We start from the raw sequence: 144,179 nt of genomic DNA on the forward strand, positions 1-144,179 counted from the left end.
GAATCTTCAGCTTTAGAAGAATTAACAAACTTTTTTATAAACGATATTATAAAGTAGTATTTGGTTTTGAAAGATACTTAGATTTTCATTGTAATGTATCTATATTAACAAAATTGCGTAGGGGCACACTTAGATTAAATGTTGAAGTTGGTCGTTATCTGAATACTCAAAGAGAAAATAGAATTTGTATATGTTGCAATTTGAATGTTTTAGAAGACGAATATCATTTTGTTTTATCATGTCCAACGTATAGATCTGTGCGCATTGAATTTTATATTTATTCTACTATTCTTGGCCAAATCGGCACAAGTTAGATAATTTATTCTAAATCTCTGACAGTAAAACTATGCATTTATTCAAATGCAGCCGCTTAGAAAATTAGATCACATATAATGTCATAATATTATTGTATACTCTGTAACTTCTGTTCTCTGCTGCCTTTTATTTGCCATATGTTGTATATATTTTCGTTTGCCATAGCAGAGGGTGGTAAAGGGGGGCCCTCAACACGGAAACACGTAAAATAAAAATGGCAAAAACGTTGCACGGAAAATAAAAATCGGGAAAAACGAAGCACGAGAAATAAAATAGTAACTATTAATGTAAAAAGTAAAAATAATTTATGAAACAGCCGTTCTTGGAGATCATCCAGCCATTATAAATAATGGACAAGATGACCCTGCAGTCACATTTTCGCGTCCGCTAATTGCAACTGATTTGAAAGAAAAATATTATTCATAATAATTAATATTATAGGCGGCTAAATTTTAAATAGTCTGCATGGGAACACATAATTTAAACTGACAATCTCCTGAATGACCGGGGGGGGGGCTTTGAATTTCATCCCGGCCTTACTTTTAATCATATGCAGGACAAGCACGAGAAATTAAGTCCAATTAAGAGTACCGACACGAAACACGGAAAATAAATAAAGGAGAACACGAGGCACGCACGTCGAGCCAAACACGAGAAAACGAGAAATAAAACTTCAAAACACGAAAACACGTGAATTAAAAAGGCGGAAAACGTTGCACGAAATTAACCCTTTACCACCCTCATAGCATGTGGAAATAAATTATGCATATGACTACAGTAATAACGATGCCGATCTGGTAAATCAATAAACTGATAATGCCCCCAGTTTATCAAATCTCGTATCTAATTAGTCGATAACGCAAAATCACGATCGATCTTGCACATGCGCATTGCTTCCCTGAACTAGAGTATTGGATATTAGTCCATGCTTACTCTTCATTATTTTTTAAATGGATACTTGTAACATATTGTATTTGCTCATTTTAAAAAGATGACGTTTTGATGACGTCGCATGGCGACGTTTCAGTACATTTTGCTTTTTCAGTAAATACTTCATCTGTTGATAGATACTGTGAACGTTTTGTGCATATCTAAATAGTTTTACCTAAGTTGAAAGATGTGCTTAGTATCAAATCATAAAAAAACAAATTGTTTAGTCTCTAGAAAATCTTGTAAGATTTTCGCTGCTAGTTTTGCTAAATATGTGCAATTTGGGTACTCGGTGCAATTTGGGTACCGTTACGTTAAGCAGATCCACATAGTCATAGACCAAGGCCGTAACTAGGCCTCTTATTATAGTGAGGCAAAATAATTGAGCCGAGCGAAGCGAGGCGAAGCGAGGCGAAATTTTTTTTTGAGGGTATGAAATGAATGGTGCAAAATCCTGCATTCTAGGCATTTTTAGAGAGTTTGATAATGTTTTGAATTTGGACACTTTTTATATAAATTTTTCATATTTTAAGACTTTTACTTACATAAAATTTTTAACAACTTTATTTAAATTTATATGCAAGATAATCATCCAAATATCAATTTGAGTCTGCTGCCAGAACATAACACAAACATCGATTCAGTAGAGTTTTCCAATTTTTTCTATGGCCGGTTCAGTCAAATCGTTTCAGAATCATAATTTGGTCTGCTGATATCCTTATCGTGATGAACATGGAGCATGGCAAGACCGCACAATCCCTCGCCTCTCATGCATGCTCTTTTCCAAGTTTTCAGTCGTTTCAGGACATTCTGTGTTTCTAAAGGTAGCACATTATCATCAACACAATGATCAATGTCTTCTTCCAATTCCTTCTCCATCAGCAATTCGGTAGCAGCATCGGTAGTAACAGTTTTGTTTGCAAAAGGGAATTAAGCTTTCCTGTAAGCACCATCATACAGTCGCATTTACAAAATATTAAACTCGCTTTTATGCTGACATAGAGTAGATAAACTAGGGATAGAATGAGGTAAGATACATGTATATGATTCTATCTATAGAGTAAGTATATATGTATGATATGGGTACAGGGGAATTTGAATGGAGTTTTTGACGTTTACATGTAGGCCCGTAATTTCAAATTATTTCTGGAAATAGTCGGTGGTATTTTAGTTCCAGAATCTATAAATTAAGGGGTTAGGGGTTGGGGGTGTCCGATTCCGAAACACTGAATATAAGAAAACGAAATTCCGTAGTCCCGAATAAATACAGACAAAATCCTGTGTTAAAGGTTCTACCATTCCTCAATAATATCAAATTGGAATATGGGATATTCTTTCAATTTTTAAGGTTAAAGAAACATTGATAAAAACTAATCCGTGCATGTTTCATATTATTTATATTTTATTTATCTGTAAAGAGAAAGATTAAAGTTCGTGAAACGGAGAAATGAATACGCAGACAGGACTGCCTCCTTGCGATGCCCAATACTTGATTTGTCAAAAGTTGGTAAAACGGAGAAATGAATACGCTGACATGACTGCCCCCTTGCGAAGCCCAGTATATGAATTGCCAGTCTACTTATCGTTTTTGGATTGTTCTTAATGAAGAATTTATATGCAATACTCAGGCTCTGTTTACAAAAAAAATTAGTTTATTCCTTCTTTACCTTCATCGTCGATTTTCCTTTTTCTGCAAGAGCCTATTTTTAACCAGAGATTTATGATGCTTATCGTTACTATAGGTTAATGTAATCGAGAAACAGCACCCATTGATATGCTGAGTTATATCCAGGAAGAATAGTTAAAAAGGAATGATGACAAGTTATAGAAATTAAAGTTGAGACAGAACAACAAATGACTATTATATTTATATATATGTATAAAAAAAATAATCAGTGTCGAAATTTTAGTGAGGCAATTGCCTCACTTGCCTCAAGGGTAGTTACGGCCTTGTAGACCAAGGTGAGCCTGCGACACAGGCTATTTAGAGCCTCTAGTTTCTGTGACTTTTTGTCCTGTGACTTTCTGTCCTACATTCGTCTTAGACATGTCAGTGCCCCTCTTATAAAAATATCTGGATAATCGATCCGCCACAGTTATTGATAAATGCGTCCAACCAGAAGTTAAAAAAAATAAAATTGTAAGGCAGCAACCATTTGATTTTCGGGGGGGGGGGGGCTATGTTTTTTTTTGAAAAAAAAAGTTTGTTTCCAGTTTTTGGAGAAAAAAATAATTTGTTTTTGATTCTGAGAAAAAAAAATTGTTTGTTTCACCCTCAGCTGCCACTATATGTAATGCTAAAATTGAAAGAAAAAAATTGTTTTCGACTTGTCATGAAAAAAATAGATTGTTTTTCGCCGCAGGCGAAAAAAAAATTTGTCCAGAAAAAAAACCCATAGCCCCCCCCCCCCCCCCCCCAGAAAATCAAATGGTTGCTGCCTAAGGAAATTGTACGCCTCTCGTTTGTTTGAATTAGCTCCCCATTTTTTTAATCTTCATTTCATAAAAAATGGCCAAGGACGTATATAGCTAGAAGGATAGGAAACTCCCGATACCGTCTTGATAAAATCCGAGAAGTGTCGCGAATCGCGAGAAAACACGAGATCTGCATAAAGCTTCAGCGGGAACCGCCGCTTCGAGATTTCTTCATCAATTTGTAAGTATAAAAACATTATATGAATAAACAAAAACATATTAAGTAGATGTAATTTTGTGGTATTAAATGATATTTCACTACAAAAACATCATAAGACGCTTATAAACATCGTAATAAGGGATTATAATTAAGGATGCCAGATGCTGCCCATGTAGTCCAAATAATTATGACGTCTTGAAAGGCTATTATAATTTTTTTCTTTGACGCCTTACATCGACGTCAAAGAAAAAAATTATAATAGCCTTTCAAGACGTCATAATTATTTGGACTACTGCCCATGATGCTGAGACCGAGGTGGTATGACCCGTCATGTTGCATTGAAATTATTCATTTTTATTGCATTTACTTGTACAAAATTATTTAATTTCAAGTTTTAGATAATATTTACGTTTGCAGATGAAATTAGAGCGTCTTTTGTTGTGTATTTCACGTGTAATATAACATATAAACCAGCCCTTTTCAGTAAACAAAATGGCGACTTTCATGGAGAATGGCCTTGTATTTTTTTCAGCTAAAATTGCATTTTTGGTGTTAAAAGACGATCTAGGTTGAATGAGTTCCTTGCCTGTTTTATATTTACGTTTGCATAGCAAGTTTCAACTCTATTTGTTAAGTGGTTAGTCAAATATTGAAGTTATTTCACCCCTCCATCTTTTTTGTCAATTATTTACCAACCAGAGCAGGGATGCTATTTTGCAGCTATACTGTTAAATATAGGCTACACAATCACATATTGCATTATTTTTTCCTATTTTTTAAACCTTTTTACACTTGCATAGCAAATTTTAGCTTCTTATGTTGAGTATTTTGATTAGATATTGAGCTACAAAATGAACAATTGTTTAACAGCTCTGTTTTGTTTCATAATATCTACCTATCAGAGCAGAGCTGCTAGTTTGTAGGTATAAGGTCAATGCACATTGCATAAAAATGCATTAAAGTTATTTTGTTCCTTACATTAGATATATTTAGACTTGCAGAGAAAAAATGAGCTTCCTATTTTGGAAAATGAAATAGATATTGAGCCTTTCTTTGCTAATATTAATTTCATTTTTTCGTTCTCAAAATATCTGAACCGGGGCAATGCAGTTAATTAGCAGCTCCAAAATATAGGAATAGTAAACAAAATGTACTTTAATGGTCTCTTGTTCTGTATGCTTTTGAGCTTACTGGGCAAAATTAAGCCTCCTATCTGGCATAAAAACATAGATAGACCATTATTTTTCCCATTTGAATGGTTTTACACTGGTAAATAATTTGGGGCCCTTTATAGCTTGTTGTTCAGTGTGAGCCAAGGCTCCATGTTGAAGGCTGTACACTGACCTATTATGGTTTACCTTTATAAATTGTTAATTGGATTTCACACCACATCTTTCTATATCTATATTTTTTTATTTGTCTTATACTTCTGTCTCAGTTATCAGGGGTCCCTCATCATGCTCATGCAATATCAAAAATGATAAAAAAGAATAATCGTGTTATGAAACAATAATTAGTGCGGTCGGGGTTGCATAATAGGTTTTAGCATGCAGCTTCTCTGTATTGTCAAGGTCAACATCCAGTGTTATAAAGTGATACAGTCCTGAACTGGAATTATCAATGTTTAAAACAACATCTACAGACTCAACATTCATATGCAAAACTCACACACTTCAGAAACAGGTGATCACAATATTAGTACATCAATTCCCAAGTATCAATGTACATTTTTTCCCCACAGCACTTGCTAAAATCAATTTGAAACAAGCATTTGGTTTACTTATTAAAGTTAACACACTTTGACACACTGAATTTGTTATAAAATATGACTTGGTATGAAATATATATTATTCCAGGTTGACATATACATGTTTTGGTCATTGTTGGTGTTTGTATGTTTTAATCGAATGATTTTAGTGAAATAATCAATAAATCTTAACGCCAGCGCTGGTCACAATGTACAACTTGCAAAAATTACAATTTAAATAATATAAATAGTTTTTTTATACCCCATATTAATTTTTGGTATAACGTTGTCTGTTGTCAACATGTCGGACACTAGCTCAAAAACAGTTTAATCAATATTTAGATTATACTTGGTGAATTGTTTATCTATTGACTAGAGCTCCATTTTGGGTTTTTTTAACAAATTTCATATTATATGTTTCCTAGTTTGTTTTTTTTTTCTTCTGTTTATTAATTTCTGTCCTCATTACTTTATAGAATGCCTAAGAGGAAGTAAAGGTAGAATGTGCCATATCACAGGAAAAGACGTGGAACTGGCAAACCAAAATTAGACAAAGGGCAAACTGAAATACATGCACTTACGCCAGACATCGCACATGATGAAGATCTTTTGTCATCTGAAACAGAAGAGCTTACATGCACCAGTGTGGATTCAGTCTCTTTGGATCATTCATATTTGTCTGATAACCAGACAGTGGCAGAACTTTGTTTAGATGAAGAAATTGATGTTAATCAACATATTAAACTTGAATGCAAAAAAGAATGTGTAATATCTTATTTATATGTTCACGGCATCAAACTAAGTAGAGAACATGACATCTGGTTAGGATTGCCAAGTGTGTATGACAACATAACAAGTATTGAGAGACTATTGTCTAAATTAAAGAGTTACACTGTTTGTGTATACATGTATATATGTAATATATGTTGTGTTTGAGATAAATAGATTTAAATCTAAATTGCTTTAGTTTGAGTTTCAACTTCTGCCTTTTATGACAAGTTTCTAATACACATGTACATGCAAAACTATGGATGATAAATATGAACAATATTAATCATATTATTCACAAAATAGTCTAAAGATGATACAAGTAAAAACAGGAGATGACATGTAATTGCGATAATGTAAAAGTACATAACTGAATTTGAAGGTTACTGTATGGCTGTCAACAATGAGCAAAATCAATACATGTACTGTATATACCTTACTGTCAAAGACCAAAGTTGCGAAAGTTTACAAAATGAAAAGAGGAAAATCCAGCCTAACCATGTGGCTAAAACAAAGAACAAAATCCAATTTGACCAAATGTTCTCAACAACAACAACTAAAGTGCATTGTTTACCAATAATGAAACACCTTATAGCTTAATTCAACAATTGATAGTCATGGTCTTAGCTGACTTAGCTTTTATAAAAATAACACATGAATGTTTTACTTCTTTTAATACAAATAATCAGGTAGATATGAGCACAAAATCAACAATTCAACGAAACCCAGTATTTAGCAGCACTAAGTTCTTTAAAAGATTCTTAGAATTACATGAACATCAATGCCAAAATATGATGATCAGGAAAGACACATTTAAACAAAAATCAAGATAAATCCATGAAAAAGCACTACAGTCTACAGTTTATTGTTAACCACTTCGTATTTGTTTTTGGTTATGTCTTTCAATGCCTGTCTCAAACTTAAGGATGACATTTGGGTAGATATGCTGGTCTTATTATACGCTTAAGTCGGGTAACAGCAACACCACGTATCCTTAGAAATAAATTGATAATGTCTTTTGTTACGGCTCAAACAATTGAACCCTCTTCATTTGCCATTAGAATGTTACAATAGTATTTGATCATGAAACTTCATAATATTTTCCATCAAGGGTTCAGTTAAGAGAGAATTTGCACTTAAGACTGTGTTGCTAGTTTTGCGAACAATCAGTTCCATCTCACTTACTAGCAGAAACAAAGTGTCACATGACTTTTGGAGACCACCACGGTCTTGAATATTGTACCGTGCCATTTGCTATATTTGGTAACAAAATTCGGACTATCTGATTTGATTGTAAAGTTTGAAATTAACACCAAGTTTATGCACACTGTACCTAGAAAATCTTTTACAAAGAGAACTTATACACAATATATCCAGCTACATGTATGTAGAACAGAATAGATTGGTCATTGCCACTAAGTTGTGATTGCTCTTTTTCTGAGTTGTGTTTTTGCACCTTGGTCATCTGTGACATAATTTCTCCAATGTCTTCTAAAATCAATTGTCAAAATATTGAAAGTACTTTTTGACATAAATCTTTAATCTCATGAGGAGTAACAACAAATTGGTCATTTGCTATATTGCATAGTGATGTTGACAGTGCTGTATAAAAAGTTTTACAGAAAGATCATTGTCCCATGATAAAAAATCTGACATGTTAATAGAGTTCAAATCAAAAAGTCAATAGCATATTTTGCAATTCGTTCTTTTTATGACATATTCGTGTATCATGTGTATATTTCTCAAGATTAATTTTCTCAAATCAGCTTTGGTCATTTTGAAAGTAGACAATGACTCTTTTATTGCAGTTTGGGTCATAGCTTTTCTTAATTGAATAGTAGAAAGGAAACCACACAAGCTCATTAAATAAACAATTTACATCTGTAAAAATAGTAGAAAGGAAACAGCACAAGCTCATATTAAATCAATAACATACAATCAGGACTAATTATTTGTTTTATTATAATTAATTATAAATCATCACAAGAATTAGGAATGCAAAATCTTAAACTAAATAAGGTTTTAATCAAATTAATCATTGTTTCTAGAAAACATTTTCCTTAATAAAAATTTAAAAACTTTGTAATTTATACGATTTTAACGGCCATGTAAGACATATTTGATAGAAAATAATTTTTTTTCATATCTGTTTCTTTGATTTTTGAACTTCGAAAACACTGATCTCAATCAAGGACGTATATTAGTTATACGTCCTTGTCTCAATACAATCATCTAAAATACGACAAGCTTTCTAGAAAAGCTATTACTTGTATACAAAACAAGTCTCACGATATATATATTAACGAGATACCGCGAGACACGAATCCTTGTTAGTTATACGTCCTTGAAATGGCAGACCAAAACGATTGGAGAAGCGAAACTTTTCGCCGAAAAGTTTTACAGCAGATGTAAGAATAACAGAATCACATAAACAGTGAAATTAACAGATAATCAAGTATTAAACTCTCATGTAAACAATCTTTGGATTATGGAACTCCGTCATGTCGATTTATCTCCTTTTTTTGGATAAGATGGAAACATCTCATAATTTACAGTTTTAACTTTTAGTCATGTTAGACATTTCTAAGAATGACATGTTTTCATGAAGTTAAGAATTATAACTGTTAACAGTGTATCATATCTTATGTAAACCTTTCACTGTATCTTGAGAGCCTTGTAAATATTCAATGCCCGACAATGGGTAGCAGTGGCGGATGCAGGAATTTTCGAAAGGGGGGGTGCTAGCCCAGGGCAAAGGGGGGGGGTGCAAAGGTGCAAAACATATGTCCCGATTCAAATGCATTGATCGGCCAAAATAAAGGGGGGGTGTGCACCCGCGGAACCCCCCCCCCCCCCTGGATCCGCCACTGGGTAGGATCTGAATCTTTAATTAATTTAATACAAAGAATACTCCAGCCACAGAATCCCATTGTAGCGAGAGGATACATGAAGTGAAAGCCCAATTCTAGTCAGAGAGATTTCACAGCCATATTACTACGACCTCACTACAATCATCACGTTCTCATAGCGATCCTACCACGCTTCTACTATAACGTGTCAGGGGGTCCGTACCCGAGTTGATTCTCAAGATCTGAGACTTAATGTATAGTTTCTTTCTGTATTCTGTTTCTTTTGTTTACAATGCCTTTTCAACTATCTCTGCTCATAAACGCTCCTCCAGCTCAAATAAATATTCAGCCCAACTGGCTTACTGGCTCTATAGGTCAAATAAATTATAATAGCAAGATTTACTTGCGTACTAGCTCTGTAGCTCCTAGCTCAACAGACTCACTGGTGCTGTTGCTCCACTGGCTCACAATACTAAGTTCTATCTCAAATAGTTAGCTCAACAGGCTCTTTCCGCTATGTTTTTATCTGAATTAATGAACGCTATACATGTAGCTCTTCTGCTTTTCTCAATACACCTCACTTACAGCTTAAGACAATTTTTCTGCTAAGTTTCAGTTATTGGAAAGACTTGAGCAGTCAATTCAATGTTTGGAACAATAATTATATAAGCATGTATTTATTTTATCACTTATACATGTATGTGTGATTTGATCGAAATACCGACCCTGACTGCTGACAGCCTGTTTATATACCCCTGGATGATTGGGATATACCACTTTTCGACAATACCATTACCCTGTATTGCCTAGTAACAAGGGTGTTTCAACCCTGGACAGGTCCACCTTTATTTGACTGTGCCATATAGAACATATTATAGAAACAAGGGATGTAAAGTTATTAAACGATAATATCTTATATCAAGGAAGATATTATGGTACCCCATGTCAGACCATAAAAATACCAATTATATTGTAAATGCATCACACGCCGATCATTCTTTATACAGTTTAACTCTTACGCTTACTGTTAATAAAATAGTCAGAGATACAATGTATGCATTACCACTTGAATAGGAAAGTAGAATATATAGTCCGATATAATACAAGTTATCAAATGATAAACCTTACTGTAACTTTAATAGAATGTAACTTATTATTACCATGAAGTTTAAGGTAAGTATTAAGTCAGATAAAGAAATTATAACTGTACCCTTAAATTCCAATGTTTCTCTGTCATGTCTGTTTTGAGTTCAAATACGAACATGGACAGTACAATTTGTAACTACTGACTTCGCCCTTTTTACATTGTTTTAATGCATAGTCGTCTCAAAGTCATTCGTCACACAACTATACCACGCTGTCCAAAACCATATTACAATTCTAAAATGCGCATGCCTTCCTCTTCTTACGACCTGACTACATTCTAACCATGACCAAACCAAGTTCTAGTCATGCTCATTGTCACATAAAATATATAAAAGCTCTCCAGGTTTTATTTGAAACATCAGTTTCAATTGAACCATGGAAACACAAGACCATGTACATTTAGTAATGCTGTATGATAATATGGTGTTCATTATCACTGAACTAGTTTATTTGTTAAGGGGCCAGCTGAAGGACGCCTCCGGGTGGGGGTATTTCTTGCTGCATTGAAGACCTGTTGGTGACCTTCTGCTGATGTCTGTTCTATGGTCGGGTTGTTGTCTCTTTAACACATTCCCCATTTCCATTCTCAATTTTATTCTACAATCATTTACATATATATACAAAATCTTAACAACAAGGCCATGAAGAAATTAAAGATGGCGTAGGTCCTGTTGGAATCCTCCTGGGTTATCAACCATAAGGCAGCCTTCATGTTTAACTTTTGATGCCTGAAGCTCAATTTTTTTTGGAAAATTTTGTTGGAACTTGGATGTTATATTGCCATATTGGCTTTTAGAGAAGATTTTACAGGCCTGAAAGCAATTAAATTACAACTTACAAGCCAATGCTTTAGGACTTGTGGTTAAGCATGAAGACTGGTAAGGGGATTCCAGTGTGGTCCTCATGATCAGTACTAGTTAATCAGTGGGCCCTAGGCAATTGGGAAAAATGTGTTGTATGAAAATGTAATGTATCAGAGCTCCAGATAAGAATTCACAAATTGGGGTTTTTACCCACCATTTTTTTTTTACGTAATTGGGTAATAAAGATTTTTAATTGCATTATCAATTTCAGTTCACCTCTCAAGCAAATATCAAATTGGGTTTTTAACCACTAAGCAGTCTAAGCCTAAGCTCCTTTATGTATTGGGGTTTTTCATCAACACAATATTGAATATTCAGGCATAATCACATTATATCAACCTCAGATGTTTTTCCATCTTAAGTATGTGCTAGCTGTTTTATTTAGTTTATTCACTGACGAGCAATTGTACATTTTATTTATGTCCCGTTTTAAACGTTCTTCCAGTTTTTTATTTTCTCACAACTTATATAAACTGCAACTGGTGTCACTAGTTGGACAGTAACTAATTACCTTTCTAGATCCCATATGATAACCCTACAGTTTAGTTGGGGTAGGCGTGGGCCGGTTAAGGTGGTATGGGTGTCTTCCTCCATCTTGGATTGTAAAAAACAGAGAATCAAAGGTCCAGATTTTCCACCAAGTTAGCAAAATTTGATGCAGGAATGCAGATGTGTAATGTACATTTTCATTTAAAAGAACCAATTTATAAGAATATAACTTCTAAATATTGATATTTTTGCAAATTTTAATTATTTTTGGTTGTTTTTATCTTTTTTAAAATTGGCATTTTAAGGGGAGGTAACTCTAAAAAAGTGCATTTTCTGAAGGATTCTGTATGGAATTTTCCTATTTTGTATTTTAGCCGGAAAAAACGTACGGTGACCCTATCTTTTCTTTTAATATTCTCAAAGCAGTGTCTGAAAGCTTTCTTTTCCTGAAGTATTTAACAATTCTATCATTTTGTTTAGTTTCTAATCACAAAATGGTGTTTTTTCCTGTATAATCCATACAAAATGTGTCATTTTGTCCCGTCCTTTAGCTTGAGAAAATGCGCGGTGACCTATCATTTTTATTATATTTTTCAACATGTATCAATAGATACAACATTTTGGCAAAGTATGAACAAATTCTATCATTTTTATTTTAGACTCCCATACCACCTTAAGTGTTTAGATTTTTATGTGAAATTTAGGTGCTGTAAGAAAGTTTTGCCAGTACTTTCACCTATTTGCCAGACCTTCTTTAAAAAAAAAAATAATAAGTAGTTCCCAGATTTGAGATATACCTTTCACTTTTTACAACTGATTTCGTTTTTGACGTAACCCCGTGTTTATCTATCTAGCAATGTTCTCGTTAAGGTATGCAAACACGCACGTGCGTTTGATGGATGCTTCATAAAAACACTAGCTGAGTTTTGTTATTATCATAACTTTCCCTAAGCTATCAAAAAGAAAGAAGATGAAAACATGCGGACATTTACTTTTGTTTTAAATCATTGTATGTTAAGATAAGTCCCGATCAATTTGAAAAAAAATATGACAACATGACACACGCTAATTGGATAAACGCCGAGAAGATCGAAATGTTTTCATATTCACGTGTACCTGTTGAGCAACGGAAAATTCCAACAGGGACCCATTTCAGCTACTTGATGCAGGGTTCTATTTTTAGAACGATAGGACATTTCCAATTATAAATATTATAAAATAGATTTACGCTACGACTGTGATCAGATAAGGGTAAATAACGCAAACGATAGCGAGTAAAAGCGATAAAAACTCGTGGTTTTGTCATATAATTGGGTTTTCCTTTGAATTAATTGGGTTATTGAACCCTGCAATGGGCAATTGCATTGGGTTTTTAATTATTTTTATTGTGTGATCACGCAAATACGCAGCTGCTTATCTGGAGCTCTGATGTATGAATTGGGAATAAATAAATCATTGCAATTGTGTTCAACATATTTATAGGATTTCGATACATTTTTGTACAAGAAGATGTGTTACGAGTACCAATAAGACAACTCTCCATCCAAGTCACAATTTGTAAATGTTATTTATTATTTTAGTTTAAACATATTTTTTTTGTAGTGGATAGGGAAACAAGTTATTACAACTTATATTAATCTCTTTCCACTTTGCAGGTGCGAGTGCTGACTTGTAGCGTCATTAGCCTGCTCTTTTTCGAAATCTACAAGGGTGTCTTTTACGTGCAAGAGACATGGCTCTCTTTGAACACAGGTCAGCCACATATCGTCCCCTCCGCCAGACTATTATTATTTCTGAAGACCCTACTTGCAAATGGTGTCAAGGGAGAGCCAAACATTCAGTCCCTGAAATTTTCTCCCTGAAGCAGGGATTGGACGAGGAACCATGTGTAGATAGTCTGATGCCTTAACCACTACACCAGGGTTCTCCTTTACTTTCATGTTATAAATTGAACATTTAAACTCAGTCATACAACCCTGAGATTTATTGCAAGTTTTCTTGTCAGTAAGATTTCTCTTAGACACTTATATGGCATGGTATAATGTTTTGCAGTGCTTAGTTCTGAGCTAGAGTTGACAACTGTCACTGATTATGGTTGCACTCAGAGTGTGATTGACGGTCAAAGACTCTTTCTACATGAGCAGAGTTCATTTTAAATGAATTATGCTCAGGTGTTTGGGTAGAATCAAATTGTTTAGTGTTAGTATTTGGGTTTGAGCCTTTGAGGTGACTGATTTAGTGCCTTTATCCATCACAACCACGCTTCATCCTACTCTACATTTGTAAAGTAGAAACATTTTTCATTTAAAATATATTAATCCCTGTTACATGTACATTTTTGTATATCTTCAATTCAAATTTTTGATTTTTTTTTTAAAGCTAAACAAATTTTTTACAATCAGTGGCATCTTTGCAATTTTTTTTAAATTTGCAAACATGTAATATTTTGAATAACATGAATAATGAGATGACATGTTGTATATTTGGCATGCTCAATTCACAGCCAAACAAAAATAAACCAACCTGCAAATCTTTGCTCAGTACGACATTACCTCTAGAAAAAATTACTTGTGAGAAAATAATGAAAAACCTTTAAGTTTTTCATGTTTGCATGTATTTACAATGATATTCAGATAATAACACAGCATCTTCACTTAATATTCCAAATTCTTACCGTTAACCAGCAGACGTCATCCAAATGCTGAACTAAGCTTACCCATTGTAAAAACTGGTTTATGGTCAAAATATAGTTACTTGTATTCAATATGATTACATGGGGAACAGTACAACAACCTATATTTTGAACCAAATCATACGAACAAAAAAATTATCAATTACCTTTTTTATTTAACTTGATTGAATTTGGAATTTTACATGTTCAATTTGGAAATTTTTTAAAGGTATTTTCTGATTGGGAATGGGGCCGATATTCTGACCTAAATTAAAGGCAGGAAAATCACTGAGTTGATGATCAAGTAAAGAATCGAGGATTACCATTTTCATGCCGCTCACCTCACCACATAAATTCAAATCTCAGTGAGTGTGGTGCGATTGTGATCTAGTGTGACTTGATGTTGGCCTCAGTAAATATCAGTTTTTCAAAAGTCAGTTAAACCTTATACTTAATACCAAAACAAAAGACAGTTATTGTTTTATTCAGAATTCTGAAAGAAAACAATGTATTTAATAACATATTATTACCAAACACAAACTTACTTCAAACATTTTACCATAATGTTACATGTGAAGGCGTGTAAAAAGTAAAATCACAAAAAAACTGAACTCCAAGGAAAATTCAAAACGGAAAGTTCCTAATCAAATGGCAAAATCAAAAGCTCAAACACATCAAATGAATGGATATAACAACTGTCATATTCCTGACTTGGTACAGGCATTTTCTTATGTAGAAAATAGTGGATTGACAGTTAGCCGGGTGAATATAACTTTTCTCCAGTTGAACAAGTTGAATATGCTCTTTATTCAAAATCCAATTCAATTAGAGAAACCTACTGAAATAATACCAATATGGAATAAAACAGTTTATGGATTTAATTTTGTATGCATACATGTATTCAGGACAATGCAATTTTAATGTGATGTGATAACATTTTATTAAAGTAGACAAACACACTGAGTCAGCTTTTTTGTAGGTGCACGTGCAAGGCCACAAATCAGCAGTCTTCAGAGTAATTATAAACATGAATCACTATTTGCTAATGTAGGACATTTATCTTTCTTACAGAGATGAGGCAGTGAGACAATCAGCCACACCAATGACTAAATCCAGTCTAGAAATGGAAAACCATGTCTTTATGAAGGCTAAATCAAGGGTAAGTTTTGTAAAATTGAAAAATAATACTTTCAATCGATGCTCTATGCTCAATTTACATTTGACAATATCTTTATACTAAGTGAAGTCAGGTGTTAAATGTTATATATGGTATAATATAATGCCTACAATGTTAGAATCAGTATAGAGCGTGGCACCATAGAATAATATGTCTTCTACTAGGAAAAATTGTTACTTTGTACTTTGAAACTGACCTATACATGTAAGGCATATTACTAGATATAAGGAACAGTCAAACTCAAGTTGAAAGCAAACTGACAAAGCCATGCCAGCCATGGTAAGAAAAGAAAATGACCAAAAGACACACAAGAGTATAAAAAACATGACATAGAAAACTATTGAATTACATGGAACCGAACCAACCAAAAACTTGAGTGATATCAGGTGTAGGAAGGGTAAGCTGATTCTGCTCCATATGTGGCACCTGTCCTGTTGCTCTTATGAGTACAAACCGAATGATAAGTCTAATTCTGTAGATCATGTTCCAGGAAGAGGATGGGACTGTGGTATTAGACTATATTTGTCATCACCTGTAAAATAGATATTCCGTAACTAGAAGCTGGTGATGGCTTTTGTAAGGAGCATCACAAACAGGAAACGCTCCTTTTTTGTCTCCCCTTGATAAAGTAAAAAAGTATGTAGATATGCTTTTCTGGCAACAGTGTCAACAAAAGTGAGTTGAAGGCGAACCAGTAACATGAGTAATGATAAATCAAATTTTCAATGAAATTTTGTATGCAGTTGTAAGAGCACTGACACATCACATTCCACAGAGATCATTGGGTGTACCCCCTCAGTCTATTGACTTTAAAACTTTTGCCTAGTTCACATGTTTAAATTTGTGTTAAGGTCAGTTTGAGAGGAACCACTTATCATAAATTAATGATATTTGGCAAAAGCAGTGGCAAATATAGTTTCCATGGAAATAATTGACCCTGTCTCTGAGGCATATTGACTTGATATAAAAACTTTTGTATACTAGTACTCAGTAGTAGTTTACATGTTAAAGTTTGTGATTGGGTCAGTTGAAGGGGAACCACTTAAAAGAGGGACGAAAGATACCAGAGGGACAGTCAAACTCATAAATTGAAAATAAACTGACAACGGCATGGCTAAAAATGAAAAAGACGAACAGACAAACGATAGTACACATGACACAACATAGAAAACTAAAGAATAAGCAACATGAATCCCACCAAAAACTAGGGGTGATCTCTTAATTTATAATATTTGTATGAAGCTGTTTTTGAATTTGCATATCTTGTAACCATAAAAAAGATTTGACCCTTATATATATAATTACCTAGCGCCTTCAGTCATGGTTTATTGACTGATTATTTTGCAAATTTTATATGTTCAAGTATCACAATTTTAACCTTTTATCTAACTATCAAAATTTCATAATAGAATGAATAGGAAGACATATATCTTGGTATCAACAATATATTATCTCAGGCTTTCTTCAAAATACAACTGACATTGTTATTGTTATTGTGACGTCAATTACCTAAATCCCATAATTCTATTTGAATAAAATTATGGGTTTATTTACAAGGTGAATGAAGAGCATTATATACCATTGTATATATTTTTGTCTCGCTAAACAGGGTAAAAAAGCGTGACATAGGTATGCTGTTTCCAGTGGCGGCAACAATGTAATAGTTTGTCATTACGTCTAGTTTATGGTGAACCACAAGTGGTAGGTCAATCATATTTGGTAAGCAGTTGTCTAATCAGTGGCACATCTCATTTCCATGGAGATTATTTGGCTTTGCCCCTCATTTATGGTCTATTGACCTTGAAACTTATGCTTATTTTACATGTATAAGTTTGTGATTAGGTCAGTTGAAGGGGAACCATTAGTGGCAGGCCAATATTAATTGGTATTCAGTTGTATAAGCATTAGCGCATCTCATGACCATGGAGAATATTTGGCCCCTCCCCCTCAGTCGTGGTCTATCTACTTTGAGACTTTTATTTAGTTTACATGTATTAGTTTGAGATTACATCAGTTTAAGATGAACTGCTAATTTTAAGTCAATGATATTTGATATTCAAATTTATTGGCATTTGCAAGTGTTATTTCCATGGAGATTATATAGCCCCAGCCCCTTTTCAGGGTTCATTGACTTAAAAACTTTTACATAGTTTACAAGTTATGTTAATGTTTGTGTTTTGGTTTGTTTAAACTTTAAAGGGATTGACTTATAAGAAGTCAATGATATTTGGAATGCAGTTGTAATAGCATTGGCACATCTCATTTACATGGAGATTGTTTAGCCATGTACCTCAGTTATGGTTCGATTTTCTTTGACTTTGAATTTTTGTCTAACCTATTGTAAAGTATTGCTGTTTTAATTTCAACATTTGCCTTATCAAAATTACAAAAAGCGAGACATATCTCTGTGATAACAGATTATTGTAAAAATTAGACACAAAATATGTGTAAAAATCTGTAGAAACTGAACTTATTATTTTATGTGTAAGTTGTTTAAAATTTATGATAAAAGATGTAGAGATCATTCTTTATATCTAAAAACAAGGGTACTTAAACAAGTGACAAAAACTCGGCCCAATAAAATTGATATTTGTGATGTTAACTAAATTGAAGGTGACATTTTTTTCAGTGCAGAAGAGTTATTACTAAAGACATGGCAATGAAAAAGTGTTACATAAAAATTTAACATGGGCTAGTTGCTGCCTATTTATGTTAAATAGAGTTATCTTTCTTTGAACATATAAGATTAATATAACGCCTTCCCACAAAAACTTTTGAGCATGACTGGCATCTTTTGTGAATTGTTAATGCAGTACTCTTGCTCTGGTAATGGCACCATTGGAAGAATTTATTTATATGTAAATTTTAAAGGTTATTTGTTGAATTCATGTTCATTGATTTGACTCAAATATACATGCAATTGTATTTATATAAATAAATTTCTGAATGAAAATAGTGGGAACAACAGACTGGTTTTTGTAAAATTTTTGACTTGATACAAAATGTAAGATGCAGGATATTTGAATTTTGAGAAATACTAAATGCTAATTATTTGATTTAATCATTTTTCCCTTTTCAGGAAGAATATTTAGCTCTTGTAGCCAGACTAATACTTTATGTTAAAGAAATTAGTAAGTAATAATTACACTATTCAGTACATAGAAAAGTAATAAAGAAACTCTATAGCATTTCTATATTGAGATCAAATGACAGCACTTAATTGGTGCATATTCACTTTATAAAAAGATGTTCATTTTAACCTGAGCCACACTTTAGACCAGCAGGAGGTAGAATCTGGACATACATATATCATGTAATGTATTGCACATGTAACAACCAATTATATGATTTTTAGTAGATTTATTTATATTTCAATAAAAATGACAAGTAAAAGTGAGTGAGTTGAGTAAAAGTGCTCTAAATTCTTCCAATGTTCTTAAAAGTTGGCAATTTACAATATCAAAGAAACAAAAAGAATTAAGAAAAAATAGTTAACAATTTTGTTTTTACGTGGATGTATATCCCATGCCTACAGTAGAAGAGGGGCATTATGTATTCCTGTCTGTGTGTCTGTCAGTTAGTCCATCTCAAACTGTATCAGGATAAAGTGTGGGTTCAAGGTAAATTTTTGTCATGTCAACATACAACTTTACTGATTAGCGATTAATGGATGCAGCACGAGCGATGGTGTCCTATACATATCAATGTCCTAACAAAAGCAGTTGCTTAGGTTTGCTAGCTAACTGGAAGTAGACTTGTATTGAAGGCCGTACATTGACCTATAATGGTTTACTTTTATAAATTGTTATTTGGATGGAGAGTTGTCTTATTGGCACTCACACCACATCTTCCTATATCTATTGATATATATTGTGTACAGTAAGTTGTGTCATGAGGATGTTGATACTAATTGTTATTACTGTTTAAACATATTTGACACAAACATCTAGGTTGTTGGATGGATTTTATGAAGAGTTTAGCAGTATATGATATAGGAAATATGTATACTAGTATAATACTACCAAACTACCATGAAACATTTCTTAAGAAAGTATAAAAATAAATTGATTTCCAGGTTATTAAGAATAGAGAGGAGTAATTTGAAAAGCAATCAAATATTTTTAATTTCTTGATGTAGCTGTGCCCCAAAAAGATAAATAACTTCTGTAGCAATAGTGTAGGAAAATTAATGTATATTACAATTAAAGTTCAATTCTTCTTGAATAATTGATAGGTCTTTCCTTCCATTTTCTTTTAATTATACTGTCATAAATAAATATATCATATATATATTGATTGATAAATTGATTAGTTGGTTGGTTGGTTGGTTGGTTTATTAGTTAAACACTTGATACAGGGTCTCTTGCAACAAGCGAAAAAAAGAGACCTTGGATTCCGTATTAAACACATGAAACGGAAACATGTATTGAATGATTGATTGATGGATTGGTTGGTTGGTTAAACACGTCGGTTAAATATGCTGGTTAAACACGTTGGTTGGTTAAACACGTTTAATAGGCTCAATTAAAACAAGCAAAAAAAAACCACCTTGGATCCCTTATGAAACACTTTAAACGGAAACATTGATTGATTGATTGATTGATTGATTGATTGAATGATTGATTAAATTGGTTGGTTGGTTGGTTGGTTTGGATTCAAACACACATAAAACTGTTTAAATAGTGCCAAAAACCACATAATTTGATGACCTTGACCTTTGACCTTGTGACCTTCGTCAAGGTCATTGCTCTACAAGGTCATTGCAAAAGACCCTATGGGTCAAGGACCTTTTGTTTAAGAGTTTTGCCTAAAAATGGCTTTTTAAAAACCATTAGCGGGAGTTATGTCCCTTACATGATGGTAAAATCAATATAGTCATAATGTAAAAAAAGTTGCCCCTTAAAGTACCAATCATTTTTCACTGCTTAAATTTTCTGTATCTATAACCGTTCAATAGTTATAGGGAAATGAAAAACTTTTGAAAATCTAAAATATGACCTTGACCTTTGACCTTGACCTATATTTTTAAGTTTTGGTCCAATGAACTCAAATCTGAAGACCCACAGTCTTTACGACTTACGGTTCATGAGATTTGTATGCATATCGAAAATTAAAATATTCAAGGGGAAATAACTCCTATAATAAGTCACTGGATCGCTTCGGTTAAAATTATTTGAACCTGTATCATTTGGCAAGGAACATTTTAAAAGAAAACCATTTGCGGCTAAGTCTTATAGTTCATGAGTTATAGCGATAACAGTGTTTTTTGTAATTGGGGAGATAACTCCTATAATGTAAATAGTACACTTCGGTGCCCTTAATACAAGATAGCTTTTATTGACCCGATACTTGGTACCAAAGATTATTTTGATATCTTGGATACTTTTCTTGGGGATTGACTTTGAAAACGGCGGAAGAAAAAGAATAATAATAACTAGATTTGCCATTGCAAGCAATAGCGGATGTCACCCTTCCCCCCATTGCCACTAAGTGGCAGCCATTTCAAAAATTTTAAACAGTGATTTTACATAAATGCATGGCAATTCATCTTTCTACAAATTTTCAGAACATTTGAAGCATTTTGAAATTTTTGAAATTTTTTATGTTTCCATGGCAACGGCAGCCATTTTGAAAATTCCAACCCCAAATTCTGCTTCAACACATGACAGTCAACATTATTGTGAAGTTTCATTAAGATTAAAGCATTTTGAATTTTTTGAAATTTTTGCTGCTGTATCCATGGTAACATTGAAGTTCCAATGATTGTCAAAATCATTCAAAACCTGTATATAGTGGAGAACTATATTGTATAAAAATTTGATGATTCTATGTTCAAGCATACCAAAATTATTCACCAAACCCTGAAGTTTTTAGAGCATTTTGACACTTATGCACTGTTTCCATGGTAACGGCAGACATTTTGGAAATTACAACGCCAAATTCCACATCTACCAAAGTTGCTCATCGTTATGCTAAAGTTTCAAAAAATTTGGAGCATTTTGATATTTTTGAAATTTTTGGTGTAGTTTCCATGGCAACATAGTAGTTCCAATGATTGCCAAAATCATCCAAAACCAGCATATGCCCGGCACCTACAATGTATCAAAATATAATGATTCTAAGTCAAAACATTTCCAAATAATTCATCAAAACCAAAAACTGGAATTTTCCATTATTTTTCGGTTTCCATGGTGATGGCAGCCATTTTTTAGTTCCAAAGTTGCACTGCAACTGGACAGTCAGGGTTCCTTGTTATAGTGCACCATCATTCAGATTGGTTCCTTTGGCTCTAAGAAAACTGCCGGACAAAATTAGGTGGAAGAAAAATAATAATAATAATAATAATAATAACTAGATTTGTAATTGCTAGCAATAACGGATGGCACCCTTCCCCCATTGCCATGGTAACGGCAGCCATTTTGAAAATTCCTCAGTCAAAGAGTGCATCTACACTTGCAAATTAACATTTTCTTAAAGTTTCATAAATTTTGGAGCTTTTTGAAATTTTTGACATTTTTGCAGTTTCCATGGTAACGGCGGCCATTTTGAAAATTCCAAAGTCAAACTGTTTATTAGCACATGCCAGTTACCATTCCTGTGAAGTTTTTTCCAATTTGGGACACTTTGATGTTTTTCGCATTTTTGCTGTTTCCATGGTAACGGTAGCCATCTTGACCATTCCAAAGTCAGAGGGACAACTTCGCATGGTGTTCAACATTAAACCATAGTTCCATCAACTTTGGTCCATTAAATTCTAAGAACCGCTCTGGACAAAAATAGTGGAAGAAAAATAATAAAAACTAGATTTGCTATTGCAAGCAATAGCGGACGATGGCACCCCGTACTGCACATTGTCACAGTAGCATCAACAATTCTGAGTGTACAAAAGTCAAATGGCATATCTATAGTAGTAGGGCAAAGCCGATTCTGCCTCACACATGCAGAATCCTGCATAGAAATCCCCACCTCGAGGGCAAAATGCAAACAGACGGCATTCCTATTGAGTATAGGGTAAATCATGACTTTCTTACATAATGGATTCGTCAACATGGAGGATTTTCCCAGCGAGGACGCCCTTCAGGAGAAAGTAAAGGAGCAGAATCAGGAAGCTCTCAAATGGAGGGACATACCCACCGAGGTGTTTTATAAGATCTTGGAGGTGGTGGAAGTGGATGGAAAATTTGACAAAAACAAAAGCAAAATTCTCACTCTAAAAAATCGAGGAGGGGAGACTATCAAGGTATGGGCCTGCCCCACGCTCAACAAAGAGAAGGGTCCCTTGCAAGGAGCTTTCGTCCAGAGCACGGGATTCAAGCTGAGCAAGAAATCTCAACAGCAATACCTCTCATACGACCTGGTGAGGATGTGAGGATGAAAAAAAAAAGTTGGGGGTTGGGGTACAAAATTTCCCATCCGGCAAAAGAGCTGGATGGGAAATTTTTTTTGGTTATTTAGCGCCTCGAGCGTAGCGGAGCGAAGCGTAGCGGAGTGACGAGGCGTGTTTTTACGGCGCATGCGCATTAAGGTCCTCACTAAAAGTGGTAGAAGGTCGGCGCAACTGATCTTTCTCATCGTAGTAATTCTTCAGGCAGACGGCAGGGGCACCATCTTCACCCGGGAGCTGGGATTGGTAGGATCTGGCCAAGCGGAGAGTATCATGATGCTTCTTCTTCTTCTTGGTGATTCGCTTGGCGATCAGCGAGAGCACTAGGGCGGTCGTAGCACACAGGCAAGCGAGGGATCCAAGAGGGAGGGACGCCGCGACACCAACCCCGGTCAGAGCAGATCCCATGGTGCCGCTGGTAAGTAGCAGACTGCTTATGGAGGCCGCAGCTTGGACAATGGAGACCACCTTATCGAGTCGCTTATAGATCCGAAGCATGCGGGCATATTTCAGAACTTCGGACTCCAGGAAATCCTCGAGTTTAGCATCCACGTCATCGGTCATTTATTTATAGGAGCATGCCGAGCAGGGGGATACTCTTAAATGGGCTATTGGGGCCTAAGATCAGCCCCTTACCATCGTAGAATTGACGTCCGCTCTTCAAGTACAATCCATCGCCGTAGGTATTGGGCAAAGTGTCTGGGCTCAAATACAGACCACGACCCCGAGGTTTCACGCAGCATACTTCTCCACCCCTCTTGAGATATAATCCAGATCCCACGGCCTTCTGGATGGCAGCACTACCCAAACCGCTTAATGCGCCCACGCCCAAAGCAGGTAGCACGGTTTTAGCTAGCATGGGTAGCGCAGCAGAGGCGAGACCTGCGAGCATGGGGAGGAATCCACCTTCTTTCTGCACGTTATACCTCACCTGCTTCGGACTCATCTCCAAGACCATACCACCCTTACCGCTCTGCAAGAGCTTGGCGATGCGCTGGATCTGGCGGCGAGTGAGGAACATCTTATGATTACCGGATAGGTTGGCATGCGACAATCGGACGCTCACGGGGCAACCGTTCTTTGCCGCACGCTGAATCTTCTCTGCCTGACCTTTCGTCAAGTTGAGACCGTACTCTTGATAATCCATTTATTTATACCTCACGCAGATGGAAGCGGATGGTGAGATTCTCTCCTCGCAGATCGATAGGGCGACCGTCTTGATCGGTCAGATACGTCTGCATGCGATCGATGGTCCTCAGGGTCACGGGTAAGTAGACCAGATTCTTGGGAGTCTGGATGATCTTCATGCCTGGATCGACCGCGGGAAAGAAGCTATAGATGGTGGACTGCTGGGTGCCGTTGACGTAGCTTCCGTGGATGATATCGCTATTCACCAGGATGCTATTGATGCTGATGATATTGACGATATTCTCACCTTCCGCGTAGCCATTAGTGCTTCGATCGTAGGCATACGTCCGGCGCTCGAATCCAAGCACCGAACTGATGCTATTGGGCACGTCGAAATCCACTTGATAATTTCTAGCTAAAGTGAGGGTCGCTCTCAGCGTCGCGCGATTGGCATCGAGAAGGATCTTAGCCTTATGCTTATTGAGCCGCAGTTGCCGCTGGATCTCATCATTGATATCGTCGATGCCATAAGAGCCGGTGCTCAGTGCGATGGGAAACCAGTGGGCGCCATCGTCGGGAGAGTAGCGGAAGGAATTATTCCCAGCATGAATATTGGGGATGGAGTAATAAGTCTCCAGATTCACGAGGGCCATCTCGTAAGATTTCTCCTCGCGCAGCTGGAGGGGTGGATTGAAGCGAGTCAAGATCTGACTATCGTTCCCAGAGACGATGAAGGAGAACCCATGCTTGGGCTCGGTATTGGTGGCGATTTTCCGCAAAAGTGAAGCATCCATTTATCTAACCCTCCTCAGAAGACGACGCTCATCTTCTGGCCGTCGGATTCGAATTGGAGGATTCGATCGGAGATGATCAGGGCGAAGGCTTGGGTATTGGCAGGGACGTTGCGCTCGAAGTCGGCTCGGATCTGGATATCCACCGTCGACTCTTTCAGCCGCTCGGACTGATGGCTCACGTCGATGACGAATAGGGGATAGAGATCGATGAAGTCGGAGGGATTGATGCCACCATTGCTGAGCAGACTTTCCATGCTATAGAATTTCTTGCGGAATTCGGCAGCCTCCTTATAGACCCTGGCGACCCTGCATTGGGTGAAGCCGGCATTGAAGTCCACGGCGGGATAGCGCTCCGCATTGAGGGTCACGTGGATATTTCGCAATCGGCAGTGGTCGAAGACGGCAGCATTATGCAGCTGGTCGTTGCCCCTTTCAGTCTGAAAGGCGACGATGATCCATCGTGGCTTCTCACGTCCACTTTTAGCGGCCAGACGCCAGTGGAATTGCGAGGTTTGGGGCACGGCTATGGAGTCGCACTGCCTCATGCGAAATCCGCAATCGATCTTGGTCTTGCTCTGGATGGTCTTATAGAGCCGCAGCTTCTTTTCGTCGGACGGGATGACGTGGGGGACGAACCACGAGACCTTGCTCAAGACTACTTTGGCCACGTCGTTGACGGCGGCGGCTCGGAGGATGGCATTGGCATCCGAATCGCGCACCAAGGAGAGCTCGTGCTTGAATCCGTAGACGATCTTATCATAGTCCTCGGCAAAGCCAAAGACGTGCTTGAGCGGGATGGAGAAGGAAAAGGATCCCTTATTGACTGGCTTGGTGATGATATATCCGTGGCGCGCTGCGAATCCAACGTTATCTGCCTCGGCATCGGTGGTGGAATCTTTGAACCATAGCTGGTTGAGGCCTTGGGATTTGGAAAAATCGTCGGGGTACGTCAACATTCCTAGCATGGTGGTGGCGATGCCGGGGTCGTTGAGGTGCTCGATCTGCTGGCCGGAGAGTCGGTAGCTGATGCTACGAAAGAGATACATGACACCGTTATGGATGAGCGATACCAGATCGCCGTCGGCATATGCAGTGCCATCATTCTTCTGAAGTCGGCCTTCGATCAAGAGATAGCTTTCGGCGGGATGGAGGAAGAGATCCTGAGTCTCGATATTGATGCGTATCTCTGCGCCGGCATTATTCAGCTGCGCCCCGGCTTGAGGTTCGTATTCGTGAACCTGATATTCCTGGAGACTTTCATCGAAAGTTAGTCCTTCGGTGATAGAGAGCATATCGGCCATCATATATTTATCTATAGCGCTGGACGAAGTCGTGGATGGTGGTGATGCCCCCGCCCGAGATGAGATTATTGAGACGGGCCTGCTGCTGCGAGGTCCTCTTGGACTTGATGGGTGGTGCTTGAGGCTTCTTTTTGCGGGTCACTCGATTAACGACGTGGTCCACCGCCTTGCTTGCACCTTTCTCCACGCCTTTCAGGGCTGCATTGGTGGCGGCGCTCACGGCCTTGCTACCCAACGTCTTGGCGGCGGAGGAGGTAAGCACCCGTCCGGCTAGATTGGCGATGGTATCGAAAAGGCCTCGTCCGCCGACGGCATACTTCCGACGATATCCGTGATTCACTAATAAAGGCATCGTAAATTTATTTAGAGGAGCTTTCGATGTAGCTTCTCGTACTCATCCCTGCTGATATGACCGGACTTCCTCATGGCGTCGAGGATGGCCACGATTTCGTTGCACACCCCATTATTCCCAGCCTGGTAGGCGGCAGCGCAAAGATCGAGACGATCCAGCAGCTGGTTGAAGCATTTAGGGAGGAAGACGGTGGGCACCCCGCTGCCATACTTATCTTGCTTATAGATATACGAGACGATCTCCTTCCATTTACGGCTTTTGCTGGCCTTGGGGGTCTGCGAGAGCGCAGAGTTGCCTTGATACATGACATTAGATGCTCGCAGGATATCGCCATAGGTATGCAAGTCCTCCACGTCGAAATCTTTGGGATGCTTCAGGACCATAAGTTCCCATAGGCCGGGAGTACCCTTATAGCGCTCGCCATCGACGAAGATATCGTCTCCATCGAAGGTGACGGGCAGACTCCCGATCATGATGGTATCGTCTTCCACGCGCAATCCATAGGTATGGTCGGCCTGGGGAGTCATACTGAGCTGGAGATAGTGGGCGGCTCGCGGACCGAGGTTAGTTTTCAATGCTTGCTCGATGGCAAGTTGGTCGTCATCGTCCTCGTCGGCAGGGAGAGGAGGGGGAAGGGCAGGCACCGGGGCGGGCAGAGCGAGTGGGATATCTTCGATCTTTTTGGTGATCTGGGAGGCGGTCTCCTTTTGCGTCTCGACCACGGGCTTGAATATCTTGGAAAGGTCGCGGCTGAGTCCGATCTTATCTAGGCGACGCTGCATATCGCTAGCTTGGATGCTGCGCTTGGTCTCCTGCAAGTCCCTGGCAAGCGCCTCACGCTGCTTGGGATCGGTGATCTTGATAAACGTCATTTATTTATAGCATCGCCAACGCCCCTAAGCGATGGATCGATCGCCCCATAGCGTTGGAATAAACGCCCCTAAGCGATGGATCGATCGCCCCATAGCGTTGGAATGAACGCCCCTAAGCGATGGATCGATCGCCCCATAGCGTTTGATCGATCATTCTCCCATGCTTTTTGCCTCCTGCCTCAGCGGGAGGAAAAACCGTGGATTCCCGAAGGGATGGATCGCCCCTTAGCGTTTGAATATTGCCTGCCAGCGTGGAGACACTCGAAAGAGCAGTAGGGCTCGCGGCTGATTCTCTTCGCGGTTTTAATATCGTACTCCCCCACTATCCTCACTTTTACGCCCGACCAGAGGATGGCAAATTTGGGTATGGCTATAATCTCGTCGTGGATATGACGCAAATCTTTGCCGCGAGCGATCTGAGCACCACACCGATAGCATGCCTCGGGGAAAAGATTCAAATGCTTCTTGCACTTATCACTGCCCGATACGGAGGGATGCGTGCACCGATGGCCGCGGACGGTCTTGATGCTGCACGGTGGTCCGGGCGGCGGCTTAGGTTGGCGGTTGGAGTGGGAATTATAGGTCCTTCCTTCGAAATCCTGATCATCGATGCGGCGAGCATATCTTTCAGCACCACATTGACTGCAGCTATATCCCGGGATCTCACCATTAATAAGCATACGCTCCCACTGGTGCTCGCATTCAGGGGGTGGTCGTGGTGGGGACTCCGGAGCATTCTTCAGATCCAAGTCCCGTTGATTCTCAAGGAAAAATTCCTGAAAGTGATCCATTCTTTATCTTAGACTCGATAGAAATCGTCTAGATTGCATCGATATTTCCCAGCCGTCTTGGGGCTCGTGAGATCTATGGTCATGAATCCGTGAGGCTTGGCCCAGCAGTGATCGCATAGGGCATCGAATTGAGCCGGGGTGAGATCGCCGCAATGGTCCCGGCGGATATGATCGCGATTTTTGGCATCCTGCTCAAAGAGGCAGATGAAGTTGGCATTCTCCCGGATCGATTGCCGCGGGAGCTTGAAGTAATTTTGGCAGAGGTAGAAGCAGTCCACGTTATTATGACGACCGCGCACGTAGTAGTCTTCGCACTTGCTCTGCTTGCTCAGCATCAAGTCGTCGAAGACCATGAGGTTTTTGCGGGTGGGATCGAGCTCTCGGGGATCGGGCACGTCGCTCGCCTCCTCGAAGAAGAAGGGTTCGATACCGCCAGGCTTGGGTGGTGGCTTCATCGCCTGCACCACGTCGACCAAAGAGTGGGGATAGCGATCCTTGATGGAGAGAAGGTCGCGGATATCGTCTTTCGAAAATCCTTTCCCAAGAGCCCGATGCAGTAGCTGATAGATGGGCTGGTGGAGCGATTTTCCGAAGACGTAGAGGCGATCGTAATCGAGCCACCCATCGCGCAAGAGGAGGTTATTCAGCAGCGTCGTCTTGCCGCAGTCTGACTTCCCGATGATCAGACCTCGGATGGATCGCTGCGGGAGGAGATAGTGATTATGCCGACGACTTACGGCGGGCTCATCGTAGGTAATGTCTTCAACGTCCATTTATCTATATAAAATGGGAATGTATTGCTTGAAGTGCAAGAAGAAGACGGAGACGAATAATCGTGCCGTGATCACGAGCGATGACGGACGGCGGCGGCGGAAGGTAGGGACCTGCGCCGAGTGCGGCACGCGAAAGTCGCAATTCATCAAGACGGAGAGGGGCGCCGGACTCATGAATAAGATGATCAATCGTCTGCCCGTCGAGATGCATCTGCCGGGGCATAATTTTACCGGTCCAGGGACCAGACTCAGCCAGCGACTCAATGCCGACGGCACCCCCAAACCTTGGTCGAGGCCCATCAATCGAGTCGATGAGGCCGCCTATCGCCACGATCTTTGCTATGCCAAGCATAAGGATACGGCCGCACGCAATTCGATCTGCGATAAGACGATGCTAGCCTCCCTCGATGCCATCCCCAATCCCACTGCACGCGAGCGCTTCGAGCGTGGTATCGTCAGACCCATCATCGGTACCAAAGCACGATTTGGACTAGGCGTGGGGGAAAAAAAAAAAAAAGTCCGGTGGTCGGATGAGCTAGCCGAAGAGCTGCATAAGCCAGTCCGACGTAAATTTCAGAAGCGTCGCGTGGTGGTAGGTGGGGTGGATGATACCTGGGCTGCCGATCTCGTAGATATGAGCGCCTTTTCCCGCGATAACCGAGGCTTCAAATACCTCTTGAGCATCATCGACGTCTTCTCCAAGTATGGCTGGTTGGTGCCGCTCAAGGATAAGAAAGGCGCCACGGTGAGAGATGCCTTCCGGACCGTCTTCAAGGATCGCACGCCCGAGAAGCTATGGACCGATAAGGGCACGGAATTTTATAATCGCGAGATGAAGGATCTTCTCCGGAAGCACGGCGTCGAGCTCTACTCCACGGAGAATGAAGAGAAATCGAGCGTGGTGGAGCGCTGGAATCGTACCATGAAGGAGAAGATGTTCAAATACTTCTCGGCCAATTCCACGCGAGCCTACCTTCCCGTCTTGGAGGATCTCGTCCGCCAGTATAATACCACCAAGCATCGATCCATCAAGATGACCCCCACCGCCGCCAGCCAGAAAGAGCACGAGGCTAAGGTCTTCTGGAATCTCTACGGAGATCTCCCACCCATGCAGCCACGGCGATTCGACGTCGGCGATAAGGTCCGAATCACCAAGAAGAAGGGCACCTTCGAGAAAGGATATACTCCACGCTGGACGGAGGAGGTCTTTACCATCTCCCAGACCCTAGCGACGCAGCCGCCCACCTATCGTCTCAAAGACTACGAGGGTGAGGAAATCAAGGGATCCTTCTACGAGCCCGAGCTCCAGCGCACCGACCAGGATATCTATCGCATCGAGAAAGTCTTACGCCGGCGGACCCGGGGAGGGACGAAGGAAATCTACGTCAAGTGGAGAGGGTATCCCAAAGAATTTAACTCCTGGATCAAAGAGTCCGACTTACAATGATCCAAGCAGGCTTTCCGGTCTCGATCAAGGGAGACCAGAAAGTCTTGAAAGAGGATTAGCCCCGTCGTGGGAGCACTTTCTTGATTGCATCGATCGTTCTTTCATAATCGGTCAAATCACTCACCGAGCGCCGACCGACCCTATCAGTTGTGTGATGCTTCAGCTTGATAAAAGTCTCAAGGGCATCAATCTTTTCCTGGTTGACGAACATCTGATTTTCAAGGGTTTTATATTTAGATTCCGCGGCGTTTATCTTCACCTGCATATTTGCAACCAGCTCCTGCCAGTTCTTTGCATACCATCCTTTCGTGACTGGCTCGCCTGCTTCCGTCCCTTTTGATAGATTTCGAATGGCATGCCCCCTCATATCTATATCACCATTCATCTCACCGCCAGCCGTGGGTAAGCACTTTACCATCTCTTTCTCGATGCGATCCAGACGCTTCTTCTCTACCTCGATGGATTTCTGAGTCGCACCAAGCTCCACCTCTAGCTCATCTATAGCTTTCACGCCATCCTTTAGCTGGAGATTGACCCATCGCTTCGTGACCGCGTCTGAGCTATCCCTCGGCAATCCCAGACTGGTGATCCGATTATCGTTCATATCGAGATCCTGGAGCATCCGCCAGATGGGCATGCGCTTTCTCGAGTGAGATCCAAACTTATCCATTTATCTATAGTCCGAAGATCACATCCTCGAGCGTCCGACCTTCCGAAAGGAGCTTCAATACGTGCAAGCAAAAGTGTCCGCAGACCACGTCGCCGCGCCGCTGGAGCTCATCGGTATTATATCGAATCTCCGGCCGCAGATAGCCTACCATCTCGTCAGGCGGAGGCAGGCCGTAAGGATCGAAGTAGACTTTGAGTCCTTCGCGCTTATGCCAGCATGTCCAGTGCGTGCCGGGGCCATGGAAGTCGTCGTGATTCAGGATGCCACATTCGATGGGTCGTGGGGCGGGTGGTAGGCCATCGCGCATGAATATTCCTCTGAATCGAGATATTCCCAGGGCAGAGGCAGCATCCTCGAGCTCTGCATCCGAGAGGGGCTTGTGGGGGAGGAGGATGTCATGCACTCGTATGCTGCTCATTTATTTAAGTGCGGGGCGCCGTGAGTGATTCGATAATGTCCGTGGGCAAGGGTGCTGATGCCGTCCGGGAGGATATGGCGCTTATCGTCCTTGGCGGAGAGAGCGATCTTGTTGATCTCCTCGGCGTAGATCTGATGGAGATGGCTGCGGAGGATGCTCATCGGTCGGCGGATCTCCTGCTGAGTCTCGAGGCATCGCTTGTAGTCGTCGAAGGCGATGCTGCGCTTGATGACGCTCTTGGTGACTCCCTTCGCCTTCTTGGTGGCCTGACCGTCGTCCATCTTGAAGGCGTATAGCTTCGCCCGGAGCCCCACGAAATCGGTCATGATCTTCCCGCCGCATTCGTCCTTGAACATCCCGAGGACTTTCTTATTTTTGCCGGTGGGGATGGTGGAAGGATGCTCGATGGGATAATTTGACGTATCAAATTTTGCCTCGACGTGTGGAGAAATATCCTTGTAGAAATCGTCGGTCTGGATCTCATAGGCCAAGCTGTCCGTGTCGGTGAAAAGCAGCCGAGCCTTATCGCCGTACATCTTCCTCACGAATCCATAGTGGAAATCGTACATGAGGAGCTTCGAAATATCCAAGATGCAGGCTCCTAGATAGATCGGCTTATTAAACTTCAGCTTCGTCTTCTTCATGTGGACGGCTGCCAGATTCTCAGTGAAGACGACGCGACGATCGAAATTGGGCTTGGCCACGAGCTTCAGGGCCTGCTTCTCGGTGGTGACGAGCCTGACGTCGACGTGCTTCCGAATATTTTCCATTGTTTTGCCGAAGACCGAATTATTCATGAGCTTGAAGAAGTCCTTCTCGGAGTCGGTCTTGGCTTTGACGCGGAGAGCAGTATTCAGATCTACGTAGTGCTTGAGCCATGGGGATTGCTTGAACCTGATGATCCGACGGCATTTCGTAAGCTTCATACCCATCTCCAAATACATCTTTAGATTTCGATAGTGGAGCGTATATTTTTCACGCTTGCCTAGATGAGGCACTAGCTTCCGGACTTTGTCGATCTCCACATTCTGGGGGGCGAGAGGATAGTCGTTGTGGGCGTCGTGAAGATCCTGTGGATATTCGAGATCACATTCTATCATGGCACCATATTCGTGATCGTCGGGATATTCCAGGATCTCCCCAATCTCCTCTGGCTCCACCCACTCAAAGTCTCCCGTGGGAAGAGGCTGCGACATCGCCCACCCGTAAAGATTATTGGCATCGAGGTAGGTGAGATACTTGGTGGGCTGGGAAGCGTCGTACGTGCTCATATAGGGGTTGTTGGCCTTGCCGTAGCGGTGAGAGATCATGGCCACCCCTCCTCTGGTCGCCTGCTCAAACATCATCAGCATATCTGGATCGGAAAGAAGCTCCAATCTTTGCCCAGTGGTTTTGAGGGCGGCGTCGTAGGAAAGGCCGGGGGATGTGTAGTAGTTGGCAGGATCAAGCCCATAGTGAGTCTGGCAGATATCCCTGAAATTCTCGAAGATATCACTCAGCAGAAGCACGTCGGTCTCGAGATAAAGATCGTGATAATCGCGCAGAGTCTTGCACTCGAAGGCCTCCCAGACCTTCTGAGCGTGCGTGTAGTCCTCGTCACTAATATCCTCTCCGGAGAGCGTGCTGTAGAAGGCTTCTTTGGGCGGGAGATAAGTCTCTTCCAGCTTGGCCGGTCCATCCATATATTCGTAGGGAAAAACTCCCTTCCGAATCATCAGCTCGTGACGATCACCAAACCTTGCTTTCACGGTCTTGAATTGGTCAGGTGTGAGATTCTTGGCTAGATTATCCAACGAGCTGAGCAAAAATCTGCACGAATCGACGAATCTCATCTCCAAATTATCCACCTGCTTGGAGAAGCTGATATATTTCTCGTCGGTATTGGGGATGACGTTGATCTTACCCTCAGAGAATCCAAGCTCCTTGACGAAGATGTGAGCATCATATCCGCTCAAATTGTGGAAAAAGATGGGGACGTGCTTCGGGAGCTGGAAATCCAGATTGCACTGGTTGTGTGCTGCGCCGCGATATTTCCCGGTGAGATGGTCATGGTCCCGAACCTTATCCCCTCCCAATGCATCCCCACAGATGTGGCAGTGCGTGCTTGCTTCGAAGTTCGCCTTATCGTCTCGGTCATCTCCATAGGCTTTTTCTCCTTGTATAGTTTGGCGATGGCCCGCACTTCCTCCTCGATGCACTGCACGAATTTCTTGGCTGCATCCTCTCCGCAGTAGACGACCGGATCTTTGTAGTCGCCGTGGGCGTACTTTATGTGATAGCAAAAGCCCGAGGGTCGCTGAAGTTGGTAGGCCTTCGTGTAGGAGTGTGATGAATCCGGCTGGCAGGTGTCGAGCTTCTCTGTGAAGCACTCAAAATCCGCGTAGATCGCGAAGGGGACTCTCATCATCTTTTTGTGATTATGGAAGCTGACGAAGGATTCTTCTTCCGGCATCACGATTCTGACGGCATCCTCCCGACTGCAATATTCCATGTGCTCGTCCAAGATATCCTGCCTGGAAAAATGGTTGAGGCATCTTCGGCAGAAGAAGAGTTCGTGACCATGCTCTGAGATTTGAGAGCCTAGGAGTCGTGAAAGGCTCTTGATCCAGCAGTAGTGCTGCTTGCTATCGCTGGTTTGGAAGAGAAGATCTACGTGCCGCATGCCCGTATTTTTGGATATTCTGAGGGGATATACCTGAAGATCTTCTTCCCCATCCTCGCCTTTCTTCAGCCCGTCGTAGCCGTAAACGTTGATGTTGAGATCTACGTTACACCTCTCGAATTTATCGATCGCCCTGAGTGAGACTGGGAAATCGATGCCTTCAAATTTTAGATCATCCTCCCACTTCACGTACTGACTGGGGCGATTAGTATTTTTCTGATCCACCTCCTCATGATGAAGCGCGGAGAGGATAGCCCACTTGAAGCACTCCTGATCCTTGTTCTGCACGTTGATGATGGCCTTCTTTTTCGCGAGTGCTGATGGAGTCGGTATGAAGGAAGCCCCTTTGAGCGGGTTGAATTGGTTGAGGTGAATTTCTAGGTTCTCGACGTGTCCCAATGTCCACCCACTCCCTTCCCGCATGTACTTTGCCATATTTTCCTTGACCTTCCCCATCATGAAGTCGATTTCTAATTCGAGGTCAGATGACTGGGTGAGGATAGCTTGGGCTGATCGAAAGTAGGGAGTGACGTATTTATTTTCCCCAGTCGCTGGGTCGGTCTTCACCAGCTCTGCTAGAAGCACTAAGTTCACCTTCAATCCCTTCTTTTGGGCGAGCGCATCGGAGATGGTTGTGGTGACGGTGCTTCGACTTACCTTTAGAAAAGTGGCCACGTCGTGCTGCTTCGCGGGTTCGATAACGACCGTGCCAAATACACCATTCAGTGCTTGACGTCTATCGGTGACATTGATCTCATCCTCGACTGGGGCGTTTTTAATATCTTCTTCGACCAAATGGTTCAAATCGTCTCTCTTGAGCTGAGAGTACTTGGTGAGACCACGATTCTTTGCCAGTGCTTTGAGCTGCTTCTTGCTGAGGACTTCCTGGCGGGGAAATTTACGGGCGGTTTTCTCCTCGATGAACTTCACCAAGGCCTCCTTGTTCTTCCTGCTGATCCCCCTCAGACCCTCGTCCTTAGCTATTTGACGTAGGGTCTTCATGGTCTCTTTGACCACCATCTTACCCTCGACTGGGATGATCTCCTCCTCCTGCTGGCGTGGTTGCTTGCTATGCCTCCAGCAGAGGCCATCCTTCCCGGGCTTGCTCTTGCAGAGCTGCCCCTTCTTCCTTTTCAGTGGATAACCGCAGGTGGTCTTCTGCTCCCCATCTGGTTGATGCTCAAATCGCGGCTTGGTGAACTGCGCACCGCAATTTTGACACATCTGGGTATGCTCATCCATCTGCGTCAGGTTGGGGGCATCACAGCACTGCTGCTGCCTTTGAGGGGTTGGGGCTGGGGTGCTTTCTTCCAAATCTTCTTCATTCTCCAGAAAGAAATCCTGATAGCGATCCATGTTATCACTATTGGATTCCATCCTTTTATTTATTTCAACCTGTGACATCCTTCCCTTTAAGGTGTCCTTATCCCCACTTTCCTGTGGAGACTGACTTATGCTCTGTACGAAAGACATAATTCTTGTATTTACCCTATACTCAATAGGAATGCCGTCTGTTTGCATTTTGCCCTCGAGGTGGGGATTTCTATGCAGGATTCTGCATGTGTGAGGCAGAATCGGCTTTGCCCTACTACTATCTATTATACATGTCGGAATTAACATGTCTAAACAAGACCCCCCCCCCCCTTTTTTTTTTTTTTGCTCTTCCGTAGAATACGTTTCAGCTCTATACATAGTTTGGGAATCCTTTTTAAATCTAAAATTAGACACGCGCGCCAGTAGGAAGGGGGTGTCACGTGATACTGAAGTATATTATCGTGGACTTAGCATATTAATATTCTTTTTAGAGGGGACCTTGGACAGACAACATGTGTATATATTGACGGAGCGGCGTATCAACTGTTCAATTTATTCTTCAATAGCTCGCGTATCACACAATACATGTAACTTATCGTGTACAATATAATTACATGTTTATCGATTGATTTCAGCTAATGTGTAAATTTTAGCAGGTGTGTCATTCACGGATATGTACTTTAACGCAAGTGCAGAAATGTCAGCAATTTGTACTCTGAGTGTTTCTCGTTCTGTCGGTGGCGATTTTCTCTTTTAAAGCACATTAAATAAAATACATATTTTTATTCTAGAATATTCTAGTACATGTTAGCAGTACAGCATTGCATGTGACCCTATGCACATACTCCTAATTATGATTTCCGTGGAATTGTTGTTATATTTTTAAAGAAAATGCAGCTTAAATGCATTTTCCCATAGGGTCAATGTTAAACTTTTGTCCAGTTTCCATGGCAATGGCAGCCATTTTGAAAATTCCAAGTACTGTTGGTACCTCGGGCCACCACTGCCAACATTTACTCAAACTTTCAAGACTTTGCCTCTTACAACGAAAGATTTAAAATTTGGATTTTTTTTTACACTTTTGTAGTTTCCATGGTAACGGCGGCCATTGTTTACCATTCCAATGTCTCTTGCACAACTTCACATGGCGGTTCACATTATGGTATAGTTCCATCAACATGGGTCTGACCAATTACGAGAAATAGCGTGGACAAAATGTGTGGAAGAATAAAAATAAAAAGAAAAAAAAGAAACGTAGAATAACAATATGTCACCCCAACTCCGTTGAGGGTGCCATAAAAAGAAACGTAGAATAACAATATGTCACCCCAACTCCGTTGAGGGTGCCATAATAATAATAGGGAAAAAGAAACAGAGGAAAAGCAATATGTCACCCGACTTTGTCGATCGGGTGACATAATAAACAAACGAAATACAGTAAGGTCTTTCCATTTAAGAAAGGAAAGACCTTAATAAATTAGTAAAGTTTTAAAGTGATAACTTCTATGCAATTAGCATTTTAAAGAAAATTTATTTGATACTTGAAACTGAATTTTTTATGAAAATAACTTTTTAATTAAAAATCATGACAACTTCAGAAGTAAAAGAGTGGGCACCAGATGGGCAAAATTTCTAGCTTGTCCACTCTGCCTAACCATAGGGGTGGGCATGCAATTTCTTTTGTTTAATCAAAAGACTTGCAAGTATAATCAATTGAAAAAATCAAATATTTAAAGCATTTGTAATCAATATTTTTACAAAAAAAGAGATTATAGCTAGCGTGGGCTGTCCCCTGTGGGCAGGTGGAAAAAGCAAAATCCACACGGGCTGTTGTGTATATGTACATTTCTAAGTGTGTCTATTTACAGTACATATGTGAACTTATCTAAATGCATTCATGTTTGGTTTATATGTGTAAATATATGAATGCAGGCATGTACAGTACGTATACATATTGTATATATCTGAATACATATGCATGTTTCCACTTTACCACATAAGACCAATAACTGAAATAAGGATTTACTTGTGTTTCTATCATGACAAGATATAATGATGACATTGTGAACTGTTCATAAGTCAAAAAGCTAAAAATAAGATAATGTATCTTCATTTGACATGATCTGACAATTTCTTGAATAATGTCTGATGCATTGAGTATTCATATTTCTCATGTACTTTTCATTTCATAACTTTCATAACAACAATTATCTAGATAAGAAACTGTTGATTCCAATGAAATATTCTATATACAGAGTCTCATATATGGACTGACACAACCTTAAATATTGCTACTATCATGAAAATAGCGTTAGGTAGATATTTGATAGGAAAATTTTCTTTGAAATACTGAAATAAATATGTTTGTCAAATAATATATGGAAATAAAGATTGCTTCTTAAATTTTCACATTATGATAAAGAAAGAATAAAAATATAATATTCATAGGCATCAGAAGACACACATTATCAGAAAAAAACGTTTACTTAGCATTGTCCCATGAAACAAACTAAAAAAATAAAACTCTAGAAAAAAAATCGCGAAATGTTCATGCAACTCTTCCAAATTTTGCATGAACGTTCTATGACATGATATATCATTCAGTAATGGTTTACATGGCTGTCTCCATTTAAATTTGCATAGATATTTTGAAAAGAATACCATAAAATGAAATGTCCAGGAGAAATTTAGTTTGGAAACTTGAATGAAATATTTCAGTTAAAAAAATAAAATTTTGACAGATAATTTATTAAATTGTAAGCACGATCGTTTTGTACTAAGTGTGCTTCAAAAAGTCAAATTATCAACTAAATTTAGCTACATATTCAATTCAAAACAATAGGTCTTAAATTTTCATGCCTTCACAAAACTTTTACGGTAAAAAAAGGAGTTAATTACGTGAAGATTATATTTCGGCTTTGAAAACTATACAAATAAAAAGTGCTTTAAAAGCTGTAATTGGTACACCAAATTGTATTAAGATTACAGGTTATCTATAAAAAAAATACAGATTAATGCAAGGTTGTCCGTTAACATTATTTGCATCGCAACAAATATGCTAGGGGTGACATGAACTGCATTTGCATGTTCCTTCCTGTGCTTACTGTAAATATCCTGCTTTCAACCAAACGAAATGATGCACATATTACAGAAAATGCACATCTATAAGACCATCAAAAAGTAAGAAAACTTCAGTATCATACGATAAGCCATTGTTTTGTCTCTTGTAACACAGCTTGAATAAAATTATATTCGGGTTGAAAATATATGATGGTGAAATATTCCCCCAAAAAATGCAAAATTAATGACATTAAAATCTAATATCCTATTTTAATTAGAATATCATATTGGATTGGAATCTCATGTCATTTACACTTGTGTGTTATACTTTGCATTAACCCAACAAGGAAAAAAGAAAATATTAGATAGTGCAATTTCCAATTTAATGTTATTTTTCTGTTACACTAAATGGTAGCAATATCTGAAGTTGCGTCACTTTATTTATATCTGACCGTCATTAGTTGTATCAAAGCATATGAATGAATATTATTGATTCTTTTTCATGCAAATGAGTAAAGTAATAACTGAAGACAGTCATCCAACTATGAAATTTGTTTTAATGTGAATAATGTTATTTTGTCATTATATTTGTGTAAGTGTTATATTGTATAACAGGCTTACATAGGTTTAGCCTATTGCAAAATCCAATTTATTTTATTTATTTTAATTTGAATAAAATATTGTTTATACAAAAAATAATCTGAGTAATGGAAGCAAGAAAAAAAACATCATTAGTGAATGGATACAAAAGGAATTATTTTATATCCTCACCTGAAAGTGTTGATGTCAAACCATACAATGGTAACCTTGAGATATTATTTGTCTCATAGATGGTTACTCTATATTCAATTAAGCTGTCCAATATATTGATATTGATTTATCATTGGCTTCCTTTACCAGACTTCACTTTTCAAGTCCACAGATATTTGTGGTGAAATCATATATTGTAATTAGAATTGGTTTTGTCAGTAAAATTATTTGGGGACCAATATAAACCTGGAAGATTGTTATTTAAATGATTGAAAGATTATATTGATTTTATATATCAAGAGACAGCAATCCATTGAAAGCTTGACTTTTATTAGGGCCCTGCCCTATAGTGATCAGCCTGTCTTTCCGTCCGTCCGTCTGTATGTCCATCCGTCAGGCCGTCCGTAACAAATTGTGGCCGCTCTATATCTAGAGAACTCTTATGATATCAAAGTTTATACTCAACATGTATATCAACCATCACCAGAGTGTGTGTCATCAATATGTATGTACAACTTCCTAGGTCAAAGGTCAAGGTAAAAAACTTAGGTTTTAGTTGACAACCCCATGTCCTATGGTAAAGATCCTGTCCGCTCTATATCTTGGGAACCGTTACGATTTCAAAGTTTATACTTGACATGTGTATTAAAGATGGTGTGTCATAATTTATGTACAACTTCTTAGGTCAAAGGTCAAGGTCAAAAACAAGGTTTCAGTTGACATCCCCATGTCCAATGGTAGTAGTGGTAAGTGTATTGGTATGATTGCTGATGAGACAACTATCCACAAGAGGCCAAATGCCAGGAACGTTAAAATTACTGAAGAGCACTGTATGGCCATTAACAATGAGCAAAACAAATTCTCTAAAGGAAGCTATGAAAAGAATGACAAAACATATAAATTGAAAAATAGCCTACTGTCATATTAACCAATCTTCTTAATCTTGTAGTTTTATTACTCAATGGTATCTTTCCTCTCTAATTGTATTATTAAAGTTAGTTTGGAATTAATGTCTTCTTGTTCTTCTTACAAATTAAATTAAAATCAGTTGAATAAATGTCTGCTATGCTTATATAAGTTACCCCTTCAGCTAAAAAAATAAATATCTTTTTACTGCAAAGTGATATGGATAAAATATGCTCTACTTTTTCTCAAGTTACAATATCTGTAGGTAAATGGAAAATATTCATTAAATGAAATGTGAAAAACAGTAATATTGGACCTATCACCAATAAGGAGTTTAAAAGATTCTTTTTAAATTGATCAATAAACATCACATTCATATAAAATAATTATATGAAGGAAAAACAACATTTCTTCCTTCATTCAAAAAAGAAATAATTAATCAAAGTTCATATTTCCTTATTTGTTAACTCTTCATTTTGTTGTTTGCACTTAACATTTTTGCCTAAAGCTCTATAAAAGTACCAACAATATAGACTCTTAATATTTTTGGCTTCTTGTATGGACTAGTCTTTTCCAAAACAGACACGTATAAATTATTTAAGGTTTAAAAAAATCACTTCATAACTTACAAGTCACCAAAGCATTTTCTCATTTTCTACACACAAACTGAAACATTTGAACAAACTTCTTTTAAATACTGACATGACTACCACATGGAAAATACAGACTAATTAAAAAATTAAATTGATTTCATCTGGAAGTTTCAGACGGGAACAAATACATTGTACATGTTGCAGGATCTGGTTACCCTTCTTGAAAACCTAAGATCACCCCTGGGTTTTTGTAGCTCAGTCTAATTTTCTATGTCATGTATGTTGTGGTTTGTGTACATACTGATTTTTAAAATTTTTTTTTGTCAGTTTGTTTTCTATTATGAGTTAATAAATATCCCTTTGGTATCTGTTGTCAGGAATATCATATATATGGCCGTAGATGACAATAAACTCCCTTTGTTCATGGTCTACGAATAAAGTAGTTCCAAAGTATTTTATGTGGTGTTTCATCCTGATTATTCTTTAAATGTTTTCTATTCAAGTGGTCCTATATATGAAATAAGTGAAACATGTGGAAGTAGGGTGTAAATTAGCCTTTCCTTTGGATGTTCACAATGCTCACAAGAGAGAAAGCAGCCATACATTATGCTGGGCCATATATATTTTATTCGAAAAAAGTGTTCAGTAACATGAGTTTAAGCAGGTGAATTTATTTCATGTTTAATGCCCTGTCAAAACAATTGTGGTCTTAATATTATATAAGCTTAACTCACATTCCATCTTGTTTAAACTATCCGGAGGACCTAGCCATTGTCTGCAGAGATTCAGTATTTCTTACATGAAATATTATACAGTTATTTTGAGCATTGCACATAATCATAGCTCATTCTGTTTCTTACAATTCTGTATACAAATTTCTATAAAGTACAACCACATACTAGTATATTAGTGTATCTTAGGATTATACTAAAACAACATGATTTCAAAGCAGCAGATAAATATAAAAAAAGAAGATGTGGTATGATTGCCAATAAGACAACTCTCCACAAGAGACGAAAATAACACAGCAATTAACAACTATAGGTGACCGTACAGCCTTCAACAATGAGCAAAACCCATACCGCATAGTCAGCTATAAAAGGCCCCTGAAATGACAATGTAAAACAATTCAAATGAGAAAACTAACAACCTAATTTATGTACAAAAATTAAAGTACTTTTGCATGTTGAGATGGCTTTGCGTAGTTGCAATCATTCTTTAAAACTATATTCTTTGAAACTCAAAGTTAGGTACATGTATACTGTTAGGTGTCAGAACTAAGAGTTAAATGACCAAATTTGTATTTTACTGCAATGTTCAATAATAAGCTGGTATAATCTAGTTGTATTAAACCGTTTGAATAGCAGATGTTTGTCTTTACATGGAGTAATAAAGTAAAATGATTTGTTATTTGATAGACACATCCTACAGCTGTAGATAGATTGCATTGATTCTCATTAAAATCCTCATCTTCAGGCAATGTACTTTCTACGCAAAATAAATTATTGTTGTTTTGGTTTGTTTTACTTTAAAATCTGTGACATATTTGTTTTACTTTAAAATCGGGGGCATATTTGTATTGTAATGAGATTTTAAATGGTATTTCATCCAGACAAAATGGAACAAATTATTAATAGCCTTTTATATAAGAGAGATAGTGTTTTCGTAAATTGTAAACATTAAGCATTTAAAGAATAATGAAAAGCTCAACACACAGTAATTTTTATACAAACCCTAGCAAAAATGTCTTGAGTTTGATAGCTGCTAAAATCAAGACTGTTAAAAACTTACTCAACAGAATAGCAAATGGTAATAATAGGAGGTCCATGGTTCCTTTCAAGCCTTGGTCTTTACAGATACAGGAGCCCTACGATTGGAGTGTGGAGCCTGGTGCACCTAACAAATGAGCTCAGAGCTATTAATATTGAACCTGGAGGCCAACAATAGAATAACAATCAGTCCAGAGACTGTGCAGTTATCCCTCACAGCAAAGTCAATCCCTGTTTATTTATAGATATCACTTGAAATGATCATGATGCATTAAAAAACTTTTTTGGCATTCTTGAATACTTGATTTGATAATTGGAATATAGTTTTATCATGAAAAGTTATAGTTCAAGTTAAAAAAAAAGTTCTGGTCTGATGATTTCATGCAGAGTTATGATCCTTGGACTTAGAAAATTCATATAATCAGTTTTTCACACTTTTTCTTCATGCTTGAAGATATTGATTTGAAAATTGGTATATATTTTTAACATGTCAAGTTACAGTTGTGATGATTTTTGTGTGCCGATTTACTGTGAAATGCAAGTTTCCTGAAAACCCATATATTTATTTGCTCAAATGTAAGTTTACTTGGGATAAAATGTTTAAAGACAAAAAAATAATTTTATCATGTGACTGACAATGCCTGAAGGCATCGATCAGCCTGGCTACGGCGATGCCTTGAGGCATCATCCGGCCCATGATCGGCAATGCCTTTAGGCATGGTTCGCCTTGAAAGGGTTAAACTTAGAAAAGTTCCTCGAATAAATCAGTTTTCAACAATTTTTTTGTCATGATGCTTAAAGATATTGACTTGATTTTTGTTAATTTTTTACACCATGACAAGTTATAGATCAAGTTAGAATTTTGTTCCAATACAATGAATTTTTAACTGGAAGGGAATATGTATTGCCATGCAGTACTCACAGAATACTTGTTAATACTCTTTTAAGTACTGTGGATTCAAATATTTTTGTGGGTACAATTTTTTTGCGAATTTAGAAAAGATTTGCTATTTCGTGGTTTTTTCCAAAGCCATTAGAAAATTTGTAATTTGTAGAATATTTGAATTTGTGGCTCACCTGTAACCATGAAACACTAGAAAATTGGTCTCCAAAGGATAATAATGAATCTACAGTAACTTTTAAAATCATTACACTTTTAAACTGTTGCTTTTCATAACAAGTTTTTGAACTTTTTTGAAAGAAAACTTCATGAAATAAATGCAAAGAAACCGTCAATACAAGTTTGTTGATGCCATGAATAATTTTTATACAACCGCAAAATTTGAAAAATTTTTCGTCGTATATTGCTATCACGTTGGCGTCGTCGTTGTCGTCCGGCGTCCGAATACTTTTAGTTTTCGCACTCTAACTTAAGTAAAAGTGAATGGAAATCTATGAAATTTTAACACAAGGTTTATGACCACAAAAGGAAGGTTGGTATTGATTTTGGGAGTTTTGGTCCCAACATTTTAGGAATTAGGGGCCAAAAAGGGCCCAAATAAGCATTTTCTTGGTTTTCGCACTATAACTTTAGTTTAAGTTAATAGAAATCTATGAAATTTTGACACAAGGTTTATGACCACAAAAGAACGGTTGGGATTGATTTTGGGAGTTTAGGTTTCAACAGTTTAGGAATTAGGGGATAAAAAAGGGCCCAAATAAGCATTATTCTTGGTTTTCGCACAATAACTTTAGTTTAAGTAAATAGAAATCAATGAAACTTAAACACAATGTTAATGACTACAAAAGGAAGGTTGGTATTGATTTTGGGAGTTTAGGTCCCAACAGTTTAGGAATTAGGGGCCAAAAAGGGACCCAAATAAGCATTTTTCTTGGTTTTCGCACCATAACGTTAGTATAAGTAAATAGAAATCTATGAAATTTAAACACAAGGTTTATGACCATAAAATGAAGGTTGGTATTGATTTTGGGAGTTTTGGTCCCAACAGAATAAGGGGCCCAAAGGGTCCAAAATTAAATAATTGGGGTTCTTTGATATGCCGAATCTAACTGTCATGACTGTGTATGTAGATTCTTAACTTTTGGTCCCGTTTTCAAATTGGTCTACATTAAGGTCCAAAGGGTCCAAAATTAAACTTAGTTTGATTTTGACAAAAAATGAATCAGTTAGGTTCTTTGATATGCTGAATCTAAAAATGTACTAAGATTCTTGATTATTGGCCCAGTTTTCAAGTTGGTCCAAATCGGGGTCCAAAATTAAACTTTGTTTGATTTCATCAAAAATTGAATAAATGGGGTTCTTTGATATACCAAATCTAACTGTGTATGTAGATTCTTCATTTTTGGTCCTGTTTTCAAATTGGTCTACACTAAAGTCCAAAGGGTCCAAAATTAAACTTAGTCTGATTTCAACAAAAATTGAAATCTTGGGGTTCTTTGATATGCTGAATCCAAAAATGTACTTAGATTTTTTATTATGGCCCCAGTTTTCAAGTTGGTCCAAATCAGGATCTAAAATTATTATATTAAGTGTTGTGCAATAGCAAGTCTTTTCAATTGCACAGTATTGCGCAATGGCAAGAAATATCTAATTGCACAATATTGTGAAATAGCAATTTTTTTTTTAATTAGAGTTATCTTTCTTTGTCCAGAATAGTAAGCAAGAAATATCTAATTGCAAAATATTGTGCAATAGCAAGATTTTTTTTTAATTGGAGTTATCTTTCTTTGTCCAGAATCAACTTAAATCTTTGTTATATACAATATACAATGTATATTCACTTTTTACTACCAACTGATAAATTATAATAAATAACATTCAGTGATAACAAGCAGATTTTTTTACATCTTAATATTTTATGATGTATTTAAATGAGTAGTTATTGTTGCAAACTCCATTAGAAATTTTAATTGAGATTAGTTTTGGAATAAGGGAAAGGGGGATGTGATTAAAAAAATTGGGTTCAATTTTTCTCATTTGAAATTTCATAAATAAAAAAGAAAATTTCTTCAAACATTTTTATGCCCCACCTACGATAGTAGAGGGGCATTATGTTTTCTGGTCTGTGCGTCCGTCCGTCTGTCCGTTCGTTCATCCGTCCGTTCGTTCGTCCGTCCGTTCGTCCGTCTGTCCCGCTTCAGGTTAAAGTTTTTGGTCAAGGTAGTTTTTGATGAAGTTTAAGTCCAATCGACTTCAAACTTAGTACACATGTCCCCTATGATATGATATTTCTAATTTTAATGCCAAATTAGAGTTTTTACCCCAATTTCACGGTCCACTGAACATGGAAAATGATAGTGCGAGTGGGGCATTCGTGTACTGAGGACACATTCTTGTTTTGAGAGGATTAATATTCAACAGCATAGTGAATTGCTCTAAGAGAAAACAAAAATTTTAAGTTCATTAGAACACATTCATTCTGTGTCAGAAACCTATGCTGTGTCAACTATTTAATCACAATCCAAATTTAGAGCTGAATCCAGCTTGAATGTTGTGTCCATACTTGCCCCAACCGTTCAGGGTTCAACCTCTGCGGTCGTATAAAGCTACGCCCTGCGGAGCATCTGGTTATAGTTAAAAAAAGGACCAAGACTCTCAAGTCATCCAAAATGTATTTTCTTGGTACTTGATGATATACTGAGTACAATTTTAGGAATGTAGGCTAGATTCCCACATTGAATGTAGATGATTAAAACCTATGGGACAATATTCCTTATGTCTTCTCTGTTAATAATGGCAGAAGTCTCTCCCTCTAATAGTCTCAGTAAGTTTCTGTGCAATGCTACTAGAATTGATGAGTTATTACTAGCACAGGTTTGTCAAATATGGTTTCCCACTAGGGAAGGATTGATGATAAGATTATTATTTCTAAATTACCACAGAAAATGATGGAGAAAATCTCATGGCTTCATTAGAATATAACCACCTTAGACCAAGTAAATAATTGATTATTGTGATCATCATTTATTTAGATTGTGATGGATGCTGTCCTATAAATGTGTCATGTATAACTAGTAGCACTTTAGTTTTTCATCACAAATATTTGAAAAATTTGCTCTGTTTTTCTTACTTAAGTTTTCCCTCATCTTTAGTCTTTTTGTGTCGTTGTGGTCGGAGTTTTTGTCTTTATTATTTTAGCCCTTTAAAAATCTTCAGAAATTAACAAGTATAGGTCACCGTTACAGCCTTCATCATGAGCTGATACTGATGATGTTCTCCTACTAAATAATTCTAATTTTTGTGACTATGTTGAAAGCATCTATCCAATCAAACTAGAGATGAAGGATACAACAGATACAGTTATTAGTCTGCCTCATATCTTGATTTACATATGGAAATTGACAATGAGGGTCAGTTGAAATCAAAACTTTACGACAAAAGAGAGGATTTCAGCTTCCCAATTGTGAACTTTTCATTTATATGCAGCAACTTTCCAGCAGTACCTGCATACAGAGGATATATCTCCCAATTGATACAATATTCCAGGACTTGTATTTCCTATCATGATTTCCATGATAGAGGGTTACTGCTCACAAGGAGCTGAGTATTTTAAGGCTTAAACCAACAGTTCCAAATGGTGAAGTTTAAATCATCCCTACATAAATTTTACAGATGTCATCACAAGTTGGTTGACCGTCTTGGAATATCCATTTCAAAGATGATCATGATGATAGTGGATATGTTCCTGATGTCCTAAATACATTATCCTGTTCCCTTTTCACAAATCTGACCTTCTTAATTAGACTTATTACTAGGTTTGTACTAACATAAGTAACACAATGGATGCCACATGTGGATCAGGATCTGTTTACCCTTCTGGAGCACCTGAGATCACCCCAAGTTTTTGATGGGGTTCGTGTTGCTTCTATGTTGTGTTTTGTGTACTGTGATTTGTTTGTTTGTTTATTTTTTTAACTATGGTATTGTCGGTTTATTTTGAATGTATGAGTTTGAATGTCCCTCTAGTATCTTTCGCCCCTCTTTTGAAACCATGAAATATGTATCTCAAATGAGATAGTAAAATGTATCTTTAAATATTCTCAGCTGTCACTCTCATACAAAGCAGGTTTCATAATGATAATGTGTAAACAGGTAATCCATCTTCTCCGCCCTAAGTACTTATTAATCAATCTTATATTTACCAAAAAATTTAGCCATTTAATATTTTTTATCTACTACAAATAAAGACAACAGAATAATCAAAAATTTCAGATGGTACAACAGACCAAAACCAAAATAACCAGTAACAAAGTAATACTTCTAAAAAGGCAGGATTATATATAATAGATAAAAAATAAAATAAAACAACACATAGTCCACATACCCTGACTTGGTATGTGACTTGGTTAAATCTGTGATTCTGTATTGCAGGTGCAAATTGCAACCCTTTGTCTGTCTACATACACAAAAGTTTCAGAAATACTGCTCAATTTCCAGATTATAAAATTTTTTTAGCTGTTAAATTTTTTTTACAAAATTTTGAGTTTTTCCACAGATTTTGACAACTTTTACCCATTTACTAGTAATTATAGAAAGTAAAACACAAATGAAAAATGTGTACAGTCCACTAACATTAAACTGGAAAGTAATAAGTGCACTTGTTAAATGCATAGATTTATGATTTTGATCTTATACAATATCAAAGTAAAGAAGAAGGATTAATAATTGTCCCTAGAGGGGCTTACATAATTCTGCAGTAATTTTGTTTGCATGTTTAGACTTGTTCACACTAAATAACACAGATTATAGTATGATTATGAATTAGCTCAAATCACTAGAGCTTCATATATATTGTATGATTAATATGGATATTGTTTTTGAAATATGTAGATTTATAGTTCTATGTTCCTATGTAATATGTAAAATTATACACATGCATTTCTAATGATAGGCATTATGATTGATATTTATATAAGTAGAACATATAAAACTAGACATTTCAAATAAATTTTCTCTACTGTGAATAAAAGAAAATTTTGTAATTACGTCAATGACTTTCAACTACACTGCAAAATAAAATAAAAACAACAATTTAAAGGTTCTAATATTCTAGAAATACCCAGAGTCTTGAAAAAAGAGGCGAAAGATACCAGAGGAACAGTCAAACTCATAAATCAAAAATAAACTGACTACGCCATGGCTAAAAATGAAAAAGACAAATAATAGTACACAGTTTGTTAAAAAAGGTACTCAAAGATCAGTACTTTTCTTTTTTAGTCTTTTTGTTAGTTGTTTAGGGCAAAAATCATAGAAGATATAGAGAAACTATTTAATGTAAAAATGATCAGTAAGACAAAAACAATTATGTCAACAAACCCAAAATTGTCAGTCCACATTCTTTTTATATAAGTTATTGCCCTTGTAATGAATGATTATTTTACACATTTTTATACGACAGCAAAAATTATGCTATGATGTTATCATCTGTGTCGTTGTCGTCCCAAGACACATTTGGTTTCAGGACAATAACTCTAGGTTAAGAATAAGTGAATGAATCTCTATGAAATTTTACAAGAAGGTTCAATACCAGAAAAGGAAGGTTGGGATTGAATTTGGGGGTTTGGTACCAACAGTTTAGGGGCCAAAAAATCATTTTTGTAGTTTCCGAACAATAACTTGTGTGTAATGTAATGGATCTCTCTGACATTGTACCACATGGTTCCATGTCACAAAGGGAAGGCTGGGATTGAGTTCTAGGGGTAATTGCTCAAAACATGCAAGAAGGGGCAAAAAAAGGGGCCATTTTCTAGTTTCCAGACAATAACTTGTGTTTAAGTGTATGTTTCTCTCTTAATGTACTAAAAGGTTCCATACTACTAAAGGAAGGCTGGGATTGAATTTGGTGGTAATTGCTCCAAAAGGGGGGGGGATGTTCTTCCAATTTTTTTTAAGGGTTTAATAATTCAAATTTTTTTAAATTTTGCGCAGTATTTTTTACATGTCGCGCCATATCTCAAAAATAATTTATGATTATTGCTTAAAACTTTACACACTTCTTTGTTATATTAATGTAAAGATCTGTATACTTTTTGGTTTTGATTCAAAATTTTATTTTAGTGATATTTAGTTTTTTGTAAATAAAAAAACAGGGTTTAGGGTTTCACATGTCCCGCCGTGTCTCAAAAACAATATATGGTTATTGCTTAAAACTTTCTCAGAAACTATTTATGATTATTGCATAAAACTTCCACACAAGACGTCGGGCGTATCATGCGCTCATGGCGCAGCTGTTTATTTAGATCTTTTACAACATTTGTTTTGTGTCAGAAACCTATATTTACAAAAAAAGAGGTAAAAATGAGAAAAAATCAAATAAAAAATTCAGACCTAGGCACTGTCTCAGATCAGGTAGTGTGTTAAGCATTCACAAACATGTTTACCCCTGCCACAGATCAGGTAGTGTGTTGAGCATTCACAAACATGTTTACCCCTGCCCCATTTTGTATGTGCGTAGACAAAGTCAAGAGCCAGTTATTCAGTAATTGTTATTTTGGGGCATTAAACTCACCATCAGTATGGGTTTTAGTTGTACAGCGACCCATAGTTATAAAATGGACCATTCTTAAATATACTAGCAACCCTTATAAAATGGACCATTCTTTATAATTGTATCCCTTAATGAACCATTCTTTGTAAAATGTATCCCTCAATTGACCAGACTTTTTTTACTTTTTCAACTGTTCAATTATGGTCCTTAGATTAAAGGACACACAATAAAACAGAGAAGTTTGTTCATGTTGAGTAATGAAATATTATGTATTGAGTTTTAATTTCAATCAAATCACATATTGATTGACATAGTGCTTTTTTATTTATTTATTTTTTTAAACAAGAAGTAACATACAATTTTTCTTGTTTGAGAACAACAGCTCTTCTCTCATATTCAAACTGTAAGAAGCCAGTCAATATGTATTTAGATGAACAAATTACTACAAGTGCAACAGTCCAAAATCTTAGTGTTATTCAGCTGAAACCAAATAGATTTGATGAGGAAATCATCTTTGAAAAAAGATGAAAAACCCACTTCTTTTAATTAATGGATTACATAGGTCAAATTTATATTTATGAAAAACACAATGCCTCATGAAATATGCCAATATAAAACAAACCTTGACAGTTAAAAAGATTGCATTTAACCTAAAAAATAATGTTTTACAGGATCTATAAATTTATGAAAATGCAGAGCTGGAAATCTATAAACACTTGATGAATGAGAGATTGTTTTTAGAAAATATAAAATAGTTTTGTTTGCAAAAATTGGCAAAGCATGATACTGCCAATCATTCACAGTTACGAAAATTAGAAAATTAATGTTCTGAAAGCATTGTTTTGAGGAAAATGTTAAAATCAATGAAAAAGTTTGTTTAGAAAGATTTGTGTAGAAACAAATTACACTTGATGCCAGAGATTGATAAAACATGATGATTGTTTCTCAATCTGATTTACCTTGTATTTTGACAGATTCTCAAAGAGAAAGGAGAGCAGCACCTGGTGGAATGCCTCAGGTCGGCATGCAGGACCCTATTAATGCCCAGCAGAATCTGGCAATGCTGGGCACACCAGGCATGGGCCAACAAGGTTAGTATACTAAGTATTTCACTCAGTCTCTTGTAACTGTATTTTTAGGGTATTACTCATTTACTTAAGACATTCAGTTTTCTTTCCTCATCTTGGTAAATAACAGAAGGTAATAATGTTAGTAAACTTTGATGTATTAAATGATCTATTAACTGTTAGAAATGAACTAGGACTTATGCCATTAGAAACTTTCATAAAAACCCAAACTATGATGTACCTATCTAGATTAAATAATGAAAATCTAAACCCACTTCTTAATGAAGCCTTTAAATTAATTAAAAGTTTAGATACTAAGGGAACATACTCTTGGTATACTTTTGCAAAAAATGTGTCACAAGATATAAATATTGACATTAAACTTATTGAGGAAACTAAAACTTTAAAACAGACTAAAATGTTAAAACCCCAATTAAAAAAGAGTTATATCAACTATTATCAAACTCTTATTGATGATAAAATAAATAACTTAAACGAAAATAATAAAATATATCTATATAAATTTCTTAAATCTAATATAAATAACCAAATGAAATACTACCTATCACACCCAAGTAAAGAAACAAGAAAAATGTTAACCAAATTTAGAATAAGCGATCATTGTCTCTTAATAGAAACTGGACGATATACCAAAATACCACGAAATGAAAGAACATGTAAAATATGTAATATCTTAGACGATGAATTTCATTTTTTCTTTAACTGTAAAATAAATAAAAATACAAAAATATGTATATTTTAATACACTTAATTTTACTGATAAACTCGTGATTATACTAAATCCATTAACACCAAATGATGTAAAAGCAGTTGTTTCTTTTATTAAAGAGTCATTAGAACTGAGGAAAGGAGAACAGTAACTGTTTTTATCATATCTCTTATAATATTGTCGAGTTTTCATTATGTTTGATCATGTTTGTTTTGTCAATGTATTTGCCATAACCAAAATTGGTTTTTATACGACTGCAAAAATTTCTTCAGAAACCTATGCTGTACGTGTCAACTATTTAATCACAATCCAAATTTAGAGCTGAATCCAGCTTAAATGTTGTGTCCATACTTGCCCCAACTGTTCAGGGTTCAACCTCTGCGGTCGTATATAGCTGCGCCCTGCGGAGCATCTGGTTTTATTATATTTAGGTGTTACGGATAGAAAAATTAATCACCGCCTCTTTATTAATTATGTTAAATTTTGTACGATTATTTACGTTTGAAGTTGGATTCATAACAAACTGGACATATATATATTACAGTTAATTAGGGCCCCACCAAAGGCGGGTCGCCCTATAGTGATCAGTCTGTCCGTTCGTCAGTCCGTCCGTCCGTCCGTTCGTCCGTCCGTCTGTTCTGCTTCAGGTTAAAGTTTTTGGTCAAGGTAGTTTTTGAAATTAGAGTTTTTATCCCAATGTCACGGTCCACTGAACATAGAAAATGAAAGTGCGAGTGGGGCATTCGTGTACTGAGGACACATTCTTGTTGTACCATGTCCTGCAATCAACTGCAATGTATTGATGAGATTAGTCACTATACATGATAATAACAAACTATGGACCTATAGGGTTACCAGCTTTCCCTGAGATTAGTCACTATAAATGATAATAACAAACTATGGACCTATAGGGTTACCAGCTTTCCAATAGATGAAATACATGACTTAGTAAGTACCATCAAATATATGGTCTTCTGTAGGATGCTATATTCATGTTTATTCGTACTCTGCAATTGCAAGCAATATTCTACTTTGCTAGAATTATTTTCCCAAGACAATTTTAAAAGGTAGGTATTGTATAGACAACATGCTGACACTGAACTACAGGTTTTTGACTTGGGACAGGCACATAAAGAATGTGACGCAGTTAATATAAAAAAGAAGATGTGGTATGATTGCCAATGAGACAACTCTCCACAAAAGACCAAATGACACAGAAATTAACAACTTTAGGTCACCTTACAGCCTTCAACAATGAGCAAAGCCCATACCGCATATGGACCATAATTTGGTATTCGGCCTTTGGTTTCTTTTTGTATCCTTTTTTATAAGTTCTAAAATTTTAACTTTTATTTTGTGGGTTGTGTTGCTGTTAAAATAGTATGAATGGAACAATTGAGTTTTTCGAGAAAAAATTAATACATTTTGATTCACCGTTTACGTGACATGAAACCAAACAGGAAACCAATCTTTATTTTCTTTATTTTGCACAATATAATTCAAAAGGCATAAATAAACACCATTACTAGTGTTACTTGCTTCATGTTAATATTTAAAATCTATTTTCAATGTTATATTAAATTTTTTTTTAAACCTGACAGGAAACCATAAGAAACCGAAAGCATTTTTTTAGTTTTATTTTATTGCAAAATCTGCTTAAAATAATCTGAACAGTATACTTTTTCTTAAAATCCATCTTAAATGTAACAGTATTATAAAACTCCTAAATATGTGCTTGTTTTGAAAACAATTCGTACAATTTATTCAGAATTTTCCATATTTTCTCCATTGATACAGGATACCATAATCGTTGTATCTTGATGTTTAAGCCAAAAAAATGTATTTATATTTGGTTTTGATATTCCAGTTATATATATACAATTTATTCCAAATCATTGGCAATGTAACATTCTTTAAATCCAGTAAAGAAATTTTTTTTTAACTTGGAATTAAAATCTTTAAAATAGGCACAATGTGATACTTATGACCTGTACACCATCTACATGGTTTCCACATTTTAACCTACTTTAGTGGGCTAAAATCAATAAAGTACTTCCTTTCGTGTCATGCATGGCAAAAGTTTACTTCTCCTTTGACAAGTTTATTGCGTTTCTGATAAGTGTTTGCAGAACATGAATAAAAAATATTAATTAAAAACTGTGACAGGATTCCAACTTTGTACATTCTAAGTGTAACGGTATATTAACATGTATTTGTTATTAAATTATATTTATTCACCTAAAATATACAGTAATATTTACTGCTGAAGTTAAATCAATCCAACGAGCATTGGTACAATGATAAGAGACGTAATTTCGATTGATTTTTCCAAGGACTCTTCACGTCATTATCGGGAAACGAAGTGTGTTCTAACGTCTGTCAAATATGAAATCGATTTTGTCAAGTCATTGGGCATTTATTTTCACACAGGATCGTATGTAACATTATGCACATAGGAAAAATAACAGACACCCGGCGCAATCTCTTTGACAATTGTATTTTCCTCTTTTAAACAAGACGAAACAAGTCTACAGATTATGTTTGCTAACATCCCGTTGGAAACAAAAACAATGTTTAGACCTAGTATTTCGTACATCTGGCCGTAATGGCGTTATCACATGTTAGTCACGTGTTTCACGTATGACCGGAAATGGGGGTTACACTAATGACTGGACCGAATGACAGGACCGAATGACAGGACCAAATGAAAAATGCTAATAACTTTTTCATTTCTCAAAGGATTGATCTCAAATTTGAAATGTAATAAGATTTCATTATTTGATAAATATATTTAAGAAAAAAATTAAAAAGTTTTGTAAGAAACTTTAGAAAATGTGACATGACCAACTTTGATAATGACAGGACCAACATCGAGAATGACAGGACCAAATAAAAATGCTAATAACTTTTTTGTTTTTCAAAGGAATTATTTCAGATTTGAAATATAAAATGGTATGTCATATTTTGAAACCAAAATGTTATAAAAAATATAGATTTATTTTCCAAAACTTTCGAAAACGTGACATGACCATCGCTGATTGACAGGACCAACCTCGACAATGACTGGACCAGATGAATTTGCTAATTTCTCTTTTATTTCTCAAAATGTTTTTCTGAAATTTTACATATAATAAGATTTCATCATTTGATAAATAGATTTAAGAAAAAAATTTAAAAAAAATTGTAAGAAACTTTAGAAAACGTGACATGACCAACTCTGATAATGACATGACCAACATCGACAATGACAGGACCAAAGTAAAATGCTAATAACTTTTTTTATTTTTCAAAGGAATTCTCTCAGATTTGAAATATAAAATAATATGTCATATTTTGAAAAATAAATGTTATAAAAAATATAGAAAGTTTAAACGTGACATGACCATCGCTGATTGACAGGACCAACCTCGACAATGACAGGACCAGATGAAATTGCTAATTACTTTTTATTTCTATAAAATATTTTTCTGAAATTTGAGATATAGTCAGATTTAACCATTTTATACATAAAAATAGGAATAATATAGGAAAAAAAATATTAAAAGCTTGCTGTAATGTGACCTGACCAACAATGACAGGACAAACCTTGACAAGGACAGGACCAAATAAAAATGCTATTCACTTTTTAATTTTGAAAAGGAATTATGTGAGATTTAAAATAAAATGTGAACTCATCTTTTAAAACATCAATTAAAGAAAAAAAATCTAAATTTTTTTTATTGCGAAAACGTGAAATGACCATAGTTCCTACTATAGAAATCGATTATCCTGGTTGAAATTAATAATAATAATTAAAAAACACACATTAAGATTGAATGATTTATAAGTTTTTAGAAAATAAGGGAAAAAGCTAACTTTATTTATCTTTGGTGTAAATATTTATCATATTAATTGATATTTCACACATGTGCTATATCTTAACTCTTTATAACTATGTATTTGGGTTGAGAATAAAGATCATTCATTCATTCAGATTATTTTGTATATTAATTACCGGACATAATCTGACACGGACATAATCTGACACGTCTGAAAACAATTATAAGGTAACAAACAAAAGGTGTGACATAAGCCATAAATAAGTTGATAAATCCAATAAAGATTGTAATGACAGTAATTAAAATCACATAATAGTTCATGTCGTTGTTTTATAAATATTTTCAGAACATTAAATAATTATTTCCATATGTGCTTGAGTATATGCAGGGTATATCTTGATAGTTTCCCCCCTCATAATAAATAAACAAATAAACATTTCTTGAAGTATGCCCGACCCTTGCATGCATGATTTCTTGGTAGTTTCAAATATTTTCATAAAATATACTGAATCAAACATTTTCACGGACTACTTTAAAAGGTTTGATACCTTTCCAAAGTGGCTTAAATTGGGCTTCATGATGTCAAGAAATATTATGATGACAATTCAATAAATCTGAATTTATCTATAGTTTAATGAACAATCTCTTAAACTATAAAATGATTATATGTAATTACATATAAATATTTCAAGATCTCTTTTTTAAATATAATGATCATTCGTGTCTTTTTGTCCTGTGACTCTGCATGTCCTGTGACTCTCTGCCAACATACGTTTAGCATGTTTAGTAGCTAGGTCAAGAATTTTAACCACCATAGAATATATTTTCCTGAATTTATAAGATATATCTGACTAATTATGGATCAGAATTGAACAATTTCAGTAAAATCATTGGCCAGATCATAGCCGATGTTGGTCAGGTCACACAACCGCAAGCTTTCAATACGTTTTTTTTTTTCAATATTTTCCTTATATGATGTGCAAAATGGTCTTAATTGTCATTATTTCAAATTTGAGAGGAATATTCTGACAAATGTTATATGCATAATTAGCATTTTTATTTGGTCCTGTCATAAATTGTCGAGGATTGTCCTGTTATTGACAACGTTAACCATGTCACATTTCAGCAAGCTTTTTATACCTTTTTCTTATATTTATGTATAAAATGGTATAATCTTCACATATTTTAATTTTCAGAGAAATATTCTGCGAAATTAAAGAATAATTAGCAATTTCATTTGTTCAGGACATTGTCGAGGTTGGTCATGTCAGTCAGCGATGGGATCATGTCACGATTTTGAAAGTTTTTGAAAATAAATCTTTATTTCTTATAACATAAATGTTTCAAAATGTGACATATCATTTTATGTTTCAAATCTGAGATAATTCTTTTGGAAAACAAAAAAGTTATTAGCATTTTTATTTGGTCCTGTTATTGTCGAAGTTGGTCCTGTCATTATCAGAGTTGGTCATGTCATGTTTTCTAAAGTTTCTTACATATTTTTTGTGTATTTTTAAAAAAAATTATTTGATAAATGATGAAATCTTATTATATTTCAAATTTCAGAAAAAATATTTTGAGAAATAAAAGAGAAATTAGCAATTTCATCTGGTCCGGTCATTGTCGATGTTGGTCCTGTCAATCAGCGATGGTCATGTCACGTTTTCGAAAGTTTTTGAAAATAAATCTATAATTTTTATAACATTTTGGTTTCAAAATATGACATACCATTTCATATTTCAAATCTGAAATAATTCCTTTGAAAAACAAAAAAGTTATTAGCATTTTGATTTGGTCCTGTCATTCTCGATGTTGGTCCTGTCATTATCAGAGTTGGTCATATCACATTTTCTAAAGTTTCTTACAAAACTTTTTAATTTTTTTCTTAAATCTATTTATCAAATGATGAAATCTTATTACATTTTAAATTTGAGATCAATCCTTTGCGAAATGAAAAAGTTATTAGCATTTTTCATTTGGTCCTGTCATTCGGTCCTGTCATTCGGTCCAGTCATTAGTGTAACCCCGGAAATGGTTAGAACTTAAGGACAAAAACAATTTTAATAAATAACTGAACTTCTGTTTCGTGTGAAATGTAACGCATAACGACAACGTAATTTTCTTACTTAATTATTACGAAGATCAAAACAAGAATGTAAATCATCTCGGATTTACCTGTTTGAACATCTCGCGAGAGTTCATATTTGCATATTGTTTTTAAGAATTCTATTACAACAAAGCAGATTACATCATCTAAAAATTGCGTTATGAAATCGGACACAAAAATCACGCCACTGTTCTTACATCTGCTACATAAATACTTATAGTTCTCGGCATTTTCTTCTCACTATTCTTATTGGTCGATGTTCTTTGTTATTTGAAAGCAAAAGTTACGAATTTGCCGGTGACGATTATCTATAAATCAGTCAGCGTTATGCTCTTCGGAAGCAATAAGTAACACGAGAAACGACACAAAAATACGGTTGTAGAATCTTTGAAATTCGTATATTTTAATTTTTTTTCTAGGGAAGAGTAGCATACACTTGTATGTTGATAAAAATAATGGCATCTTTAGATGTAGTTGCAACTTTTCTTACAGTAATTCACATTTTATCACTTTTCTATAGTTATAGGAAACGGAGCCCAATAGCAAATTATGGTCCATATTCAGCTAAAAAAGGCCCCGTAATGACAATTGTTAAACAATTAAACGAGAAAACTAAAGGTCTAATTTAGGTACAAAAAAATTAAATGAAAACAGACTTTTTGCCATCAGCATAATTTTGTATTGAACTGGATTTTAAGGAAAACAATTTTTTTCCTTACAATATTAAAAAAAAAATTTAATCTATATGTTTTACCAAGGACATGTTTTAGTTACTTGTGTTATATCATATGCTAAAAAAAAAAGGAAATACATACTAAAGTTAGATAAATATCTAAAGAGCGTTTGTCTCGCCTGCAACGAAAGTCACAGAAAGCAGGACGTAGGGATTGCTTTTCCGGCAACTTTTCTGGCTCCAGCGTCAACAATTAATCAGTTTTCTGCTTAAGTAAGATAGGAACTATACTGACCGACTTTAGTAACACAACACTAGATGATTCTTTTTAATTCTAATTTGATTTCAAATTACATTATCGATGTCTTCAAGCCTACATTTCTAATCAAATATTTATTAAGAGTTTTCAAGACGCAAAACAACAATTGGTTTTAATTATTGGCCTTAGACAGATAAACGATTTGGAACGTGGTGTACATTAATGGAACTCAGTTTTTTTTTATTACATTGCTACAGATCTAATAGAACTATACAGCTTTTTAGGTCTCGACACCACTGTCATGCAAATTGTAATTTGATATTACTACATATCTTGTGAGGTATTTAGACTGAAAGCATTGTTTCTTGAAAAAGACGTCGTATAAGATGTTATAGAAGTATCAAGTTGTCCTATTTTCAGAAAAGCAAGTTGCTGTACTGTAAATTGTCAAGTAGTGTACTTGGTCTTAGTCTTTTTAATCGACATTCTTTCCCTAACATGTTTTTGCTAGATAATTTGATAATAAATGGTGGATTTTAAAAGGATTTCATTTAATTCTTTAACTATAGTTATGTTTGATCTATGCTACATAAAATAATTCTCTAAATTAAATTATGTGGCAAAAGTGAATGATTAAGTTATTAATAAGATATATTTATTTCAAAGAATTAACTGAAGATTAAATCAGTTTAAAAAGATTTTCAATTAAATACAAGTCCTGAGGTAAAGATCCATTGTGCTACTCGTGCTGACTCAATCTGTTTGGTAAAGCGAGATGTATCACCGGGGGAAAACTGTTTGCCTATAGAGTTGTGTAACAAGAGCCTGACGGAATGGCCTCTTGTTACTGAAACTGTGTGATGCACCTGATCACACAATGAAAGAATACACTGATTGACAATGATAACTCTGGGTCTTAAACTGGTACAAACTAGCGCGTAAGCCTCTAGAACTCACAACGAATAATTCAGTAATTCAGCATAGAATACTTTTATTTCCGATGGACAGCGGTCAGTGTAAAGTCCTCAGTCCAATCTTATTTATTAAGATTATAAACAAGTATTTATACACAATTGAATTGACAAGTATAAGCATAACAAATAACAATCAATCTGAGTGATATTGTTCACTGTAAAGTTTATACTATTTATTAAACTTGGAAGAATGAATGTGAATTAATAGTGTGATTATGACAATCAACCCCAGTTTTTGGTGGGGTTCGTGTTGCTCAGTTTTTAGGTTTCTGTGTTATGTTTTGTGTGTTATTGTTTGTCCTTTGGTCTTCTTTGTTTTAGCCATGGCGTTGTCAGTTTATTTTTGGTGGGGTTCGTGTTGCTCAGTCTTTAAGTTTCTGTGTTGTGTTTTGTGTGCTTTTGTTTGTCCTTTGGTCTTCTTTGTTTTAGCCATGGCGTTGTCAGTTTATTTTTGGTGGGGTTCGTGTTGCTCAGTCTTTAGGTTTCTGTGTTGTGTTTTGTGTGTTATTGTTTGTCCTTTGGTCTTCTTTTTTTTAGCCATGGCGTTGTCAGTTTATTTTTGGTGGGGTTCGTGTTGCTCAGTCTTTAGGTTTCTGTGTTGTGTTTTGTGTGCTATTATTTGTCCTTTGGTCTTCTTTTTTTTAAGCCATCGCGTTGTCAGTTTATTTTTGACTTGTGAGTTTGTATGTCCCTTTGGTATCTTTCGTCCCTCTTTAGGAACATACATTTTTGAATATTGTAAATGGTCCCTTATGAGGTAACAAATTAAAATATGTCACTCAATCTAATTCGTGTTGCTCAGTCTTTAAGTTTCTGTGTTGTGTTTTGTGTGCTATTATTTGTCCTTTGGTCTTCTTTTTTTTAAGCCATCGCGTTGTCAGTTTATTTTTGACTTGTGAGTTTGTATGTCCCTTTGGTATCTTTCGTCCCTCTTTAGGAACATACATTTTTGAATATTGTAAATGGTCCCTTATGAGGTAACAAATTAAAATATGTCACTCAATCTAATTCGTGTTGCTCAGTCTTTAAGTTTCTGTGTTGTGTTTTGTGTGCTATTGTTTGTCCTTTGGTCTTCTTTTTTTTAGCCATGGCGTTGTCAGTTTATTTTTGGTGGGGTTCGTGTTGCTCAGTCTTTAGGTTTCTGTGTTGTGTTTTGTGTGCTTTTGTTTGTCCTTTGGTCTTCTTTGTTTTAGCCATGGCGTTGTCAGTTTATTTTTGGTGGGGTTTGTGTTGCTCAGTCTTTAGGTTTCTGTGTTGTGTTTTGTGTGCTTTTGTTTGTCCTTTGGTCTTCTTTGTTTTAGCCATGGCGTTGTCAGTTTATTTTTGGTGGGGTTCGTGTTGCTCAGTCTTTAGGTTTCTGTGTTGTGTTTTGTGTGCTATTATTTGTCCTTTGGTCTTCTTTTTTTTAAGCCATGGCGTTGTCAGTTTATTTTTGACTTGCAAGTTTGTATGTCCCTTTGGTATCTTTCGCCACTCTTTAGGAACATACATTTTTGAATATTGTAAATGGTCCCTTATGAGGTAACAAATTAAAATATGTCACTCAATCTACAAAATGAGGATTTCAAATTGACACATCAAAACAAATTGATTAAAAGTTATGGAGAAGAAATGTAAATAGAAACCAAAATATAGAATAAATAATTAAACAACACAATGAATTTTAGTCCAAAATGTCAGAATTGAAAGTAAAAGTCAAAATTAATTAGAGAAGTATCTTTTTTGTCGGCCACATATGTATAAATAAACAAACAAATGTGTCTGTTTGTGCAAGAGTTATTACTACACAGCTATGTACATGATGTAAGTTTGGAGGCATTGACTCCATAGATACATCATTAGACATGTTAAATGGAATTGTGATTACTGTCATACAAGTTTGAGGCTTGACACACTTGACACCTGGTTCCCTCCACTTCTTCTATTCAATTGTGACTACTGTCATAAAAGTTTAAGGCTTGACACACTTGACACCTGGTTCCCTCCACTTGTTGAAATTGTGATTACTGTCATACAAGTTTGAGGCTTGACACACTTGACACCTGGTTCCCTCCACTTCTTCTATTCAATTGTGATTACTGTCATATAAGTTTGAGGCTTGACACACTTGATACCTGGTTCCTTCCACTTGTATTCAAATGTGATTACTGTCATACAAGTTTGAGGCTTGACACACTTGACACCTGGTTCCCTCCACTTCTTCTATTCAATTGTGATTACTGTCATATAAGTTTGAGGCTTGACACACTTGATACCTGGTTCCTTCAACTTCTTGTATTCAATTGTGATTACTGTCATATAAGTTTGAGGCTTGACAAACTTGACACCTGGTTCCCTCCACTTCTTCTATTCAATTGTGACTACTGTCATAGAAGTTTAAGGCTTGACACTCTTGACACCTGGTTCCTTCCACTTCTTCTATTCAATTGTGATTACTGTCATATAAGTTTGAGGCCTAACACCTGGTTCCCTTACAATAGACGGAGTTTCCGGTTATGTAATAAATGATGTACCTTCAATGGTGTTTGTTTGTGTGCCAGTATCAGGTTTAATCTGAGTGTTCTTTGTGACAGACACTATAGTTCCCTCCACTTCTTGTATTCAATTGTGATTACTGTCATACAAGTTTGAGGCGTGACACACTTGACACCTGGTTTCCTCCACTTCTTGTATTCAATTGTGATTACTGTCATATAATTTTGAGGCGTGACACACTTGACACCTGGTTCCCTCCACTTCTTGTATTCAATTGTGATTACTGTCATACAAGTTTGAGGCTTGACACACTTGACACCTTGTTCCCTCCACTTCTTGTATTCAATTGTGACTACTGTCATACAAGTTTGAGGCTTGACACACTTGACACCTGGTTCCCTCCACTTCTTGTATTCAATTGTGACTACTGTCATACAAGTTTGAGGCTTGACACACTTGACACCTGGTTCCCTCCACTTCTTGTATTCAATTGTGATTACTGTCATATAAGTTTGAGGCTTGACACACTTGACACCTGGTTCCCTCCACTTCTTCTATTCAATTGTGATTACTGTCATATAAGTTTGAGGCTTGACACACTTGATACCTGGTTCCTTCCACTTCTTGTATTCAATTGTGATTACTGTCATATAAGTTTGAGGCTTGACACACTTGACACCTGGTTCCCTCCACTTCTTCTATTCAATTGTGACTACTGTCATAGAAGTTTAAGGCTTGACACTCTTGACACCTGGTTCCTTCCACTTCTTCTATTCAATTGTGATTACTGTCATTTAAGTTTGAGGTCTGACACCTGGTTCCCTTACAATAGACGGAGTTTCCGGTTATGTAATAAATGATGTACTTTCAATGGTGTTTGTTTGTGTGCCAGTATCAGGTTTAATCTGAGTGTTCTTTGTGACAGACACTATATTTCCCTCCACTTCTTGTATTCAATTGTGATTACTGTCATATAAGTTTGAGGCGTGACACACTTGACACCTGGTTTCCTCCACTTCTTGTATTCAATTGTGATTACTGTCATATAATTTTGAGGCGTGACACACTTGACACCTGGTTCCCTCCACTTCTTCTATTCAATTGTGATTACTGTCATACAAGTTTGAGGCTTGACACATTTGACACCTGGCTTCCTCCACTTCTTGTATTCAATTGTGATTACTGTCATATAAGTTTGAGGCTTGACACACTTGACACACTTGACACCTGGTTCCCTCTACTTCTTGTATTCAATTGTGATTACTGTCATATAAGTTTGAGGCGTGACACACTTGACACCTGGTTCCCTCCACTTCTTGTATTCAATTGTGACTACTGTCATACAAGTTTGAGGCTTGACACACTTGACACCTGGTTCCCTCCACTTCTTGTATTCAATTGTGATTACTGTCATACAACAGGGATGATTCCACTATATAGTTTAGGGCCGCTTAGCGGCCCTAAAATTGGCAAGCGGCCCCAAAAAAATGTACATGAAAATGAATTCCCAATTCAGGAAAATAAGATAAAAATCGATATTTCCGGAAAAGTTTCTGTCACCGATTAAGGCAACTATAAATATAACAGGTTGATAAAAAAGGGAGTCAAAGCAGACCTCGGCAGAGAACAAATTCAAATTTTGATATAACATTGATGGTTAAAGTTTAATGGGCGCCGATCTCGTTAAAGCAGATCGCCCAGCAGAGCCGGTTATATAATATGATCATGAAAACTTGTTTTGTAAAAGAAACTATTTCTAAAGACAAAAGTTTGAGCGTTTTTTGAAAATAATGTTGATGATAGACCATTCATGAAATACGATGTCATCATTATGGAACTATTTCAAAAGTTTTGAAGATGATCCAAATAATTTTAAAGAACACTGGTTCAATGCTTTAAATATCTTATCAATTAAGTATATTAACTTTTGTAATTGCTTTTCTGAATTCGACAATTGACTAGTTCAATTTGAAATCCATTTGAATCAAGGTAAATTTATAGAGATGACCTGCTGTTGAAAAAATACCCGATGAATGATTTTTATACGACCGCAAATTTTGAAAAAATTTTCGTCGTATATTGCTATCACGTTGGCGTCGGCGTCGTCGTCGTCGTCGTCGTCCGGCGTCCGAATACTTTTAGTTTTCGCACTCTAACTTTAGTAAAAGTGAATAGAAATCTATGAAATTTTAACACAAGGTTTATGACCATAAAAGGAAGGTTGGTATTGATTTTGGGAGTTTTGGTCCCAACATTTTAGGAATAAGGGGCCAAAAAGGGCCCAAATAAGCATTTTCTTGGTTTTCGCACCATAACTTTAGTTTAAGTTAATAGAAATCTATGAAATTTTGACACAAGGTTTATGACCACAAAAGAACGGTTAGGATTGATTTTGGGAATTTAGGTTTCAACAGTTTAGGAATTAGGGGCCAAAAAAGGGCCCAAATAAGCATTATTCTTGGTTTTTGCACAATAACCTTAGGTTAAGTAAAAAGAAATCTATGAAATTTAAACACAATGTTTATGACCACAAAAGGAAGGTTGGTATTGATTTTGGGAGTTTAGGACCCAACAGTTTAGGAATTAGGGGCCAAAAAGGGACCCAAATAAGCATTTTTCTTGGTTTTCGCACTATAATGTTAGTATAAGTAAATACAAATCTATGAAATTTAAACACAAGGCTTATGACCATAAAAGGAAGGTTGGTATTGATTTTGGGAGTTTTGGTCCCAACAGTTTAGGAAAAAGGGGCCCAAAGGGTCCAAAATTAAACTTTGTTTGATTTCATCAAAATTGAATAATTGGGGTTCTTTGATATGCCGAATCTAACTGTATATGTAGATTCTCAACTTTTGGTCCCGTTTTCAAATTGGTCTACATTAAGGTCCAAAGGGTCCAAAATTAAACTTAGTTTGATTTTGACAAAAAATGAATCGGTTGGGTTCTTTGATATGTTGAATCTAAAAATGTACTTAGATTCTTGATTATTGAAGTTTTTTGGTCCAGTTTTCAAATTGGTCTACATTAAGGTCCAAAGGGTCCAAAATTAAACTTTGTTTGATTTCATCAAAAATTGAATCCTTGGGGTTCTTTGATATGCCAAATCTAACTGTGTATGTAGATTCTTCATTTTTGGTCCTGTTTTCAAATTTCAAATTCTACATTAAAGTCCAAAGGGTCCAAAATTAAACTAAGTTTGATTTTAACAAAAATTGAATTCTTGGGCCTCTTTGATATGCTGAATCTAAACATGTACTTAGATTTTTGATTATGGGCCCAGTTTTCAAGTTGGTCCAAATCAGGATCTAAAATTATTATATTAAGTATTGTGCAATAGCAAGTCTTTTCAATTGCACAGTATTGTGCAATGGCAAGAAATATCTAATTGCACAATATTGTGAAATAGCAAATTTTTTTTTAATTAGAGTTATCTTTCTTTGTCCAGAATAGTAAGCAAGAAATATCCTATTGCACAATATTGTGCAATAGCAAGAATTTTTTTTAATTGGAGTTATCTTTCTTTGTCCAGAATCAACTTAAATCTTTGTTATATACAATATACAATGTATATACACTTTTTACTACCAACTGATAAATTTAAATAATCTTTACCATTCAGTGATAACAAGCAGTTTTTTTACATCTTAATATTTTATGATGTATTTAAATGAGTAGTTATTGTTGCAAACTCCATTAGAAATTTGAATTGATATCAGTTTTGAAAAAGGGAAACGGGGATGTGAAAAAAAAGGGGGGGGTAAATTTTTCTCATTTCAGATTTCATAAATAAAAAGAAAGAAAATTTCTTCAAACATTTTTTTGAGAGGATTAATATTCAACAGCATAGTGATTTGCTCAAAGGCAAAAAAAACCTTTTAAGTTCATTAGACCACATTCATTCTGTGTCAGAAACCTATGCTGTGTCAACTATTTAATTTTAGATTTAAAAAGTTTGAAGAAGAAATCTTTAATTGATTTGTAAAATCTTGGCATTTGTTTTGTGTAAACAAAACCCATGTAATGTCAAAAATTTGATCACAATCCAAATTCAGAGCTGTATCATGCTTGAATGTTTTGTCCATACTTGCCCCAACTGTTCAGGGTTCGACCTCTGCGGTCGTATAAAGCTGCGCCCTGCGGAGCACCTGGTTTTCAGTGGTTTATGTTTATAATAGCTAAAATATATGTTTTTGTAATAGGCCTAGGTAACTATAGCTAAGATGATAGACTAGTGCATCATGTTCAATGATATTCATGTAATAACAGTAGCCCATCCAGAATTATTCAAAATGTTACAACTTACATGAACATCAGTGTACAGGTGAAACTAGTAATATATACATTTTCCGTTTTTACAGGAAAATAATGTTATTTCATCTTAGATTTTATGCTTAAAAAATTCCCAATTAGAATAAAAATTCCCAATTTGATGTTCAAGGGACCCATTTGAAAACACCTGGAATCATCCCTGTACAAGTTTGAGGCTTGAAACACTTGACACCTGGTTCCCTCCACTTCTTCTATTCAATTGTGATTACTGTCATATAAGTTTGAGGCGTGACACACTTGACACCTGGTTCCCTCCACTTCTTGTATTCAATTGTGACTACTGTCATACAAGTTTGAGACTTGACACACTTGACACCTGGTTCCCTCCACTTCTTGTATTCAATTGTGACTACTGTCATACAAGTTTGAGGCTTGACACACTTGACACCTGGTTCCCTCCACTTCTTGTATTCAATTGTGATTACTGTCATACAAGTTTGAGGCTTGACACACTTGACACCTGGTTCCCTCCACTTCTTGTATTCAATTGTGATTACTGTCATACAAGTTTGAGGCGTGACACACTTGACACCTGGTTCCCTCCACTTCTTGTATTCAATTGTGACTACTGTCATACAAGTTTGAGGCTTGACACACTTGACATCTGGTTCCCTCCACTTCTTGTACTTAATTGTGACTACTGTCATACAAGTTTGAGGCTTGACACACTTGACACCTGGTTCCCTTCACTTCTTGCATTCAATAGTGACTACTGTCATATACGTTTGAGGCGTGACACACTTGACACCTGGTTCCCTCCACTTCTTGTATTCAATTGTGATTACTGTCATACAAGTTTGAGGCTTGACACACTTGACACCTGGCTTCCTCCACTTCTTGTATTCAATTGTGATTACTGTCATATAAGTTTGAGGCTTGACACACTTGACACCTGGTTCCCTCCACTTCTTGTATTCAATTGTGATTACTGTCATATAAGTTTGAGGCGTGACACACTTGACACCTGGTTCCCTCCACTTCTTGTATTCAATTGTGACTACTGTCATACAAGTTTGAGGCTTGAAACACTTGACACCTGGTTCCCTCCACTTCTTGTATTCAATTGTGACTACTGTCATACAAGTTTGAGGCTTGAAACACTTGACACCTTGTTCCCTCCACTTCTTGTATTTAATTGTGACTACTGTCATACAAGTTTGAGGCTTGACACACTTGACACCTGGTTCCCTTCACTTCTTGCATTCAATAGTGATTACTGTCATATAAGTTTGAGGTGTGACACACTTGACACCTGGTTCCCTCCACTTCTTGTATTCAATTTTGATTACTGTCATACAAGTTTGAGGCTTGACACACTTGACACCTGGCTTCCTCCACTTCTTGTATTCAATTGTGATTACTGTCATATAATTTTGAGGCTTGACACACTTGACACCTGGTTCCCTCCACTTCTTGTATTCAATTGTGATTACTGTCATATAAGTTTGAGACGTGACACACTTGACACCTGGTTCCCTCCACTTCTTGTATTCAATTGTGACTACTGTCATACAAGTTTGAGGCTTGACACACTTGACACCTGGTTCCCTCCACTTCTTGTATTCAATTGTGATTAATGTCATACAAGTTTGAGGCTTGACACACTTGACACCTGGTTCCCTTCACTTCTTGCATTCAATAGTGATTACTGTCATATACGTTTGAGGCGTGACACACTTGACACCTGGTTCACTCCACTTCTTGTATTCAATTGTGATTACTGTCATACAAGTTTGAGGCTTGACACACTTGACACCTGGCTTCCTCCACTTCTTGTATTTAATTGTGATTACTGTCATATAAGTTTGAGGCTTGACACACTTGACACCTGGTTCCCTCCACTTCTTGTATTCAATTGTGATTACTGTCATATAAGTTTGAGGCGTGACACACTTGACACCTGGTTCCCTCCATTTCTTGTATTCAATTGTGACTACTGTCATACAAGTTTGAGGCTTGACACACTTTACACCTGGTTCCCTCCACTTCTTGTATTCAATTGTGACTACTGTCATACAAGTTTGAGGCTTGAAACACTTGACACCTTGTTCCCTCCACTTCTTGTATTCAATTGTGATGACTGTCATATAATTTTGAGGCGTGACACACTTGACACCTGGTTCCCTCCACTTCTTGTATTCAATTGTGATTACTGTCATATAAGTTTGAGGCGTGACACACTTGACACCTGGTTCCCTCCACTTCTTGTATTCAATTGTGACTACTGTCATACAAGTTTGAGGCTTGACACACTTGACACCTGGTTCCCTCCACTTCTTGTATTCAATTGTGATTACTGTCATATAAGTTTGAGGCGTGGCACACTTGACACCTGGTTCCCTTCACTTCTTGTATTCAATTGTGACTACTATCATACAAGTTTGAGGCTTGAAACACTTGACACCTGGTTCCCTTCACTTCTTGTATTCAATTGTGACTACTATCATACAAGTTTGAGGCTTGAAACACTTGACACATGGTTCCCTCCACTTCTTGTATTCAATTGTGACTACTGTCATACAAGTTTGAGGATTTACACACTTGACACCTGGTTCCATCCACTTCTTGTATTCAATTGTGCATATACAAAGTCAGGTTTATACAAGTCAATCGTCAATGGTTTGAAAAGTTTTCACAGAATAGTTCCAGTATATATTAACATTGATTATTAGAATTGACTATAAAAGTTAATATTGATAAGGTCTATGCTTTTCCAAAAGGGAAATACCTTACTGTATTTCTTCTTATTGTTAATATTCTGCTGCCAAACTTTGACACAATTTCCCTCCGTAACCGTAAGACATCACAATCAGGTTAACACTTAATAATGTTATCACAAATACCTATCTGGATCTCACCCTGTGAGTCTCAAAATTTTGTCAGTCCAGAGTTATCTGCCCAAAACCCAAACCAAAAAATCTGGTTAGTAAATAAATGCCTTAACTGTCATAGGAAGACCAAAACCGATGAGTGGAATTTGTTCTAGAACTCACCCTGTGACTTTGATTTATTTAAACCGGAAAGATTCAAAGACTCCTTGGTTGGGTTATGCCCCTTTGAAAATCAAACAAAGTTGCTTGCCCACTCTAAATCAGAAACCGTAAGTTGTAGACACTTGGGATTTTCACCAATGATTATTCATTCATGTGACCTTATAGATAACTGGACGTTACACAAACAACAATCAATCCAACGTTTGACATAGACTTTTAATGATTTGTTAATGAAAAATATTGAAAACAAACTTTTAAATTGGTTAACAAATCTTTATTAAACTTAGACTTAATGATATTTTTATAGAAAAAGTTATAATTACAGATCCAATCCACACACAGACAAAGTCCACTATGTTAAACAGGTTACTTGGCAGTGGAACGTATGTTTCCTATGACATGCGCTGTATGGTAACAGGCCAGTTCGCGGTTGGAAAATCGAGTCTTGTTAAGCTCTTAGCTGGTGATGTCGTCCCAGAAGGAAGACATCCTACCGATGGGATTTCCCTAATAGAAGGTCGGTGTGGCCTTGATGTTGAGACTAGAAGCTGGATTTATATTGATCCAGGTAAGAATATGTACAACATTAAAACTTTTCATTTATCTTTGAATACATCTTTGGTATCTTCCACCTCTCTATTAGCTTCAGAATCAGGTAATCTTTATAACTTGAAAAGACAAAGACATAGAAAAAACCTGCGGCTTATTGAACGAATTTAACAGTAATACGAACTCAATAACACTATTGTTGGGATTGGTGAATGTAGTTTCTCTTATGATTTAAACAAAATTCTAGTCTGATATTCAGAGATATTGTCCTTTTATCATGTTATCGGTCATATTTTTGGCATTTTTTATATGCCTTAACCGGCTTAAGATATTGTTGTGCATTTTTTTTCTACATGGCTGTTATACTGACTTCTGATAAAAAAATAAAAACTTCTGCATATTATATTTGATTCTTACAGGAAGTTCAAAAGGATATACTATAATGAACTCATTGCATAGCTCTTTATTAGTCCCCTACCGGCGAAGTCGAAGGGAAATTTAGGTTGCACTCTGTCCGTCTGTCTGTCCATCTGTCAGTCCGGCAAATCAGTTTTCCCCACTTTTTATGCCCCCGCCGTAGTGGAGGGGGCATTAAGTTTTACCCTTGTCCGTCTGTACCTACGAACGTCCAAAATTAGTTTCTGTTCTTTAACTTTAACTGGCCTTAACCAAATGTTATGAAACTAATACAGAATGCTTATTACCACAAAACACAGATCAAGTTTGAATTTTGGTGGCCTCACTTTTACTGTTCTAGAGTTATGCCCATTTACAAATGGAAAAATTGCTGAATTTTTCGTTTCCATTCTCTAACTTTAGTTTGCCTCAACCAAATGTAATGAAACTGATACACAATGCTTATTACCAGAAAACACAGATCAAGTTTTAATTTTGGTAGCGTCACTTTTACTGTTCTAGAGTTATGCTCCTTTTACAAATGGAAAAATTCCTGATATACATGTTTCTGTTCTCTAACTTTAGTTTGCCTCAACCAAATGATATGAAAAATGTCCACAATGCTTTTTACCACAAAACACAGATCAAGTTTTAATTTTGGTAGCGTCACTTTTACTGTTCAAGAGTTATGCCCCTTTTACAAATGGAAAAATTCCTGAAATACATGTTTCTGTTCTCTAACTTTAGATTGCCTCAACCAAATGATATGAAACTTGTCCACAATACTTTTTTACCACAAAACTCAGATCAAGTACAAATTTGGGTAGCGTCACTTTTACAGCTCTTGAGTTATATCCCTTTTTAACGTTATATGCAAGCAGGGGTATCATCTGTGTCCCATGGACACATTCCCCATTTATAAACTTCATGCTTGAATATATTGATTTGATATTTGGTGTATAGTTTTATCATGACAAGTTACAGATCAAGTTTGAATTTGTTCTGGTCTGAAGATTTTTTGCAGAGTTATGGTTTTTGACTTAAAATTCAGTAAAATAGTCATTTTTCCGCACTTTTTTGTCATTCTTGAAGATATTGATGTGATAATTGGTATATAGTTTTATCATGACATATTACAGTTGAAGTTCGAATTTTGTTCTGGTCAGATGATTTTGTGCAGAGTTATGGTCCTTGAACTTTGAAAATTCACTCAAATAATCAGTTTTTCGCACTATTTTTCGTCATGCTTGAAGATATTGATTTGATAATTGGTACATAGTTTTATCATGACAAGTTATAGATCAGAATTTTGTTCCAATACAATGAATTTTTAACTGGTAGGGGACTATGTATTGCCATGCAATACTCACAGAATGCTTGTTAGCTATTAACTAGGTGTTTTATCGTCTGTTCATCTACTGCCGTTCTGTCTGTAATTTTTTTTTAAATATTTCTTCTTCTTAAACTGAACTTAAATCATACCTGATGCTTCTAGCTTCAAATTCATTCCTGAATTTCCCACTCAAAGTTAAAACACAGGAATACAACAGACAGACAGTACGACATATACATATAGGGACTTTATTTATTCTTTTGAGGCATATGTTACGGTTTTGTTAACAATTATTCAATGCTTTTGGCCTTGAGCATGTCTTTTAATGATTATTTAAAAAGATGGTATCAGTATAACAGCAGCACATTATTAAACCAAAATAAATTTGTTTTGAATATTATCTATTCAAGTGATATATATTATTTTACAGAAACGTATGACGCTTTAGATGTGGTTTACAATAAGGTGTTGATGACTTCAGTAGAAGAGGATGAAAAAAAAGAAGACAAAACACCAAAGAAACCACATTTACCAGATTCAAACCTTGTTAGAAGTGATGGTAAAGTGATGACCGCTGGTTCCTCCCAACAGCCTCTAGCAGCCAAACCTTTGTCACCTCAAATATCTGACAGTGTGTCCAAGAGAATACCAGAGGTAAAAACACACATGAAATCGAAAATGACAAAAGAAGAAATAAGAAAGAGAATGGAAAAAGTCCTTAAAAGTGGAAACTACAAGATGAAAGTAGGAAGACTGATTTTTTGGGACTTTGGTGGACAGTATGTTTACTATACGACACACCAAACCTTCATGACGTTCAGAGCTTTGTTTCTTGTGGTATTCGACGGAAGTAAAGGATTACATGAACAAGTCCAAGATGTTCTGTGTTTTCCAGGACAGCACATGACACCAACCCCAGCAGGTATTGTATGTTAGTTACAATACAAAGACTCATATTGAACATCATTTATTGTTTATTAGGTTAAAAAAACATCTACTTTATCATTAGTAAAAACATGGCTTCCAGGTTACTGTGCCAATACTTACTTTAATATTGTGAAGACAATGAAAGCTTTCCCAATAATCAGTTGGAATTTACCTGTGATTTAATTGTTTGCAAAGTGAACTTAGTTACCATAGCTTTGTTATCTGTGTTGTTCATGTTTATGTTGTCCCATTGAATAGTTACCACAGATTTGTTATTTTTTTTTGTAGAGTTAAAAGAACAAAAAAAAAAAGACATTTTTTTTAAGAAACTGCCACTGGACCTTGTCAATTTGATCCCCAATAAAATGTATTTCTTTGGTTTTTATCACTATCAATTATGTCATATCAGTTTCTATTTGTATTAAACTTTTATTTCATTTTTGTTGTTGTTTTTATATTTCAGTATTCCTTCAACATTGGGTTAACTCAATCCTAACGTATTGTAAGGTGGTATATGTAGGCATTCCAAAGATCTTGTTTGTTGCCACACATAAAGACAAAATACCAGTGGTGAGTAAATTAGTTAAAACAGGAGAGGCTGATCAAGTCAATCTTGTCCCGTGCCCAGTTATTTATTTATAGTTATTATTCTTTTATTCTTTCGTAAGATATGACATAGTAAATTTTAACTCATGACAAAAGTCTTGTGCAATGGGTCATAATTTATTCATTCTATTGATTCCTATGAATAAAAGCAGATATTTGTGTTGGTATTAAGTAAGTACGACAGCAGCCTAACATCATCAAAAACAAAAGAACATTAATAGTCAACAGTTATCAACAATAGACAAATGATTTACAATTATCAAGCACTAAATCATTTGACTGAAACAAAATTGTTTGAATTAAAGATCTGCTATTACGCTAATGTAACGTTAGAATACCATCTGCTCTATGGTCGGGTTGTAGTCTCGTTGACGCATTCCCCATTTCCATTTCTCAATGTTATTTAACTGTATTGAGAGTAGATAACATCAACCTTAAATATTATGTACAACAAATGTTCCAGGTTAGTGTACGATTAAGGCCACACACAACAAATAGTATGTTAATTGTCTGCAGGCCACACACAACAAATAGTATGTTAATTGTCTGTAGGCCACACACAACAAATAGTATGTTAATTGTCTGCAGGCCACACACAACAAATAGTATGTTCATTGTCTGCAGGCCACACACAACAAATAGTATGTTCATTGTCTGCAGGCCACACACAACAAATAGTATGTTCATTGTCTGCAGGCCACACACAACAAATAGTATGTTCATTGTCTGCATGCCACACACAACAAATAGTATGTTAATTGTCTGCAGGCAGGTATGGAAACTTTAAGTACGTTAATTGTGAACTGAACTCCCAGTTCTTGTTCCTGCACAACCTACGCATGTATTTATGAGAATTATGTATGCCTACAGCCCATATCAGTTCAGTTTATATGCAAAAATGATGTCATGGTCAAAAATAGAACATAAGGGAAAGTTTTCTCGTGTATCTTGTAAACCTGTGTATTATTTAAAAAAGTAAATCAGTACTCTGAAAACATGTATTGTTGCCAAGTCCTAGGTATTTTCACTATCATTTAGAATTTTTTTTAAAAGAAGTTTAACGTCATATCTTAAATTATCATTTTTAAGGATGATGTGGAGTCCAGACGTGAGGAATTGTACAATGGAGTAGAGGAATTGTTCAAGGACCACGAGGGACGAAACCACCTAGTCCTAACACAACGGATATTTGTCAACGCACGGGATAACACAGATACCGAAATTGAAGTCCTTAAGAAAGCCATCACAGATCTTACATTTGAACATCCCTGTTGGGGGGAGAAGATGCCCAACGCTTGTGTACCCCTTGAACTCGAGATAGCAGAGCTAGTGGCAGAAGGAAAACAAATCTTATCATTGGAGGATGTTGAAGAATTGAATGCTATAAGCAAGGTGTCTGTATTGTCCCCAGACCAACTCAAAGATTTCCTAAATTTCCACCATTCCCTGGGGAAGATTGTGTACTTTGAGACTCCACAACTAAAAGATTTTGTAATCATCAACCCCTTACTCATGGTGGAGGTTATGAGGTCCTTTGTGACAGGTATTAATATTACTACTTAGTATGAAGGTTATGAAGTCCTTTGTGATAGGTGTTTATGTCAATACTTATTATGGAGGTTAGGGGCCTTTATGACAGGTATTTATGTCCAAACTTATTAAAGAGGTTATAAGTTCCTTAAGGATGTACTTAGGTGAGGTATTGGAATTTGTGTCAAATGTTCGGACTCCTTGGTGTTTTTCCATACAATACAATGTAAAATATTTTGCCCCATAACACCCATTTATTTTTTCATATAAGACTTAATAGCTCATGAAAGATCATTTACCAAAATTTTGGAAGATTCTTGATTTTTTTTCTTTTGTTTTGAGACCCAATAATACCAATGCAAATATAAGGTAAAAGTCAGAGTCAGCCTTTTCCCGCCATATTTTAAATCTGAAATATCTCGAAAAGGAGGTCCATGACCTATCAATATTTTTGCTTATTTTTATCCTTAATTGATGCTCTAACAGCTTATAGTATCAATTTTAACTTCTTAATTTATCAATTTTCACCTTACCTCACCTAAGTACATCCTTAATGTGAATACTTAACGCAGAGGTTTTGAGTTCCTTTGTGACAGGTATTCATGTAAAAACTTATTATAGAGGTGATAAAGTCGTTTTGTAATTAGGTATTAATGTTGGTACTAATTATGGAGGTTATGAGGTCCTTTGTGACAGGCATTTATGTCATTCCAAATAATGAAGGTTATGAGATCCTTTGTGACAGGCTTTTATGTAAAGATTTTTTATGGAGGTTAATTATTTATCAAAGTTACCAGAACTATAATTTAATACGCCAGACGTGCATTTCGTCTACATAAGACTCGTCAGTGACTCTCAGATCAAAATAGTTATAAAGCCAAACAAGTACAAAGTTGAAGAGCATTGAGGACCCAACATTCCAAAAAGTTTGGCCAAATATGGCTTAGTTTAAAAGGTTCTGTATGACATGTATCTAGACTTTTTATGGAGGTTCTGATGTGTTTACTGACAGGTTATTTTATCACAACTTATTAAAGAGGTATTTATGACAATGTAGAAATATTTTCGGCTCGGTTGCAGCATTTATAACATCTGTATTTTTCTTTAGAGACTGCCGTTTGACTCACAGTTCACATATTTTGTGTACTTATAATATATTTTGAGAGGGGTACAGATTCTAGTTGAACGTCCATACATAAGTAAATAGTTATTAAAGGTACCAGGATTATAATTAAGTACGCCAGACGCGTGTTTCGTCTACATAAGACTTATCAGTGACGCTCGATTCGTCTACATAAGACTTATCAGTGACGCTCGTTTCAAAATATTTAAAAAGGCAAACAACCTTTAATATTTGCTTAAAACAAGATGACAATTTGCTTTCAAGTGAACATTAATTAATTACATGTTAAATCTAGATGACTTTCATTCTAGTTGGTTGGTCCCTGGTGGATAGTTGTTACATTGGCAATCAAATCACATCATCTCTTTTTTTTAAAGTTTTTTTTTTTTTTTTTATCTTTTCAGATAAAGTATTTTGGCCAGAGGAAAAAAGAATTCATGATACTTTTAAAAGAATGTCAAAATGTGGAACCATAAGACGGGAAGACCTCTTCCTAATTTGGGAGCAAAAAGATTTCCGTGCAATATTGCCATACAAAGAGTTTATATTTAACAGCTTGATTTATTTAGATATCCTAGCAGAGCAACGGAGATATGATACAACTACAGGAAGTCGGTTACCAGTGAAAAACTTCTTTGTTCCCTGTATGGTTACAGAGAAAAATACCACATGCTTCATGGACAAAGAATGTACACCAGAGAGAGCTATATGCTTAGCGTTTCTATTTAAAGGCACTATTATACCACCAGCCCTACCAAATCGTCTGATCAGTGCATGTCTGAGCATGTGGACCGTGAAGCAGTATGAAGGGAGACAACTCCTGTTTTCAGGATTTATTGGTTTATCATTTGACAGGTCACATGATATTGTTGTATGTGTTGAAGGCAACAAGATTCTTCTTTACATCATTCACAGAACCTCCTCCGGGTTAATCGTACCTGATATAGCTACAGGTGTTAAGGAATGCCTGGTCATCACAATGGAAAGAATCTCAGATTTCTATCAGTCCACAGTCCATGCAAAACGCAGCCAACCATCACCCTTCAATATTGAATATTCATGTTCAAAGATGCAATGTTTCATTAGTGAGGAGAAAGCTTTAAAGACGAAACAATGGGTTTGTGACAAACATAAACATATACACACAGCAGGAAACTGGTTTGTTTGGAATCAAGATCAGGTGTGTATTATATATGGAAAATAAATATTATAGACAAAATCAATCACACTATGGTCGCTTAAAAAATGTGTAAGGATTAGACTCATGCAGCTATGCAAGCCTGGTATTATGTCATAAAATAATACTTCCAATGTTTATATTTTTAACATATAAATGATTTTATGATATAAACAGCTAATAAGATTATCTCTTGTAACAAAATCATAACATACAAAAAGATAAATGGCTTATAATTATGTACAAAAAGAGTGAAAAGACTCGTCAGTGATGCTAGAATAAATAAGTGAAAAGACTGGCGTAAAAGTACAAAGTTCATAAGAAGATAGAGCATTAAGGACCCTGGTTAAAAACATCTTTATCATTCATGTGGAGATAGTTTGATGACTGTATACTTTTCGTCGATAGTTTCTCTTACTAACAGAGTGGTCAAGTTGTATTCTTCGAGAACAATCGTGATTCATGAAAATGGTCGTAGTGTTTACTTACTTCTAGCGTCTTCATCAATTTAGTTGTGGTATCATATTTAAGTTTCTTTATCTAAACGAGACAAATGTATTCAAATTTGTTTTAATCTGTTTTGATGTAGACGTGTGTTAACTTATATATCATATTTGGAAGAAAAATTTATGTTGAAAGCAACATTGGCAGGGATGATTCCACTATATAGTTTAGGGCCGCTTAGCGGCCCTAAAATTGGCCAGCGGCCCCAAAAAAATGTACATGAAAATGAATTCCCAATTCAGGAAAATAAAATAAAAATCGATATTTCCGGAAAAGTTTCTGTCACCGATTAAGGCAACTATAAATATAACAGGTTGATAAAAAAGGGAGTCAAAGCAGACCTCGGCAGAGAACAAATTCAAATTTTGATATAACATTGATGGTTAAAGTTTAATGGGCGCCGATCTCGTTAAAGCAGATCGCCCAGCAGAGCCGGTTATATAATATGATCATGAAAACTTGTTTTGTAAAAGAAACTATTTCTAAAGACAAAAGTTTGAGCGTTTTTTGAAAATAATGTTGATGATAGACCATTCATGAAATACGATGTCATCATTATGGAACTATTTCAAAAGTTTTGAAGATGATCCAAATAATTTTAAAGAACACTGGTTCAATGCTTTAAATATCTTATCAATTAAGTATATTAACTTTTGTAATTGCTTTTCTGAATTCGACAATTGACCAGTTCAATTTGAAATCCATTTGAATCAAGGTAAATTTATAGAGATGACCTGCTGTTGAAAAAATACCCGATGAATGATTTTCTTCAGTGGTTTATGTTTATAATAGCTAAAATATATGTTTTTGTAATAGGCCTACTAGGTAACTATAGCTAAGATGATAGACTAGTGCATCATGTTCAATGATATTCATGTAATAACAGTAGCCCATCCAGAATTATTCAAAATGTTACAACTTACATGAACATCAGTGTACAGGTGAAACTAGTAATATATACATTTTCCGTTTTTACAGGAAAATAATGTTATTTCGTCTTAGATTTTATGCTTAAAAAATTCCCAATTAGAATAAAAATTCCCAATTTGATGTTCAAGGGACCCATTTGAAAACACCTGGAATCATCCCTGATTGGTACAATGTAAGCTTGTGGTCCACTTTCATTGTAAATGAAGTAATCCTTTTATATAAACATGGTATAATTTTCTAGTGAGACAACTTTATAACAGATACAAAATAACATTAAGTTTGAAACTATAGGCCACTGTGTCTTTTATCAATGAGCAAAACTCAAACCGCATAGTCATCCTTCTCATTGTTGAAGGTGGTGCAGTTGCATATTCTTGCTGGATCGCATCTAACTTTTCGGGCTATTTTAACAACATAACTTTAGAATTAAGGACCTGCTATTCCATTTGAAATAAGTTCATGTCTGAGATATATGATATGTATCTTACCCCTAAGAGCTATCAGTTCTTTGATCTGTTTTGGGTGTAGTCTAATTGACCCATACATCCACTTTTTCTAAAACCTTGCAGTTAATTAAGCTCTGTCTTGCACCTGTTAAACATCATGTTGTATTTGTTTTTTAAATACAGAAAAAAGAACAGTGTGAAGATCATTGTCAAGGTAAGTTGACCTTTTGTCATCACTTTTAATGTCCTTACACAATATATATTACCAACATAGCGAAAACATTGACAGAGAATATTAAGTCGTTGCTACAAAAGTTGTAGGTCTGAATATACACATTAAATTACTTTCCAAACTCAAAGTTAAAAGATGGTTCATTCAGCTTTTTTTAAATAAATTTCACTGTCAGAGAAAAAGTCCAATAAAAAAGACACAATGGTAAACAATTAAGACGATAATACTATATCATTACATAGAAAACGCAGACAGTAAACTTTGGCTCATCATATTAAGTGAGATTACACCATATATATAAATACATCATCACATAACTTGGTTTTCAGTCGATATCCATTTGTTTGATGTGTTTGGACTTTTGATTTTGCCATTTGATTTTGGACTTTCCTTTATGAATTTTCCTCGGAGTTCAGTATTTTTATGTTTTTACTTTTTTCTATAATGATAATTCTAGTAGTATATTAACTAATTATAGATACCAGGATAGAAATCTTGTATTTGAAGTCAATATAACTACCTTTTTTAGATGACCCTAATTCACAAACCTTAATCTAGTAATTGTCGTTTGTTGCTTTCTTCAAACCAGGTTATTTTTTTGATTTACCTTTATTCAGGATTTTTTCAAATCTTGTTCTATTGAAAAAAAAACAATTGTCATTGTTGGAGACCTCACAGTTAAATGTGTTTTTTTTATGGTTTTTGCTTTAAGGAATAATAGGAATGTCGTTGAAGAGTTTACACCATCAATTGGCGATTTGAAGGTCGCAAATTCAGATTTACTGGCGACGCGTAGCAAAGACAATTTAACAAAATTTGCGCCTTTCAAATAAAAATTGACGCCGGCAACTCTTCAACTACAGTACTGTTTTTTTAATTCTAATTCATTACAAAAAACTTGAACTTGAAAAATGTATAAATTTGAACTGCAATAAAATTCCTCAAAACTTCATGAATGATTTTGGCGCAAAGACATCATGGCTAAATGTGACGTCATACAAAAATTAAACTGACGAACTCGCCCCTAGATCCACGGTCCAATGAGTTACAATTATTTTGCAATTGTCAATGCTTAGTTTCTGTTGAAGTTGTTTTATATAATTAGTTATCAAAGGTACCAGGATTATAATTTGATATACCAGACGCGCGTTTTGTTTACATAAGACTCATCGGTGACGCCAAAATCAAAATAGTCATAAAGCCAAATCAGAACAAAGTTGAAGAGCATTGGGGACCTTAAAATCAAAATAAGTGGTGCCTTATACGGCTAAGGTAATCTATTCCTAGGATAAACAAATCCTTATTTTTTCGAAAAAATTCAAACTTTTGTAAACAGGAAATTTATAAAAAAAAAGACCATGTAATTGATATTCATGTGAACACAGAAGTGCTGACTACTGGGTTTGTGTTACCCTCGGGGACGAAACGTCCACTAGCAGCGGCATCCGCCTAGTGGTGTAAAAAGTTATCAAAGGTACCAGGATAATAATTGTATACGCCAGACCGCGTTTCGTCTACATAAGATTCCTAAGTGACGCTCAAATCAAAATAGTTAAAAAGCAAAACCAGTACAAAGTTGAAGAGCATATAAATCACTTATGATAGATCAAAATGTTGTGAGTACAGTTGCATATCACTTAAACCACTATTTTGAGTCCCTGCTCCCTGAGTTATGTTACAGTGACTATGACTTAATTATCAATTTAAAATGATAAGTTTTTCTGCTTTAGTCAGTTTGATAGATCAATGACTTTCTATAAAATTAATCTATAACTATCGGTACATGTCAGTTTTCAGGACTTTTGGTATTCCCTACCCCTAGGTCATATTCTAATGACATTCTATTGGAAAACTTTTACATTTTATCTTGGGCATTCTTGGTGCACATACATGTAGGTCCTGTGGTACAATTCAGACACAAATGGCTTTTACAGTGTTGTTTTATTTTGGGTTCCCTTGTATATATATTCATGTAATTATACTATATTGGGAAAGTGCATTTGTCAGTTTGTTTTAGATTTATGAGTTAGACTGTCCCTTTGGTATCTTTCGTCCCTCTTTTATTGGGTTATGTAAAATCCCGAGTAATATTTAGGAATTATATATCATTGCTAAAGTTTTCAGGATCCATACATAATCACTAGAAAAAATATCATGGATTATACATATTTTAAAACTGGAATAAAGAGACAGTTTTGTTTAAATAAAAAATATTTAAAGTTATATGATTTGTTTTAAGATTTCGTATAGAACATGCATTAAATGATTGTTAAGTGCTCTTAACAGTCAGACATTTTTCATTTTGTAAGATGTATCTGTCGGTTAGGCAGATTTCATTTGAATTTTACCTCATTTTCATTGTTCATAGGCCAATGTTCAGTGTTTGTGTTTTCAACTACTGTAAAAAACTATATGTTCATAAAAATAAATTTGAATCTTTTCTACCTCAGGAATAGATAACCTTAGCTGAATTTGGCAAAACTTTTAGAAATTTTTTATCCTCAATGCTCTTCAACTTCGTACTTCATTTGGCATTTTAAAAATGTTTTGATTCGAGCGTCACTGGTGAGTTTTTTTGTAGACGAAACCCGCGTCTGGCTTTAATGTAAAATTTTAATCCTGCTATCTATGATGAGTTTATTTTCTTATTGAAGGATCGAAAAGTGTATATTTCTGCCTTTCAGCTATTAAGTGTCCTTGACAAAATTTCATGGTCCATTGTTTTTTTTGTGTCAGCAGTTCATTCCGAAAATAAGTATTAAGTATAAGTGATAGATATTTGTTTCAGGTCTAAGTGATGATGCGCTAAGTCAGATACCAAGTGATAACGAATTGTTGCGCTTTTCAATCCACTGTGCATCAAGCAAAATGCACAGCTTCGTAACATATCTTGGAATGTTACAGAAATGGGAGGATATAACCTACAACTATCCAGATAATATAGAGGTTTCCAAGTTTTTAGTATTATCAAAATGGAAAGAGCTGAATGTAAAGGGAAGTTTTAAAGTCTTAGCAGAAGCTCTAAAGGAAATGGAGATATCACCACATTTATTATGTCAAGTAAGATAATACCAACAATGTTTAACTGTATTTTATCAAATACAATTAAAATCTATGTTTTTGCATATCTGATATAATTTTAGATCTGTATCGAATTTTCGCACTAGTAAACTAAAAGTAAGGTTTTTGTAGATATCGTCTGGGTTTTTTTTTCTTTTCAAAGAAACAAGTAAAGATTTTGTTACTGAATGTAAATAAAGCCACAATACTTTAAACGTTCATACCGTCACAGTACCCAACCTGTGTAAAAAGTTTATTTTTTTTAAAACCCAAGTAATGTTACTGTTACTGTAAAGAAAGCCACCATTCTTTTAATGGTCATCACGTCACATTACTTAACCTGCGTTAACAGTTTATCTTTTTATGACACAAGTGATGTAACTGTTACTGTAAATACCGCCACCATACTTCTGAAAGAGTGAAAACACAAGAGGGACAGCCAAACCAACAGACCAAAAAACAAACAGACAACACCACGGCCAAAAATAAACAGACAAACAGTCAAACAGTAGAACAGAAAACACAACACAAAAACTAAAGACAAAGCAATACGAACCTCACCAAAAACTGGGCATGATCCGAGGTGCTCCAGAAGGGTATGCAGATCCCGTACCAGCCGTGTCGCTTATGTCTCCTCAAATCAGAAAAACAGTCCAATTCATAATTAGGTCACACTTGCGAACAGGGAAGGGTACTGCAATGACGACACAAGGAACACATCCGACTTCATCCGTGAAACTGCTGGTCAACCAACCCGTGATGGCTTCCGTAAAATTTACTAAGGGATGATTTCAACCTCAAAAATTGGAACTCTTACTTCAATAGCTTACCTGTGAACAGCAATCCTCTACCAAGAATATAATTATAGGAAACACAAGCCCGGGGACATCGTATCAATTGGGAGACGTACATTTTGTATGCAGGCGCTCCTGGAAAGGTTGCTACATAGAAATGGAAAGTTCAAAATTGGGATGCCGAAACCATGTCGCTAAGTCCTGCCCCAACCGATCCAAACCTGTCAACCTCAGAATGCAAGTCAGGACAAGACGCAGAACCAACTGCATCTGCAGTATCCCCTAACTCGAGCTCAATGGGACAGATTCGCCCAACACAGTCACCAAATTTTGCATCACCCAGCGAGAGAACACCATCTATATAGCGGAACGTAAAGCCAAAGTACATCGCTAATATTCCATCCCTCTTTCCAAGAAGCTTCCACACGAAGTCAGTCCCACAACACCAAAGAAACCAGTCGACAAGAAGAGGGGCACAATTGGTTCCCTTTGGAAATCCGACAGTCTGTTGAAAAGTACGTCCTCCAAACGTAACAAACATGTTGTCAATCAAGAAACAGGCATCTTGATAATGTCAGTTTCAGAGTGATTCTTTACAAAGTAGGATTTATCCCATGCCAAGACAAGATATGTATATCTTCGTTTGCTCTTTTCTAATGAAACAAAGTAATACCCATTCTTTCAATTCGTCTTTTAGTTTGGAATAAGGAATACTTGTGTAAAGTGTAGAAAAGTCCAATGTTTTAATACTATCGCAAGATGAGAGAGTCTTAGATTGTAGGTTAAAGATCTTTGGAATTTTTTAGTATACACATCTGATTTACGCCACCTCTAGAATAGGCAGTTTCACAATAACTTTGTAATGTACATAACGTCAGAGTACCCAACCTGTGTTAACAGTTTATCTTTTTAAGACACAAGTAATGTTACTGTTACTGTAAATAAAGCCACCATATTGGAATGTATATAACGTCACAGTAACCGACCTGTATTAAAAGTTTATCTTTTTATGACTCAAGTAATGTTGCTGTTACTGTAAATACTGCAACCATACTTGAATGTTTATAACGTCACAGTACCCAACATGTGTTAAAAGTTTATCTTTTTATGACACAATTAATGTTGCTGTTACTGTAACAATGTGTAAATACTGCAACCATACTTTAATGTACATAAGTATGCAATCCTCATGACATTTTAATAATGATTACATACATTCAGTTTCAACAGCACTGAACTGATTGTACTAAATATTTCAATGGTCTATCAATATTTATGAGGAAAATGACTATGCAAAGTAAAATAAAAGCTAAAACAATTATGTTTGAATCTAATAAGGATAATCTAACAAAAATTTAGGTCAATGAAGCATTCATAAAAGATTATAGTCAATTGTGTCTAATAATGAAAACTTTGTTGATTATTGTTCGAAAATTTCTGATCAGAAATAAATGATCAATTGTTCTATAAAGGGGATGGATTAATTGATTGGTTGATAAGGGTTTAAAGCTCGTGTCAGATGTGTTGGACAAACACTTCTTGTTTGACAATATTTCTTCTTTTTCATAGTCATTTATTGTCAAACATCTTGTCAAGGTCTATTCATTATTATGAATAAACTTTGCACAACATTTTTTTTTTCAGGTTAGAAGAGTCAAGAAGGCAGAAATAGGTTAGTGATACAGTAGTTAAAGTCATAAGAAACCTCAAATAAAAAAAAATAATGCATATGTTTTTTATAACTCAATGGATAGTTTTCATTATAAAACTTATGTACATATACTTTTTTCTCAAGAAAATTCTTTAATTTATTCATATTTAGAAGAAGTTTACTTTATTTGAATTGCTTCCTTCCAGCAAGCAATTCCCCTGACATATTTTCCGTATGCAAGGTGACCTCAGTGTGACCCATCTCGTAAAAATCCGGTGACCACAATACGCATGGATGTCCTTAAAATAAACTATTATCTGAATTTACATATTAAACACATGCTCAATTTCCATGCTTTTTGTCGAGCCTTCGACTTTAGTCGAAAAAGCGAGACTAAGCGATCCTACATTCCGTCGTCGTCGGCGTCGTCGTCGTCGGCGGCGTCCACAAATATTCACTCTGTGGTTAAAGTTTTTGAAATTTTAATAACTTTCTTAAACTATACTGAATTTCTACCAAACTTGGACAGAAGCTTATTTATGATCATAAGAAAGTATCCAGAAGTAAATTTTGTAAAAATAAAATTCCATTTTTTCCGTATTTTACTTATAAATGGACTTAGTTTTTCTGCGAGGAAACATTACATTCACTCTGTGGTTAAAGTTTTTAAAATTTTAATAACTTTCATAAACTATCCTTGATTTGTACCAAACTTGGACAGAAGCTTGTTTATGATCATAAGATAGTATCAAGAAGAAAATTTTGTAAAAATAAATTTCCACTTTTCCGTATTTTACTTATAAATGGACTTAGTTTTTCTGCAAGGAAACATTACATTCACTCTGTGGTCAAAGTTTTTTAAAATTTTAATAACTTTCATAAACTATCCTGGATTTCTACCAAACTTAGACAAAAGCTTGTTTCTGATCATAAGATATTATTCAGAAGTAAATTTTGTAAAAAAAAAATTCACTTTTTCCGTATTTTACTTATAAATGGACTTAGTTTTTCTTCCAGTTAACATTACATACAGTCTGCAGTTAAAGTTTATAAAACATTTATTAGATTCATAAACTATCCTGGATTTTTTACCAAACTTGGAAGCTTCTTTCAATCAAAAGACAGTATCGAGAGGGAAATTTTTATTGATGTTTTTCCTCATTTTTGTTGAGTCTGCGATTAACAGCAAAAGTAGGCGAGACACTGGGTTCCGTGGAACCCTTACGAATTTTTTGTTTATTTTTCGTCAATTGTTGACAAACAGGTGACAATCGTTAAACTTCGGCTTCAAAACACGAGCTTTAATTACCTGCCATATTTTCACAACAACACTGACCGATTGAAAAAAAAATTGACGATTATACGAAATTTACACAAAAAAAATGATAAATTCGAGCACAGAAGACTAAGTTTATGATGTTTGTATGCATTGGTTCAAGAATCGGAAGAACATTATTTTTCACCGGTCACTCGTTTCTTATGACTTTAAATAACTTAGGCCACATGTCCACTGACACTAAAGATACAATCTTAAATTATACATGTACATCTGAGAAAACAAAATAGAGTCAACTGAATATCTTAAAAACATTCTACATAACTCTACACCGAAAACTAAAGCCTGAACAACACGAGCATCTCCCTAGAAGAAGGGGGATCTCAAACGCTTAAGAAATGTAAGCAGACCCTGCATCACAAGTGTCACAAACTATTATTGTTTGTTCTTTTTAATTCTCTACTGATGAAGTCAAAGGGGACTTTAGGTTTGCAATCCGTCCATCTGTATGTCTGTCTGTCTATCTGTCAGACCAGCAAATTATTGATTTGATATTTGGTGTATTGTTTTGTCATAACAAGGGACAGACCAAGTTAGAATTTTTTTCCGGTCTGATGATTTTGTGCAGAGTTATGGTCCTTGGACTTCGAAAATTAACTTCATTTTTTTTTCGTCATGCTTAAAGATTTTGATTTGTTGTTGGTTATAAAGTTTATTCCAAGACTAGTTATAGATAAAGTTAAAAAAAAAAAACGTTTGCGGTGAGTGCTATGATACATAAAGAGAAAAAGAAAAGAAAATTGAACCATCATCCACAAACCAAATTTCCAAATAAAAATCAACATTCAGGTGTACAAAGACATCACACACATTGTTTATATAGCTGGACTTAGTTAAGGTATAAACATGTGAACATATGTACAGACCTCAATATCCCTATTATAGTAAAAACATCATTTCAGATATCCCTGCATATTATTTTGTTTTTATTCCTTAAATAATAACTATAATTCAAATATCCCTGTTGGATAATTTGGGTTTTATTCCTAAAGTAATAACTATATTCCAATTCTGATTTTTTCGGTTTCATTCCCTTGGTAAAAAAGTTTTCAGATACCGTGCTGATTAATTTGGGTTTTATTTTTTTATGTTACGTAGAAATAACTTTATTTCAGAAATCGTGTCAGGCTACTTATCAATTTGGGATTTTTTCCTATAGTAATATCTTTATTTTGGATATCCCTGCTGATTACTTTGGTTTTGTTTCTAAATATAGTAATAATTTTACTTCAGATATCCCTTCAGGCTGCTTATACAGGTGTTTTTTTTAGTAATAACTTTATGTTTGATATACCTTATTATTTTTGTTTTATTCCTATAGTAAAAACTTGGATATTTTGGATATCCCTGTTGAATAATTGTTGGTTTTTTTTTATTTCTTAACATACATGACATAGTAATAACTGTATTCCAAAAATCTATTCAGGCTGATTAATATTTTTTTGTTTTTTTTCCTTGAGTAATAAATTATTTAAGATATCCCTGCTGGCGACATGTCATTATCTAAAAGGTTTTAAGAATTATTTTGTATTTATATTGATAATTACTGTATTTCAGATATTCCAGCCGATTACTTGGATTTTATTCCAACAGATGAGATTCTAGATAAGTTAGCTCCACAAATTGGCCAGGTATTCTTTCAACTGGGTGCTGAATTTGGATTATCAATTTCCATCTTGGAAAATATAAAGACCAAGAATCCGAGAGATTTGGCAGCTCAGAATAGGGAAGTATTGTTTACATGGAGAGAAGATAGGTCTGTAAAACCTACGATAAGGGTCCTTATACAGGCTTTAGTAAACATTGGGAAAGGAGCCAGGTGTTTGAAGGAAGTACTAGAAAATGTTGATCAAAGCACACTCAAAGCCTCAGAAGTAATGGAAAATGTTGATCTAAGCACACTCAAAGCCTCAGAAGAAATGGTACACAAGAGTAAAGGTGCAATTCCGAAGCTGCGGACAATAGAGCATTTTGCTGCAACAATAAAATCTGACAAACAGACACCACGTCAGCGAAACTTAAAAAGGCCATCCCGGATACCTGTAGCAGTAAAGCAGGTGGCATCAACTGCACAGATAACACCCAGACCAACTGATCTGCCACCAAAAAGAAAGAGAAGTGACAAATCTTAACTCTATCAAGCTTTATTGAACCAATGAATTTAAATGACACCATATTTTTATGCCCCATCTACGATAGTACATTGTAATAGGGGCATTATGTTTTCTGGTCTGTGCGTCCGTTCGTCTGTCCGTCTGTCTGTTCGTCCGTCTGTCCCATGTCAGGTTAAAGTTTTTGGTCGAGGTAGTTTTTTATGAAGTTGAAGTCCAATCGACTTCAAACTTAGTACACATGTTCCCTATGATATGATCTTTCAAATTTAAATGCCAAATTAGAGTGTTTACCCCAATTTCACGGTCCATTGAACATAGAAAATGATAGTGCGAGTGGGGCATTCGTGTACTGTGGACACATTCTTGTTTTAAAATTATTTATTTATTGTGTCCAACTGTATACTAGTTTAAAAAAATATTAATGACTGAAAGCAAATAAAATACATAAATACTTCAAATTTCAAATCCATTATTTTCATCACGGATATTTAAAGCAAGGACATGTAATATGATAGATTGTCAGACAACTATCCACAAAAGACAAACAAAAAACATTCACAGAAATGGATATACAAAATGCTCTTTCTTACTCAATGTGCCTTATATACTGAACGGCAAAAGAAATGTCGCAGTAATTTAAGGCAAACATAATGGAAGAATAAATGCTATATTTTTTTTATTGAATAGGCGTATAAATACCCTTATTATTTAACAAATTCGCATTATTTCAGTTCATTTAGTGTTCATTGATAAACTTTTTCACTACCATATCACAGATTTATTTAATTCAGGTCTGCCATTAGCGTTGAGTACGTAAACTGTCATTTGTACTGTTTGTTGCATTGTAGCATTCACGCAGACGTTGGGTGGTGCATTTGGAACGACTTGAAGTCGCTGTCCAGCATTCAAACGTCTGATTGCCTGTTCTTGTTATCGTGGGTTAAGTCGTGGTATCAGTACTGCATCAAACAGATTATGAAGACACAAAAACTTCGTACCTTTAAAATACCCTTATTGAGGCACGGAGTCGACGTGCATCTCATCATCATGAAATGTGACTGCGAAAGGTGTCCCACGGACCTATAAGAACGACCGAATTAATGAACGCAGTCAGCCATAACGGAGATTTAAACATAATCTTAGCTTCATTTGAAGGTAATTTACCTAAACCAAAAGGAAATAGATATTTTTATCAATGTATTTGAAAATTTAGTCTTTTGAAAATTACGTTTCTTTTGCGGTTCAGTATATATATGCACTCAATAATTATCTGTTGTACACAAATTTCGTGCACCTCTTAAATAAATGAAAGTCACCATCTTGGATTATATGAAAAGAGTTGATAATTATGTACACAAAACAAAATGCATATCAGCACTGTATGTTAGTATATATATGCTAGAAAGTTTGAAGGTTATGAATTGAAAAACTATATAAGAAATGTGCATTGTAAACACTGAACATGCGTAATAGATAGGTTCGTAATAAAAACAATTCATACTGACGTAGTAAGTATAATCACACAAGAAATTCTTAAAAAATAATCCAAATGTGTAAACAATTTTTTCTGAATAAATAAACATTGATCAAATCTTTCAAGTTTTTGGGGTTGACCATGTTTAAGGGAGTTGATAAAACTACACTGTAGCATCTTTGCATTCAGACTGACCATCACAAATTGGTCTGATACACAACTTTGACTGTTCTTCTTAAAATGTAGCCTCTGAAAGGTTGTGTTATGCTGTTATGGCATGGGATCGGTTTTTGTGTGACATCAGGGGGGAGCTTAGGTAATTTTTCAGCAAATGTTTCAAAATTTAGCTCAAATTTAGCACAATTTTGTACAATTTTTAGGCAGTTAAGCTGCCTTATGCGAGCACCCTGGGTTTGGGTTCCACCCTGGGATTTTTTGAAAAAGTGCCATTGCTCTGATCTGGCAGGTCTGGTAGTTTCTTTATAACTAATTAGACATTTTTTTCACACTTTTTGTTATAAAAAACAATAAATATAAGTAAGATTACCTTAAATGATCGTCGATTTTCCCAAAACAATTGATGTTCCCCATTTGAAAAAGTGCTAATTAAAAAGTTAAGCATAGCTTTTTATCGTCTGTGCTTTTGAGGAAGATGTAAGTGAACTATTGTAAGAATAATTTCATCGCCGAAAATGTTTGTAATGAAGGCATTACAATTTGCTAAATGGCATGAATGGCGCATGGATATTATTTTGCGGCTATTACGCCGTTGAATTTGGTGGATTCCATCCTACTAAAGGTAAATATTTAAAAGCATTGTCTTACTTCCTCTCTGTATACGTCTTGGATTTGTATGAATACTTGATTATTTTATTTCTACATTGTATGAAGATATGTATTTTATTTAATTATTTAATGCAAGCTGATGTTATTATTTGTCATCGTGTCTCTCCGTACTTGCTATGTATCGTGTAAACCCCCAAACATTATACTCGATCAGGGCCGTTGCAATTTCAATTGGGACCTCATTTGAATACGTATTTATAGATTTTGTCGATGTCAATTAAGGTCATTTCAAGATGGTTTCCTTCATCGTGTTTTAGTTTAAAGTAAAATCACAAAAATACTGAACTTAGAGGAAAATCTAAAGTTGACATGGTTAATTAATTGCTTTACACACAAACCTGTAAACTCATTCATGTAAGACGATACACCTGTACAATGTGACCTTTCACCTGGAAATATAGTTTCGTATACAAAATTCCACTTCTTTCAGGTTTACACTTTCAGTATTAATGGTTACAATTTAAAATTTAAAAATGTTAGGTCTTGATTTATTAAAGTCGACAAGTTAAGAGTTAAACACAAAAAGTCGGATACGAAAATTTTTGATAATTTAATCACAAATATTCAAAATGGCGCATCATGGTTTTCTTGTACACACGTGAATAACATTAAACGAAATCGATCTTGGGAAGATTTCACTAGATTTTATCTTGACTATAATGGTTTCATCATTGAAGGGTCCATCTTTTATTGATATTCAGGATTCAGGTACACTGTTAAAATGCAATGACACAAATTTTACCAAATCCGAAACGAAGCGGACATTCGATCAAAGGCTGATTTTTATGCAAATTAGGCAGCAACCATTTGATTTTCTGGGGGGGGGGGGGGGGGGGGGGGGCTATGGTTTTTTTTGGAAAAAAAAAAGTTTGTTTCCAGTTTTTGGAGAAAAAAATAATTTGTTTTTGATTTTGAGAAAAAAAAATTGTTTGTTTCACCCTCAGCTGCCACTATATGTAATGCTAAAATTGAAAGAAAAAAATTGTTTTCGACTTGTCGTGAAAAAAAAAGTTTGTAAAGAAAAAAAAACCATAGCCCCCCCCCCCCAGAAAATCAAATGGTTGCTGCCTTACTAAGTCAACACTGTTAGATTGTTTATTTTATTAAAAATAATAACAAAGAGTAGTCAAGAATACTTTTCTTTCTTAAAAATACAAAGAGTTGTCAAGAATACATTATAACATTGACAACACATGATGTTTATGTTTACTTGGCCAAACCTCAGAAAAAAAATGGCATGAAATCCTATAGTACTGCATAGTCCGCACCCCATCCATCAATTTCATTTCCAGGGTAAAAAACCGCGGACTATCAGTGGCGTAGCTGGGTCATTTTTACGTGTACGCCCGAACCTTCGCGAGGGATATGGGAGTACCAACCGCTCAATGTTAAAGCACCTACTGATGGTGGGTTCGAAAGGGACGAAGCCCCCGAGAGCTATCGAGAATGAGATACCATAATAATTCCTGTAAAAAAAATCCTTGATAGCAACATTCTTTTGAATCTAAATGGCTTATTTGTTTCGGTTAAATTTTGTTATTATACTATAAACTTATCCATCGTGTTAAACTTGAAACTAGCCTAATGGTCAATGGTTTCAGAGAAAACGTCCAAACCAATATTATTTTTAAATAAGTTTACCTCACGAGAGAGCATACAATCGACAAAAGCACCTTTTAATGAACACGAACAAAAAAATATTTCTTACAGGTGCTATATAAAAAAAAATCTGGAACACCTAGGATTTCTTCCCACAAAAAGTGAATCATTTTATCATTCCTTTAAAGGGATTCAAGTTAAAATCTAAAATTTTCTTTTGATATCCCAAGACAATCTATGAAGGTTTATAAATTGAGCATGTAAAACAATTAATTGCGAAAAGAAGAGTCCAGATATCTGTCTATCAGAAAAGAACAGAAAATGAACGAAAACAAATGCTTTCAAAATTTTAGCTTTAGAAATTAGTCATAGAAAAAGCTTCTTCGGCATTTTCATAGAATTCGATGATGGTTCGAAAAGCAGTTAATGTAATTGAAAAATGACAAAATGTAAGCCAAAACTGCGACCACTTATTATTTGCAGTCCTTAAAATACGAGAAATAAAAGATATGATTGCATATTATTATAGTGGTTTGAATACTCTTTCGATCATAAACAGTTTCTGTCCAACTTACGTACAATTTCACGGAGAGTCATTCAAAATACTTTATCCACATTCAGAACCTTATTGACGCCCCTTTGTCTCGCTTTTTGGTCATAAATCACAGGCTCCACAAAAATACAAACAGCATATCGCATCTGAGCAGATAGTGAATTGCTTTAAACATAAGAAAGGTACGTAGAATTAATAGTAGATTCAGACGTTTACAAAAGATTCGAACAAATATGGCAAATGATCTATTTGAGTAAATTTAGTCCCACCAAGGATTTGTATAGTATTATACTAAACTACAATCCTATGAAAAAAGAAGCACAAGGCTGATGTGATTTTGACCAGTTTTTCTTATTCTATGGCGATTATTTTTTTTATTTTCAAAATTCAAGTGTACGCCCGGGCGTTTTGACGTAAACGTAGCTACGCGCATGACTATACACCCCTTTCTATGGTATGTAACACATAAACAAACGACAGCTACTGAATTACAGGCTCCTGACTTGGGACAGGAACATACAAAAAATTATGTAGGTATATCTCATTACCAGAATATTTAGCCCACCCCCTTTGTCATGGTCTATTGACTCATATGTATTAGTTTTTGATTAGGTCAGTTATTTATGATATTTGGTGTGCAGTTGGATAAACTTTGTCACTTTTAATTTCTTGGCTCACACCGAACAACAAGCTATAAAGGGCCCAGAAATTACTAGTGTAAAACCATTCAAACTAGAAAACGAAAGGTTTGTTCAAAAAGGACAACTTATGAAAAGTCAATGGTATTTGGTAAGCAGTTGTATATTCCTCCATGCAGCTTGTAATTATTAGCAAAACCTACATGTATACTGCATAGTAAGCTTTAAAAGACCAGGAATTACAAATGTAAAACAATAAAATATAATAAAAATGTTAAAATAAATAATTGGACATAACTTTTGGAAGTGGCGGGATTGGATAGTGAAAATTTTAGGGTACAAACATTATTCAATACTTGAGAAATAGCCGAGATAATATTTTCACCAATTTTTCAACAATATTCGTCTTAACTTCTGCCAAGTTTGCCTCTGCTTTTTTTATTTAACTGCCTACAGCGCCTTTGGTGCTTTGATTTTTTTATGTTTCCATTCATTTTTATACGACCGCAAATTTTGAAAAAATTTTCGTCGTATATTGCTATCACGTTGGCGTCGGCGTCGTCGTCGTCGTCGTCGTCGTCGTCGTCGTCCGGCGTCCGAATACTTTTAGTTTTCGCACTCTAACTGTAGTAAAAGTGAATAGAAATCTATGAAATTTTAACACAAGGTTTATGACCATAAAAGGAAGGTTGGTATTGATTTTGGGAGTTTTGGTCACAACATTTTAGGAATTAGGGGCCAAAAAGGGCCCAAATAAGCATTTTCTTGGTTTTCGCACCATAACTTTAGTTTAAGTTAATAGAAATCTATGAAATTTTGACACAAGGTTTATGACCACAAAAGAAAGATTGGGATTGATTTTGGGAGTTTTGGTTTCAATAGTTTAGGAATAAGGGGCCAATAAAGGGCCCAAATAAGCATTTTTCTTGGTTTTTGCACAATAACCTTAGGTTAAGTAAATAGAAATCTATGAAATTTAAACACAATGTTTATGACCACAAAAGGAAGGTTGGTATTGATTTTGGGAGTTTAGGACCCAACAGTTTAGGAATTAGGGGCCAAAAAGGGACCCAAATAAGCATTTTTCTTGGTTTTCGCACCATAACGTTAGTATAAGTAAATACAAATCTATGAAATTTAAACACAAGGCTTATGACCATAAAAGGAAGGTTGGTATTGATTTTGGGAGTTTTGGTCCCAACAGTTTAGGAAAAAGGGGCCCAAAGGGTCCAAAATTAAACTTTGTTTGATTTCATCAAAATTGAATAATTGGGGTTCTTTGATATGCCGAATCTAACTGTATATGTAGATTCTCAACTTTTGGTCCCGTTTTCAAATTGGTCTACATTAAGGTCCAAAGGGTCCAAAATTAAACTTTGTTTGATTTCATCAAAAATTGAATCCTTGGGGTTCTTTGATATGCCAAATCTAACTGTGTATGTAGATTCTTCATTTTTGGTCCTGTTTTCAAATTTCAAATTCTACATTAAAGTCCAAAGGGTCCAAAATTAAACTAAGTTTGATTTTAACAAAAATTGAATTCTTGGGCCTCTTTGATATGCTGAATCTAAACATGTACTTAGATTTTTGATTATGGGCCCAGTTTTCAAGTTGGTCCAAATCAGGATCTAAAATTATTATATTAAGTAATGTGCAATAGCAAGTCTTTTCAATTGCACAGTATTGTGCAATGGCAAGAAATATCTAATTGCACAATATTGTGAAATAGCAAATTTTTTTTTAATTAGAGTTATCTTTCTTTGTCCAGAATAGTAAGCAAGAAATATCCTATTGCACAGCAAGAATTTTTTTTAATTGGAGTTATCTTTCTTTGTCCAGAATCAACTTAAATCTTTGTTATATACAATATACAATGTATATACACTTTTTACTACCAACTGATAAATTTAAATAATCTTTACCATTCAGTGATAACAAGCAGTTTTTTTACATCTTAATATTTTATGATGTATTTAAATGAGTAGTTATTGTTGCAAACTCCATTAGAAATTTGAATTGATATCAGTTTTGAAAAAGGGAAACGGGGATGTGAAAAAAAGGGGGGGGGGGGTTAAATTTTTCTCATTTCAGATTTCATAAATAAAAAGAAAATTTCTTCAAACATTTTTTTGAGAGGATTAATATTCAACAGCATAGTGAATTGCTCAAAGGCAAAAAAAAACTTTTAAGTTCATTAGACCACATTCATTCTGTGTCAGAAACCTATGCTGTGTCAACTATTTAATTTTAGATTTAAAAAGTTTGAAGAAGAAATCTTTAATTGATTTGTAAAATCTTGGCATTTGTTTTGTGTAAAAAAAAACCATGTAATGTCAAAAATTTGATCACAATCCAAATTCAGAGCTGTATCATGCTTGAATGTTTTGTCCATACTTGCCCCAACTGTTCAGGGTTCGACCTCTGCGGTCGTATAAAGCTGCGCCCTGCGGAGCACCTGGTTATTTATAAATTTTTAATTCGCCTGTCCCAAGTCAGGAGCCTCTGGCCTTTGTTAGTCTTGTATGATTTATAATTTTAGTTTCTTTTGTATAATTTGGAGCTTAGTATGACGTCCATTATCACTGAACTAGTATACATATTTTAAGGGGCCAGCTAAAGGACGCTTCCGGGTGCGGGAGTTTCTCGCTACATTGAAGACACATTGGTGGCCTTCGGTTGTTGTCTGCTCTATGTTCGGGTTGTTGTCACTTTGACACATTCCCCATTTCCTTTCTCAATTTTATTTTAATGTTCATTAACATGATTAGTGACCATTACATGGTGTTCATGAAGCGTGTTGTAGTTTATGTATTATATGTATAGTTTTTATTCTTATTAATCTAAAAATGTCATTGCTTTGTTATCATGTTATTCAAATTGTAAGTATTCGTTAACAATAATTTTATTTGAACATTTTATTTACTATGATTATTCATCATGAGTCTCTGTCCTTTTATATACTTTTCTGCGAACTTTGAATTCATATTTTTGTAATAACAAAAATAAATCAATCTCCATGGTTGACTCAGTCCTAGCTATACTTATCCTGTGATAGTGTAATACTAATTAACACAAAAGGTCCTATAGGTGTTACAAAATCCTGATGACTTCATTCATAAGTTTTGATTAAAAAGAGTAAAATATAATTTACCAGTGAATTCAATTTTGAAGTCAAGATGTATTTTTGTTTATGTTATATAGTATATCTATAGATTGTTATTGTAACTTCAAGCAGATTTCTCAATGTCTTAGTTTTGTTATTAACAAACCTGAACGGCACCAATGTTATGTTAATATTCACAACCATGTAGCTGTAAATTATCAGCCTAGCCTGGCAATAGCAATCAAAATATGATGAATAATTAGATGACAGAAAGCATATATTTTTGTTGGTGTCCTTGATAGCTTGCTGTTTGATGCGAACCAAGGCTCCGTGTTGAAGACCGTACTTTAACCTATAAATGCTTTGTTTTTACAAATTGGGACTTGGATGAGAGAGTTGTCTCATTGGCACTCATACCACAACTTATCTATACTATTTAACGAGAATTAAGACCTCATTTTGTTTGTCGCTTTTCTTGCTTCCACAACAAATTAATCATCATGCATGTGTGTCCTATAGATACCATGTATAATCGCATTTGTTATCTCCGCTTATAATTATTCCGTTTGGGTTATTTTAAAAGAAAAACGATACTTGAGTAAAGGCGTCCGGATATTGTTTCAGTCATCGGTTGGACTTTCAAGTAATAGACTAGACCTCCGTTTAGAACGGTTTATAGGTAATTACACAATCGTAATTACTCTGCCATTCTCGCTATGCAGTAGTAATCTCTTCGTGCAACCGGAAAGACTGAATAATTCCGATTGAAAATTACACGTTTTTTTCATGAGGGTCGTTATGGGGATACTTCCATGACGACAACCGTAAATATTCTTGCCAAATGACGTTAATGATATTTGTTGGTGTATGACGATAACATGTACACTTTCTTTTAGACGATTAAACATAGTTTGATTTTGACGAATCACGTTAATTTTGTCCCAAAATTACGGTATTAACGATAATTATTTTAGACCTCTGACAAATCACGATAAGGATATTTTGACGAATTATGGTAAATTTTTTACCAATTTGACGTTGTAAAGTTAACGTTATGCCCTTTGGAAAATAAAATATTTTCTTTTTCTTCGATCATATAGAGATTATAATATATGTGTGTTCATAGTATATGGAAAATTAATAGACAATAAAAATAAACCAACAATTAAGGGCGGAGGGCTTAAATAAATTGCTCTGCCACCTAGTTCTTTTGATACCTTTCCTGAAATTATCCAGTCATAAAAGCTTTTACAAATATTTACCATACAACAGTTTACATAATTTTAACTACGCTCTAAATGCCCGCGATTTCGCTGGTTTGTTCTAGTATCTATTAATTGAACCATGTTGTAAAGAGTACATTGTCTCTGCATTGTTTATAAATGATCAAATTATTTATTGTTGCCATGTATATAAAATGATTCTTCTTATGTATTCTATCAAGATTTGCATTGTATAATTTTTTTAAAGTTATTCTAGTAATAAATATATCTAGTAAAACATATCTTTGTTACGGTCTTTTCATGTCATGACAATATGAATATTTATTGTTCGGTACGAGGCATGCCACGACCCCTACATCCAATACCTACAGATCACAAGAAGGGTTTATTATTGAATATATATTGAGTTTATTTAAATTTGAGGTAAAAGGTTTTGTTAAAAAGTCTTCTGCAATGAATCATGTTAAATTGTATTGAGGTATGTTGGATATAACGAAAAAGATAAAGAAATGTAGATTCTTCTGCCTCTTTGTGATCTTCATAATATCGATATGAGATATATCTTGCTCCCGATGAACGTAATTTAATTGGTATAGATGACTTGGATTGGTAATAAAGTGTCCAAGTTTTTTCCTAACCATACAAGACAAATACTAGCCATTTTTTACTTGTTTTGTTTAAAACAAGTGTCCAAGCACTGTTTCGAATTCCTATCGCTAAAAGATAAATTATAGCACTGCATTACTTACCATACTGTATTGGTTTTAGAAGTGTCAAAGGTCAGTTTAGCGATACAAGATAAATACTAGCCATGTTTTAGAGTACAACCAGTTTTTGCGAACCTTACAGAGCACTTTAGACCAAACCAGTTTAGGCAAACCTAACGAAACACTTTAGAGTACACCCATTTTTTGTAAACATTAAGGAGCACTTAAGATTACACATAGTTTTGGCGAACATTAAAGACCACTTTAGAGTACAACCAGTTTTGGTGATCCTTCCGGAGCACTTTAGATTACAACCAGTGTTGTTGATCTAAGTGGCACTTCAGAGCACACCCAATGTTTGTAAAACCTTAAGGAGCCCTTTAGAGTACATCCAGTGCTGTTGAACCTTACGGAGCACTTTAGAGTTCACCCAGTGTTGGTGATTCTTAAGGAGCACTAAAGAGCACACCCAATTTTGGTAAACCAAAAGGTGCACTTTAGAGTACAACCAGTTTTGCTGATCCTTAAGGAGCACTTCAGAGCACACACATTTTGGTGAACCTTACTGGGCACTTTAGGGCACACCCAGTTTTGCTGAACCTTGGTGAGCACTTTAGAATGAATACCTCCAGTTTTGCTGAACTTTATGGGCACTTTAAAGTTCACCCAGTTTTGGTGAACATAAGGAGGCACTTTAAAGCACACCTGGTCAACATGAAGGAGCACTTAAGATCATCCCCACTGGTGGTTGAATGTAGGACAGAAAGTCGCAGGACAAAAAGTCACAGACAAAAAGTCACAGGACAAAAAGTCACGGACAAAAAGTCACAGGACAAAAAGTCACAATTCAGTTTTTAGAATATTTTTCTTTTAACAAGAAAAAACAATTTAAAAAAATAAAAGTTTTGTTTTTTTCTTGAAGTGTTATACATAAAGCATATTTGTAATTAAAATTTATTCAATAAATATCAATAATGATCAAATAAGTGTTATGAAAACAAGATGTCAACGTGACATGGTACTTAAATGGCTTCATAGTGCCAAGAAATTTCTTCTCTGAATGATTAAAATTTAATAATTTTTATTTAACAAAGCTTATGAACAATGTCCTACACTTAAAAATGAAAAGATGTATTAAAAAGTAAATGTTTCAAGATCTTTATCTTATATATTCAAACAATTGTCAAAGAATTAATTGTGACTTTTTGTCCTATCAAATTTGTGACTTTATGTCCTGTGACTTTTTGTCCTACACTTAAAAATGAAAAGATGTATTAAAAAGTAAATGTTTCAAGATCTTTCTCTTATATATTCAAACAATTGTCAAAGAATTAATTGTGACCTTTTGTCCTATCAAATTTGTGACTTTATGTCCTGTGACTTTTTGTCCTGTGACTTTCTGTCCGTTTACCTGGTGGTTGGGTTCGTGTTGCTCAGTGGAGCACTTAAGATCACACCAAGTGTATGTGTGGTTCATGTTGCTCATTCTTTAAATGTTCATGTTGTTTTTTAAAGACTTTTGTTTGTCATTTGGTTGCTACCTTTTTTTCCATAAGTGGCGGATCCATAAATTGTCAAATAAGGGGGGCTCCAGTCATGCTTCAGTGATTCCCTATTTAATCCATTATTTTTTCCCCACAAAATGAAGGCCAGCTCCCTGCCCGCTACCCTAAATCCGCCTTTGACCATGGCGTTGTCCGTTTGTCTCCTACTTGTAATTTTCTGTGTCATTTTAGTTTCTGGTGGAAGATTGTGTCATTAGCAAGCATAGCACATCTTCTTTTTTTTATAATTATGAGTTTGATTATACATTTGGTATCTTTTCTTTACCATAGCGTTGTCAGTTTGTCTCCGACGTATGAGTTTGAATATACATTTGGTATTTTTTTTAACCATGGCATTGTCAGTTTGTTTTTGAATTATGAGTTTGAATTTACATATTGCCATTTTGTTTTGACTTGTGAGTTCAAATACATATTAAGTATCCTTTCCTTACCGTGACATTGCCAGTTTGTCTAGGACTTATGAGTTTGAATATACATTGGTATATTTTCTTCAACATGGCATTGTCAGTTTGTTTTTAACTTGTGAGTTTGGATATGCATTTGGTAAACTTACTCTACCATGGGATTGTCAGTTAGTTTTTGACTTGTGAGTTTGAAAATACATTTGCTGTATTTTTTTTTATCATAGCATTAATTGTCAATTAGTTTTTGACGTATGAGTTAGAATATACATTTGGTATTTGTTTTTACGTAAATGCATTGTCAGTTTGTTTTTGACTTGTGAGTTTAAATCATTATTTGGTATCTTTGCTTTACCATGGCATTGTCAGTTTGTCTCCGACGTATGTCTATGAGTTAGAATATACATTTGGTATCTTTGCTTTACCATGACGTTATCAGTTTTCCTCCGACGTATCAGTTAGAATATACATTTGGTATCTTTGCTTTACCATGGCATTGCCAGTTTGGCTCCGACGTATGAGTAAGAATATACATTTGGTATCTTTGCTTTACCATGGCGTTATCAGTTTGTCTTTGACTTGTAAGTTTGAATATACAGTTGGTATATTTTTTTTACCATAATGATAACATTGTATTTCTTTGTGACTTTTGAGTTTGAGAAATACATTTGGTATTTTTTCTGCACCATGGCATTGTCAATTTATGTTTTACTTGTGTGTTTCGATATACCGTGCATTTGTTATATTTTCTTCACCATGGCATTTTGTTTCAGACTCGTCAGTTTGAATTTACATTAAGTATATTCTTTTTTATCATTGCATTGTCAGTTTGTGTTTGACTTGTGACTTAGAATATGCATTTGGTATCTTTTCTTTACCATGGCATTGTCAGTTCGTTTTTGACTCGTGAGTTTGAATATACATTTGCTATATTTTTTACCATTGCATTGTCAGTTTGTTTTTAACTTATGAGTTTGAATATACAATTGGTAGAATTTTTTTCAACCATGGCATTGTCAATTAGAATTAATCTTGTGAGTCTGAATATACATTTGGTATATTTTTTTACCCTGGAAATTGCCAGTTTGATTTTGACTTGTGAGTTTGAATGTCCATTTTGTTATTTTGTTTTTGACTTGTGAGTTTAAATATACATTTCGTATCTTTTCCTTACCATAGCGTTGTCAGTTTGTCTCCGACGTATGAGTTTGAATATACATTTGGTATATTTTGTTCACCATGGCATTGTCAGTTTGTTTTTGACTCGTGATTTGAATATGCATGGTAATTTTTTTACCATGGCATTGTCAGTTTGATTGTTATGCCCCACCTACGATAGTAGAGGGGCATTATGTTTTCTGTCCGTCCGTTCGTCCCGCTTCAGGTTAAAGTTTTTGGTCAAGGTAGTTTTTAATGAGGTTGAAGTCCAATCCACTTGCAACTTAGTAAACATGTTTCCTATGATATGATCTTATTAATTTCTATGCCAAATTAGAGTTTTTACCCTAGTTTCACGGTCTATAGAGCATAGAAAATGATAATGCGAGTGGGGCATCCGTGTACTTGGGACACAATCTTGTTACTATTGAGTTTGAATATACATGTGGTATATTTTCTTCACAATGGCATTGTCACTTTGATTTTGTCTTGTGAGTTTGAATATACATTGGTATATTTTTGTACCATGCCGTTGTCAGTTTGTCTAAGACTTTTGAGTTTGATAAACATGTGGTATCTTTCGCCTCTCTTTTAAAAGTCATGTTAGTGTTATTGTAGGGCAAAAGTTAATTACTACCGGAAGAAAAATCATGCTCTCTGGTTACAGCTATAAGCGTTTTCATATTTTGTACTATATATGTATATTCTGTTTACGAGTATATATTTTTTTTTTAATTTGTTTTATGTAAACATACTACACATATATAAAAAGAAGATGTGGTATGATTGCCAACGAGTCAATTCACAAGTCACCAAGTGACACATAAATTGATAACTATGGGTCACCATACGGCCTTTAACAATGAGCAATGCCCATACCGCATAGTCAGCTATAAAAATCCGTGAAATGACAATGTAAAACGAGAAAACTAATGGCCAAATTTACAAACGAAAAACACATATGTTACATATAATCAAACGACAACTCATGAATTACAGGCTCCTGACTTGGATAAATACATACACACATACAGAATGTGGCGGGGTTAAACATGTTGACAGGATCTTAACCATCCCCCTAACCTTAGACAGTGGTGTAACAGTACAACATAAAACTAACTATTAAAAAATACCAATAAAAACAATATTCAATGATCTTATTACAGTGACTTGGTAACCTTTAAGAATAAGTTTATATAAAAGATCGATAAGTCTACCAGGTTTAGTCAATAATCAGTACTGTTCAATCTACATATCTCGAGACGATCTTCAGAGCAATAGGGTTTGAACACGTTTCCATATCAACTGAGTTAACTTGGTTGTTATTTTTCCTGGCCGGCGGGTTCGTTTATGACAGAGTAAATAAAGGCAACAGTAGTATACCGCTGTTCAAAACTCATAAATCCATGGACAAAAAACAAAATCGGGGTAACAAACTAAAACTGAGGGAAATGCATTAAATATAAGTGGAGAACAACGACACAACATTAAAATGTAACACACACACACACACACAGAAACGGACTAAGCATTAGACAAAATCCTATGAGAATAACAAATATAACATCAAAACCAAATACATGAATTTGGGAAAGATAAGTACCGTGACACGTCTTATAGTAATGTGAATTCACACTCAAAATTAAGAGAAAACAAACGACACAACGGAAACACAACGTTAAAATGTAACACACACAGAAACGAACTATAATATAACAATGGCCATATTCCTGACTTGGTACAGGACATTTATAAAGGAAAAAATGGTGGGTTGAACCTGGTTTTCAACTTGTATTGACAGTTTAAAGACTGTTTACATATATAAATGATATTTTCATGAAATGAGTATGTGCAGAGATTATACATATCTGATATGTGTATTAGACTCCTTCTAGTTAGGGGGAATTCGGCAATTGTAAAATGTGTTTGAGATACCGGTATTTTGGCATATATAGGTATAATGTGTACGAACATATTAATATACCCTAGTCACCAATTTGGATCCTTTGTAAAGTGACCAAGAGATGACAATATATATATATACCATAGTCACACCTTGAGTTCCGGTGTAAAGTGACCAAGGGATGACAATATATCTATACCATACTCACACCTTGAGTTCCGGTGTAAAGTGACCAAGGGACGACAATATATCTATACCATAGTCACACCTTGAGTTCCGATGTAAAGTGACCAAGGGATGACAATATATCTATACCATAGTCACACCTTGAGATCCGGTGTAAACTGACCAAGGAATGACAATATATCTATACCATAGTCACACCTTGATATCCGGTGTAAAGTGACCAAGGGGTGACAATATCTCTATACAATAGTCACACCTTGAGATCCGGTGAAAAGTGACCAAAGGATGACAATATATCTATTCCATAGTCACACCTTGAGATCCGATGTAAAGTGACCAAGGGATCATGATAATATATCTATACCATAGTCACACCTTGCGTTCCGGTGTAAAGTGACCAAGGAATGACAATATATCTATACCATAGTCACACCTTGAGATCCGGTGTAAAGTGACCAAGGAATGACAATATATCTATACCATAGTCAGACCTTGAGATCCGATGTGAAGAGACAAAGGGATGACAATATATTTATACCATAGTCACACATTGACATCCGGTGTAAAGTGACCAAGGAATGACAATATATCTATACCATAGTCACACCTTGATATCCGGTGTAAAGTGACAATATCTCTATACCATAGTCACACCTTGATATCCGGTGTAAAGTGACCAAGGGGTGACAATATATCTATACCATAGTCACACCGTGAGTTCCAGTGTAAACTGACCAAGGCATGACAATATATCTAAACCATAGTCACACCCTAATATCCGGTGTAAAGTGACCAAGGAATTACAATATATCTATACCATAGTCACACCTTGAGTTCCGGTGTGAAGTGACCAAGGGATGACAATATATCTTTACCATAGTCACACCTTGGGTCCCGGTGTAAAGTGACCAAGGGGTGACAATATATCTATACCATAGTCACACCTTGAGATCCGGTGTAAAGTGGCCAAGGGATGACAATATATATACCATAGTCACACCTTGGGTTCCGGTGTAAAGTGACCAAACTGACCAATGAATGACAATATATCTTTACCATAGTCACACCTTGAGTTCTGGTGTTAAGTGACCAAGGGATGACAATATATCTATACCATAGTCACACCTTAAGTTCCGGTGTAAAGTGACCAAGGGATGACAATATATCTATACCATATTTCCCCCCTTGAGATCCCGTGTGAGGAGACTTAGGGATGATACCATAGTCACACCTTGAGATCCTTTGTAAAATGACCAAGGGATGACAATATATCTATACCATAGTTACCCCTTGAGATCCGGTGTGAAGTGACTTGGGGATGATACCATAGTCACACCTTGAGATCTGGTGTAAAGTGACCAAGGGATGACAATATATCTATACCATAGTCACACCTTGAGTTCCGGTGTAAAGTGACCAAGGGATGACAATATATCTATACCATAGTCACACCTTGAGATCCGGTTTAAAGAGACCAAGGTATGACAATATACCTATACCATAGTCACACCTTGAGTTCCGGTGTAAAGTGACCAAGGGATGACAATATATCTATACCATAGTCACACCTTGAGATCCGGTGTAAAGTGACCAAGGGATGACAATATATCTCTATACCATAGTAAGACCTTGAGATCAGGTGTAAAGTGACCAAGGGATGACAATATATCTATACCATAGTTACACCTTGAGTTCCGGTGTAAGGTGACCAAGGGATGACAATATATCTATACCATAGTCACACCTTGAGTTCCGGTGTAAAGTGACCAAGGAATGACAATATATCTATACCATAGTCACACCTTGAGATCCGGTGTAAAGTGACCAAGGAATGACAATATATCTATACCATAGTCACACTTGAGATTCGGTGTAAAGTGACCAAGGAATGACAATATATCTATACCATAGTCACACCTTGAGTTCCGGTGTAAAGTGACCAAGGAATGACAATATATCTATACCATAGTATTACTTGAGATCCGGAGTAAAGTGACCAAGGAATGACAATATATCTATACCATAGTCATACTTGAGATCCGGTGTAAAGTGACCAAGGAATGACAATATATCTATACCATAGTCACACCTTGAGTTCCGGTGTAAAGTGACCAAGGAATGACAATATATCTATACCATAGTCTTATTTGAGATCCGGTGTAAAGTGACCAAGGAATGACAATATATCTATACCATAGTTTCCCCCTTGAGATCCCGTGTGAAGAGACTTAGGGATGATACCATAGTCACACCTTGAGATCCTTTGTAAAGTGACCAAGGGATGACAATATATCTATACCATAGTTACCCCTTGAGATCCGGTGTGAAGTGACTTAGGGATGATACCATAGTTACACCTTGAGATCTGGTGTAAAGTGACCAAGGGATGACAATATATCTATACCATGGTCACACCTTGAGTTCCGGTGTAAAGTTACCAAGGGATGACAATACATCTATACCATAGTCACACCTTGAGATCCGGTTTAAAGAGACCAAGGTATGACAATATACCTATACCATAGTCACACCTTGAATTCCGGTGTAAAGTGACCAAGGGATGACAATATATATATATATACCATAGTCACACCTTGAGATCCGGTGTAAAGTGACCAAGGGATGACAATATATCTATACCATAGTCACACCTTGGGTTCCGGTGTGAAGTGACCAAGGGATGGCAATATATCTCTATACCATAGTAAGACTTTGAGATCAGGTGTAAAGTGACCAAGGGATGACAATATATCTATACCATAGTTACACCTTGATTTCTGGTGTAAGGTGACCAAGGGATGACAATATATCTATACCATAGTCACATCTTGAGTTCCGGTGTAAAGTGACCAAGGAATGACAATATATTTATACCATAGTCACACCTTGAGATCCGGCGTAAAGTGACCAAGGAATGACAATATATCTATACCATAGTCAGACCTTGAGATCCGATGTGAAGATACCAAGGGATGACAATATATCTATACCATAGTCACACATTGATATCCGGTGTAAAGTCACCAAGGAATGACAATATATCTATACCATAGTCACACCTTGATATCCGGTGTAAAGTGACAATATCTCTATACCATAGTCACACCTTGATATCCGGTGTAAAGTGACCAAGGGGTGACAATATATCTATACCAGTCACACCGTGAGTTCCAGAGTAAACTGACCAAGGCATGACAATATATCTATACCATAGTCACACCTTAATATCCGGTGTAAAGTGACCAAGGAATTACAATATACCTATACCATAGTCACACCTTGAGTTCCGGTGTGAAGTGACCAAGGGATGACAATATATCTTTACCATAGTCACACCTTGGGTTCCGGTGTAAAGTGACCAAGGGGTGACAATATATCTATACCATAGTCACACCTTGAGATCCGTTGTTAAGTGACAAAGGGATGACAATATATATATACCATAGTCACACCTTGGGTTCCGGTGTAAAGTGACCAAACTGACCAAGGAATGACAATATATCTTTACCATAGTCACACCTTGAGTTCTGGTGTTAAGTGACCAAGGGATGACAATATATCTATACCATAGTCACACCTTAAGTTCCGGTGTAAAGTGACCAAGGGATGACAATATATCTATACCATAGTTTCCCCCTTGAGATCCCGTGTGAAGAGACTTAGGGATGATACCATAGTCACACTTTGAGATCCTTTGTAAAGTGACCAAGGGATGACAATATATCTATACCATAGTTACCTCTTGAGATCCGGTGTGAAGTGACTTAGGGATGATACCATAGTCACACCTTGAGATCTGGTGTAAAGTGACCAAGGGATGACAATATATCTATACCATAGTCACACCTTGAGATCCAGTGTAAAGTGACCAAGGGATGACAATATATCTACACCAAAATCACACATTGAGATCCGGTTTAAAGAGACCAAGGTATGACAATATACCTATACCATAGTCACACCTTGAATTCCGGTGTAAAAAGACCAAGGGATGACAATATATCTATACCATAGTCACACTTTGAGATCCGGTGTAAAGTGACCAAGGGATGACAATATATCTATACCATAGTCACACCTTGGGTTCCGGTGTGAAGTGACCAAGGGATGACAAAATATCTCTATACCATAGTAAGACCTTGAGTTCCGGTGTAAGGTGACCAAGGGATGACAATATATCTATACCATAGTCACACCTTGAGTTCCGGTGTAAAGTGACCAAGGAATGACAATATATCTATACCATAGTCACACCTTGAGATCCGGTGTAAAGTGACCAAGGAATGACAATATATCTATACCATAGTCACACTTGAGATTCGGTGTAAAGTGACCAAGGAATGACAATATATCTATACCATAGTCACACCTTGAGTTCCGGTGTAAAGTGACCAAGGAATGACAATATATCTATACCATAGTATTACTTGAGATCCGGTGTAAAGTGACCAAGGAATGACAATATATCTATACCATAGTCATACTTGAGATCCGGTGTAAAGTGACCAAGGAATGACAATATATCTATACCATAGTCATACTTGAGATCCGGTGTAAAGTGACCAAGGAATGACAATATATGCTATACCATAGTCACACCTTGAGTTCCGGTGTAAAGTGACCAAGGAATGACAATATATCTATACCATAGTCTTACTTGAGATCCGGTGTAAAGTGACCAAGGAATGACAATATATCTATACCATAGTCACACCTTGAGTTCGGGTGTAAAGTGACCAAGGAATGACATTATATCTATACCATAGTTTCCCCCTTGAGATCCCGTGTGAAGAGACTTAGGGATGATACCATAGTCACACCTTGAGATCCTTTGTAAAGTGACCAAGGGATGACAATATATCTATACCATAGTTACCCCTTGAGATCCGGTGTGAAGTGACTTAGGGATGATACCATAGTCACACCTTGAGATCTGGTGTAAAGTGACCAAGGGGTGACAATATATCTATACCAGTCACACCGTGAGTTCCAGAGTAAACTGACCAAGGCATGACAATATATCTATACCATAGTCACACCTTAATATCCGGTGTAAAGTGACCAAGGAATTACAATATATCTATACCATAGTCACACCTTGAGTTCCGGTGTGAAGTGACCAAGGGATGACAATATATCTTTACCATAGTCACACCTTGGGTTCCGGTGTAAAGTGACCAAGGGGTGACAATATATCTATACCATAGTCACACCTTGAGATCCGGTGTTAAGTGACCAAGGGATGACAATATATATATACCATAGTCACACCTTGGGTTCCGGTGTAAAGTGACCAAACTGACCAAGGAATGACAATATATCTTTACCATAGTCACACCTTGAGTTCTGGTGTTAAGTGATCAAGGGATGACAATATATCTATACCATAGTCACACCTTAAGTTCCGGTGTAAAGTGACCAAGGGATGACAATATATATATACCATAGTCACACCTTGGGTTCCGGTGTAAAGTGACCAAACTGACCAAGGAATGACAATATATCTTTACCATAGTCACACCTTGAGTTCCGGTGTAAAGTGACCAAGGGATGACAATATATCTATACCATAGTTTCCCCCTTGAGATCCCTTGTGAAGAGACTTAGGGATGATACCATAGTCACACTTTGAGATCCTTTGTAAAGTGACCAAGGGATGACAATATATCTATACCATAGTTACCTCTTGAGATCCGGTGTGAAGTGACTTAGGGATGATACCATAGTCACACCTTGAGATCTGGTGTAAAGTGACCAAGGGATGACAATATATCTATACCATAGTCACACCTTGAGATCCGGTGTAAAGTGACCAAGGGATGACAATATATCTATACCAAAATCACACATTGAGATCCGGTTTAAAGAGACCAAGGTATGACAATATACCTATACCATAGTCACACCTTGAATTCCGGTGTAAAGAGACCAAGGAATGACAATATATCTATACCATAGTCACACCTTGAGATCCGATGTAAAGTGACCAAGGGATGACAATATATCTATACCATAGTCACACCTTGGGTTCCGGTGTGAAGTGACCAAGGGATGACAATATATATATACCATAGTCACACCTTGAGATCCGGTGTAAAGTGACCAAGGGATGACAATATATCTATACCATAGTCACACCTTGGGTTCCGGTGTGAAGTGACCAAGGGATGACAATATATCTCTATACCATAGTAAGACTTTGAGATCAGGTGTAAAGTGACCAAGGGATGACAATATATCTATACCATAGTTACACCTTGATTTCTGGTGTAAGGTGACCAATGGATGACAATATATCTTTACCATAGTCACACCTTGAGTTCCGGTGTAAAGTGACCAAGGAATGACAATATATCTATACCATAGTCACACCTTGAGATCCGGTGTAAAGTGACCAAGGAATGACAATATATCTATACCTTAGTCACACTTGAGATTCGGTGTAAAGTGACCAAGGAATGACAAAATATCTATACCATAGTCATACCTTGAGTTCCGGTGTAAAGTGACCAAGGAATGACAATATATCTATACCATAGTCACACCTTGATATCCGGTGTAAAGTGACCAAGGAATGACAATATATCTATACCATAGTCACACCTTGAGTTCCGGTGTAAAGTGACCAAGGGATGACAATACATCTATACCATAGTCACACCTTGAGATCCGGTTTAAAGAGACCAAGGTATGACAATATACCTATACCATAGTCACACCTTGAGTTCCGGTGTAAAGTGACCAAGGGATGACAATATATATATACCATAGTCACACCTTGAGATCCGGTGTAAAGTGACCAAGGGATGACAATATATCTATACCATAGTCAGACCTTGAGATCCGATGTGAAGAGACCAAGGGATGACAATATATCTATACCATAGTCACACATTGATATCCGGTGTAAAGTGACCAAGGAATGACAATATATCTATACCATAGTCACACCTTGGGTTCCGGTGTAAAGTGACCAAGGGGTGACAATATATCTATACCATAGTCACACCTTGAGATCCGGTGTAAAGTGACCAAGGGATGACAATATATATATACCATAGTCACACCTTGGGTTCCGGTGTAAAGTGACCAAACTGACCAAGGAATGACAAGATATCTTTACCATAGTCACACCTTGAGTTCTGGTGTTAAGTGACCAAAGGATGACAATATATCTATACCATAGTCACACCTTAAGTTCCGGTGTAAAGTGACCAAGGGATGACAATATATCTATACCATAGTTTCCCCCTTGAGATCCCGTGTGAAGAGACTTAGGGATGATACCATAGTCACACCTTGAGATCCTTTGTAAAGTGACCAAGGGATGACAATATATCTATACCATAGTTACCCCTTGAGATCCGGTGTAAAGTGACTTAGGGATGATACCATAGTCACACCTTGAGATCTGGTGTAAAGTGACCAAGGGATGACAATATATCTATACCATAGTCACACCTTGAGTTCCGGTGTAAAGTGACCAAGGGATGACAATATATCTATACCATAGTCACACCTTGAGATCCGGTTTAAAGAGACCAAGGTATGACAATATACCTATGGTAGCAATACACAGTTAGGAAAAAAACTTAAAATTGACACTCATAATTTTTAAACACCCCCTTTCCCCTCCTGTCTAACAAAGAAGGCTTTATATGTGTGTTATGCATGTATATACTTATAGAAAGAGAATCTTCCATAGATTTGATTTCTAATGGTCATAAGGGTGAAATATAATCCGTCTTGGGTGTAACCATGGCAACAATCTGCATAGTCACACCTTGCGTTCCGGTGTAAAGTGACCAAGGAATGACAATATATCTATACCATAGTCACACCTTGAGATCCGGTGTAAAGTGACCAAGGAATGACAATATATCTATACCATAGTCAGACCTTGAGATCCGATGTGAAGAGACAAAGTGATGACAATATATTTATACCATAGTCACACATTGACATCCGGTGTAAAGTGACCAAGGAATGACAATATATCTATACCATAGTCACACCTTGATATCCGGTGTAAAGTGACAATATCTCTATACCATAGTCACACCTTGATATCCGGTGTAAAGTGACCAAGGGGTGACAATATATCTATACCATAGTCACACCGTGAGTTCCAGTGTAAACTGACCAAGGCATGACAATATATCTAAACCATAGTCACACCCTAATATCCGGTGTAAAGTGACCAAGGAATTACAATATATCTATACCATAGTCACACCTTGAGTTCCGGTGTGAAGTGACCAAGGGATGACAATATATCTTTACCATAGTCACACCTTGGGTCCCGGTGTAAAGTGACCAAGGGGTGACAATATATCTATACCATAGTCACACCTTGAGATCCGGTGTAAAGTGGCCAAGGGATGACAATATATATACCATAGTCACACCTTGGGTTCCGGTGTAAAGTGACCAAACTGACCAATGAATGACAATATATCTTTACCATAGTCACACCTTGAGTTCTGGTGTTAAGTGACCAAGGGATGACAATATATCTATACCATAGTCACACCTTAAGTTCCGGTGTAAAGTGACCAAGGGATGACAATATATCTATACCATATTTCCCCCCTTGAGATCCCGTGTGAGGAGACTTAGGGATGATACCATAGTCACACCTTGAGATCCTTTGTAAAATGACCAAGGGATGACAATATATCTATACCATAGTTACCCCTTGAGATCCGGTGTGAAGTGACTTGGGGATGATACCATAGTCACACCTTGAGATCTGGTGTAAAGTGACCAAGGGATGACAATATATCTATACCATAGTCACACCTTGAGTTCCGGTGTAAAGTGACCAAGGGATGACAATATATCTATACCATAGTCACACCTTGAGATCCGGTTTAAAGAGACCAAGGTATGACAATATACCTATACCATAGTCACACCTTGAGTTCCGGTGTAAAGTGACCAAGGGATGACAATATATCTATACCATAGTCACACCTTGAGATCCGGTGTAAAGTGACCAAGGGATGACAATATATCTCTATACCATAGTAAGACCTTGAGATCAGGTGTAAAGTGACCAAGGGATGACAATATATCTATACCATAGTTACACCTTGAGTTCCGGTGTAAGGTGACCAAGGGATGACAATATATCTATACCATAGTCACACCTTGAGTTCCGGTGTAAAGTGACCAAGGAATGACAATATATCTATACCATAGTCACACCTTGAGATCCGGTGTAAAGTGACCAAGGAATGACAATATATCTATACCATAGTCACACTTGAGATTCGGTGTAAAGTGACCAAGGAATGACAATATATCTATACCATAGTCACACCTTGAGTTCCGGTGTAAAGTGACCAAGGAATGACAATATATCTATACCATAGTATTACTTGAGATCCGGAGTAAAGTGACCAAGGAATGACAATATATCTATACCATAGTCATACTTGAGATCCGGTGTAAAGTGACCAAGGAATGACAATATATCTATACCATAGTCACACCTTGAGTTCCGGTGTAAAGTGACCAAGGAATGACAATATATCTATACCATAGTCTTATTTGAGATCCGGTGTAAAGTGACCAAGGAATGACAATATATCTATACCATAGTTTCCCCCTTGAGATCCCGTGTGAAGAGACTTAGGGATGATACCATAGTCACACCTTGAGATCCTTTGTAAAGTGACCAAGGGATGACAATATATCTATACCATAGTTACCCCTTGAGATCCGGTGTGAAGTGACTTAGGGATGATACCATAGTTACACCTTGAGATCTGGTGTAAAGTGACCAAGGGATGACAATATATCTATACCATGGTCACACCTTGAGTTCCGGTGTAAAGTTACCAAGGGATGACAATACATCTATACCATAGTCACACCTTGAGATCCGGTTTAAAGAGACCAAGGTATGACAATATACCTATACCATAGTCACACCTTGAATTCCGGTGTAAAGTGACCAAGGGATGACAATATATATATATATACCATAGTCACACCTTGAGATCCGGTGTAAAGTGACCAAGGGATGACAATATATCTATACCATAGTCACACCTTGGGTTCCGGTGTGAAGTGACCAAGGGATGGCAATATATCTCTATACCATAGTAAGACTTTGAGATCAGGTGTAAAGTGACCAAGGGATGACAATATATCTATACCATAGTTACACCTTGATTTCTGGTGTAAGGTGACCAAGGGATGACAATATATCTATACCATAGTCACATCTTGAGTTCCGGTGTAAAGTGACCAAGGAATGACAATATATTTATACCATAGTCACACCTTGAGATCCGGCGTAAAGTGACCAAGGAATGACAATATATCTATACCATAGTCATACCTTGAGATCCGATGTGAAGATACCAAGGGATGACAATATATCTATACCATAGTCACACATTGATATCCGGTGTAAAGTCACCAAGGAATGACAATATATCTATACCATAGTCACACCTTGATATCCGGTGTAAAGTGACAATATCTCTATACCATAGTCACACCTTGATATCCGGTGTAAAGTGACCAAGGGGTGACAATATATCTATACCAGTCACACCGTGAGTTCCAGAGTAAACTGACCAAGGCATGACAATATATCTATACCATAGTCACACCTTAATATCCGGTGTAAAGTGACCAAGGAATTACAATATACCTATACCATAGTCACACCTTGAGTTCCGGTGTGAAGTGACCAAGGGATGACAATATATCTTTACCATAGTCACACCTTGGGTTCCGGTGTAAAGTGACCAAGGGGTGACAATATATCTATACCATAGTCACACCTTGAGATCCGTTGTTAAGTGACAAAGGGATGACAATATATATATACCATAGTCACACCTTGGGTTCCGGTGTAAAGTGACCAAACTGACCAAGGAATGACAATATATCTTTACCATAGTCACACCTTGAGTTCTGGTGTTAAGTGACCAAGGGATGACAATATATCTATACCATAGTCACACCTTAAGTTCCGGTGTAAAGTGACCAAGGGATGACAATATATCTATACCATAGTTTCCCCCTTGAGATCCCGTGTGAAGAGACTTAGGGATGATACCATAGTCACACTTTGAGATCCTTTGTAAAGTGACCAAGGGATGACAATATATCTATACCATAGTTACCTCTTGAGATCCGGTGTGAAGTGACTTAGGGATGATACCATAGTCACACCTTGAGATCTGGTGTAAAGTGACCAAGGGATGACAATATATCTATACCATAGTCACACCTTGAGATCCAGTGTAAAGTGACCAAGGGATGACAATATATCTACACCAAAATCACACATTGAGATCCGGTTTAAAGAGACCAAGGTATGACAATATACCTATACCATAGTCACACCTTGAATTCCGGTGTAAAAAGACCAAGGGATGACAATATATCTATACCATAGTCACACTTTGAGATCCGGTGTAAAGTGACCAAGGGATGACAATATATCTATACCATAGTCACACCTTGGGTTCCGGTGTGAAGTGACCAAGGGATGACAAAATATCTCTATACCATAGTAAGACCTTGAGTTCCGGTGTAAGGTGACCAAGGGATGACAATATATCTATACCATAGTCACACCTTGAGTTCCGGTGTAAAGTGACCAAGGAATGACAATATATCTATACCATAGTCACACCTTGAGATCCGGTGTAAAGTGACCAAGGAATGACAATATATCTATACCATAGTCACACTTGAGATTCGGTGTAAAGTGACCAAGGAATGACAATATATCTATACCATAGTCACACCTTGAGTTCCGGTGTAAAGTGACCAAGGAATGACAATATATCTATACCATAGTATTACTTGAGATCCGGTGTAAAGTGACCAAGGAATGACAATATATCTATACCATAGTCATACTTGAGATCCGGTGTAAAGTGACCAAGGAATGACAATATATGCTATACCATAGTCACACCTTGAGTTCCGGTGTAAAGTGACCAAGGAATGACAATATATCTATACCATAGTCTTACTTGAGATCCGGTGTAAAGTGACCAAGGAATGACAATATATCTATACCATAGTCACACCTTGAGTTCGGGTGTAAAGTGACCAAGGAATGACATTATATCTATACCATAGTTTCCCCCTTGAGATCCCGTGTGAAGAGACTTAGGGATGATACCATAGTCACACCTTGAGATCCTTTGTAAAGTGACCAAGGGATGACAATATATCTATACCATAGTTACCCCTTGAGATCCGGTGTGAAGTGACTTAGGGATGATACCATAGTCACACCTTGAGATCTGGTGTAAAGTGACCAAGGGGTGACAATATATCTATACCAGTCACACCGTGAGTTCCAGAGTAAACTGACCAAGGCATGACAATATATCTATACCATAGTCACACCTTAATATCCGGTGTAAAGTGACCAAGGAATTACAATATATCTATACCATAGTCACACCTTGAGTTCCGGTGTGAAGTGACCAAGGGATGACAATATATCTTTACCATAGTCACACCTTGGGTTCCGGTGTAAAGTGACCAAGGGGTGACAATATATCTATACCATAGTCACACCTTGAGATCCGGTGTTAAGTGACCAAGGGATGACAATATATATATACCATAGTCACACCTTGGGTTCCGGTGTAAAGTGACCAAACTGACCAAGGAATGACAATATATCTTTACCATAGTCACACCTTGAGTTCTGGTGTTAAGTGATCAAGGGATGACAATATATCTATACCATAGTCACACCTTAAGTTCCGGTGTAAAGTGACCAAGGGATGACAATATATATATACCATAGTCACACCTTGGGTTCCGGTGTAAAGTGACCAAACTGACCAAGGAATGACAATATATCTTTACCATAGTCACACCTTGAGTTCCGGTGTAAAGTGACCAAGGGATGACAATATATCTATACCATAGTTTCCCCCTTGAGATCCCTTGTGAAGAGACTTAGGGATGATACCATAGTCACACTTTGAGATCCGGTGTGAAGTGACTTAGGGATGATACCATAGTCACACCTTGAGATCTGGTGTAAAGTGACCAAGGGATGACAATATATCTATACCATAGTCACACCTTGAGATCCGGTGTAAAGTGACCAAGGGATGACAATATATCTATACCAAAATCACACATTGAGATCCGGTTTAAAGAGACCAAGGTATGACAATATACCTATACCATAGTCACACCTTGAATTCCGGTGTAAAGAGACCAAGGAATGACAATATATCTATACCATAGTCACACCTTGAGATCCGATGTAAAGTGACCAAGGGATGACAATATATCTATACCATAGTCACACCTTGGGTTCCGGTGTGAAGTGACCAAGGGATGACAATATATATATACCATAGTCACACCTTGAGATCCGGTGTAAAGTGACCAAGGGATGACAATATATCTATACCATAGTCACACCTTGGGTTCCGGTGTGAAGTGACCAAGGGATGACAATATATCTCTATACCATAGTAAGACTTTGAGATCAGGTGTAAAGTGACCAAGGGATGACAATATATCTATACCATAGTTACACCTTGATTTCTGGTGTAAGGTGACCAATGGATGACAATATATCTTTACCATAGTCACACCTTGAGTTCCGGTGTAAAGTGACCAAGGAATGACAATATATCTATACCATAGTCACACCTTGAGATCCGGTGTAAAGTGACCAAGGAATGACAATATATCTATACCTTAGTCACACTTGAGATTCGGTGTAAAGTGACCAAGGAATGACAAAATATCTATACCATAGTCATACCTTGAGTTCCGGTGTAAAGTGACCAAGGAATGACAATATATCTATACCATAGTCACACCTTGATATCCGGTGTAAAGTGACCAAGGAATGACAATATATCTATACCATAGTCACACCTTGAGTTCCGGTGTAAAGTGACCAAGGGATGACAATACATCTATACCATAGTCACACCTTGAGATCCGGTTTAAAGAGACCAAGGTATGACAATATACCTATACCATAGTCACACCTTGAGTTCCGGTGTAAAGTGACCAAGGGATGACAATATATATATACCATAGTCACACCTTGAGATCCGGTGTAAAGTGACCAAGGGATGACAATATATCTATACCATAGTCAGACCTTGAGATCCGATGTGAAGAGACCAAGGGATGACAATATATCTATACCATAGTCACACATTGATATCCGGTGTAAAGTGACCAAGGAATGACAATATATCTATACCATAGTCACACCTTGGGTTCCGGTGTAAAGTGACCAAGGGGTGACAATATATCTATACCATAGTCACACCTTGAGATCCGGTGTAAAGTGACCAAGGGATGACAATATATATATACCATAGTCACACCTTGGGTTCCGGTGTAAAGTGACCAAACTGACCAAGGAATGACAAGATATCTTTACCATAGTCACACCTTGAGTTCTGGTGTTAAGTGACCAAAGGATGACAATATATCTATACCATAGTCACACCTTAAGTTCCGGTGTAAAGTGACCAAGGGATGACAATATATCTATACCATAGTTTCCCCCTTGAGATCCCGTGTGAAGAGACTTAGGGATGATACCATAGTCACACCTTGAGATCCTTTGTAAAGTGACCAAGGGATGACAATATATCTATACCATAGTTACCCCTTGAGATCCGGTGTAAAGTGACTTAGGGATGATGCCATAGTCACACCTTGAGATCTGGTGTAAAGTGACCAAGGGATGACAATATATCTATACCATAGTCACACCTTGAGTTCCGGTGTAAAGTGACCAAGGGATGACAATATATCTATACCATAGTCACACCTTGAGATCCGGTTTAAAGAGACCAAGGTATGACAATATACCTATGGTAGCAATACACAGTTAGGAAAAAAACTTAAAATTGACACTCATAATTTTTAAACACCCCCTTTCCCCTCCTGTCTAACAAAGAAGGCTTTATATGTGTGTTATGCATGTATATACTTATAGAAAGAGAATCTTCCATAGATTTGATTTCTAATGGTCATAAGGGTGAAATATAATCCGTCTTGGGTGTAACCATGGCAACAATCTGCATTTCTTAGATACAAAATATAGCAAAAAAGGGGGGTGAACATGTCACAAAAGTCTCCAAAATTTGGTCTAAAGGAAAATTTCAATCAATTACAGTGATACCTTTCCTGAATCCATAGGTTTATATCTATCAAGTGGTCCCAAAAAAATCATATGCTTATCTGCTCGTTTTTCCATAAAATTGAATTGAAAAGATCGAGCGCAAAATCTTTGTTGATAAACACTACAATAATGTATGGACCTATGAACGGTACGGATAGGAAAATACGGACTGTCAATCATATAAATGGCCTATAAAACATGTTAAAAACAATCTTAATGTTCATATAAACCCACTAAGAAGGCTATATTATTCTTCAATTATCTAAAAATCAATTTTATTGTACAAAAACTTTCATATTTAAAAAATTCACAGGGGCCATAATGCGAAACTAAACTTCTAACTGTGTATTGCTACCTATACCATAGTCACACCTTCAGTTCCGGTGTAAAGTGACCAAGGGATGACAGTATATCTATACCATAGTCACACCTTGAGATCCGGTGTAAAGTGACCAAGGGATGACAATATATCTATACCATAGTCACACCTTGGGTTCCGGTGTGAAGTGACCAAGGGATGACAATATATCTCTATACCATAGTAAGACCTTGAGATCAGGTGTAAAGTGACCAAGGAATGACAATATATCTATACCATAGTCACACCTTGAGATCCGGTGTAAAGTTACCAAGGAATGACAATATATCTATACCATAGTCACACTTGATATTCGGTGTAAAGTGACCAAGGAATGACAATATATCTATACCATAGTCACACCTTGAGTTCCAGTGTAAAGTGACCAAGGAATGACAATATATCTATACCATAGTATTACTTGAGATCCGGTGTAAAGTGACCAAGGAATGACAATATATCTATACCATAGTCATACTTGAGATACGGTGTAAAGTGACCAAGGAATGACAATATATCTATACCATAGTCACACCTTGAGTTCCGGTGTAAAGTGACCAAGGGATGACAATATATCTATACCATAGTCACACCTTGAGATCCGGTTTAAAGAGACCAAGGTATGACAATATACCTATGGTAGCAATACACAGTTAGGAAAAAAACTTAAAATTGACACTCATAATTTTTAAACACCCCCTTTCCCCTCCTGTCTAACAAAGAAGGCTTTATATGTGTGTTATGCATGTATATACTTATAGAAAGAGAATCTTCCATAGATTTGATTTCTAATGGTCATAAGGGTGAAATATAATCCGTCTTGGGTGTAACCATGGCAACAATCTGCATTTCTTAGATACAAAATATAGCAAAAAAGGGGGGTGAACATGTCACAAAAGTCTCCAAAATTTGGTCTAAAGGAAAATTTCAATCAATTACAGTGATACCTTTCCTGAATCCATAGGTTTATATCTATCAAGTGGTCCCAAAAAAATCATATGCTTATCTGCTCGTTTTTCCATAAAATTGAATTGAAAAGATCGAGCGCAAAATCTTTGTTGATAAACACTACAATAATGTATGGACCTATGAACGGTACGGATAGGAAAATACGGACTGTCAATCATATAAATGGCCTATAAAACATGTTAAAAACAATCTTAATGTTCATATAAACCCACTAAGAAGGCTATATTATTCTTCAATTATCTAAAAATCAATTTTATTGTACAAAAACTTTCATATTTAAAAAATTCACAGGGGCCATAATGCGAAACTAAACTTCTAACTGTGTATTGCTACCTATACCATAGTCACACCTTCAGTTCCGGTGTAAAGTGACCAAGGGATGACAGTATATCTATACCATAGTCACACCTTGAGATCCGGTGTAAAGTGACCAAGGGATGACAATATATCTATACCATAGTCACACCTTGGGTTCCGGTGTGAAGTGACCAAGGGATGACAATATATCTCTATACCATAGTAAGACCTTGAGATCAGGTGTAAAGTGACCAAGGAATGACAATATATCTATACCATAGTCACACCTTGAGATCCGGTGTAAAGTTACCAAGGAATGACAATATATCTATACCATAGTCACACTTGATATTCGGTGTAAAGTGACCAAGGAATGACAATATATCTATACCATAGTCACACCTTGAGTTCCAGTGTAAAGTGACCAAGGAATGACAATATATCTATACCATAGTATTACTTGAGATCCGGTGTAAAGTGACCAAGGAATGACAATATATCTATACCATAGTCATACTTGAGATACGGTGTAAAGTGACCAAGGAATGACAATATATCTATACCATAGTCACACCTTGAGTTCCGGTGTAAAGTGACCAAGGGATGACAATATATCTATACCATAGTCACACCTTGAGATCCGGTTTAAAGAGACCAAGGTATGACAATATACCTATGGTAGCAATACACAGTTAGGAAAAAAACTTAAAATTGACACTCATAATTTTTAAACACCCCCTTTCCCCTCCTGTCTAACAAAGAAGGCTTTATATGTGTGTTATGCATGTATATACTTATAGAAAGAGAATCTTCCATAGATTTGATTTCTAATGGTCATAAGGGTGAAATATAATCCGTCTTGGGTGTAACCATGGCAACAATCTGCATTTCTTAGATACAAAATATAGCAAAAAAGGGGGGTGAACATGTCACAAAAGTCTCCAAAATTTGGTCTAAAGGAAAATTTCAATCAATTACAGTGATACCTTTCCTGAATCCATAGGTTTATATCTATCAAGTGGTCCCAAAAAAATCATATGCTTATCTGCTCGTTTTTCCATAAAATTGAATTGAAAAGATCGAGCGCAAAATCTTTGTTGATAAACACTACAATAATGTATGGACCTATGAACGGTACGGATAGGAAAATACGGACTGTCAATCATATAAATGGCCTATAAAACATGTTAAAAACAATCTTAATGTTCATATAAACCCACTAAGAAGGCTATATTATTCTTCAATTATCTAAAAATCAATTTTATTGTACAAAAACTTTCATATTTAAAAAATTCACAGGGGCCATAATGCGAAACTAAACTTCTAACTGTGTATTGCTACCTATACCATAGTCACACCTTCAGTTCCGGTGTAAAGTGACCAAGGGATGACAATATATCTATACCATAGTTACCTCTTGAGATCCGGTGTGAAGTGACTTAGGGATGATACCATAGTCACACCTTGAGATCTGGTGTAAAGTGACCAAGGGATGACAATATATCTATACCATAGTCACACCTTGAGATCCAGTGTAAAGTGACCAAGGGATGACAATATATCTACACCAAAATCACACATTGAGATCCGGTTTAAAGAGACCAAGGTATGACAATATACCTATACCATAGTCACACCTTGAATTCCGGTGTAAAAAGACCAAGGGATGACAATATATCTATACCATAGTCACACTTTGAGATCCGGTGTAAAGTGACCAAGGGATGACAATATATCTATACCATAGTCACACCTTGGGTTCCGGTGTGAAGTGACCAAGGGATGACAAAATATCTCTATACCATAGTAAGACCTTGAGTTCCGGTGTAAGGTGACCAAGGGATGACAATATATCTATACCATAGTCACACCTTGAGTTCCGGTGTAAAGTGACCAAGGAATGACAATATATCTATACCATAGTCACACCTTGAGATCCGGTGTAAAGTGACCAAGGAATGACAATATATCTATACCATAGTCACACTTGAGATTCGGTGTAAAGTGACCAAGGAATGACAATATATCTATACCATAGTCACACCTTGAGTTCCGGTGTAAAGTGACCAAGGAATGACAATATATCTATACCATAGTATTACTTGAGATCCGGTGTAAAGTGACCAAGGAATGACAATATATCTATACCATAGTCATACTTGAGATCCGGTGTAAAGTGACCAAGGAATGACAATATATGCTATACCATAGTCACACCTTGAGTTCCGGTGTAAAGTGACCAAGGAATGACAATATATCTATACCATAGTCTTACTTGAGATCCGGTGTAAAGTGACCAAGGAATGACAATATATCTATACCATAGTCACACCTTGAGTTCGGGTGTAAAGTGACCAAGGAATGACATTATATCTATACCATAGTTTCCCCCTTGAGATCCCGTGTGAAGAGACTTAGGGATGATACCATAGTCACACCTTGAGATCCTTTGTAAAGTGACCAAGGGATGACAATATATCTATACCATAGTTACCCCTTGAGATCCGGTGTGAAGTGACTTAGGGATGATACCATAGTCACACCTTGAGATCTGGTGTAAAGTGACCAAGGGGTGACAATATATCTATACCAGTCACACCGTGAGTTCCAGAGTAAACTGACCAAGGCATGACAATATATCTATACCATAGTCACACCTTAATATCCGGTGTAAAGTGACCAAGGAATTACAATATATCTATACCATAGTCACACCTTGAGTTCCGGTGTGAAGTGACCAAGGGATGACAATATATCTTTACCATAGTCACACCTTGGGTTCCGGTGTAAAGTGACCAAGGGGTGACAATATATCTATACCATAGTCACACCTTGAGATCCGGTGTTAAGTGACCAAGGGATGACAATATATATATACCATAGTCACACCTTGGGTTCCGGTGTAAAGTGACCAAACTGACCAAGGAATGACAATATATCTTTACCATAGTCACACCTTGAGTTCTGGTGTTAAGTGATCAAGGGATGACAATATATCTATACCATAGTCACACCTTAAGTTCCGGTGTAAAGTGACCAAGGGATGACAATATATATATACCATAGTCACACCTTGGGTTCCGGTGTAAAGTGACCAAACTGACCAAGGAATGACAATATATCTTTACCATAGTCACACCTTGAGTTCCGGTGTAAAGTGACCAAGGGATGACAATATATCTATACCATAGTTTCCCCCTTGAGATCCCTTGTGAAGAGACTTAGGGATGATACCATAGTCACACTTTGAGATCCGGTGTGAAGTGACTTAGGGATGATACCATAGTCACACCTTGAGATCTGGTGTAAAGTGACCAAGGGATGACAATATATCTATACCATAGTCACACCTTGAGATCCGGTGTAAAGTGACCAAGGGATGACAATATATCTATACCAAAATCACACATTGAGATCCGGTTTAAAGAGACCAAGGTATGACAATATACCTATACCATAGTCACACCTTGAATTCCGGTGTAAAGAGACCAAGGAATGACAATATATCTATACCATAGTCACACCTTGAGATCCGATGTAAAGTGACCAAGGGATGACAATATATCTATACCATAGTCACACCTTGGGTTCCGGTGTGAAGTGACCAAGGGATGACAATATATATATACCATAGTCACACCTTGAGATCCGGTGTAAAGTGACCAAGGGATGACAATATATCTATACCATAGTCACACCTTGGGTTCCGGTGTGAAGTGACCAAGGGATGACAATATATCTCTATACCATAGTAAGACTTTGAGATCAGGTGTAAAGTGACCAAGGGATGACAATATATCTATACCATAGTTACACCTTGATTTCTGGTGTAAGGTGACCAATGGATGACAATATATCTTTACCATAGTCACACCTTGAGTTCCGGTGTAAAGTGACCAAGGAATGACAATATATCTATACCATAGTCACACCTTGAGATCCGGTGTAAAGTGACCAAGGAATGACAATATATCTATACCTTAGTCACACTTGAGATTCGGTGTAAAGTGACCAAGGAATGACAAAATATCTATACCATAGTCATACCTTGAGTTCCGGTGTAAAGTGACCAAGGAATGACAATATATCTATACCATAGTCACACCTTGATATCCGGTGTAAAGTGACCAAGGAATGACAATATATCTATACCATAGTCACACCTTGAGTTCCGGTGTAAAGTGACCAAGGGATGACAATACATCTATACCATAGTCACACCTTGAGATCCGGTTTAAAGAGACCAAGGTATGACAATATACCTATACCATAGTCACACCTTGAGTTCCGGTGTAAAGTGACCAAGGGATGACAATATATATATACCATAGTCACACCTTGAGATCCGGTGTAAAGTGACCAAGGGATGACAATATATCTATACCATAGTCAGACCTTGAGATCCGATGTGAAGAGACCAAGGGATGACAATATATCTATACCATAGTCACACATTGATATCCGGTGTAAAGTGACCAAGGAATGACAATATATCTATACCATAGTCACACCTTGGGTTCCGGTGTAAAGTGACCAAGGGGTGACAATATATCTATACCATAGTCACACCTTGAGATCCGGTGTAAAGTGACCAAGGGATGACAATATATATATACCATAGTCACACCTTGGGTTCCGGTGTAAAGTGACCAAACTGACCAAGGAATGACAAGATATCTTTACCATAGTCACACCTTGAGTTCTGGTGTTAAGTGACCAAAGGATGACAATATATCTATACCATAGTCACACCTTAAGTTCCGGTGTAAAGTGACCAAGGGATGACAATATATCTATACCATAGTTTCCCCCTTGAGATCCCGTGTGAAGAGACTTAGGGATGATACCATAGTCACACCTTGAGATCCTTTGTAAAGTGACCAAGGGATGACAATATATCTATACCATAGTTACCCCTTGAGATCCGGTGTAAAGTGACTTAGGGATGATACCATAGTCACACCTTGAGATCTGGTGTAAAGTGACCAAGGGATGACAATATATCTATACCATAGTCACACCTTGAGTTCCGGTGTAAAGTGACCAAGGGATGACAATATATCTATACCATAGTCACACCTTGAGATCCGGTTTAAAGAGACCAAGGTATGACAATATACCTATGGTAGCAATACACAGTTAGGAAAAAAACTTAAAATTGACACTCATAATTTTTAAACACCCCCTTTCCCCTCCTGTCTAACAAAGAAGGCTTTATATGTGTGTTATGCATGTATATACTTATAGAAAGAGAATCTTCCATAGATTTGATTTCTAATGGTCATAAGGGTGAAATATAATCCGTCTTGGGTGTAACCATGGCAACAATCTGCATTTCTTAGATACAAAATATAGCAAAAAAGGGGGGTGAACATGTCACAAAAGTCTCCAAAATTTGGTCTAAAGGAAAATTTCAATCAATTACAGTGATACCTTTCCTGAATCCATAGGTTTATATCTATCAAGTGGTCCCAAAAAAATCATATGCTTATCTGCTCGTTTTTCCATAAAATTGAATTGAAAAGATCGAGCGCAAAATCTTTGTTGATAAACACTACAATAATGTATGGACCTATGAACGGTACGGATAGGAAAATACGGACTGTCAATCATATAAATGGCCTATAAAACATGTTAAAAACAATCTTAATGTTCATATAAACCCACTAAGAAGGCTATATTATTCTTCAATTATCTAAAAATCAATTTTATTGTACAAAAACTTTCATATTTAAAAAATTCACAGGGGCCATAATGCGAAACTAAACTTCTAACTGTGTATTGCTACCTATACCATAGTCACACCTTCAGTTCCGGTGTAAAGTGACCAAGGGATGACAGTATATCTATACCATAGTCACACCTTGAGATCCGGTGTAAAGTGACCAAGGGATGACAATATATCTATACCATAGTCACACCTTGGGTTCCGGTGTGAAGTGACCAAGGGATGACAATATATCTCTATACCATAGTAAGACCTTGAGATCAGGTGTAAAGTGACCAAGGAATGACAATATATCTATACCATAGTCACACCTTGAGATCCGGTGTAAAGTTACCAAGGAATGACAATATATCTATACCATAGTCACACTTGATATTCGGTGTAAAGTGACCAAGGAATGACAATATATCTATACCATAGTCACACCTTGAGTTCCAGTGTAAAGTGACCAAGGAATGACAATATATCTATACCATAGTATTACTTGAGATCCGGTGTAAAGTGACCAAGGAATGACAATATATCTATACCATAGTCATACTTGAGATACGGTGTAAAGTGACCAAGGAATGACAATATATCTATACCATAGTCACACCTTGAGTTCCGGTGTAAAGTGACCAAGGGATGACAATATATCTATACCATAGTCACACCTTGAGATCCGGTTTAAAGAGACCAAGGTATGACAATATACCTATGGTAGCAATACACAGTTAGGAAAAAAACTTAAAATTGACACTCATAATTTTTAAACACCCCCTTTCCCCTCCTGTCTAACAAAGAAGGCTTTATATGTGTGTTATGCATGTATATACTTATAGAAAGAGAATCTTCCATAGATTTGATTTCTAATGGTCATAAGGGTGAAATATAATCCGTCTTGGGTGTAACCATGGCAACAATCTGCATTTCTTAGATACAAAATATAGCAAAAAAGGGGGGTGAACATGTCACAAAAGTCTCCAAAATTTGGTCTAAAGGAAAATTTCAATCAATTACAGTGATACCTTTCCTGAATCCATAGGTTTATATCTATCAAGTGGTCCCAAAAAAATCATATGCTTATCTGCTCGTTTTTCCATAAAATTGAATTGAAAAGATCGAGCGCAAAATCTTTGTTGATAAACACTACAATAATGTATGGACCTATGAACGGTACGGATAGGAAAATACGGACTGTCAATCATATAAATGGCCTATAAAACATGTTAAAAACAATCTTAATGTTCATATAAACCCACTAAGAAGGCTATATTATTCTTCAATTATCTAAAAATCAATTTTATTGTACAAAAACTTTCATATTTAAAAAATTCACAGGGGCCATAATGCGAAACTAAACTTCTAACTGTGTATTGCTACCTATACCATAGTCACACCTTCAGTTCCGGTGTAAAGTGACCAAGGGATGACAGTATATCTATACCATAGTCACACCTTGAGATCCGGTGTAAAGTGACCAAGGGATGACAATATATCTATACCATAGTCACACCTTGGGTTCCGGTGTGAAGTGACCAAGGGATGACAATATATCTCTATACCATAGTAAGACCTTGAGATCAGGTGTAAAGTGACCAAGGAATGACAATATATCTATACCATAGTCACACCTTGAGATCCGGTGTAAAGTTACCAAGGAATGACAATATATCTATACCATAGTCACACTTGATATTCGGTGTAAAGTGACCAAGGAATGACAATATATCTATACCATAGTCACACCTTGAGTTCCAGTGTAAAGTGACCAAGGAATGACAATATATCTATACCATAGTATTACTTGAGATCCGGTGTAAAGTGACCAAGGAATGACAATATATCTATACCATAGTCATACTTGAGATACGGTGTAAAGTGACCAAGGAATGACAATATATCTATACCATAGTCACACCTTGAGTTCCGGTGTAAAGTGACCAAGGGATGACAATATATCTATACCATAGTCACACCTTGAGATCCGGTTTAAAGAGACCAAGGTATGACAATATACCTATGGTAGCAATACACAGTTAGGAAAAAAACTTAAAATTGACACTCATAATTTTTAAACACCCCCTTTCCCCTCCTGTCTAACAAAGAAGGCTTTATATGTGTGTTATGCATGTATATACTTATAGAAAGAGAATCTTCCATAGATTTGATTTCTAATGGTCATAAGGGTGAAATATAATCCGTCTTGGGTGTAACCATGGCAACAATCTGCATTTCTTAGATACAAAATATAGCAAAAAAGGGGGGTGAACATGTCACAAAAGTCTCCAAAATTTGGTCTAAAGGAAAATTTCAATCAATTACAGTGATACCTTTCCTGAATCCATAGGTTTATATCTATCAAGTGGTCCCAAAAAAATCATATGCTTATCTGCTCGTTTTTCCATAAAATTGAATTGAAAAGATCGAGCGCAAAATCTTTGTTGATAAACACTACAATAATGTATGGACCTATGAACGGTACGGATAGGAAAATACGGACTGTCAATCATATAAATGGCCTATAAAACATGTTAAAAACAATCTTAATGTTCATATAAACCCACTAAGAAGGCTATATTATTCTTCAATTATCTAAAAATCAATTTTATTGTACAAAAACTTTCATATTTAAAAAATTCACAGGGGCCATAATGCGAAACTAAACTTCTAACTGTGTATTGCTACCTATACCATAGTCACACCTTCAGTTCCGGTGTAAAGTGACCAAGGGATGACAATATATCTATACCATAGTTACCTCTTGAGATCCGGTGTGAAGTGACTTAGGGATGATACCATAGTCACACCTTGAGATCTGGTGTAAAGTGACCAAGGGATGACAATATATCTATACCATAGTCACACCTTGAGATCCAGTGTAAAGTGACCAAGGGATGACAATATATCTACACCAAAATCACACATTGAGATCCGGTTTAAAGAGACCAAGGTATGACAATATACCTATACCATAGTCACACCTTGAATTCCGGTGTAAAAAGACCAAGGGATGACAATATATCTATACCATAGTCACACTTTGAGATCCGGTGTAAAGTGACCAAGGGATGACAATATATCTATACCATAGTCACACCTTGGGTTCCGGTGTGAAGTGACCAAGGGATGACAAAATATCTCTATACCATAGTAAGACCTTGAGTTCCGGTGTAAGGTGACCAAGGGATGACAATATATCTATACCATAGTCACACCTTGAGTTCCGGTGTAAAGTGACCAAGGAATGACAATATATCTATACCATAGTCACACCTTGAGATCCGGTGTAAAGTGACCAAGGAATGACAATATATCTATACCATAGTCACACTTGAGATTCGGTGTAAAGTGACCAAGGAATGACAATATATCTATACCATAGTCACACCTTGAGTTCCGGTGTAAAGTGACCAAGGAATGACAATATATCTATACCATAGTATTACTTGAGATCCGGTGTAAAGTGACCAAGGAATGACATTATATCTATACCATAGTTTCCCCCTTGAGATCCCGTGTGAAGAGACTTAGGGATGATACCATAGTCACACCTTGAGATCCTTTGTAAAGTGACCAAGGGATGACAATATATCTATACCATAGTTACCCCTTGAGATCCGGTGTGAAGTGACTTAGGGATGATACCATAGTCACACCTTGAGATCTGGTGTAAAGTGACCAAGGGGTGACAATATATCTATACCAGTCACACCGTGAGTTCCAGAGTAAACTGACCAAGGCATGACAATATATCTATACCATAGTCACACCTTAATATCCGGTGTAAAGTGACCAAGGAATTACAATATATCTATACCATAGTCACACCTTGAGTTCCGGTGTGAAGTGACCAAGGGATGACAATATATCTTTACCATAGTCACACCTTGGGTTCCGGTGTAAAGTGACCAAGGGGTGACAATATATCTATACCATAGTCACACCTTGAGATCCGGTGTTAAGTGACCAAGGGATGACAATATATATATACCATAGTCACACCTTGGGTTCCGGTGTAAAGTGACCAAACTGACCAAGGAATGACAATATATCTTTACCATAGTCACACCTTGAGTTCTGGTGTTAAGTGATCAAGGGATGACAATATATCTATACCATAGTCACACCTTAAGTTCCGGTGTAAAGTGACCAAGGGATGACAATATATATATACCATAGTCACACCTTGGGTTCCGGTGTAAAGTGACCAAACTGACCAAGGAATGACAATATATCTTTACCATAGTCACACCTTGAGTTCCGGTGTAAAGTGACCAAGGGATGACAATATATCTATACCATAGTTTCCCCCTTGAGATCCCTTGTGAAGAGACTTAGGGATGATACCATAGTCACACTTTGAGATCCGGTGTGAAGTGACTTAGGGATGATACCATAGTCACACCTTGAGATCTGGTGTAAAGTGACCAAGGGATGACAATATATCTATACCATAGTCACACCTTGAGATCCGGTGTAAAGTGACCAAGGGATGACAATATATCTATACCAAAATCACACATTGAGATCCGGTTTAAAGAGACCAAGGTATGACAATATACCTATACCATAGTCACACCTTGAATTCCGGTGTAAAGAGACCAAGGAATGACAATATATCTATACCATAGTCACACCTTGAGATCCGATGTAAAGTGACCAAGGGATGACAATATATCTATACCATAGTCACACCTTGGGTTCCGGTGTGAAGTGACCAAGGGATGACAATATATATATACCATAGTCACACCTTGAGATCCGGTGTAAAGTGACCAAGGGATGACAATATATCTATACCATAGTCACACCTTGGGTTCCGGTGTGAAGTGACCAAGGGATGACAATATATCTCTATACCATAGTAAGACTTTGAGATCAGGTGTAAAGTGACCAAGGGATGACAATATATCTATACCATAGTTACACCTTGATTTCTGGTGTAAGGTGACCAATGGATGACAATATATCTTTACCATAGTCACACCTTGAGTTCCGGTGTAAAGTGACCAAGGAATGACAATATATCTATACCATAGTCACACCTTGAGATCCGGTGTAAAGTGACCAAGGAATGACAATATATCTATACCTTAGTCACACTTGAGATTCGGTGTAAAGTGACCAAGGAATGACAAAATATCTATACCATAGTCATACCTTGAGTTCCGGTGTAAAGTGACCAAGGAATGACAATATATCTATACCATAGTCACACCTTGATATCCGGTGTAAAGTGACCAAGGAATGACAATATATCTATACCATAGTCACACCTTGAGTTCCGGTGTAAAGTGACCAAGGGATGACAATACATCTATACCATAGTCACACCTTGAGATCCGGTTTAAAGAGACCAAGGTATGACAATATACCTATACCATAGTCACACCTTGAGTTCCGGTGTAAAGTGACCAAGGGATGACAATATATATATACCATAGTCACACCTTGAGATCCGGTGTAAAGTGACCAAGGGATGACAATATATCTATACCATAGTCAGACCTTGAGATCCGATGTGAAGAGACCAAGGGATGACAATATATCTATACCATAGTCACACATTGATATCCGGTGTAAAGTGACCAAGGAATGACAATATATCTATACCATAGTCACACCTTGGGTTCCGGTGTAAAGTGACCAAGGGGTGACAATATATCTATACCATAGTCACACCTTGAGATCCGGTGTAAAGTGACCAAGGGATGACAATATATATATACCATAGTCACACCTTGGGTTCCGGTGTAAAGTGACCAAACTGACCAAGGAATGACAAGATATCTTTACCATAGTCACACCTTGAGTTCTGGTGTTAAGTGACCAAAGGATGACAATATATCTATACCATAGTCACACCTTAAGTTCCGGTGTAAAGTGACCAAGGGATGACAATATATCTATACCATAGTTTCCCCCTTGAGATCCCGTGTGAAGAGACTTAGGGATGATACCATAGTCACACCTTGAGATCCTTTGTAAAGTGACCAAGGGATGACAATATATCTATACCATAGTTACCCCTTGAGATCCGGTGTAAAGTGACTTAGGGATGATACCATAGTCACACCTTGAGATCTGGTGTAAAGTGACCAAGGGATGACAATATATCTATACCATAGTCACACCTTGAGTTCCGGTGTAAAGTGACCAAGGGATGACAATATATCTATACCATAGTCACACCTTGAGATCCGGTTTAAAGAGACCAAGGTATGACAATATACCTATGGTAGCAATACACAGTTAGGAAAAAAACTTAAAATTGACACTCATAATTTTTAAACACCCCCTTTCCCCTCCTGTCTAACAAAGAAGGCTTTATATGTGTGTTATGCATGTATATACTTATAGAAAGAGAATCTTCCATAGATTTGATTTCTAATGGTCATAAGGGTGAAATATAATCCGTCTTGGGTGTAACCATGGCAACAATCTGCATTTCTTAGATACAAAATATAGCAAAAAAGGGGGGTGAACATGTCACAAAAGTCTCCAAAATTTGGTCTAAAGGAAAATTTCAATCAATTACAGTGATACCTTTCCTGAATCCATAGGTTTATATCTATCAAGTGGTCCCAAAAAAATCATATGCTTATCTGCTCGTTTTTCCATAAAATTGAATTGAAAAGATCGAGCGCAAAATCTTTGTTGATAAACACTACAATAATGTATGGACCTATGAACGGTACGGATAGGAAAATACGGACTGTCAATCATATAAATGGCCTATAAAACATGTTAAAAACAATCTTAATGTTCATATAAACCCACTAAGAAGGCTATATTATTCTTCAATTATCTAAAAATCAATTTTATTGTACAAAAACTTTCATATTTAAAAAATTCACAGGGGCCATAATGCGAAACTAAACTTCTAACTGTGTATTGCTACCTATACCATAGTCACACCTTCAGTTCCGGTGTAAAGTGACCAAGGGATGACAGTATATCTATACCATAGTCACACCTTGAGATCCGGTGTAAAGTGACCAAGGGATGACAATATATCTATACCATAGTCACACCTTGGGTTCCGGTGTGAAGTGACCAAGGGATGACAATATATCTCTATACCATAGTAAGACCTTGAGATCAGGTGTAAAGTGACCAAGGAATGACAATATATCTATACCATAGTCACACCTTGAGATCCGGTGTAAAGTTACCAAGGAATGACAATATATCTATACCATAGTCACACTTGATATTCGGTGTAAAGTGACCAAGGAATGACAATATATCTATACCATAGTCACACCTTGAGTTCCAGTGTAAAGTGACCAAGGAATGACAATATATCTATACCATAGTATTACTTGAGATCCGGTGTAAAGTGACCAAGGAATGACAATATATCTATACCATAGTCATACTTGAGATACGGTGTAAAGTGACCAAGGAATGACAATATATCTATACCATAGTCACACCTTGAGTTCCGGTGTAAAGTGACCAAGGGATGACAATATATCTATACCATAGTCACACCTTGAGATCCGGTTTAAAGAGACCAAGGTATGACAATATACCTATGGTAGCAATACACAGTTAGGAAAAAAACTTAAAATTGACACTCATAATTTTTAAACACCCCCTTTCCCCTCCTGTCTAACAAAGAAGGCTTTATATGTGTGTTATGCATGTATATACTTATAGAAAGAGAATCTTCCATAGATTTGATTTCTAATGGTCATAAGGGTGAAATATAATCCGTCTTGGGTGTAACCATGGCAACAATCTGCATTTCTTAGATACAAAATATAGCAAAAAAGGGGGGTGAACATGTCACAAAAGTCTCCAAAATTTGGTCTAAAGGAAAATTTCAATCAATTACAGTGATACCTTTCCTGAATCCATAGGTTTATATCTATCAAGTGGTCCCAAAAAAATCATATGCTTATCTGCTCGTTTTTCCATAAAATTGAATTGAAAAGATCGAGCGCAAAATCTTTGTTGATAAACACTACAATAATGTATGGACCTATGAACGGTACGGATAGGAAAATACGGACTGTCAATCATATAAATGGCCTATAAAACATGTTAAAAACAATCTTAATGTTCATATAAACCCACTAAGAAGGCTATATTATTCTTCAATTATCTAAAAATCAATTTTATTGTACAAAAACTTTCATATTTAAAAAATTCACAGGGGCCATAATGCGAAACTAAACTTCTAACTGTGTATTGCTACCTATACCATAGTCACACCTTCAGTTCCGGTGTAAAGTGACCAAGGGATGACAGTATATCTATACCATAGTCACACCTTGAGATCCGGTGTAAAGTGACCAAGGGATGACAATATATCTATACCATAGTCACACCTTGGGTTCCGGTGTGAAGTGACCAAGGGATGACAATATATCTCTATACCATAGTAAGACCTTGAGATCAGGTGTAAAGTGACCAAGGAATGACAATATATCTATACCATAGTCACACCTTGAGATCCGGTGTAAAGTTACCAAGGAATGACAATATATCTATACCATAGTCACACTTGATATTCGGTGTAAAGTGACCAAGGAATGACAATATATCTATACCATAGTCACACCTTGAGTTCCAGTGTAAAGTGACCAAGGAATGACAATATATCTATACCATAGTATTACTTGAGATCCGGTGTAAAGTGACCAAGGAATGACAATATATCTATACCATAGTCATACTTGAGATACGGTGTAAAGTGACCAAGGAATGACAATATATCTATACCATAGTCACACCTTGAGTTCCGGTGTAAAGTGACCAAGGGATGACAATATATCTATACCATAGTCACACCTTGAGATCCGGTTTAAAGAGACCAAGGTATGACAATATACCTATGGTAGCAATACACAGTTAGGAAAAAAACTTAAAATTGACACTCATAATTTTTAAACACCCCCTTTCCCCTCCTGTCTAACAAAGAAGGCTTTATATGTGTGTTATGCATGTATATACTTATAGAAAGAGAATCTTCCATAGATTTGATTTCTAATGGTCATAAGGGTGAAATATAATCCGTCTTGGGTGTAACCATGGCAACAATCTGCATTTCTTAGATACAAAATATAGCAAAAAAGGGGGGTGAACATGTCACAAAAGTCTCCAAAATTTGGTCTAAAGGAAAATTTCAATCAATTACAGTGATACCTTTCCTGAATCCATAGGTTTATATCTATCAAGTGGTCCCAAAAAAATCATATGCTTATCTGCTCGTTTTTCCATAAAATTGAATTGAAAAGATCGAGCGCAAAATCTTTGTTGATAAACACTACAATAATGTATGGACCTATGAACGGTACGGATAGGAAAATACGGACTGTCAATCATATAAATGGCCTATAAAACATGTTAAAAACAATCTTAATGTTCATATAAACCCACTAAGAAGGCTATATTATTCTTCAATTATCTAAAAATCAATTTTATTGTACAAAAACTTTCATATTTAAAAAATTCACAGGGGCCATAATGCGAAACTAAACTTCTAACTGTGTATTGCTACCTATACCATAGTCACACCTTCAGTTCCGGTGTAAAGTGACCAAGGGATGACAGTATATCTATACCATAGTCACACCTTGAGATCCGGTGTAAAGTGACCAAGGGATGACAATATATCTATACCATAGTCACACCTTGGGTTCCGGTGTGAAGTGACCAAGGGATGACAATATATCTCTATACCATAGTAAGACCTTGAGATCAGGTGTAAAGTGACCAAGGAATGACAATATATCTATACCATAGTCACACCTTGAGATCCGGTGTAAAGTTACCAAGGAATGACAATATATCTATACCATAGTCACACTTGATATTCGGTGTAAAGTGACCAAGGAATGACAATATATCTATACCATAGTCACACCTTGAGTTCCAGTGTAAAGTGACCAAGGAATGACAATATATCTATACCATAGTATTACTTGAGATCCGGTGTAAAGTGACCAAGGAATGACAATATATCTATACCATAGTCATACTTGAGATACGGTGTAAAGTGACCAAGGAATGACAATATATCTATACCATAGTCACACCTTGAGTTCCGGTGTAAAGTGACCAAGGAATGACAATATATCTATACCATAGTCTTACTTGACATCCGGTGTAAAGTGACCAAGGAATGACATTATATCTATACCATAGTCACACCTTGAGTTCGGGTGTAAAGTGACCAAGGAATGACATTATATCTATACCATAGTTTCCCCCTTGAGATCCCGTGTGAAGAGACTTAGGGATGATACCATAGTCACACCTTGAGATCCGGTGTAAAGTGACCAAGGGATGACAACATATCTATACCATAGTCACACCTTTAGTTCCGGTGTAAAGTGACCAAGGGATGACAATACATCTGTACCATAGTCACACCTTGAGATCCGGTTTAAAGAGACCAAGGTATGACAATATACCTATACCATAGTCACACCTTGAGTTCCGGTGTAAAGTGACCAAGGGATGACAATATATATATATACCATAGTCACACTTGAGATTCGGTGTAAAGTGACCAAGGAATGACAATATATCTATACCATAGTCATACCTTGAGTTCCGGTGTAAAGTGACCAAGGAATGACAATATATCTATACCATAGTCACACTTGAGATTCGGTGTAAAGTGACCAAGGAATGACAATATATCTATACCATAGTCACACCTTATGTTCCGGTGTAAAGTGACGAAGGGATGACAATATATCTATACCATAGTCACCCCTTGAGATCCGGTGTAAAGTGACCAAGGGATGACATTATATATATATACCATAGTCAGACCTTAAGATCCGGTGTAAAGTGACCAAGGGATGACAATATATCTATACCATAGTCACACCTTGGGTTCCGGTGTAAAGTGACCAAGGGATGACAATATATCTATACCATAGTCACACCTTGGGTTCCAGTGTAAAGTGACCAAGGGATGACAATATATCTATACCATAGTCACTCCTTGAGATCCGGTGTAAAGTGACCAAGGAATGACAATATATCTATACCATAGTCACACCTTGAGATACGATGTAAAGTGACCAAGGGATGAAAACATATCTATTCCATAGTCACCCCTTGGGATCCGATGTGAAGAGACTTAGGGATGACAATATAGCTATTCCATAGTCACACCTTGAGTTCCGGTGTAAAGTGACCAAGGGATGACAATATATCTATACCATAGGTACACCTTGAGTTCCGGTGTAAAGTGACCAAGGAATGACAATATATCTATACCATAGTCACACCTTGAGATCCGGTGTAAAGTGACCAAGGAATGACAATATATCTATACCATAGTCAGACCTTGAGATCCGATGTGAAGAGACCAAGGGATGACAATATATCTATACCATAGTCACACATTGATATCCGGTGTAAAGTGACCAAGGAATGACAATATATCTTTACCATAGTCACACCTTGGGTTCCGGTGTAAAGTGACCAAGGGGTGACAATATATCTATACCATAGTCGCACCTTGAGATCCGGTGTAAAGTGACCAAGGGATGACAATATATATATACCATAGTCACACCTTGGGTTCCGGTGTAAAGTGACCAAACTGACCAAGGAATGACAAGATATCTTTACCATAGTCACACCTTGAGTTCTGGTGTTAAGTGACCAAAGGATGACAATATATCTATACCATAGTCACACCTTAAGTTCCGGTGTAAAGTGACCAAGGGATGACAATATATCTATACCATAGTTTCCCCCTTGAGATCCCGTGTGAAGAGACTTAGGGATGATACCATAGTCACACCTTGAGATCCTTTGTAAAGTGACCAAGGGATGACAATATATCTATACCATAGTTACCCCTTGAGATCCGGTGTAAAGTGACTTAGGGATGATACCATAGTCACACCTTGAGATCTGGTGTAAAGTGACCAAGGGATGACAATATATCTATACCATAGTCACACCTTGAGTTCCGGTGTAAAGTGACCAAGGGATGACAATATATCTACACCATAGTAACACCTTGAGATCCGGTTTAAAGAGACCAAGGTATGACAATATACCTATACCATAGTCACACCTTCAGTTCCGGTGTAAAGTGACCAAGGGATGACAGTATATCTATACCATAGTCACACCTTGAGATCCGGTGTAAAGTGACCAAGGGATGACAATATATCTATACCATAGTCACACCTTGGGTTCCGGTGTGAAGTGACCAAGGAATGACAATATATCTCTATACCATAGTAAGACCTTGAGATCAGGTGTAAAGTGACCAAGGGATGACAATATATCTATACCATAGTTACACCTTGAGTTCCGGTGTAAAGTGACCAAGGGATGACAATATATCTATACCATAGTCACACCTTGAGATCCGGTGTAAAGTGACCAAGGGATGATAATATATCTATACCATAGTCACCCCTTGAGTTCCGGTGTAAAGTGACCAAGGGATGACAATATATCTATACCATAGTCACACCTTGAGATCCGGTGTAAAGTGACCAAGGGATGACAATATATCTATACCATAGTCAGACCTTAAGATCCGGTGTAAAGTGACCAAGGGATGACAATATATCTATACCATAGTCACACCTTGGGTTCCGGTGTAAAGTGACCAAGGGATGACAATATATCTATACCATAGTCACACCTTGGGTTCCAGTGTAAAGTGACCAAGGGTGGACAATACATCTATACCATAGTCACTCCTTGAGATCCGGTGTAAAGTGACCAAGGAATAACAATCTATCTATACCATAGTCACACCTTGAGATCCGATGTAAAGTGACCAAGGGATGACAACATATCTATTCCATAGTCACACCTTGAGATCCGGTTTAAAGAGACCAAGGGATGACAATATATCTATACCATAGTCACACCTTGAGATCCGGTTTAAAGAGACCAAGGGGTGACAATATATCTATACCATAGTCACACCTTGAGGTCCGGTGTAAAGTCACCAAGGAATGACAATATATCTATACCATAGTCACACCTTAAGTTCCGGTGTAAAGTGACCAATGAATGACAATATATCTATACCATAGTCACACCTTGAGATCCGGTTTAAAGAGACCAAGGGATGACAATATATCTATACCATAGTCACACCTTGAGATCCGGTTTAAAGAGACCAAGGGGTGACAATATATCTATACCATAGTCACACCTTGAGTTCCGGTGTAAAGTGACCAAGGAATGACAATATATCTATACCATAGTAACACCTTGATATCCGGTGTAAAGCTACCAAGGGGTGACAATATATCTATACCATAGTCACACCTTGAGATCTGATGTGAAGAGACCAAGGGATGACAATATATCTATACCATAGTCACACCTTGAGATCCGGTGTAAAGTGACCAAGGGCTGACAATATATCTATATTATAGTCACACCTTGAGTTCCGGTGTAAAGTGACCAAGGGATGACAATATATCTATACCATAGTCACACCTTGAGATCCGGTTTAAAGAGACCAAGGGCTGACAATTTATCTATACCATAGTCACACCTTGAGTTCCGGTGTAAAGTGACCAAGGGATGACAATATATCTATACCATAGTCACACCTTGAGATCCGGTTTAAAGACACCAAGGGATGATAATTTATCTATACCATAGTCACACCTTGAGTTCCGGTGTAAAGTGACCAAGGGATGACAATATATCTATACCATAGTCACACCTTGAGTTCCGGTGTAAAATGACCAATTGATGACAATATATCTATACCATAGTCACCCCTTGATATCCGGTGTAAAGTTACCAAGGGGTGACAATATATCTATACCATAGTCACACCTTGAGTTCCGGTGTAAAGTGACCAAGGAATGACAATATATCTATACCATAGTAACACCTTGATATCCGGTGTAAAGCTACCAAGGGGTGACAATATATCTATACCATAGTCACACCTTGAGATCTGATGTGAAGAGACCAAGGGATGACAATATATCTATACCATAGTCACACCTTGAGATCCGGTGTAAAGTGACCAAGGGCTGACAATATATCTATATTATAGTCACACCTTGAGTTCCGGTGTAAAGTGACCAAGGGATGACAATATATCTATACCATAGTCGCACCTTGAGTTCCGGTGTAAAGTGACCAAGGGATGACAATATATCTATACCATAGTCACACCTTGGATTCCGGTGTAAAGTGACCAAGGAATGTGACCAAGGCATGACAATATACCTATACCATAGTCACACCTTGATATCCGGTGTAAAGTGACCAAGGGATGACAATATATCTATACCATAGTCAAACCTTGAGTTCCGGTGTAAAGTGACCAAGGAATGACAATATATCTATACCATAGTCACACCTTGATATCCGGTATAAAGTGACCAAGGAATGACAATATATCTATACCATAGTCACACCTTGATATCCGGTGTAAAGTGACTTAGGGGTGACAATATCTCTATACCATAGTCACACCTTGATATCCGGTGTAAAGTGACCAAGGGGTGACAATATATATTTACCATAGTCACACCGTGAGTGTCAGTGTAAACTGACCAAGGGATGACAATATATCTATATCATAGTCACACCTTGAGTTCCGGTGTAAAGTGACCAAGGCATGACAATATATCTATACCATAGTTACAGTTGTCTATACATACCATCCTTGGCTAACATGTAATATAGTGCTCCTATATACCGTCTATCAACAGTATTTGTCTATACCTACCGTCGGTGGTTAACATGCAATACAGTCCCCCTATATACCGTCTATCAAGTTACAACAGTATTTTTCTATACCTACCGTCGGTGGTTAACATACAATATAGTGCTCCATTACACAGTCTATTGACAGTTGTCTATACCTACTGTCGGTAGTTAACATACAATACAGTGCTCCTATATATACCGTCTATCAACTCTATTTGTCTATACCTACCGTCGGTGGTTAATATACCATACAGTACTCCTGTATACCGTATATCAACAGTTTTTGTCTGTACCTACCGTCGGTGGTTAACATATGATATAGTGCTGCTGTATTCCCGTTATTAACAGTATTTGCATATACCTACCATCGGTGGTTAACATACAATATAGAACTACTATATATTGTCTATCAACAGTATTTTTCTAAACCTACGGTTGGTGGTCAACATAAAATAGTGTGCCGCTTTATACCGTCTATCAACAGTATTTCTTTATAGTTACCGTCGGTGGTTAACGTATAATAAATTGCTCCTATATACCGTCTATCAACAGTATTTGTCTATACCTACCGTCGGTGGTGAACATACAATACAGTACTCCTATATAACGTCTATCAAAAGTATTTGTGTATACCTACCGTCGTTGGTTAACATACAATATAGTGCTCCTGTATACCGTCTATCAACAGTATTTGTGTATACCTACCGTCGGTGGTAAACATACATTATAGTGCTCCTATATACCGTCTATCAACAGTATTTGTGTCTACCTACCGTCGGTGGTTAACATACAATATAGTGCTCCTATATACCGTCTATCAACAGTATTTGTTTATACCTACCGTCGGTGGTTAATATACAATATAGTGCTCCTATATACCGTCTATCAACAGTATTTGTCTCTACCTACCGTCGGTGGTTAACATGCAATATAGTGCTCCTATATACCGTCTATCAACAGTATTTGTGTAAACCTACCGTTGGTGGTTAACATACAATATAGTGCTCCTATATACCGTCTATAAACAGTATTTGTGTATACCTACAGTCAGTAGTTAACATACAATATAGTGCTCCTATATACCGTCCATCAACAGTATTTGTGTATACCTACCGTCAGTGGTTAACATACAATATAGTGCTCCTATATACCGTCTATCAATAGTATTTGTGTATACCTACCGTCGGTGGTTAACATATAATATAGTGCTCCTGTATACCGTTTATCATCAGTATGTGTGAATACCTACCGTCGGCGGTTAACATACAATATAGTGCTCCTATATACCGTCTATCAACAGTATTTGTGTATACCTACCGTCGGTGGTTAACATACAATATAGTGCTCCTATATACCGTCTATCAACAGTATTTGTGTATACCTACCGTCGGTGGTTAACATACAATATAGTGCTCCTATATACCGTCTATCAAAGTATTTGTTTATACCTACCGTCGGTGGTTAACATACAATATAGTGCTCCTATGTACCGTCTATCAACAGTATACCTTGAGTTCCGGTGTAAAGTGACCAAGGAATGACAATATATCTATACCATAGTCACACCTTGATATCCGATGTAAAGTGACCAAGGAATGACAATATATCTATACCATAGTCACACCTTGAGTTCCGGTGTAAAGTGACCAAGGGATGACAATATAGCTATTCCATAGTCACACCTTGAGATCCGATGTAAAGTGACCAAGGAATGACAATATATCTATACCATAGTCACACCTTGAGTTCCGGTTCAAAGAGACCAAGGAATGACAATATATCTATACCATAGTCACACTTGAGATCCGGTGTAAAGTGACCAAGGGATGACAATATATCTATACCATAGTCACACCTTATGTTCCGGTGTAAAGTGACGAAGGGATGACAATATATCTATACCATAGTCACCCCTTGAGATCCGGTGTAAAGTGACCAAGGGATGACATTATATATATATACCATAGTCAGACCTTAAGATCCGGTGTAAAGTGACCAAGGGATGACAATATATCTATACCATAGTCACACCTTGGGTTCCGGTGTAAAGTGACCAAGGGATGACAATATATCTATACCATAGTCACACCTTGGGTTCCAGTGTAAAGTGACCAAGGGATGACAATATATCTATACCATAGTCACACCTTGAGATCCGGTGTAAAGTGACCAAGGAATGACAATATATCTATACCATAGTCACACCTTGAGATACGATGTAAAGTGACCAAGGGATGAAAACATATCTATTCCATAGTCACCTCTTGGGATCCGATGTGAAGAGACTTAAGGATGACAATATAGCTATTCCATAGTCACACCTTGAGTTCCGGTGTAAAGTGACCAAGGGATGACAATATATCTATACCATAGGTACACCTTGAGTTCCGGTGTAAAGTGACCAAGGAATGACAATATATCTATACCATAGTCACACCTTGAGATCCGGTGTAAAGTGACCAAGGAATGACAATATATCTATACCATAGTCAGACCTTGAGATCCGATGTGAAGAGACCAAGGGATGACAATATATCTATACCATAGTCACACATTGATATCCGGTGTAAAGTGACCAAGGAATGACAATATATCTTTACCATAGTCACACCTTGGGTTCCGGTGTAAAGTGACCAAGGGGTGACAATATATCTATACCATAGTCGCACCTTGAGATCCGGTGTAAAGTGACCAAGGGATGACAATTTATATATACCATAGTCACACCTTGGGTTCCGGTGTAAAGTGACCAAACTGACCAAGGAATGACAAGATATCTTTACCATAGTCACACCTTGAGTTCTGGTGTTAAGTGACCAAAGGATGACAATATATCTATACCATAGTCACACCTTAAGTTCCGGTGTAAAGTGACCAAGGGATGACAATATATCTATACCATAGTTTCCCCCTTGAGATCCCGTGTGAAGAGACTTAGGGATGATACCATAGTCACACCTTGAGATCCTTTGTAAAGTGACCAAGGGATGACAATATATCTATACCATAGTTACCCCTTGAGATCCGGTGTAAAGTGACTTAGGGATGATACCATAGTCACACCTTGAGATCTGGTGTAAAGTGACCAAGGGATGACAATATATCTATACCATAGTCACACCTTGAGTTCCGGTGTAAAGTGACCAAGGGATGACAATATATCTATACCATAGTCACACCTTGAAATCCGGTTTAAAGAGACCAAGGTATGACAATATACCTATACCATAGTCACACCTTCAGTTCCGGTGTAAAGTGACCAAGGGATGACAGTATATCTATACCATAGTCACACCTTGAGATCCGGTGTAAAGTGACCAAGGGATGACAATATATCTATACCATAGTCACACCTTGGGTTCCGGTGTGAAGTGACCAAGAAGGGATGACAATATATCTCTATACCATAGTAAGACCTTGAGATCAGGTGTAAAGTGACCAAGGGATGACAATATATCTATACCATAGTTACACCTT

At 36.5% G+C, this 144,179-nt stretch overlaps 1 protein-coding gene and 1 long non-coding RNA gene across 2 annotated transcripts; both read left to right on the top strand.

Moving 5' to 3' along the window:
* Positions 1–3,776: 3,776 nt before the first annotated feature.
* On the top strand, positions 3,777–6,585 carry LOC143054851 (uncharacterized). The gene is made up of 2 exons (XR_012971848.1): positions 3,777–3,901; positions 6,104–6,585. It is a non-coding gene; the product is annotated as an uncharacterized LOC143054851 (long non-coding RNA).
* A 2,144-nt stretch (positions 6,586–8,729) lies between these two features.
* LOC143054853 (uncharacterized) lies at positions 8,730–88,613 on the top strand. The gene is made up of 13 exons (XM_076227917.1): positions 8,730–8,803; positions 15,485–15,572; positions 18,670–18,721; positions 50,997–51,113; positions 69,773–70,015; positions 72,156–72,647; positions 73,116–73,222; positions 74,348–74,801; positions 76,316–77,091; positions 79,152–79,182; positions 81,989–82,260; positions 84,699–84,726; positions 87,599–88,613. The coding sequence occupies exons 1-13, from the start codon at positions 8,745–8,747 to the stop codon at positions 88,171–88,173; spliced, it is 3,294 nt and encodes a 1,097-aa protein (XP_076084032.1). The 5' UTR covers positions 8,730–8,744; the 3' UTR covers positions 88,174–88,613.
* Positions 88,614–144,179: the final 55,566 nt, after the last annotated feature.

The sequence above is a fragment of the Mytilus galloprovincialis genome, chromosome 12, assembly GCF_965363235.1.
Source record: "Mytilus galloprovincialis chromosome 12, xbMytGall1.hap1.1, whole genome shotgun sequence".
In the NCBI taxonomy this organism is placed as follows: Eukaryota; Metazoa; Mollusca; class Bivalvia; order Mytilida; family Mytilidae; genus Mytilus; species Mytilus galloprovincialis.

Bases quoted from the DNA above. Each gene is read 5' to 3' on its own strand.
- LOC143054853 (XM_076227917.1), top strand. From the start codon at position 8,745: ATGGCAGACCAAAACGATTGGAGAAGCGAAACTTTTCGCCGAAAAGTT. The intron at 72,648-73,115 runs GTATTGTATGTT...TTTATATTTCAG, and splicing joins CATGACACCAACCCCAGCAG to TATTCCTTCAACATTGGGTT. The intron at 82,261-84,698 runs GTAAGATAATAC...TTTTTTTTTCAG, and splicing joins CACCACATTTATTATGTCAA to GTTAGAAGAGTCAAGAAGGC.